The sequence below is a fragment of the Artibeus jamaicensis genome, unplaced genomic scaffold (assembly GCF_021234435.1).
Source record: "Artibeus jamaicensis isolate MK-2021 breed Jamaican fruit bat unplaced genomic scaffold, CSHL_Jam_final scaffold_625, whole genome shotgun sequence".
Classification (NCBI taxonomy): domain Eukaryota; kingdom Metazoa; phylum Chordata; class Mammalia; order Chiroptera; family Phyllostomidae; genus Artibeus; species Artibeus jamaicensis.
The window spans coordinates 1,388,800-1,532,978 of record NW_026522051.1 but is presented as its reverse complement, the minus strand read 5'-3'; the positions used below and the strand labels follow the sequence as shown (position 1 = coordinate 1,532,978).

Below are 144,179 nucleotides of genomic sequence, written 5' to 3'. Positions count from 1 at the left end.
ACTTCCGAAATAACAACTGTTTTTCAGCTTTACTGAAATCAAAATATTTACCAACAGGGTTTAGTTTTGTGACATGGCATCTCCTTCTCTGGCCTGCAGTGCTGTAGCATCAGACGGGCTGACGCTGAGCAGGGAAAAGCCAGAGGAAACTTATGTGGGCGAAGAAGGCGGGAAGGAGAGAGTAAGCAAGAGAAGGCAACTGGCCTGTTGGACAGTCCGCACCGGGATTTCAGAACAGAACATAAGGCCCAGTATTGTAAGGGAGAGGGGAGGTGTGTCAGACCAAACACCCACACTCAGCTCTTTCTTAGCACGTAATTCCTTTCGGTAAAAACCCTCGCCCGTTACAGACTGATTGTTCCCCATCAACAGGATGGAACAGCAACAGAGTCAACGCCCTCCAATGGGAAAACAGGGCTGGGAGCTGCGCATCCCGTCCCTTTTTGGCCTGGTTTCACCTTTGAAAAGAATTTGGCAAAAAAGCCAAACGCTTCTGTCTACCTCCCTCCATCTCCTCCACAAACCCCATGCTTCGTGATGGCCGACCAGACACCGAGGAAGAGCACCTCAGTTTCATGGACAAGTGGGGCGGAAGCATCCCGTCGGGGGTACCTCCTGTCTCACTCTCTGGACCGTGTCCGAGGTCGTGCTGAGTCATGCCGGAGCTGGGGGGTTGTTGAGATGAAATCAGGTGGTTGTGCGGTCGGGGAGATGACATCGCTTCAATACGTTTTTTTCCGACGCGCGTGACATCCTTCAGGGGGTAGAAGGCACAACCCAGATGCACAGCGGTGGCACCCCTCCAGGCACAAGGCAGTTTACCACAGGGAGCGTCTTCATCTTCCGACTGGCCTCCAGGACAATCTACCAGTTGCCAGAGCTTCCTTCTCTTTTGAAACTCCCCTTACATGTGAAGGATTATCATGTAATAAACCAGCAGGGTGAAGCTTACATTCTTAAAAAGCCGGTACACGCCAGGCACTGTGCTAGATGCTTTACAAATATAACTTCTTTAGGCTTCGTGATAACTTTTTGCCTTGTTCTGTTACTATCCCCAGTTTGGGAATGAGGAAAGTGCAGGTTGAGAAACACAAAAATGATCCTGTCTGAGGTCACACAGCTGGTAAAGGGGAAACTCCAAGAACCACGAGGACAGCTTCTGTATTTGTTTGCAGCAAGGACTGCGGCACACGCCCAGTGGCCCTTTCAGGGCTGCCCTGGCCCTCGGCAAACGCGTGCCCTCTTCCTAGAGACAGCCTGCCACCGAAGACTGGCAGCTGGGGCTCAAGGGACTGGCCCCCTTGCCTCAGTTGGGCAGGACCAGGAGCCAGCACTCACTTCCCAGGGGGCCGGCCGAGTGCTTTGTTGCAACTGCATCACAGCCCAGTCCTCCATCCAGTCCTGGACCCTCATGTGGTGCCCCTTACACACACACTGCCCAGTAAAATTCCGTGCACATGTCTCCATCTCAGAATCTGTTTCCTGGGAAACCTGGCCCAGGACAGCCTTCTAGAATGCACATTAAAACAAAAAAACACACCCCAAAGCAATCTAACTGCCAGGACACAGGAAAAACAAAAAAGCCAGCAAACAACCACCTGCCTCGTCATCTCAGAATAGTGGCTCCAGTGCGCTGCGCAGGGAAATCCAGAAGTGACGCTTCTACGCCAGGTGGAGTTTCATAAATCATAGCACTGTACTCTTTTTAGAACAAAAATAAGTATTAAGAAGGCTTTCTCTGCCATCCCACCCCCATCCACCATCACATTACAACCTTAAAAGTAAAGGAGGCTTTGAAAAAGGAACTGACTCATCCAAGGTCATCCGGCTACTGGATAGATTAGGGCCAGTGCTGAAACCAGGATATCACTCCACAACACAACCAAGCCATATTATACTTTTGGTTTGATTAAATTAAGATGATTTTGTGACGCATATAACCCGCAAGAGCGTACTTAGAAATGGTAGGTTCTTTCACCCCAACTTTAGAGTTACTAATACATAACTATTGTCTTTAGAATATAATAAAGTGACTTTATATCATGAAGGCAAATATTATTTATCCCCTGCTTTAACTTGCTTCAACCATTTGGTATCTTTTGTACACTCAGTTGAAATGGTTATAATGCACACGGCTTCAAACAACGCATTTTTCCTCTCTCTGCCATCGTCTACTAATTTTAATTTAAATGTCATCATATTACATGATAAATGGTTTCTTTTCCATAAAAGGAACAGTGTCAAGTGTGCCTCCCAGAGTTCGGGAGTTCTTTCTTTCTTTGATAACTGAGTTTACAAGTGGGGGTCTTGGAAACCGAAAGAAGATTCTGTCGGGAGGGGAAAGGAAAACTTCTCCTTTTGTGACTGTCCTCCAGCCCCTCCCCACGTACACACGTGCACGCGCACATGTGCCTGCACACACCACCCACACCCCCTCGGAGGGGCTCGGGGGCCACGGCCTGTGGTTCACAGGGGGAATAGCATTGCTGGGCTGCCAGAAAGGAGAAAAGACTTTCCAAGCTGCACCACGCCGGACGTGTTGAGAGTGCACGGTTATGTAACACCATATTTTTTAATACAACTGACAGTCTGTCTTGAGATTTAAGTGTTTTTTGACAGTTTTTATGCACCTGTTAATTCAAAGCTCTTAACATATGCCAGTTAAAAAAAGCCAGGCACTAAAACATCTAGCTTTAGAGACTAAATGTGGCTCAGCTGCAACGCCGGGCAGCAGGCGGGAGGCAGGCCTGCTGCCCAAAAGGAACGCGGTGCCTTCCTTCAAGATGGAAATCAGCTGTAGCCTCCTCTCTGCGACCTGAACACTCAGGTCTAGGTGTTTGGGGGGAGGGGCGCACACACCATCTGATTCTCAAGGCCCGGTTCTCAGAGCTGACTCAAGTCTTCCACGGGGTTGGTCACCCTGGATACTGTCCCGCTGTGTTCGGGTGGAGAACTCGGGACTTGGGCAGAGCTTTGTGTTCCTCGTGGAGGCACAGGGCGGTCCATGAGCATCGTCCGGCCTAGAGCCGGTTTCACAGAGCTCTCCTTCCGTCTGTCCTCTGCCCCCTACCCACCACCCACACACAGCAGAACTGGGGACAAATGCCCGAATTTTTTCAATGCCAACCTCATGGTTTTCAAGGGATAAGGCCATACATTCCCCTGTAACACAAAGAGTAATACCTCTGGTGTAAATAAAGAAATCATTCCCATCAGCCCTGAACAAGAGTGGTGAAGAGATATTCACTTTAGCATTAGCCACATGTCAAACTCTGCAACCTCCCTGAGCCTGCGAAGGACCTTGTACTCACAGCACCAACGCAGCACAGGGTGGAGGATACAGAAGTGTTTGCCTCTGTCACTGGCCTAGACTGGATGAGACAAGGATGGGGCTAGCACGTTCTGAACATCTGGCGCATCCCACCCTTGAGGGTGCAGACCAATGCCGTCCAGTAAACACAGTGCAAGCTGCACATTACATACACGCATATGTAATCTTAATCATGTATTTATTTAACTCTCACTCAAAATATTATCATTTCAACGTGTAGCCAATTACAAGGAATTTCATATCCTTTTTTTTATTTATGAAGCCTTCGAAATCCGGCGTCCATTGTGCACTCGGAGCGCGCCTCAGTTTGGATTGGCCACATATCACGTTTTCAACAGCCACACGTAGCGAGCACGGTTCTGGTTGTGCAGAGGCTCCAACAAATGCGAACTAGCACCAGCAGCCTGGGGGAGAGCGCTAGAACCGGAGGCACGGCCAGGGCACCAGCAGAGAATACGGAGGCGTCTTCTCTTTTTTACCCCTTACAACACATTTCCTTCCAGACGCCTGTTTAAATGTCTCTCTTGGCCTTCACAACCATGATCCTCGGATCCGAAGTAAAGAAACGCAGAGGAACAGAACTCGCAAACAGTGAGATGAGTTACCTAGACGGTCATGTGAATTCCTGTCGCCAGAGCACTGGGCAGAGTCATCTGCGGTGATGCTTTGGTGACATCCTGTCCTATTTGGCCTCATAAAGCATAAGGCAGCATGCAAGTGGTAAAGAGGTGGTGATTTAGAGCCAAAGAGAACTGGGTTTGAATCTCCTCTCCACCATTGGTGCGGCAGAAAACATTCTTACCATTTTGAGCTTCAATTCCCTCATTTGTAAAAAAGGAATAGCTACTTGATAACATCGTGATGTGCAATAAATGAAATACTGCACCTATAGCTCTCACCACAATGTCCACACAGGTATTAAGATTGTGATTATTACAGCCTATGAAAACTGTGACTATTTGGTACTACAGGCAGGTCACCAAGCACACTCGGCACATAAGACGTTGTTCATCTGCCTCCTCTAACTTCTACAGTGACACTAACCTGTCAGGGTAGAACGAGGTCATCCGTTATTGAAGAAAGATAACAACTAGACTTTGGAATGATTTGCAACAAAATGGTTCACTTCAAAAATTATTGTTGGGTTTTATTTTCAGGGGAGGAGGAAGAACTAACCTTCACTGAGTGTTGAGGACTTTTTTTGCTGTGGTGGTGGTTTGTTTGTTTCTGTAACATACTGAGCACTTTCCGCAACCTAATGACCCTGGAGATGGTGTTGATCATGGGGGTGAGGGTCCTGAGGCCCAGGAAAGTCAACAGGCACACAGTTAACATGCGTGTAGATCATATGTGCATCCAGATCTGTCTAACGTGAAGATCGAGCTATTTCCACTGCATGGGCGTGGCCAGACGATGTTCACTTAACTTGAAACCTTGAATCAGCAGTAGAAATTGATAGAAGTAGTATTTCGATCAATACTAAGACCCCAACGTTCTGGCTCCAGGTTTCACTGGGGTTAAAGTACATGTCCCTAGCTGCCACCATCTACCCCGGAAAGGTTTCTACTCGACTGAGTGGGCCACTCCTATTAGCCACATCCATCTTTTTGCTGCACTACTGAAAGGTTCACCCCTTTGAGGAGCTCACTTCCAATGTGGAAAATACTGGAAATGCAAACACATAAGACAGAACACGTATTTCAGAAGACTTCTCTCCAATGCACAGGAACTTGCCGGCTATACAAGTGTTCTTGGGGCGACGACAGTGGCAGCCACGCTGGAGGCGGGAGCCATTGACTTACTTCCCCAGAGGGACGTTCCGGGTGTGTTTGTTCCCAAACGGCCTGGTGCAGGTTTGGGGTGGAGTGGGGGTAAGGCAGTGGGGTGACGAGGGAGAAGCACAGAAGACAGATGCTCACGTGCTGGTCTGGACAGTGCCTTTAGAACATGTCTGTCGTGGAAGAAAACGAAAGTCCCCGGCAGCTGTTCTGAGGGTCTTGCCCCATCCAGTCCAGCCTTGCGGTGTGAGGTCTAGCTAAGAATGTCCACCCTGCTGCCCCAGTGTTCAGAGAAGTCAGAGATCACAGGACAGAGAGGAACGATCCAGTTCAAACTGCACTTACATTTCCCATCTAAAGGGTATTCAGGACATGAGTTTAAACACATGTCCATGTTCCCCTTGGGTGTTCCCAATCCCAAAGAACTGTTTCTACAAATTGTATATAATTACCCCTGCTGGTCAAATGTGGGGGAAATGAGCATCACACTGGTACAGTCCCTCTCTGGGCGTCCCCCTCCCCGTCACACAGCTCCATGGGGGATCTGAGTGCGTGAAGCTTCCATAAGCAGGAAAGCGCAGCAGAGGCCACGAGGACAGCATTAAGAATCCCTGGTCATAGAGGAGCATTCAGACATTCATTAGCACACAAGCCACCAGTGGATTAGCTCTAATAAACCAAGTACTTGCAGACCTCAGCCCCGGGGCTGCTTAGACTGTTCAAAGTAACGCAGGATGAAAACTGGCCCGAGTTGCACCCTGTCTTCTTCTGAAACAAGCCAGTGGTCCTCTGTCTCCTCCTGGGGGGATGTTAGGATCTGACTGCTTGGCAACACAGTAGCCCCAGATACGTGGGTTCCAGTGCTCTAGCTGGTTCGAGACAGTAGGAAGTGATGTAGTGAGTCAGCATAAGCACAGGAAAGCATTTTAAAAACTGCATTAAGTTAGAGGAGATAGAGGGTTTTTTTAAGGGAGATGGGGTTGGGGGTCTCTCCACTAGAGTAAAAGAAGAAAACTCATCTTTTTCAGTAAAAAAGAAATGGCAAAATATTCTTCTAGAAAGAAAAATGAAAAACCACACATACACATACACATTTCTGAGCTAGATGCTAAGTCCTACTCTGAAACCATGTGAATTTTTCTCTCATGCATTTGTCTGCCCGATTCCAAACCATTTTATTCTTTCCTCATTTCTAGTCCTTGTTCAGTCTGTTTTTAGTTAGTTGCTTCTTGGCATAGTTTCCATTGGAGCTGAGAGTGCCTGCTCTTTCTTCCCCTCCCCCCTTCCTTTTCTTTCCTTTTCTTTCAAAACTTTTTAAGTCGTCTTCCTTCTGGGCTCTGCAGTGACTCTGCAAAAATTGCCAAGACCTGAGGAAATAGCAGACACGTCTCGAGCCCACTGTGTCCACCACCATCCTGCCTTCAGGCAGCCGGGAAAGAGAGGCTCAGGGAGTGTCACAGACGTGTTCACGAATGCAAATGCGTGCTGCCTGTCACCGTGACTGTGACCGCTTCTCTGAGAGGGTCTGCAGCTCCCCCACACCTTCCCTGGTGGGTGCCTTGCCCAACGCCGCCATTTTGTGTGGAGGGCTTCCTTCGGGAGAACTCACCAAGTTGCTTTTAAGAACTAGTCTTTTGAGACCCAGAAAGTAGAGGTTACTAGACTCATGTCTTTACAGGACTCCCTTACATTTTACTGGATCATTTTTTTACCTGACTTTGTCACAATATGGTTCAAGTTGCGGGAACATGAAAAATAGGATCATACAGTCCATGTACCCACATATTGACCTGAAAAGAAGATGGCTGTTTCTATCTAAATTTGAACAATCAAGTTTTGAAAGGATACGGAGCCAGTTTTAAAGAGCATCCCGAGTATATAGAATATAAAGCGAAACACACCATCATAGAGCATCTTTGTCCACATTCTTTTTGTTTGGGGAACTGCTGTAGATTTAGCTGGTATTGTTGTTCCCACCAATGCGTGATCAGACTTTGAAAAAGCAATTTAACATCAAAACACACTCATAAGTGTGCTTCAGATCAAGAATGGAAAAAAAAAAAAGGAAGTCAACCCCTTTAGCAAATTGCGAGTTGCTTAAACTTGAATTAGCTGGGTAGTCTAATGGGACAGTAGAAATCGAACTTTGTTCCTGTTTAGACCCTGTCCAAGTTCATGGGCATTCTACTTCTTTGAAAGCCCACTCTTCAGGTAGAACTTGAAATAAGAAGTTTTCCCCTCTCTGTCAGGAGATACTTTTTTCAAAGTGACATAGAAACATAGCCATTTGTGGATGACATGAATAGGGTTTATGAACAAAGTTGAAATCTCCATTATATAGAGAAGGTTTAAAAACAGTCATGTTAATTGAGTGCAAAGATTGATGTGGCCTGAGAGCTGAGGTAAGGGGTGAGTGGGAATGATACAGTGTGACTACCTGCAAGAAAAAATGCCCACAGCTTCCCTCCTGAAGTACTCAGCCTGGAGAATGTCATTTCAACCCTTTAGGCAGTTGCTCTGCTGAGTCCTTTTGAAATACCCTGCACAGGTGACAAGGACCCTCAGCAGGGAGGCACCAAAGCCCATGGCCATGTGTAGATGCTGCCAAACACCTGGGTAAAAACTGAAAGAACTTAGGCCAGTGCCTCAATGACTTTCAGACACTCAGAGCTTTGGCATCACAAAGGGAAACAAATTAGCCCTGGCCAGTGAGGCTCAGGTGGTTGGAGCATTGTCTCATAACCTTTTGGCTGCTGGTTCAATTCCCAGGCAGGGCACATACCTAGGTTGCGGGTTCGACTCCTGCTTCAGGCGCATATGGTAGGCAACCAATCAGTGTTTCTCTCTCGCATCGATGTTCCCCTCTCTCCCTTCCTTTCTCTCTAAAAGCAGTGAAAAAATGTTCTTGGGTGAAGATAAAAATAATAATTAAAAAATAAAGAGAAACAATTTAGTTTTTATCCTGATAGTTGTCATTGTGTAGCTATAGTCAATGGCTAGATTAAGTGTATGTTTTTCCTATCAAAAGAAGTTAAGAACTTGTATATTTGACAGGTGATTCAAGAGAAGTTATAAAGAAGATACACAAAAGGAATAGCTACAGCCTGGTGCCAGAGTCACCTGTGTGCCCTTACAAACACACACACACACACACACACAAACACACACACCCTCGAGCACCCCTTTCTTTAAAAAATCCAGTTAAACGAGATTTCCCACCTTTAGTTGTTTGATGCGATATTATCTTGATCTTATTTGTGCATAAGCCAGACAAGTCCTTTGAGACTAAAACCCCGCAGAAGTACATGATTTCCCTTTGTAAATCTGCAAACCATTTTTTGTATCATTTGAAATATTATCACTGTGGTTTCAGTTATGTGCAGAATATATTTTAAAGGCACTGCTCAAGTTCCGAAATGTTCTGAAACTGTTTTTTTTTTTAGCGATCACATGGTTGCCAAAATTATTTTGGCAACCATATGATCCCTAGAAGTTGCAAAAAAAAATTTCCAACTTTAGTTTCAAAAATAGGCTTCTCATTTTTTCTCAACAGAAATGAAACTTTCCTCCAACAAACATGTGATTAATAACGTGAGACTAATGGAGCCAAAGTCGAGATGATGAGAATAAATATTTTGTGTTTTGGTAGCGCAGTGTGTTTGCCAACAGACTTACCTTCACGCGTATTAATTAGGAGATGGAGAAATGAGAGAGTGCATTTAAAGTAGAGACCACTTTACAGTTAACTTGCTTCAAATGGATTTTTAATGATTTATAAAATATTTTCTAAAGTAAATGGAAAGGAAAATGTTTAAACTAGTTGATAAAAGCTTCTTTCAGGAGGCGCATCGTACACCACAGACCGTGTCCCTGAGCCGGGCGCTCCCCAGAAACCCCCTGGCGGGGAGGCACAGTCAGCACCCCCAGACCAGTGGAGACACGGTTGTCACATCCAGTCTGTTTCCTTGGTTGTCCGTTTTACAGGAATAATTCCCCACTCCTAGCTCTTCAATTTTTAAATGCAATTGCCTCTAGGTGACAGATGTGTAAAATGTCATTCATACCCAAAATAGAAATGTCGTGACTGAGGCCAGTTTAACATTAGAAAGAATCAGTGCTTTCCAGACAATGCACTGGAGTCACCTATGCAAAGACACAGGTGGCGTTAAATAAGGTTGGAATCGTATAAGATTGTAAAGTTGTAAATTACAGCGTTTGAGAAGCGCTTGAAAGTGGGCCATGGGACACCATATAATTAAATAAAAACTGAAAGCCTTTGAACATGTCCAGGTTAGTGAACACGGATTCACAGATGTAGATTTCGTGTTTTCACTTTAATTGCAACAAAGTATTTTGTTTACGTACGTTCACTTTCAAACAGCACGTGAGGGCACCGGCACTGCAGGCACATGTTTACCATCCAGCTAGAGACCGATTTTAATGAGCCACGGCTGGAAACCCACAAAGGTCTGCATGTCAACACTGGTTACGTTATAGAAAATATTTTCTTTTCTTTATCTTGTTTCTAAAAATGTGAAGTGGTTGCTGACTATGGAGAGAATAAGAGGTGAAAAGTGCTTTGAATAAGCATGTACGGGGTTTTGAAGGTGGGTCTTTCTTTCTAGATTTTGCTCTTTTTTGAAATTCTTCCTTCCTATCGAAAACAAGAATAAGGAGATTTGTGCGAAGGCAGAGTTATACAAAGATTGAGATGGAGGGTGCAATGTCACTGCAGTGGAAACGTGGGGGTCCTGTCGGTGTGTCCATCGCTTAGGCAAATGTCCTCAAACCTATTTGCTGGGTCAGGTAACCTCTTGAAGATCACTATCTATTTGTCAAAACTTCAAGTTTTAGAGCTTTGTAATTTTGAACAAGCAAATTTAAAGTGTTTGCAAACCAAATATTATAGAAAACACACACAGACATAAACCCTGAAAGAGAGAGAGGGGGGAGAGAGGGATGGTGGGGGAGAGAGAATATGAAAGAGAAAGAAAAAGAAAGAGAGAGAGAGAAAGAAAGGAAGGAAGAAAAGTAGGGGAGAAGAATATGGAAATAGGGAGAGAGACAGCTGGGGGAGAGCAAGGAGGACAAAGTTGAAAGTCAGAACGGGAAGGCTCTGATAAAAGAATCGAACATAACTGAAAAGTATGGGGGCAGAGTAAACATCGCAAATAGGCCCTTAACAAACTCCAGTTCTGCAGGCTTTTCTGCTGCCACACGAGAGTGTATTTTTCAAGAAAATTGGTTGCAGCAGTTACCGTGCCTTCGAAGAGCAGCGAGAAGAAACAAGGCAGTGTGTCTGCAGGGACTCGCCAGAGCCGCACTCTCTCCACCTTCGCAGGCCCTGCCCGCTCCCCTCTGCGCCCGAGCATATGGAATCCATCTCCTCCAAGGACGCAGAGGAGAAGAGGGGCCGCGCAACCCGGGGCTGCTGCTGGCTGTTGGAATGGCATGCCGCAGGAAAGTTTTATTTCCAATTGATTGGTTACAAATCAGATAAATATCGCTTCTAATGAAAGCAGCTTTGAACGGCTGGAAATGTTATCTATAGGAGTCTGGGGTTTATCAAAAGTCAAATGCAGCTTTAATCACATCAACATGCTAATTACAGGCAAACAATAAAAGCTTTAAGAAATGATTGTGCCGGTTTTATTACTATTGACAGTCACCAAGGTATATTTATTTCGGGAGGTAATTGTCAGAAGACTTTCTCCAGAAAGACTTGTTTGTATAATTAAGTGCGTGTTATGCAAGCTTATCTGCTGATCGGCTCCTGCTAGTTAGGTAGCCCCTCACCCCTAATGCCTCAGAATGCACATGCAATTAAAAAGAAAGGCTCAAAGAGATGGATTTTCAGTAGTTCATTTGTGGTGGATTAAAAAAAAATAAAGACCTAGTGTGCTCTGAAAAAGAAAAGTACTAGAGAAATGGCAACCAGTCGATAAAAAAATAAATAAAGGAATGAATGAATAAAACAACCAAGGTAAGTAGAAAACTCTTCCTGCTCAGTGAGTGATGCAGAAACAGAAAAAAAATTAGAATGGAGTGTGTACATTTTATTTAGAATAGAAGTCGGGGGCAGGAATTTTCCCTTTTGTATTCAAAATATTGTTTCAATGGGGTACTCCACCCTAAAAATACATGTGACGAGAATAAGAAAAAGTGGAAAATAAAATTAAATGGCTACATAGATCCAGCTCCACTGGTTTTGTGATTTTATAGTGGATTTATTACATTTCCAAAACTACCTAATTTAAAATTAAAAATGTGATAACATCATTCCACATTCACACCACCACACATTCTTTTCCATTCAAATAAACAACAAAGGCAAATTTACCACCCAAAGAATGTTTTTTTTTCAAGCTAGAACACCTGAAACACATATACTTTTAAAATTTCCATCTTATTTTTAATGACAAACTGACTGCATTGTGACTGGAGTAGAAAGGAAAAAATAAAGCTTTCAAACTATTTCTGTGCCAGAAAGAATCACTCAACTCTAAAAGGAAAGAAAAACACCCTAACTTTTAAAATATCATTATTATATCAAAAGGTGTTGGACCGGATTTAATTCTTTCCATTCCCAAATATTGGCCTCTATTCAGTTTCCATATCATTCAAAGCAATTAAGAAAGTGGCAAATCCTTGATCAATTTTTTACCCTTAAACAGGGTCAGTTCTAAAGTTGTTGTCACTTTTTAATGGGTTCAGAGTCGGTTTATGCAAGAGACAATCAAATGGCTTGCTTTTAAAAGCCCTATAAAAAGTAAGAGCTTTTAACCTTTTGAATGCATGAATAAAATGTTAATGACATCATGGCCAAGGCCACATTTGGAGGTCCCCCAAAACCCCAAATGACTGTTGTGAAAAGAAAACAAAAATTTAATCAAATGATCTGTTATTTTAATGGCCACTTACAAAACAGGAGATTTATTGAGAAGCATAAAGTTTGTTTGCGTGAGTGAAGGCAAAGCTTTTAAGAATTACCTTCTTCTGGGTTCTCCCCCCACCAATTCCTTGCAACATAATACTTCCAAATATTTGTGAATTGTGACTCAAGTCTGCAGTCTTATTTCTAGCAGAAAATAAAAGAGACTGGAGAGCGGGGGCAGGGAAGTGGTGCCAATTTGTCTGCCCAAGCTCTGATTATTGGATGCAGAATTTTTTTTCTTCTTTCTGGGGAGGATTTGGTGGGAACGTTTCTCCCTTCAGGGTGAGATATCTGATATCCATCCTGAGACCAATCATAAGGCCACACTTCCATGCAGAATGGCACAAGAGGAAAAAAATGTCTTCGGGTAAAATTCTCATCTAAACTTGGAGCAGACCTCCAGTTTCCGCTGGGCAACAGCGGCTCCTCTTACCATTTCTGATTGCAAAACACATTGATTGTTCTCCCCCAAACGTTACTTCTGGTAAGTCGAGGACCTTCGACACCTAGGCCCCTCCCCCACCTTTCCCTCCATCCGCCCCTCGGATCTCTGTTCCTCATTTCTGTCTCTGTCTAGAAGTGCTATCCAGTGACCCCTGGTGCTGATTAAAGTTTCTCAGGTGACCCCTGAATGCATTTTATTGCACTGGCTGGTCATAAAACCTGCTTAAACTGCTGGCTAATCCAAACTCCTGCATCTTCTGTGGAAAGCCCACGGTTAGCCCAACCTCAGGCAGGGAAAATACGGACAAGCAAACCCAGTAGAACAGAGAGCTGGAGATGCCGGGCAGAGGGGAGGGGACCACTTAGAACGAAGACAGATGCTTACCAGGGTTCTGGAGGGCATCAGCTTAATACGCGTGTAGGTGGGGGGTGGAGACGTAGAGACAGAAGGGTTTATAGAAAAACCCTCCGGAGTTTCGTTCTCGTCTTTTCCTAAAATGATGCCATGACACTGAGATGGCTCGCACAGAGGTGGCAAGGCACAAGCATTTTTAATTTCCTATTCGCAGCTGTTGACTACGGCTAAGTGCACGGTTCACAGATGAGGGTGCCTGGAAGGAGGCACAGAGCACACGAGGCCAGAGAAAGCCCATCACAATGGTTTAGCACTTTACAGATGGAAACAGCTTACTTCTCACTGCAACCTGCTACAACCCTACCGTTATTCCCAGTCCGCAGATGAGGACGTCTGGTTTACAGCAATTAGGAGAGTGCCGAAGTGCCTGTACCTAGGGACAGAGGCAGAAATTTAATCCCGGACAATCTGACCCTCTGCCCTGCATTCAGGCTCCAGGGCACTCCTTAACCAGTGGAGCTGAATCCACTTTGCCGAGTCCCGATCAGGGCACACAGAAAGAAAAGACCTCGGGCAATAAACAGATGTACATTTGGTTGCTTACTGGTAGCTTACTTTCCTCAACATGTTAGGTTCAGGATACATGCATATTAAACCACACTCAAGGTGATTCACTCCCTGAAGACTTCCTGGGTGAACGTCCCAGCTTCTTTCCTACTCAATACACTTATTTCCTATGCCTCCTTTTCTGGGTAGAATCTAACCTTCTTTTAGCATCTAGATATTTTAGTTGATTACATACAGTATGTCTCTTCACAGAAGTGATACATTTTTCTCTCAATAGTGGACAGTTTAATCATTCTTTTTCAAAGGCTCGTTCCATGCCTTTAGACAGAGGTTCTAAGATAGGAAAGTCGGTGTCAGATGTGCCAACATACCAAGTAGGTCGGGGTTCAAGTTGAAGCAGGGAAACAGAAGGTGGATGGTCAAATGCAATGGTCAGCCTTCATGGATTTGACGCAAAAGATGGTGAGCGGATAAAACTGTGGAGTGACAGAATCCAGGAAGTTAAGATATAAAGTGACCCAGCACAGTTCCTGGAATCCAACCCAGACAAATAATTTTGATGAGGGAAAGATTATACACAGGCAGATACAATAGCAAAATTTTGAGAACCTTGAAATAGCCCCAGATTGGAAAAATGAATAATTAAATTCTGACAAGTGCACTGTGAAATACTACTACAGCTACTAAAAGTGATAATATAAAGTAAATAAAAAAGTCTTTACACTGTCATTGCTCTAGGTGAAATGTCGGTGCAGATGAATGAAGACTGATAAGGAATGCACAGAAACTTTCAGTTACTTTAACAGGAGTATTGATCTAGGAATATTTCTCCTTTGACTGTCAAAGTTTACATGGCCTTGCTGTAGGGTGTTTATTGTGCAATACAATGTTCACAATATAACAACAATAATATATTTACATGTGCAGTAACAAGTGCTTATGTTACTTAGAATCATTTGGGGTTTTCCTCTCAAATTTCTGTAGTCCCACTACTATTTTAAAATAATAGTTAATGTATGTCTTTCTCACCTAATAATACTTCTTGCCTCCCAGTATAACTTGTCTCATATTAATATAACCACTCCTTTTTCATATAATTATGATTAGCTTGATATATTTTTCCATGTCTTCATTTCAACTGTGAGCCTAAGGAATGTCTCTTTGAGGTTAAGAATTATTTTTTATCCAATCTGATAATTTCAGCATTTTGAATGGATTTAGATCATTCACATTTAATGTATTTTTCTGATTTAAAAAAGTCTGCTATCATTCTTACATTTGTTTCCTTGTAATGCATTTTTTGTGTGACATTGTTTATAAGAATCTCCTGTTTATTATTGTTTTTAAGCAATTTTATTAAAATGTTCCTTGGTGTCATTATTTTCATTTGTGGGTATTGTTGCTTTTTTGGAATGTTTGAGGTCTTAGAGCTATGGGTTTATAGTTTTCATCAAATTTGAAATTATCTTAGCATCATTTCTTCAATTTTTTTTCTGTTCTTCACCTTCTGTCCCTCAGGGTCTAGAATTGTGTGTGTGGTCAAACCACAACTCAGTGAAGCTGGTGGACTTTTTGGTTTTGTTTTATCTCGGTACCTTTTATTTCTCTCTCTGATTCATTTGGGGTAGTTCCTATAGCTATGTCTTCAAGTTCACTAATTTATTCCCGTGAAATGTCTAATATGCCATTAATCCTATCCAGTGTATTTTTTATTTTTGACATTGTAGTTTTCATTTTTTAGAAGTTGGATTTGGTTCTCTTTTATATCTTCCATGTCTTTACTTAACACATCCAATCTTTCCTATTCAATCTTGAACATACAGAATGCAGTTATAATTGTTTTAAAGTCCTCACCTATTAATTCTACTTCAGTGCCATCGTGATTTGACTTTGATTAATTGATGGTTTCCATATTATCAATCACATTGATCGCATGCCTGATATTTTTGGTTGGATGCCAGACATTGTGATTTCACCTGTTGCCAGCTAGGAAGCTTTTGTTTGCTTGCTTGTTCGTCGTTTGTATTCCTGTAAGTATTCTTGAGCTTCATTCTGGGACACTGTGATGCTACTTGGAAACAGTCTGATCCTTGGGTCTTGCTTTGACATTTGGTTAGACTAGAACACAGCAGCACTGAGTCGGGGACTCAGTTTTCCTTGCCTTGAGACAAAAGCCCTTCTGAGCACCGTAATCAGTGCTCCATGCTTTATGAGGTTTTTCCCTCTGGTTGGTGGGACTGTTCCCTCTATTGCATTCAGGCGGCTTCTTCCTCAGTCTCCGGTTTTTCCTTATATGCATGCACTGACTGCCTGCCGTTTAGCTGAATACTTGAGATGAGCCCTCTGTAGATGTCTAGAATTTTCTCTCTGTGCAGCTCTCTTGCTCGCTGGTACTTGGCCTGCAAAATCTAGCCTTGTTGTCATCCCCAGGCTCCCAGCTCTGTCTCCCCGACTCAGGGAGACTGCCACACTCTGCACCTCCTCCTGCGCCCTGACTGGGAGCTCTCTCTGGGCTGTGAGCTTAAACAGTGGCAGGCCTCACCTTGTTTCTCTCCCATCTCTTGAGGATCCTTCACTGCCTATGCTTGATGTGAAAAATGATTTTTTATATATTTTCTCTGTTGTTTTAGTTGTTTCTGTAGGGTGGCAATCCATTTTGATGAGATAGAGCTGTTTCCAAGTCTTGAACAAAATCTCATGATGGTCTAAGCTACTAGTTTGTTTGACGATGTAGTTCCTTAAAATCTTGGTAGGCTCCACACTGAAAAAACATAGCAGGCTCTCATCTACCTGCTCAGAGCCATGTGCCAGGAACCACACCCTAAACCGTTGGGAAGCCCCATGTTCAGACCTGCTTTGTACCTTTGCTTTCTTACCTCTACACTTGTCTTTCTCCACTTAATAGTAACCACCTGGAAGCTTTCAGGCTTAAAGGTGAGAGATCAAGATGTGACTGCTTTAGCCAGCAGAAGGTTTGATGGGACTTTTACCCTTGCATTTTCTTTGGCTGTTGTTACTATTTCATACTTTTTGAGATAGATAAACAATCAGTTTTTCCAGCTCTCCATGACCCCAAATTTTCTTCTGTAGTTAAAAAAATTCTGCTTGCAAATTGGCCCATTTTTTCTGAGCTTATTACTTCCTTCTAATATTTTGACAGAAGCAATGAGCAATAGCCAATATTTACTCCTGTTATCTTTTCTAATCTCTTCTGCTTTGCATGTGGTCTGGCCTAATGCCCAAGTGGCCATAAGTGGTGGTTTCTTTCTCTCTCCCTCTCTCAGCCATTAAGTAACAGGAATCTCATTCTTTCTTTCCTCTGATGTCAATTTTATTGCTGCTTGCTTCACAAGAATTTAATTTCAGCAATACCTCATTGCAAAATATGAATCTCTAGATTAGGATGATGTAGCTGACATAAGAGAAAATGCCAAAATCTCAAAGACTTAACAAAATAAGTTTAATTTTCCTCGTGGAAAGTTTAATGTAGATTGGCAGTCTTCCTCCGACTTGTAGTGATAACAGCTGGAACTTCTCACCTCCAAGTTTTCCAAGGCAGGTAATAAATGCAGAAAGCACAGTATTTCTGAACTACCTCATTTTACTCACAGTCCATTGGCCAGAATTTGTCACATGGCCACCTTACTGCAGAGATAGTTGGGAAATATTGGGAGACACAAGGAAGAAAACAGGAGAAACAAGGAAGACACAACAATTAACTGCCACACAATGCTAATAACTTAGTACGGTACTAGTCACATCCTTCTGGATAGAAATGTATAGGTTCATAGATACCATAGGTTCCATTTTATAAAACAATAACAAGATGCCATGGAATTCTACCTAAAAATAACTGTTTATTCTTCTATATCACAAGTATTTATTTGTTTATATTTTATAAGGATTTTTTGGCATTGTTATCTGCAGGTGAGATGGGCCTTTCCTTTTCCTCGTTTACACTATTTTTGTTCCATTTTAAAACGGAAGCCATGCAGGCTTTGAAGTCTAAGTTTCTATGGCCTGCAATGGCGAAACCAACATCGGAATGGCCTGTTTTTAAATGGTTAGGTGAAATCAGTCCTGAGTTCATCTGTTTCTGGGACTGTTTTAATGGTAAATCTTTAATCATTTGACAGTCTCTTCTGTGATAATCCATCCATGCTGTTTCTCTGTGTTATCTTCGGTCATTTTATTTTGCTAGTAAATCATTCCTTTTTTACTTCAAATTTTTTGTCAAAAGTTGTATTAAAAACTCTTATAATTCTTTTTATATTTTAGGACTCTTTCAAAAGCCCTTATCATTATCTATTTTTGCTTTATTTCTTTTTTCCTTTAGCCCTTTTGTAAAAAAAATAATCATATTACTATTTATTTCTTTCAAAAATAGTCTTTTTAATGTCTTTTCTTATCAGTCCTTTTTTATTCACAGATTGGACCTTTATTTGAGCTTGAGAAAAATCTTCTGTTATTTTCTTTTTACTGCTTCACCTCCTTTTGTGGTGTCTTCCAGAATTTTCCATCACTCACATGTGGTCTCCTATTTGCCTGTCTTGTGTGAGTGTGCGTGTGTGTGTGCGTGCACGTGTTTCTGACGGGGACCGTGATAAATTGTGCGCTTGGTTCAATTACGGCCCATGGGAAGGAAGAACCTGTGTGGCAGAGCTTCTCATTTTTGAAGAGCATTCATAAACTCAGAATTTTATGATGCCTCTTCCCACTGCAAAATATTGATGACCTGTTAAACAATGTTTGTAAATACAGCTCCAGGTTAGGGTCTCTGGAGTCGATGGGGCTCCGGGTGATAGGCGGTCACTTCTACCGTGTGAATTCTGCGTCCAGGAGGGAAACCAGCATGCCTTCTCTTTAGACAAGCTCCTGGGAGGCAAAGCCATGTTCTCCACTTGCTTTGGTGCACCCCAAGCTTCCGAGTATAGCGCAAGTGTACAGGGACATTCAACATATACACATATTTACGGAACGAAGAGGGACAACCCATGGTGCCACTGTCAGCCTGAAGGGTCATTGGCCTGGCGTTTGCGGACATAAACCTTAATGTAGTAAAGGAGTCTGCACTGAAATGTGAGTGGGGGAGGCGTGGTGTCTTCAAAACAAAAAAAAATTCCCTAAAATGCCTCGCAACAGGGGTCAGTAGGCTGTACCAATGTGAGTTTTCTACAAAAGCAGGAAATTTTTCAACATCTCAACTGCTCAACTTTTCTATAGCAAAGAGTTAGCCGAAAAACACATATTGCTCAGCGAGGAAGACAGGAAGGTCTGTGCTGGCCACGTGGACTGGAAGGTTTCAGTCTAACAAGGGCACGAATGCACAGCCTTGGCTGATGAGGCAGAGTCTGAGGACGAACTCAGAGTCACGGCTTTCACACTTTTCCACTTGCCATGTTTCTCCGGGAGACTTTGTGGGGAAAGAAAAACAAAGAAAGCATTGTCCCGTGTTTTACAGGCATGCAGTCTGAAGATTACAGTGCTGAAGAAGTGATTATCTGAGATGAGAACGCAAACAGGATTTCAGCTTTTGAGGGAGGAAGGCCAAACATCCAGGTTTTGAATTGCAAACCTACTTCATCCTTGATTGGGCTCTGACGGTCTGTTCACTGTAGCGCTGCCTGTATTAACCTGAGCCCTTTTCCTAATTACAACCTGCTTTTGCTGTTCCTAGATGACATCAAGATGTGTGGGATTCACAGACAGTACCAGGCACACTGCCTAACAGTTGTGGCAAAACGCGGTGTTCCCTCAGAGGCATGGAGAGAGAACGCCTTCCTGGGTCAAAATATTGACGTCTAGACTTTCAAGGCTGCTATTATTATTCCAGGTCGGGGGAGCGGGAAAGCATCACGCTATTGAGTCAGTGGACTGTCCCGCACTTATCATTGAACCCATCTTATTTCACTCTCTAATTGTACACTTCTTTGTTATTAAGTTTCTCTTTCAGAGAATTTGAAACATGAGTTTCAAAACAGATTATTATTAACCTCAAAAAACCCCACTTCTCCATGATAGAAATATAAAGTGGATAATAATACTGAGCATTTATTTATAATCGGTCTACTTTCAGAGAGAGGATTTGAGGTGTGCTAGTCAGAGTTGATGAGAGAGATTCCATCAGTGCTCTGTCTGGGAATTTGAGAATCTAAGTGCCTAAAGAAGACCAAGTGTGGCGGTTTTCCTCCGGGACTGTCACGTCGCCCTAATTCCAAGGGATACAACACCCAGAGAGTTCACTGCTGCGCTGTCATCACGAGCTTCAGTTTGACACGGGCGATGTCCTAACCATGGAAAATAATCGTTTAAACCTATCACAGCCGAGGTTTTGGATCACATAAATTGTCATAAGGAAGTGAGTGCCACAGAGTTTGATGGAGAGTACTGGCATTAAAGGACACGCCATTATGTCACTTACCCTCCACGCAGTGACTCCATGAACTAAGTACCATTATCCTCACTCCAAACATGGGCAACTGAGGGCTCGAGGAGGTGGAACACCCTCCCCAGGGCCACTCAGCCAGTAAGACACAGACGAGGACCAGGATGAGCACAGGCTACCTGCTTCCGGAGCAGGTTCCCTTTCCCTAGAACCGGAATGTCTCGGGTTCTGATGAAGTTCTGTTTGGCCTGGAGGAAGGACCTGCTCTGTGGCATCTCTCAGGAGTTGCATAAAATAAAGGCTAATGAAAACAGCTGATTTGCACCCTTGGCACTGAATACTACCCCACAGCTGGAAGGAAGAGGACCTGGTACTGAAATAAAAATCGTGCTGGGGTGGAAGCTCTCTCCGTGGCCATTCTGCTCATCGGTGCCATGGTTTCTGAAAGTCTGTTCTGAGTGCTCCTTCTTTATACCCTCTTCAACCAAATAAAATAAAAATAAAAGATTTCTCTGGAAGGCAGGAAAGGTTTATACATGAAATAAATCCACACGCTGGCATTTTGTGACTACTCGAAGACGCCTTCGTAGGAGAGGGGAGAAAAGGCAAGGGACACATTTCTGGAGTGTGGAAGGCAGCGGGGCTGAAGCGAACAGCCACCGAGAAGTGAGAGGATCTATTTCATCTCCTGCATAGGCCCAATCTTAGACACGGTAGTTGTGCAGAAAGAAGAAAAGAAATTCTGGTGTATTTCTGAGGAGGTAATGGAGAAGCCTGCAATGGCCATAATTTGCAGCCACGTTCTTCATTTGAAGGAAGCCTGACAATAATCATAACTTTTTAATTCTATTCTCATGGTCACTGATGATTTGTATCATTTGGAAGGTCAGATATTGGCACTAAGGTCTTTTCTGAATTGCTTTTGTAATTTTCATAATCCTACACACAAAAGGTACACTTTGAAAACTCGGGAGGAGATTCCTTCCACTCATCCTGGTGAAGTTAACCTTTGAACTATTGTTAAGTCTGAAGCCCAAATTATGGACTTGCCTACAACCAGCCCTAGACAGCAAATCGTGCAAAACCACAGGGGAAGAAACTTAGTGACTCCGCCTCCTCTATTTTTCTGCCCCACCGAGTCTTAGGGAGTGTGATGGGACCGAATGCAGACCACGCCACAGACCCTAAGGGTTAAAGACAAGAGCCAAATCCCAAGCACCACCCATAGCTGGCAAGACACAAAGTTCCATTTTGAAACCACTTTTTTCAAGGCTGCTAAAATTGACTCTGCTAGCCCAGGCCAGGTAGCTCAGCGGGTCGGAGAGTTGGCCGTGCACCAAAAGGCTGCAGGTTCGATCCCCAATCAGCATACATACATGAGACAACCGGTGGATGTTTCTCTCTCACATCAGTGTTTCTCCCTCTCCCCCTTCCTCTTTCTCAAAAATCAATGAACACATCCTCAGGTGAGGATTTGCAAAAAAATTTACACTGCTTTTCAGGAAGCACTGAATGGCCAGCCCCATGGCAAGAACACACGCCCTAAGGACTTGGCAGCCACATGTGTCTGGCTCTGAGCCAACCAAAGTGATCAATATTGCACTCTGAAAGCACCCGCGGGCCCTTTGTCCCAGCACTCACGCCTCTGGGAGAGGTGCCAGAAGGTTTCCCGTGTGCACACATGTGCACACACACAGAACAGGACGATCCAGGAAGTCTAGTCATATGGAAGATCAAAAGCACAGCGGGATATTGGCACTGGTCAGCAGTACTGCAACGTCCACGTCCAAATATTAAGGCAGCTTAAAGAGCCCACAGATGGAGGATAAACAGAAACTTGAACAAATGGACCGAGGCAGCTGACGCGTCTCCCGTTGCCCTTTCGCCTACCACGAGTGGCCCTGGTGTGCTGTCCGTCACGCCCCCGAACCGCTTTGAAGTCTGACTCGTCCCGAGTCCTACGAGCGGATGCCAGACTGGCCTGGGCTCACCTCACTCAGCTGCCTGCCCTCCAGCGCACTCACAAGTGTTTGGAACGTACTTCGGGGATGGAGGGAATATGACCCCAGACCTGAGCCCAGACGGCCACTAGAACATGTCGTGTGCCTGTCACTGAACATGATCACACTGCCAATTTAAAACCAATGCAATGACAACAGTTTTCCTGGGAAAGAAAAGAGAATGACCATGAGCCAGGTGAGAGAACAATGAAAAGATATCTTGCACACACACACACAGAAAGATCATTTGTCTGAAAATCAAGGCCACAGCTGGGGTTGAGAAATATATATTCGGTGGATGGCATTAACAGAAGGACCTAAGGAGGCACTCTCGCTACTGTTGTCCTTGCAAGTAAGTTTTAAGGACACGCTGAGCCAGGGAGGAAATGAATATTCAGTTTAGAACTTTTTCATACATTTCATATCTGCCTCTCCCGTCATGTTTGTGATTTTTACAGTCTTTGTTATGAATAGCTTCTCATCACATTTCTGCGAGGGAGATCATCATAATTACAACCTTATGTTATGGGAGAGCAGGAAGAAGTGACTTGGCAAAGGTCATGTGGCAATGCAATGTCCCAGACAGGAAGGGAACCGATATATCTGGAAACCATTGTGAGCTGCGCATTCCAGCGGACCTGGCAGAACGCGAGGCTCGGGCCGCCCCAGCCAAAGCTTCGGGCTTATTCAGAAACATGAGTGCCTGCTTGATGTGGGTGTGATGTCACCAAGAAGAAGAAATTCAACTTGAGTTCAACTTGAAATTCAACTTGAGTAATAACTTGAGCAAAATCTTATTGGAAGCAATTTCCAAAATTATCGGTGCTATTGTGAGTGTTAGGAGTGAGACAGGGTAAAGACGAACTGACTTCAGTATTGGGACAGTTGATTTGGCATTTAAATTGCAGCAGACTCTTAGCTAACATCCTGGCCTTCACAGAGTCATTATATAAACTCATGCGAGGGTGGTAGCTCTTTGCGATGCTGCAGGGGCTGCTCCCCTGTGTTTGTCTACGTTCTTGTGCCATCCACGTGGCTTTGGGATGAACCAATGCTTCTATTCTGGGATGCTGCCTTACTGTAGGGACTAGATGTTCACATAATTTTAGAAACGAAATATCATGAAGTCTATGATTTCTGAACAATGAGAGCCTTTTTTTTCAAATCTACCAAAACTGATAGCTGTTCTTTTCCCACCAAAAAGTTAAAGAAGTAAAAACCTGCATTTCCTGTATGAACTTTGAAATATTTAAGGTAGAGAAACCAAGAATTTTATGTAGTTAATATTAAAATTCTGATGCATGGAAGTAAATATTTACATGATAAGGCACAGAACAAAACCTTCACTGGATCCAGAAGAAGGAGCCTGGACCAAGGCAGACACATCCCCCTCAGCCTGATCTGCACAAGGACAGAGCGACTCAGACTCGGAGGATGAAGAAAGTGGAGGGAAAGTGGAAGCTCAAAGAAAAGACCTACGAATCTAGAATTCTTCATTCAGCGAAATGGCCCTTCAAAGGGCCATTTGGGCTCCTTAGAATTTAGAACATTTAGAATAAGGGTTTTAGTTGGATAAGGGTTTTACTTGTCATGTGGTGGACCCTCAAAGATGAGAGCGAGGAGAACAACGCCATGTGAATCGGGCGTGTCTCTCAGAGGAGTCCCAGTCCCACCTCGGAGCTCAGACGACCCTCACACCTGTAACACTAATGATAGGCTGCTTACAAATTATTGACGTGAAAGCTCAGAGGCCTTATTATACACCCAGAAGGAACAAACACTGTGCACCTGCTTCTCTGTCCTTATGTAAGAGAAGGGAGAGCTGTGAGTCAGTCTGTTTTGTGGTTTCTTTGGCCTCCATCTGCCCCAAAGAAAACAAATACACACACAGCTGTTAGAGCACTTGTTTTCTGCTCCAGAAGAGGGTGAGCATGGAATAGAAGTCTTGGGTGCCTGCAGACATGGTCTAATAACTCAAAAGTGGCAAACGCAGCAGGTCACCCCTGCTTCCCAGGGAGGAGGCGGCCATTCACTCTAAAGGTATTTCTGCACCTGCAGCCAGAGCCGCCCGACGCTCATCTGTGCACCAGAGGCTCCCTTTGCAGAGCTGCATGAGGGTGGCGGGCTGGATGGAGGCAGATGGCACAACGAACATCCCAAAACCAAAAAGAGAAAAGGCACCCGATCCCACTGGGATACAGCCAGGTTTCAGAGGCTTGGTCCTGTAGGGGCCAAGGATGCCTCTGGTTCAGAGGTGCTGAGCAGAGATTGTCAGCACAGTTTGTTTTGAATGAGATGTAAACCACAGCTTTGGGACAGTGCCCAACTCGAATCCCCTCCAAGGGCCATGCTGCTGCCACCCAGTGCGGTGCTGGGCTGAGGTTGGCCAATGAGATTTACCTTCCTTCGATTGCTGTTTCTTGTTATAGTTATTGGTGGTATTAGTCAATGACCATGTGACACATGGGGCATTTTTTAATACATCCCCCTGATTACAGAGATACGGATTGTCCTCCAAACTTCCCTCGGGGAAGCTCTTGTCTTCTCATCCTACAATAGATTAAGTACTCCAGTGGTCATTTTTCATATAAATCATTTGGAATGAAATGAAGTTATCAGTTACAAATGCTATGAAGCATTTAAAAGAAACTCATTTATTCATTTCTCCAACCAGCTCCAACTGATCACTGAGGGTCAGCTATGTGTTGTGCTAAACGCAGGGAGAATAGAGACGAGCAAGGACCAACCCCTGCCCAGCAGGGGCTTCCATCCTAGTAGGGAAAATATCCCTGAGAACTTAATAAAAGCAATAGAGTGCAACAGGGCCTATGATAGGAGGGTGAACTATGCTTCCCCAGGGCCCAAAGCTAAGGGTGGTCACCCCATCAACCTTGCTAGAGGAAGCAATGCTTGCGCTGAGTCAGGACACAGGACCAGAGAGTCACCAGACTTTCCAGAGAATGCTCCAGACAGGAAACTGAACATACGAAGGCAGAGACAGAAAGAGCTGCATACATTCAGATGCCTGAAGCTAGCTGCATTCGGAAAATGGGCGCCTTCATATATACATTCATTAAACAAATTCCTTAGAATAGTGAACAAGATGCGTTCGGTCCACACCAGCATGAAGACTACTTTATAGCAATGGAAGCAGATTTTGTAAGTACCATGTAAATACATTTATAAGGTAATCACAAATGTTAAGTGCTTATAAAAAGAAAAAATGATGGCAGAGATCTGGAGAGGTGAAGAGGAGGGCGGGAGGGGAGGTCAGTGCAGTGAATGGAAGGAAGTGCCACCGTGGCTCTGAAGGTGTTCATCCCCGCTCTCCTCCTCGGCAGTAAGGAACCACTGCCCAGTGCTTAAAGAGAAAAAGATGGTCATGCGTAGTAGGGGGGTGTTAACCAGGCTAGAAACCGCTGGTCTAGGCCCTGGAGAGAGGGTCGATACAAGTGATATCGAGAAAGGAAAACTGAGAGGACTTACATTCTTATAGCTACAGAATGATTTCTTTTGATTTGCTTTATTTGAGTGTTGCTTATTGTTTATAATATGAGAAATGCATGCAATTTTGGAAGATATAAACAACCACCAAACAAAAAATAAGAAAATACCACTAAAAATGCCACCCCTTAAAGATGACTATTCAGTATTTTGTGTGCATTCTTCTAGACCCATTCCTATGCAAATACATCATTTATAAATAGTTTTGCCTAATTTTTCACAAAGCACCTACATTGTGAATATTTTCCAAACTAGCATATGCCAATGACTTCATTATTTTAATAGCTGTATTGTGTTTAATTATATTAATAACTTATTGATCATTACCCTATTATCTTTTTTTCACACCTTTGCATTATAAAAATGTGGTTCTGAATACTCTGGTAAGATCATTGTGTTCTTGTATGATTATGTGTCAGGGAGCTATTCTTCAAAGGTGAATCATGATGTCAAAGCAGATAATTTTTTAAGTTATACTTCAGATACAGTATGCCAGAATACACTTCAAAAACTGAATTCTTCTTGCACCTTTGTTGTTCTAGCTAAACTCCGAAACAATTTTTGGAAAACTGCAAAAAAAAAAAAGTAATTTTCATTGGGACTAATTAAGCTTACTGATTAAATTAGGACAAATGACACCTCTAACATATTGAGTTTGTTTATTCAGGGATGTGCTGTGTTTCTTCACATCGAAGCAAGTTTCTTTCATGAGTGGTTTGCATTGATAGTTTGCAGTTCTGTAAGCCCTACAAATCCTTGTTCATTTCATCATTAGGTATTTGACATTTTATTACCATCGTGATTGGAGTATTTTATTTAACATTATATATTCTGACTATATTTGAAATGTAGGAAAACTACGGAACATTTAATATTTATTTTGTAAGTGGCTACATCATTGAACTCATTAGTTCTCAGGGCTTCTTCCTATTGATTTGATTTCCTCAGGCTATCCAGGTAAAGAAAAATCATATCATTCTTTAACATTTGATAAATTGGCTTTCTCTTTTTCAATATTTTGAAGCCATCACATAGTCTTTCTATTTAATTGTGCTGCTGGCATTTCTGAGCAGTCTTTTGCAATCTTTGCACTCACGTGCCCCTTGCCCCGTTCCAGAAGTTAACGGGAATTTCTGGAGGGTTACATCATGGGGCACGGTATTGTTCAATTATCTTAAGCTATGCATCTTACATATTAAAAAGTCACTCTCTAGTCCTATTATTACAAGCCTGATTGAGAATAGGTCCTAAATTTTATTAAATGCCTCTTCAGTATCTCTTCTCATGCTTCTTCTTTGATGAAACACAGTAATACATATCCTAGTATCAAAACACTCATTTCTTTCTAGAACAAGTCCTATTTGGTCACTGTAGCTAGTCTTTTAATAAATATTTTGGGTTCTTTAGTTACTTTGGTTAGGAAATGGTGAGTACTTTGGTTTTTGCGCTCTCTCTCTCAGGTTTTGGTATCAGGGTTGTGTGGCTGTCCATGTATGTAAGGAAACTGGGAACATTCCCTCTTTCTCTCTGTCCTGGAGAAACTCAAAGAGCCTAGAATGAGATGCTCCCTAAATGTTTGAATGAATACACCTGTAAAACTACTTAGCTCTAGTTTCTTTGCATGGAACAAGTATTTAATAAATTTCTTTGAATTTTCTTCCATGAATTTTTTTATATTTACTTTTTAAAATTAATTTTATTTAGTTATTTTTCAAGTACAGTTTTTTTGTCTATTTCTCCCATCCCAGCCTCCCCCGCCCCTTGCTCCCCACCTCCCTCCCATTTCCACCCCCCTTAGTTCTTGTCCCTGTGTCCTTCCTATTTGTTCCTCCAAATCCCTCCCCCTTTTCCCCCTTAACTTCCCTTCCCTCTCCCCTCTGGTCACTGTCCCCTTGTTCTCTATTCTTCCATGAATTTTGATCTAGCAAATGTTACTACCTCTTCTAGGCTCAATATATTTTTTCTTTATTTTTCTGAAATATTGTCTACTTATTTTCTAGTCATTAAAATAGAAGTGTTGGATGCATTCTCTAATTTTTTTACATTTTTCTATCATTAATTATAATTTCTTTTGATGGTCCCTTTTTCTGAAATAAAAGTAGTTAGTGTTTTATTTTTTGTTCTTCAAAGACATCAATTTCTGGATTTATTTATTAATTCTATGTTCTGAATTATTGTTTTGCTTTTATTTTTGTAGTTCTCTCCTTCTGTGCTCCTTATCTATGTTAGATTCTGTTTTTCTAGCTTCTTGCTGGCAGCTGACTATCATTCTACCTGATTTAGTGACAAACATATTTGAAACTAGAAATTTGTTCTGAATACAGCTTTGGTTGCATCTCAGGGTTGAGATCTATATAAAAAAGTATACATGGTTGACAGATATACTATATAATATTGCATATATTATATACCCATATCTATATTTACATCTGGCACATAGACTGGGTTCTTTAAGTATACCTGCTACTACTACTTTATTAAAGAGTATATTTATTATTATACTCTTTATTTTTTCTTCTTTCATGGCTAAAAAAATAAATCTTTGTCTCTTGTTCCATGACAATTTTTTCCTCCCTGCCGTAAGGCAATGACTGTTATAAATTTGATGTGAATCAGTAATTTCTACTCTCTTAAATCTCACAAATCTCCCAATTCATAAATAATATGCAGTATTGTTTTATGTTTTTAATATGCCTATTGATTTTAGAGAGAAACATTGATGTGAGAGAGAAACATTGATCAGCTGCCTCCTGTTCACACCCTGACCAGAGATCGAACCCACAACCTGGGTATGTGCTCTGACCAGAAATCAAACTTCCAATCTTTTTTTTTTTTTTGTATACAGTAGGACAACGCTCCAACCAACTAAACCACACTGACCAGGGCGTATATGTTTTTAAAGCACATAAATACTAACAGACTGATATCTACTTCTACACCTTTTATATTATATGTGTTTTTTAAAACTATGCTAATGGACCTATGGATTGATTGATACAGTTATACATACTAATATGGAGAGATCATTTGTCTTTAGCTCCTGTATAGTATTCTATCATGTGATTAAACCAGTTTATTTAATCCCTCCTTTATTAATATTTCATCCTCTTCATTTTTCAGTCATTAGGTGTAATTTATTTTTTTAATTAAGATATAATTGACATAACAATATGTAAGTTTTAGGTATACAATATAATAATTTGATATATGTATATACTGTGAATGTTTATCACAATAAGTTTAGTTACTATCCATCACTACACTTAGTTATAATGTTCTTCTTGTGGTAAGAACTTTTAGGATCAACTCTCTCAGCAACTTTCAAATATAAAACACAACACTAGTAACTATAATCGCCAGGCTGTACAGTAATTACATCCCCAGGATTTATTTCTCTTATTGGTGTCATTAACTTTGTGTGTTTTTTGTTGGTATCATATCACTAGATTTTTCCTTTAAATATTGTATGACCAATTCTCACTTTTAATGATGAGTTTCATCTGTTTGCAATATTGTGAGTACTAATAAACTTGGGTTTGTAATTTATATTTATCATGCTCCTCTATATAATCCGTATTTTCTTATATTTTATGTTCTACTGATTTTATTGAATTTTTCTTAATTCTTTATTTTTTCCTAGCAGTTTTGAAATGATACATTCTATTTATATTAATTAGTGGTTAACCTCAAATTTATAACATATAAACTTAATTTAACTTTATTTAGCAAAGTCTAAAATTAATCATTATCTATATATACCCCCCTGCCAACAATGTAAAAGCCTTATAATGATTTAACTCCACACTCTTATTTTCCATGCCATTTTTTTTACATTTCTGATCAAGCTTGTTTTAATTATACCAGTTTAGTGATTATTTGTATAGTTACTCAAAAAAATCAGAAACAGCAAAAATGAATAAAGCACCTCAAGGAAAGTCAGTAGACCCAGAAATGGGAAAAATTTTACCTTCAAAGAATAATAAAGGCAGGGAGAGTTCTGGTTAATATGGCAGTGTATGTAAACATGGTACTCAAGTCCTTCCACAACCATATCAAAATTACAACTACACTACAAAACAACCATCATTCAGACTGCCTAAAATCTACCTGAACAGAAGTACAGAAGTCCTACAATTAATGATATAAAGAAGCATCCACATCTAGACTGATAGGAGGGGCAGAGACATGGATGGGCTGGTTCCACACAACGTGTGCCCGATAAAAATCAGTAGGAATATCTTGATGGCAGAGGTCCCCTCTGAGGAGGGAGGGGTACCAGCCTCATATCAAGCTGCCCAGCCCGAAGTTCCAGTATTGGGAAGAGAAGTTCCCATAACTTCTAGCTGTAAAAGCCAGTGGAGATTGTGGCTGAGGGAGACAGAGGCTGCTAGAGCCTCAGACGATCCTTCTAAAGGGCCCGTGCATGGGTGTACCCACTCAAGGACTCACTCCCTCTGAGCTCCAGAGCTGGGAGAGCAGCTCAAAAGGCAGCAGGGACATACAGAATGGAACTGAATTGTCTGGCATCAGAGCAAGAACTGGGAGGGGGACAGATTTCTCCCAGACGGAAGTGCTGGCAGAGGCCATTGTTCCTTTTCCGAGCCCTCTGCTCACAGAGCCAGCAAGTGAGAACCATATCCGAGTCTACAACAACCTGGTTACACTGTAGGCCTCACCCACCCAAACTGCCAGCCCTCCCAAGCTGTTTCCAGTGGCTTTTCCATATGAATAGCCTGTCTTGGCTCATGCTTTGGAAGTTCCTAAAATCTCTGAAAAAAGGAGCATCTGGTCTCGGTGTGCCCCATATACCTCTCACTAAGTGGCCCAGGCCTGAAACTAGCAGCAGCTGCCTCTGTTCACAGCTTTGCCTCCCCAGAGCACCTCCAAGCCCAGTACAAGTAGCAGCTGTCTGCAGATCACTCTGTAGCACATGCCAGATGGCCCCAGGTGGTAGCAGACCTTGGCCTGCACCTCCCGAAAAACCCCAGAGGTAGTTCACACAGTGGACAGCTTATGACCAAGTCAAAGATCCACCTAACCCCCTCCACAAGCAACACAGTCAAGGGGAGGATTCAGCAGACCTCAGAGCCCTGCTGAAGTAAGTCCTGCTCTGTGGGGTGGACCCAACACAGTGATCATCCACAGTGGTTACATCCAGTCCTTGCAGGCGATAGGCCCAGGGGTAAATCCCTCCCATTGATGTGCCAAGAGCAATCAAGGTTCAGCTACAATAGGAGGTGTATGCAATCCTCATGGGGGTGCACCTTGAGTACCCAGCTGCACCACTTGACCCTACAGAACACCTACTACTTAAGGCCACTATGTAAGGCCACTCTACCAAGACTGGGAGACATAGCAGCTCTACCTAATACACAAAAACAAGAACAGGGAGGCAGCCAAAATGAGGAGACACAGGAACTAGTCTAAAATTAAAGAACAGAACAAAACTCCAGGAAAAAAAAAACTAAAAAAAGGACATAAGCAATCTACTAAATGCAGAGTTCAAAACACTTATTATAAGGATGCTCAATGAATTCAGGGGAAGAGTAGGTGAACTTACTGAGAACTTCAACAAAGAGATAGGAAACAAAAACAAATAGAAAGCATAAAAATGATCAGTCAGAAATGAATACACTGCAGGGTATCAACAGTGGATTACATGAAGCAGAGGATCAAATGAGAGGTTTGGGAGATAAGGAAGTAGAAAACACCCAATGAGAACAGCAAAGAGACAAAAGAAAAAATAAATGATAGTATAGAAGCCTCTGGGACAACTTTAAGTGTACCAACATTTGCATCACATGGTGCCAGAATGCAATGAAAGGGAACAAGGAATTGAAAATCTGTGTGAAAAAAATGTAGAAAACTTCTCTAATCTGGGGAAGAAAATAAATGTACAAGTCAAGGAAGCACAGAGAGTCCCAAACAAGATGTACCAAAGAGGCCCACACCAAGACATATAATTCAAATGCCAAAACTTAAAACAAAGAGAATCTTAAAAGCAGCAAGGGAAAAGAAGTTATCTACAAGGGAGCTCCCATATGACTGTCAGCTGATTTCTCAACAGAAACTTTTCAGGACAGAAAGAATTGGCACAAACTATTCAAAGTGATGAAAAGCAAGTACCTACAACCAAGATTACCCTACCTAGCAAAGTTATCATTTAGAATCAAAGGAAATATAAAGAGCCTCCCAGACAAGAAAAGGCAAAAGGAATTTATCATTACCAAATCGGTATTACAAGAAATGTTAAATGGTCTTTTTTAAGAAGAAGGGGGAAAATAAAAAATATGAATAGTAAAATGGCAATAAATATATATCTATCAACAATTACCTTATTTTTTAAACAATTACTTTAAATGCAAATGGTTAAGTGTTCTAATCAAAAAATATTTGGTGGCTGGATAGAAAGCAAAATAAGACCCTTACATATGCTGTCTACCAGAAACTCACTTCAGATCAAAAGCCACACACAAAGTAAAGGGATAGAAAAAGATATTTCATAAAAATGGAAACAAATGAAAAAGAGCTGGGGTAGCGATATTTATACCAGATAAAACAGACTTTAACACAAAGGCTATGTAGCAAAAGACAAGGAAAGACCCAGCAATTCTATTTCTGGGTATTTATCTGAAGAAACCCAAAATACTAGATTGAAAAGATATATATATATATCTCCATATGTTCACTGCAGCATTATTTACAATGAGCCAGGATATGGAAGTAACCTAAGTGTCCACCAATAGATGGATAAAGAAGTGGTATATATATGCAATGGAATATGACTCAGCCTTAAAAAGAATGGACTCTTGCCATCTGAAATAACGTGAATGAAGCTACAGGGTATTGTGCTGAGTGAAATAAGTCAGAGGGAGACATATGCCATATGAGTTCACTTATACACAAAATCTAAAAAACAAAATAAATGAATAAGCCAAACAGAAACAGACTTACAGATACAGAGAACATTTTGACAGTTGCCACATGGGAGGGAGGTTGAAGGAATGGATGAAAAGTGTGAAGGGGATGTCAATTACAAATTGGTCATTACAGAATAGTCACAGGGATGTAAAGTACAGCACAGGGAATATAGACAATACTACTGTAATACCTATATATAGTGTCAGATGGGTACTAGTTTTACTGGGGAGATCACTTAGTAAGTTATACAAATGTCTAATCACTGGATTGTACATCTAAAACTAACATAATATTCTCTCTCAACTGCAACTGAAAAATAAAAAAAATATTAAAAATTTAAAAAGATAATAAAGCAACATGAAAACATTAAGTACATATGTTCAAAGTATTAAAAATAAAAGGTTTTACTATACAAATCATTAGGCAAGAACAGGAGAGAGCAGGGTAGGGCATGAGTGGAGGTGGAAAAGGGTATGGGGGGAATACATGGTAATGGAAAAATACAAATAAAATGAAGTATTAAAAAAGGACAGAAGAGAGTAAAAAAGAATCAATTAAGGTATATAGTCACTGAAATAAAGTAACTCAATAGGTGAGTTGAAACTATGCCAGGTCCTATTCAAGAGAGAACTAATAAGTTGGAAAACAGATCTGAGGAAGCCATTCAAAACTCAACACAGAGAGCCCTGGCTGGTGTAGCTCAGTGGATTGAGCGCGGGCCTGCAAACCACACGATCGCGGTTCAATTCCCAGTCAGGGTACATGCCTGGGTTGCAGGCCAGTTCCCAGCAGGGGACGCATGAGAGGCAACCATACATTGATGTTTCTCTCCCTTTCTCCTTCCCTTCCCCTCTAAAGATAAATAAATAAAATCTTTAAAAAAAAACCTCAAGACAGAAAGATGAAAACATGATATACAGAGAAGTTAGAAAACGTAAAGGATGGACTCACCAATTCCCACACATGTTTAAAAGAAATTCCAGAATGAGGACACAGAAGCAATAGGGGAAAGACAACTATGGTAGAGACGGTAACTAAGAATTTTTCAGAGTTGAAAAAGACATGATAAGGAAGATATCTAATCCTTAGTAGATGCATAAAACAAGCCCACATCTAGAGAAATTAAGAAATTTTTTTTAAAAGTTAAAAAAAAACCCTTAAGGCAAGGAGATTTTTTTTCAAAAAAAGGAAACTCAATGGAAGTTCTAGTGGTATCAAACTCCCTCAGCTTTTATTTCCCTGTGAATGTCTTAATTTATCCCTCACCCTTGAAGGGAAGTCATGCTGGATATAGGATTCTTGATCACAGTTTATTTTTCTTTGAGCAATTGGAATATATCAGCCCACTGCCTTCTGGCCTCCAAAGTTTCTGATGAAAACAAATCTACTGGTAATCTTATGGAGGACTTCTTGTATGTGATGAGTCCCTTCTGTCTTTCTGCTTTCAAGATTCTATCTTTGGCTTTGGAAAGTTTGATTATTATGTTGTAGGTCTCTTTGAGCTTATCTGGGAGTTAGTTGACTGTTGAGGACATTTATAATCATGTCTTTTATCAAATTTGGGAAGTTTTCTGCCATGAAAACTTCCCACGTTCACATGGTCTCTCTGCTCCTCACTCTTTTGCTTGTCCTTCTGGGACTCCGCACGGATGCTCTGCTTAATGGTGTCCCACTGATCACATAGGATCTGTTTCCTTTTCTTCAGTCTTTTTCCTTTCTGTTCCTCACCCTTGAGAATTTCCATTATCATATATTCAAATTTGCTGATTCTTTCTTCCTCCTGCTCAAATCTGCTTTTGAATCCCTCTAAGGCATTTATTTTAATTATTACACTTTTCAGCTCCAGGTTTTTTTTAACTTTTCTCTCTCTTTATTGATATTTCCATTTTGTTCACACATTCTTTCCTTGACTTTCTCCATGTCTTCCTTAAGTTCTTTGGTACCTTCAGGGCACTTGTTTTAACATCTTTGTCTATTTATTCCTTACTCTGAATAGGCCATACTTTTCTGTTTCTTTGTATGCCTTGTGATTTTTTTGTTGAAGGTTGGACATTTGCATCTAATAATGTGGTAACTCTGGAAATCAGTTCCCCCCCTTTCCTGGTGTTTGTTGGTTTTCATAATTTTTTTGTATTTTGGATTATTGCAGACTGTCTCTATTCCAAGGACCAGCCTGAGGTATAAACTTAAGATCTCAGTTCTTTTCTGAGCCTGCACCTTTCCCTGGGCATGCATGGTCACCTTCTAATTGTCCCTGTATATGTAGTTGCTTTAGAATGTTCTAGTCTTTAATGGGTCTTCAATATGGGGGGAAAATTAAAATGAAGGGGAATGTAGGGTGCTGGCCATTGAAATCCCACTTCAACTTGAGAGGAGGGGCTTGCAGCAGTGGGGGGGTGGGGAGGAGTAACAATAATTGCCACCGTCCTCTTGCCTCACCTCTGTGCAGTTCGAGCCCAGATCCCTGATAGCTGCAGGGTAGGGTCCTCTTTTCCCATTCTGGCTCCCCACGAGCTGCTCCAGAAACACGTGCGCAGCTGCCTGCCATGGGGCCGAGGGTGGAGGATGGGTTTCTGCTACTGTGCTAAGAGCTAAATTGACCAAAATTAACCTCAATTTACTGTCCAAACCTTTCCCTGGGAGTTGCAAGCCTTCAATAGACTCCAGAGTTTTTAATTAATTACATCAGACAAATTCTGCCAGTGCGATTGTTGTCTAGGTAAGAAGACATTTTCCTGGTGCTTCCCACTCCTCTGTCTTCCCAGAATCCTCTCTACTTCCCATGACTGTTTTCCCTCCATGCTTCGGTGTGGATATTTTCTTCCGATCTATTTTCAAGGTCACTAGTCCCCTCCTGAGCTGTTCCAGGTATCCAGTTAAACCCATCTATTGTGTCCTTAAGTTCAGTTGTTACATCTTTCAGTTCTAGAAATTCCATTTGATTTTTACAGTTTCAAAGTTGAAATTCTTATCATATATTACTTTGATTATATTAATTATTTCTATTATTTAAGTCCATGTCTGCCACTTCAATATCTGGGACACCTATTTCTTTGGTGTGTTACTTTCCTTGGTCTTGTTTCTTAGTATGTATGGTTTTTAAATCAAATGCTTGATATTCTGTATGAAAATTATAGTGACCCTGAATGTTATAGTCCTCCAGAGAGGATTCAGCCTATTGTAGAAGGCAACAGAGAGGCAAATCAGATCAATTCGATCTGGGACTGAACTCAGTAAGTTTCGGTCTATATCTAATTTTGCTTGCATTCTTTGGGTACAGCCTCCTCGATTTCCTAACAGAAAGCCTGAAGTGTTTCTTGTGGATTCTCCTCCATGATGTGTCATGAACTTCAATTTTGGTCTTCCCAGTCCTGTCAGGTAGCCCGAATCTTGACTGTTTTGTATTCACAGTATGCTGTTCTTATCTGTTTACCTTGTGTGGCTTCATCGGTCAATACCTTGAGGGGGAAACCTGGTACGAATGTTGGTCTACTTTGTCTCCTCCTGCCTTCTCCATAAAATCTCGGTCATTCCCAAACCTTAATTTGCCTTCCTACCAGCCCATACAATTGGATAAAGCTGGGCCAAATTCTCTGCTTCTTAGTGGTTATTCTTTCCATTTTCCATCTCTTGTTGTCTGCTAGAATGTGGTGAGTAACCTAAGGATAAAGGGGGAACGGAGAAAGTTTGGTTCGCCTCAAAGTGTGTGTCCTTCTTTAGACCATGATTTGTCGAGTCCTGGTTGCCTTAGAAGCTCTCTGATATTTGGGTGGAAGGGATACGACACTTGAGATGTACTAGCTGCTCTTGGAGGGAGCATTGTTGGTCTGCTACAAACTACTGCATTACAGCCAAACACGGAAACTCTAAACTAATCTGTATTGGTTATTTCCTATTTGCCAGGCACTCTCTGAGATCCTTCCCTAGGTTATCTTACATTCTTCAGGAGCACTTTTTTTTTTTTTTTTTGAGATGCTGAGGCTTAGAGAGTGAGGCTCAGGGGGACTAAGTAACTTGCTTGAAGATTTAAAAATGCAGAGTCAAGGAATTTACTTCTGAGGCCTCTGAAGCTTCTACTTTTTCCATGACAACTGGCTTCAAGGGGTGCATAGTAGACTATGTATTTGGTAGTGATTAAAGATTAATGGTAAACTCCTCCTTTATGTTGCTGGGTCCAAAATAACATAAAATTGGATATCTGAGGCCCTGTCTAGTCATTTTTTAATGGAGAAAGTGAGACACCCAGCAATAACGAACATTAGAGCAATGACTAAATCTCACCCTTCAAATGTGGAAGGAAATCATTCAGACCACTGGTTTAAAGGAGAAGATGCACAAGAGAAAAATTCCAGCAAGGGAGGTTATTTTTTTTTTAAGCACGTATGTTGGAGAGAGGTGGTTCGGGTGTTTATATGCAGAACTGGACAGCAGGTTCGAGACGAGCAAAGGTATACATTGTATAAAAGAGGGAACAGTGGCTTCACCGAGTGTTGATGTAACAGACACCATGACCTGCAACGTGTTCAAGTAAGCCATTAGTTTAGACTTTTTAAAAAGCCAGGTTTCTAAGTTCCATTATGTAAATCCTTCCCTCTTCTCGGTAGTGATGAAAAGCAAGCGAAGAATGACAGGAAAGTACGACAACGGGAGGTAACGTTCTGGGTGGCTGCTCTTTCCGACAGTCACACCGGTTTCCGAGTGCCTCGTGTGAGTAGGCTCACAACATCCTTTTGAGACAAGCAAAAAATTTGCTGTTGCAGTTTGTTACCACTATTTACTATGGAGCAAAACTCAAAGTAAGACAGATCCAGGTGATAAAAACAGGGGGAAATAGGGTAAATGATATACTAACTAACAGCGTACCTGGACAACAGAAGAGCAGCCAGCTTGGTTGTTTACCTACAACCTGGTATTCTAGGAAAAGTGGAGAACTGGGAGGAGAGAAGACAGAGACACCTGTTTAGAAAAATGAGAGCTTCACTCGTGGACTTAGGAGAGGAAGGCAGGTGGAGAACGGGCTGTGCTCGGCTCCAGATTTGTGAGAGCTGCTAGCCCAGGAGGGGTGCCCAGAGCAGCCCCCCATGGGTTTGCTATACCTAACCATTAAAGCCAGCTGAGGCACCGTCTGAGCGTCAAACTAGCCCACTTACCCAGGCCCAGAGCATTTCGTACCCATTGTTAGAATTACATCACACTTTGCTGGGCCCAGAAACAGAGCTCCAGGGCCCCAAAGTTGGGGGGATTGCAGAGGCAGCACCCCAGCCCGTGACCTTAGCTCAGATAGCCCATGTGAGCCCAAGAATCCGGGGAGCTTCTGGTTTTCTAATTCTCAGAGTGCAACACACTATCTGCTGGGCTTGAGCTCCTCCAACACATGATGGAAGGGTCGGCGGCGGTTTTCCCAGCAGCTCTGGGGGCGGCCGGTTGCCTAGAACCATTCCCACTTCGAAGCTTCCTAGTCACAAGCATTTGTCCGTCCCTAAAGGATTTTTCTAAAATTGGACCGATAGCGAGAATTTGGCCTCCTGTTCTTCTGTGGAGCCCAGAGGCACCTGTAACCTGAGTGCGAGTGGAAGGACAGAGGAAGGGAATTCGCATTTGTTGCACATCGGCAGTGGAAAGGCACTGTGCTTTCGTTTCCTTTCTGACCCTCCCAACAGCCAGGCAGGGTCCCTCTGAATGTGCCTGGTGAGCAAGGCTTCAGCTCCTCAGGACAGAGCAGGTATGACGCACACACATACATGTGTCCTCTGAGTTGTCATTGTCATTGTATAATGTGAACACACTAACACCACAGCTACACACTCACGTGTACTGTTTGCTGCCTCGTCATTTGCCCCAGCATTACTGAATCTTCCATTCCAATTGGACAAGCACTTGTTGACTATTTAACTAGAGGCCCTGCTGACTAGATACAATAGGCAGACCTTAGTGATGACCTAGGCAAGCTGGAGGTAGTGTCGGAGAGGCAGGAAGTTGGGGTAATGCCTAGGTTTCCTACGAGGAGAAGGAGGAGCGTGGGGGAGACAGGTGAGTTCAGTGTGGGACCCGTTGAGTTGAAAGTCCTCAATGAACGTGCCAGTCCAGCAAGAAGGTAGCTGTCTCCATTGCCACCGTCGTCACCCTTCTGGGCCTTACCGTGTGCTAAGCACTGTGTTGAATGACTCGCACACATTCTGATTTAATTCTCCCAAATGCACATGGGAGAAGCCGGGATCAGCCTTACTGGAAAGATGAGTACACTGAGGCTCGGAGAAGTAAGTAACTTGCTGGGTTTGCCCAAGGTGCTGTAGATTTTAGGCTCATTGACACACACATGGTAGTTAAACCATGAAAATGCATGAGACTGTCTAACAATAAACAAGCTGTTTATCGGCAAGAACAGTGAGGAGAAGGAAGGAACTCTGGAGAACTGCAATAGTTAAGGAGTGAGCTCAGGGAAAGGAAATACCCTCGGAAGACCAAGAATCGATCAGAGAAATAGAGGAGCAGGAGAAATTTCAAAAAGAGTGATGTCAATTGCAGCAGAGGCATTTGGCACAATAAGGTCTGAGAGTATTCACTGCTTTTGCCAATGTGCAGGTCACCGGAGTCTCCCTAAAGCTGGCTCAGGGGTGGATGCAAAGTCAATGTCGAGTGGCCCGAGGAACAGAGAGCCCCAGAGACCCATTCACTAGGTCCCAAGGGAACAGGGTGGGTGTCCCAGCCTGTCACAGCACGGCACCTGCACCAGCTCACAATGTGGAAATATACTTTTAGTACTATAGCATTTGATTATTGCAAAATATCAAAATAAGACAACTGGGCTATTGGAAGGAGATAGGGGTGGATGGAGGGCATTCACCCATGGATGAGGGGATGTTCCTAAAACTCCAATAACCACAAGTGGAAGGGCAAGGAGACTTTCTTTTAGCTCTGTCACAGTCTCCTAAAAATATTAAAATACGGCAACCCTGCAGAATGCACCTTGCATTTCCCCTTCTCAGCCATGAGGGGAAATGCATTTTTACCCCCATGGCATGTTATGTGTCTGAGGGTGGTAGTGTCTTGTTTTTGTGCCATGAAACCTATGACCTGTCACATGTGATCATCATGTCAGCGTATTAACATGTCAGAGAGCAATTCCTGGCTTCCACCTCAGAGGGAAACCTGCTTAGGGTGGGGGGCATTCTGCTAGCCAGATGGGGCAGAGTCCTGCCAGCTCCCAGTGCCAGGGAAACCCTGGGCAGTAATCAATACCAAACCTGACTGCAAAGAGGACCACCCGAAGGCCTGTGGCTGGGAACCAAACCTCCCTCCTACCTGGGTCTGATCTCTTGGCAAGTTTCCTTCCTAGTCCCAGCTTTGTTCCCACTTACTTGGGGAGGAATCCAAAAACCGGAGTCCTTTTGAAGAGGGTGAGGCAGAAGGAAGGGTTGGACAGCCACTGGCAGATGCTGAAAGGGTCATGAGGAAGAGGGTTCTACTTAGTGACATCACCCAGGGCTTTCCGTTTTCTAATAAATACTGATTGATGGATGGAAGTCGAGGCCAATGCCAAGGAAAGACCTCCACGTGTCCAGAGATTCTGAGTGAGAAATGCTCTCCTTCCAACTCTTCCCAAAAGGAGGTCGTTTTGGGAACACAGCACAGTGATTAAGGAACTAAACAGGCCACGGTTCTCCGGGGTCTTCTAAGCTCTCCCAGGCCAGGCCAGCCGGGAGATAAGCCTGTGACCAGAGACAGCTTCTTCTCTCCTGCTGTCTTTCTGCCACATCATCCTTCCTGAATTCTAGACATGCTCGGCCCTCCAGGTTCCTGCAACTGGAGCAGAGAGAGCTTCGGTCCACCGACTCTCCTCTCCTTCCACCCCTCCAGCGAGCAGGAGCAGGGCCTGGGACGTGGGTCGAAGGAAAGGCTAGTTGCCGGGACCCTCGGCGGCGAGGGGACAAGGAGCCCGGCCGCCTCTGAGTACCTCCGCTGGAGCCGAGGTGCTGCTGGCTCCAGGTTCGGAGAGAGCCTTCGCCCTCCCACCCAGCCGGGCCAGCTGGCGGCGAACCGCCTTTCTCCATTTACCGCGTAAATGCGCTGAAATCTCCCTATTCGTAGGGTCATCCGACGGTTTTTGAATTGCAATCCAAGAATCTCAACAAAGTACAAATGTTGTGTGGAAACATAATCAGGGTGTGGAAACATAACCCACTCGTAACTGTTAATTTTTAAAATGGGAGGAAAAATATACTGCAGATAAATCCTGCAGAATCTACGCCGGCAGTGGCTGCTTTCTTGGGGGACCCTTCCCCCCAGCGCACCCGCCGTTCCCTCTGCCTCACCGATTCCCTGCTGATCTCCAGCCGGAGCCTGAGGCTTGTCCCTGCAGCGGAGGCCTAACCTGCTTGGGCGGGAGACACCTTCTGGAAGGGCGAAGATCCCTGCAACGCTTCGGGGCTCCCAGGGCCCTGCCTCCTGCGGGGACCCTGTCCCAACACTGACACCTCTCTTTTCCTGAGCGCCCCGGGGGTGTGCTCCCAGGTCCCAGCTTCTGGGTTTGGAGAACACCCTGCCCTCGCCCCCGCAGTCCTCCAAGTCCACCCCGGTTCCTGCAGAGGGCTCGGGGACCCTGGGCTCCGCTGCGGTGCTGCCGGGGCTGGGCTAGCATCACACAGCCGCTGCACTGGGTCTGAGAGAAATTTGGGGAAAATATTGTGCACAGAAACTTATAGATCACATGTCGACATGTACCTATCTGGTCGACGGTTGTTAGGCAGCCGCGTCTGGTGTTTTTTGTCGAAACCGACGTCCTGGGTGGTGATGGTAAGCCCAGGTTGTACGGCTGCAAGAATGACCAGTGGGTCTCTCTGGAGAACGAGGCGCAATCTAAGTGTCGATGTCTGGTTGTTTGCAACTGTGCGGCTCTGCCCTGCGTTCCCTGGCACACCCAGAACAAGGCCATCTCCCGGCAACCAGGAAGGTCGCTGGATCTGCGGGGGAAGCAGCGCGCCCGGGGTGTCAGAAGCCCGGCTCCTTACCCAGACCTTTGTCACAAAAGGCGTTGGGCCGGTGTTAGGGACGAAAAGAAACGTCACAACACAACTGTGTGGAGGAGGTGGGAGAGGCTGGGGCCTGCTGGCCTTCTGGGGACAAACCCAGCGGTGCCCCGTGCACGCGAGGGGAGACTGAAGTGGTCCCTCGGCCTTCCACCCCAGGCTCACCCAGCAAGACGCCCCGCGAAAACCTCTCCGCAGGATTAAGTCGAGTCCCTTGTGGACAGTGGCACTGACACGAGTGACGCTCGACTTGGGCTCCGTGGTGGAATTCCCCGCGGAAGCGCCCCCGCCCAGCGTTCCCACTCGGCGCGGGCCCACCCGGTGCGCATCCGCCTCCCACCGGCATCCCGCTGGCCGGGCCCTGCGGCGGACAGATGTTTATTGCTCGGAGCCCGACCGCTGAGGAGACGCAGCGACCGGCGCGGATCGGCGCACCCGGCGGCGCTGGCGGGACTCTGGGCTCCCGATTGGGGGTGCGAGCGAGGGCGAGGGGGGCGAGGGGATGGAAAGAGGAGGGGGAGCGGGTGGACTAATGATGAAAAAGTCTCCTCCATCCCGGCTCCTTAATTAAATGCATGGAAAGAACCGAGGCGAGCACATCTGGTTTCAATCTGCAGCCCTTTGATGGCATCAAATGTTCTTTTCCCAGATCAGGGCTGGAAGCTCTGGGCTCACTATGGCCGTTGGGAGCCCAGAGACCATTTCCACACACTCGGACCCTTCTTTCTCCCCAGCAGAGCCTCCCGGCTACAGGGGAGGGAGAAAGAAAGAGAAGTCTAGTAATCGAGGGAGAGAGGGGGTATGCATGCGTGCGTGTACACGTTTAAAGAACATAAAACGCTTCCAATAAGCACTTAATATTTTACTTACTCGTCATATAGTAACTCATTTCTAATGAGACTATTAAAGCTGTTACCAAATTCCAACAGGTCATGAAAAAATCGCTCAGCACCTCCCCGTCCTCTGTCCAGTGAGGGCTCAGCAGACAGACTACCGACCATTATCTGCAGAGTAAGGTGGGGGCCCCGATCCCCTCCCCCACGCCCCGCGGCGCCCGTGGGGGACCCTGTGCGGCGCAGGAGCCTCGCCTCGTGCGCCCTGCCTGCTCCGCATCTGGGCACCGCGACTCTCTCGGCTTGTGGTCCCCGCCCGGGGAAGCGACGATGGCCGCACCAAAAAGGTTACGAAATTGGTCAGACTGGGGCTTGTGGGGCGGGGTGGGGGAAGAGGGGCAATGTTGATAGACTCCTCGAGGCCTCTCCTCCAGCTAAATAAATACGTAAATTTCCTAGCGCCGCAGCCGCAGCCGGGGGGTTCCTACGCGCGCGGAGAGACTCGACTCCATTGGACGCCTTCTAGGTCGCCCCCCATCTGCCCCAGTCCGCGGAACGAGCGTGGGAGAGACCCATTAGGGTCGCTGCTGTTATTTTATTGCGTTGTTTAATGGGCTGTCTCTGCCGAGCCAAACGCAGCCTTCCCCTGCTTTGCTCTCTCCCGAGTTCTCTCTCAGACGCTCCTCCACACCCCCCACCCCCAAAACTGTTAGACCAGCCGGAAATGTTTTTAAAAAAATAAAGGTAAAAGCAGAGGGAGAAGAAAATTTGATTGAGATAGTTGTGGGTTTTCTCCCACAAGTTCCCCCGCAGCTGTTATCAAAACATGCAAATGAGATTTCCAACAGGATCTTCGACAAATCTGCAGGAGTTAACGCCGAGGCAAAATAATCGGCCCGTTTGAAGTGACTGTGGGTTTCAGTGTGTCTTTTCTCCCCGTGATACTATTGCAGGGGCATGGTAATTAGACCTTTACTTAAAAAATCCAAAGGGGCTCTCTGCTTTCTCTTCCCTCCCTCCCCGCTCCCTCCCTCCCTCTCTCTCTCTCCCTCTCTCTCTCTCCCCCTTGCTCAGATGTTGGCAAAGGGGGTTTTCTTAATCAGACTGTTTTTTGGTCCGAGGCAAAGGAGGAAGAAGGAGATTGCGATGGGAAAGGAGGTCTGTAGAACGTCAGGCAGCGCACAAAAGCTTTGCCACGTAATTACAGGCTCCCATTAAGTCGAGCGCTGCCCTCCCAGGGGGCTCCCATTTTCTTGCACTCCCTACAAAGCCTCCTCCGCATGCCAGTCTGTGCCTTTTGAAGTGCCAGAGAGCTTCTTGATCCAACTGAGAAGGAAAAGGAGTCTCGCAAGAAGAGGGGGAGAGAGGGAAGAGAAAGGGGGGAGCCGCCACCACCCTCCTCCGGACTCCCGAAGCCCTTTTTTTCCCTCCTCACGAAAAGTAAAGTGAGAATCCGGCTCTCCAGTACATCTGCAAGACATCACCCTCTCCTCCTGAAACTTTAGTCACTCCTGAGAATCCGCAGGAGTGCGGAGAGGGGGAACACGTTTTCTTGAAGATGTTTTAAAGCTGGAACAAGCCTTCTTCTGTTGGTGCTTGAACTCTTGCCTGGGAATAACTTTTTTAACCTTAAAAAAACCCACTTTGATTCTTCTCTCCCACCCCTTCTTCTCTCTTCTTGTGTTTGCCTAACTCCCCCGCCCTGCTGGCCTCTCTCCCCCTTACTATTATTTTTAGTGTGTGCGTGTGGACGCTTTTGGAGAGGTGGAAGGAATTTTTTTCTCCTGACTCGAACGTAGGGTGACTTTTTGATTTGATTTTTTTGGTGTGGATTATCTCTTTGGATCGCGCCGGACTTGGCCTCAGGAACCAGCCCGGGCTGTCAAAGGCGGCTGGTGGCGGAGAACGCACTGATCTGCGCGAGGGTCCCCCGCCCTCTTTCCACTATTTTTGTGTGTGTGCTTCCCCTCCTCTCTCTCTCTCTCTCTCTCTCTCTCTCTCTCTCTCTCTCTCTCTCCACTCCCCCCTCTCTCTTCCCCACTCGACTCCTCTCCCCCCTCGCGCCCACAGCGTTTGGTGTTGATTCGAGCGGGAAGAGGGGGGTGGGTGGGATCGGAGGGGGAGACCATGACCTCCAGCTACGGGCACGTTCTGGAGCGGCAACCGGCACTGGGCAGCCGCTTGGACAGCCCCGGCAACCTCGACACTCTGCAGGCGAAAAAGAACTTCTCCGTCAGTCACCTGCTAGACCTGGAGGAAGCCGGGGACATGGTGGCGGCGCAGGCGGACGAGAGCGTGGGCGAGGCGGGCCGGAGCCTGCTGGAGTCGCCGGGACTCACCAGCGGCAGCGACACCCCGCAGCAGGACAGTGAGTGAGGGGCGCATGCCCCCGGGGCTGCGCGTCGGGGACCGAGGGTGGAGGCCTGGGCTGGGCGGCTGGAGCCCGCCCGGGGCCACGGGGAGAAAACCGGGGACAAGGGGAGGTGGCCGCAATGGCCGGAAGAAGGGCCGGTCACAGACGGGAAGGGGGATGCGGAAAGGGGGCTCCGCTGAGGGCGTCGCCGGGCCGACTCCGGAGGGAGACTCCGGGGCCTCGCGGTCGGGGTCAGGGACGCTGCCCGCCGCGGACTCTCGCCGAAGCCGCCGGGGCTGTCGCTCAGTCCCCGGAGGGCACGGCGGCCCGATCTCCCCGCACGGAGGCGGCAGGGCTGGGAAGGGGGGTTAGAGCCATGCAGATTCGAGGAGCCCGCCCCGGTTGGGAAGGCAGCGGGTTAAAGACGCTGAGTCAGGGCGGCGTGTGTGGGTTCGGGGACAGCAGGGACAGAGGAGGCGAAGGGCAGGGCGCGGGGCACAGGAAGCGGGACCGACACAGCTCCGGCGGCGCAGGGCGCTCGGGCTCCCGAGGCCTGGCGTGCCGGGCCGGCCTCCCGGGCTGCCCTCTGCCCCCCGCTGTCGCCTCCGCCTGCCAATGGGTGGAAGACCCCGGCCGAGTCCAAGGCCCGAATCACCCCCGAGAGGTGAAACGCAGCTACCGGCCACATGAACCCGCACAAGGAAGATGCGCAGGGAAGGCGCGGGCTCCACTGTCGAGCCGGTGTCACTTTGGAGGGGCTTTCTCTGTTGGCCCCAAAACCTCCAGAAAACTCCACGCGCGGGCTCCCTTCGCGGTGCTCCCTGACTGGTAGCGCGCCCGCAGGGATGTCGCCTAGAGTTAGTAACCACGCCTTTAAAACGGGACTCCAAGGGCACCCACACTCCCCGAGTCCCTGACAGACCTGTCACTTAGCTCACCCCCGGTGACACGGGCGGGCGGATAATTCCTCCTTGGAGCCTGCAAGAGCCTGAACTCAGCTGGAACTTTTAAAATGAGGCTGATCTCTTTCCCTGTCACTATTTGCCAAATGCTCTTTTGTCTTCAAATGTGGAACTTGTGGAATCAGGTATTCTGTGATCAAAACGAAATAAAACATACCCAGAGTCAGACTGTCCGAAAGTAGACAGAGCAACCGGACTTGGAGACGGCCGGAGTGGAGGCCCGGGCTGGGTGGTGGGAGCCCCAGCTGCAGTGAAGGAGCCCTGGGGAGAACCCTCCCTCTGGCCCTCGCCCCTTCCTCCCTCTGTCCAGGCCTGGGCTCCCCTCCGTGTATTTTAACCAAAATGGAACTGGGACCTATTCACCCTCCCTACTTTCAGAGGCAGAGGGCGACGGGGAGCCTGGCCTGACCTGTCACGAGGGAAAGATCGCCCACACTGAGGAATTAATACCCCGCATCCCCAAGTGTCGGGAAGGGCTAGGCACCCAGCACGCAGCAGGGGCTTTCTCGTGGCGAGAGCTGGGGCCGCACGCACTGCAGCGTTGTTTGCATGGACACTTTTAGCTCCAAGAAAACGCACTGCAAAATAGTATCGTGGTTTTTTTTAAAGGCGTTACCAGGGAAAATTTAAACATACAAAGAGTAGGGAGAATAGTATTCCGCATTGCCCTGTGCCTGTTGCCCAGCTTCACCAATTCTGCACACTCTGCCCTTGGGTCCCCGCGGCTAATGATCAATCGTAACATACATCACAGTTCTGAGCCCTGGAGGCTGGACCCACAGCACAGAACAGAGCCGTGAAGAAACTGCTCCGCAGAAGAACAGGGTGGGACAGGCAGGACCAGCCAGCTCCAAAAGCTAGCAGAGGGCACCAAAAAGCAGGCCCAAGGCCCAGGGCGGCAGCCTGCCCGGTGACCCGGCCGGCTGTGGTGGGCGCAGGGTGCTGCAGGGCTGGAGACACACTGCACATTCCTCTGTCTGACTCCCAGTGGGCGCCACAAGAAGGGAGCTCAGGTTGGTGGTGGCCTTCTAGTGGGTACTGACTGAGCTAGGATGGGCAGAGGGGGCTGGCTGGGAAGCGCTCCCAACCCAAGGTGCAGGCCACCACACCTGCAGGTTCAGGAGGCAGGCCAGGGAAGGCTCCTGAGACGAAGCCCAGGTTTAGCCCAGGCTTCGCTATGCAGCTGGCACCTGCCTGGGGTGCTCCAGGAAACACAAAGGGCAGCAGCAGGTAGAGATGGGGACGGGGAAAGGGATAAGACCCATGAGAACCTGCCTGTTTTATCTTTGAGCACATCTCAGAGTCTCAAGGAGTAACAAGGCCTGGTGGGGAGTGGACCCCGGAAAGGAAAGAGAGCTTCAGAGACTGCTGAGGAAGATGATCAACAGTTACAGAAGGAGGTCGCAAAATGCAGAGCTAGGTGATGGGGGCAAAATGACCATCACCAGGGGCTGGGAAAGTAGCCGAGAAAACACATGCACATACAGACAGAGATGGCAAGGGGCCTGTTCTAACAAATAGTTGTTGCTTTTAGAAACAAGGCTCCCTCCTCCTCCCCCATCTCTGGACCGGAGAATATAGGAGGTCCGGTAAGTTGCACAATAGCAAGTGTCCAGGAGGACCTTTGTCCTTGGTCCTTGTCCTCCACCAGCAGTTGCCCAGGAAGCTGTGGTAGGCTACTGGGAAGCTAAGATTGGCGTGGCCTGCTGTCTGCTGGGGACACTGTAAGGGGTCTCCAGGCAGAGGACATGAGCCGGGCTCCCCAGCCCGCCAGGGGCAGAACCCTGCACAGTCAGGCGCTCCTCGCAGCCTGCTGGGCGTCTACGCCCGAGTGGGAAATGGAGAGACTCTCTTTTGGAGAATTAGGGAGCCTTCTGAGACAAATTTTACTCTCCCAACTATATGGATACGTGTCCTTCCTAATTTTTCTTTTGGGTTGAAATTACTTGAAACAGACTCCATTTACACTTGCAATTTTAAATCAGTCGTGTTGCAGATTTTTCCAATTACAACCTGGGTCAACCTTGGCAAAGAAAAGCCGTGTGTCCCGTCCCAAGCAAGGGCTTCCCGCTGATCTCCCGCACCCTCGGCCCCAGAAATTCCATTTTCCGAGGTGGTTGGGGTTCACTCCACTTCTCTGTAGAACGACTTCTTTCCTCTATACTGATTCTCCCACCCTGTAAACTTCTAAACTTCTAGGTTCAACTTCCTTAAGGGTTGAAAGAAGTGGTTCTTTAACACTGTCAGGAATGGTGGATGGGGAGTGCGGAGTCAGGGGCGGGGAGTGTTCAGTGGGGGCAGTTGTCTGGGAGAGGAAAGAGGAACAGGTCATAAACCAGGCAGACCTGCTCCTAGACCGACGGTGCATCCCGCTGTCATTTCTTAATCGGAACTTCTGCAAAGTCTTAAAAAAAAAAAAAGCCTGCCTTCCACGTTCCCAGCCTCTAAATTAGTGAAACCAGATTGTCCTAATAAGACCTTTTGTTGGAAACACATGTAGTCATAAAAAGGTAGACGGAAAGTCAATTAGACACGCGCGCGCGCGTACGCACACACTCACAGGCCTGCGCTAAGTGTGCAGCGGGCGCAGCTGGGGCCCGGCCGGGATGGGATGCAAATGCGGCCCAGAGGCCCAGGAAATCGATCCGCCACAAGGGGAGAGGTGTGGGCGCCCAGTATGGGCGCAGAGGAATTGCCGGCCAGTGCCTCCGCCAGGCGCCCCGGACCCACCTCCACTTACTACTCCTACAGCAACAGACAACCAGGGATCGGGAACACTCTCTGGGCGCTCCCCAGTTGGAATTCACACCAGAATATCAATTTCCCTGGAGTCTCAGCATTTGCAACACTTACGGCGCCAGAAATTTTCTTATGGGGCACAACCCCGGAGCTGGTGCGGGCACTCTGAATTTGGGCCTTTGTTATCTCGATTCAAGGGGGGGGGGGGGTGTCAAGAAAATACATTGTTCTAACGGTAGCCCGGGGGGAGGATCTCTTTAGGGGAGGCAGGGAAATCCAGCATGAAGAAGGGTCATGAGCCCCCGAAGTCCACAATGAAGTTCGGAGGAGAGGTGGTGAACCTTGTTTATTTTACATGCACTGGACGGCTTCCGTCTCTTAATCAATGTCGGAGAAACCGACAGTGTAGCGATTCCCTCCGCTTCGGAGCCAAGGGCCACTTGGCGTTTCAAGTGTGAGGAAGGCGGGCCTGCAAAGCCCGAGGCCCCGGGCTGCCATACTCCCGGCACCAGATCCCCCAACTCTAAAAAGACGGTCATCGCCGCCACCTTCGTTCCCCCGCAGAGGCCGCGTCCAGGACTCTGGAGCGCCTCGTCCGTAGCTTAGACGTCGCCCGAAGCCGGCACGGTGGTCCGGCGACCTCGGCCTCCCGGGCGTGCTCAGGTCACAGCCGAGCCGCATCAGGCGGGCAGCGGTGGGTCACACACCGGTCCCTGCATTTTCTCCATCTTCCCAGGGCCTCATTTTAGATTTTACAACCGGAGTGAATAAATCGTCTCCAAATCAACAAGATGTCACCCGCCTACCCTCCCCTCCCCGCGCGAAACTCGCCCGGGCAACTGCAGAACCGACGCTACCCCACTGGCTCCGAACCGCGTTTTGAATGTAGTTCTCCGCCAGCAGCCACTTTCTTTTTCACATTTAAGTGGCACCAGTTGATTTTCAACCAGGAGGATTCCCAGACCAATTTGATTGCTACTTTAAAAAACGCGTTACTCTTACAATTCTTCCCCTCCTTCAGCATCCCACCAAAGCAGACCCCCAGCTCCCAGAAAACCTCCGCCGCAGAGGCTCGCGAGCCGCGGACACCCCGGTGATGCTGCAAGTCGGGGCTCATGGCGCCCCGCGCCTGCCTCGCGCTCCTGGCAGGACGGTTCGCAAAATATGCATTTCTTTTTTACCCTTTCGGAGGGATGGAGAGAACAGATGGCTTAGGAGATACAACGTTTAGAAACCCAGAGAATCTTGGTAGAGAAGGAGCCTCGCTTTTTGCTTCTTTTTCGCCCCTTACAAGGGGTGATGAGGTTTTTGGGGACAGAATCTCCCCAGAGGAAAAAGTGAAACTGGGGGTCGGCGTCCTCCAGCCCAGTCTTTCTTAAATCCACGAACAGCGCCCTTGGGCAGTGTTCCTCTGGGCTAGAGATCAGGCACTTACAGGAACAGTTTGATAAAGGGACAACGCCTTGCGGCCTCTCGGTGTCCAAACGCTTGTGCGCAGCGCAAGCCGCTGTGTAATCACCGGGCGCCCTTTGCCTCGAATTCCGCGTTTCAATTTCGTGCGGGCCGAGCACCACTCCCCACCGCGTGGGCGTCCTTCCCCCCTCTCCCACAGTACCCGGAGGACGCAGTTGTCAACAGCGTTACCATTTGTCCCCCAGGATTCGGATTCTTGTAAAATCGAATAGCTTGGTGAGCAAGCTAACAGACACCGGAAAACCAACAGACTCAAACAGCAATGATAATATCAACAAAGTGCCACGGGCTCCCCTCCTCTACAGATGCAGTTTCTTTTTCAATCAGTCCACGCAGAGACTCATCGATGAGCCATCTAAGGAGGGACAGTTGTCCGTGTTCAGGGTCAGCGGTTTGTTCTCCTCAGGTAGTTTTTGAGTAAGAAGTCTCCACCATAGTGTGAATCTTAGTTGATTCTTGGTGTCATTTGTCTAATTTAGCGAAGCAGCCACAAGGAAGTAGTTGAACAGAGAACTGTGGGTGATCGATGTTAGGTTTAAGACTCTAAAAAAAGTCACTACATTTCACTTGTCCTAGAACCACTTTTCTTGGTGAAGAAAAATATCTGGGAAGCTGATCACAGGGGCAATGGCCACTCAGGGGACAGGAGGGGAATGACACATGAAGGATGGCTGTAGAAGGAAATTGTATGAAGGGAAACAAAGAAAACGTGTCAGAACAGATCAATCTCTTTCTCTCTCTCTCTCTCTCTCTCACACACACACACACACACACACACACACCATCAGACTCCAGGATTCTGCTCTGAAAGTTCTCGCACGTAGGAGTGAGAGCCTGAGCTGTGCCCAGAATGCGGTCCTACTCAGGATGCCCTGGCCCCTTGGCTGCATGCAACCAGCAAGGAGGAAGCTGCAGCTCCCAAGAACAGTGGGGCTGAATGTGCCATTAGTGATTTCCCCAGACTCCATTCCAAATGAGAAATAAATTTGAAAAATATGTGTTTATTTGCCTCCCCAAGATCCGAGTAATGAGAAAGAACAAGGACAGGCCCTATTTTGCCTGCTTCAGTGGGGTTATTTGCAAGTGATTGGAAATTTTCATAGTGGCCGCTTAGCAATGGGGAGGGGCTCCAGGGGAGCCCCAGTGGTCACGGAGGTCCCTGGGGCAGGAACAGCGGGTGCTCTCTGAAGCTCACCTTTTGGGAGGTAGGGTGAGGGAGGAGCAAAATAGGGCGAGGGAAAATTAATTCAGTAATTTAGTGAATTTAACTTTTAAAACAGAGCTCACAGTATCTTAGATTTGAATGATCTCCATGTAGGGGTGAGAAAAGACACAAACACCCCCAGCCGGCATCTGTCCTTGGCCCTCCCAGTTCCAAAGGCTCTGGGGCCCAGCTCCAGGGTGGGATGTCCCTGACTTGGCCAGGCACGCCCCTCCTTACCTTCTCCTGCCTAAGGGGGCACATTTCTCCCAGGCCGGGCGGGGACCCACCCTACCTTCAAATACCCTTAGACTCCTGTAGGAGACAGGGGCATGTTAGAAGACCCCTCAATACCAGCAGCAAAAGATGGGAAATGTGAATATTGCAGAGACACGGAGATAGCTGGTGGGCATTCTGCCTTCCTCTTTGACATGAAGGTGGACAGGGTTGCCGGGTGAGCTGGAAGGAATGGGAGGGAAGCGGTATTAAATGCCCCCGGGTCGTGGGCACTAGAACAGGTGTCTGGTTCCATGGGGAAGGAGAGGGTTCATCTCCAAGGAGGTGGGTGAAACCTTTCTGCACACGAACTCCCAGTGTTTAAGAAAGTGAGGCAGATTCGAGAGACGCAGAGCCGGCAGTATTCATGAGATGCTGCCAAACTCCCGCAGAAACCCTCACAGTCCCTGCGGTCTCAGATAAGGCGCAATACCCCCCCACCCCAGCCCCAGGGGCTGGGGTGAACCCCTCTCCCTCAAAGGAAGAACAATAACTGGCCCAGGTCTTGGGTATGCCTGCAACATGGGCACCCAAAGCTAGTTCCAAACCCCAGATCTTGCTCCTGGCCTCCACTGATCCTCCCTTTTGGAGAAAGAGTTTCAAAAGCCCCAAAGGACATATAAGAGTAAATTCTTAACCCCCCTCTGTAAATTTTGGAATTTTCTGCTTCTCTCCTTACCACTTCTTGACATTGGGGGTCAGTAAAACAAGGCACTTCTGGGAGCGGCATAGCGGCAGAGGGAAAACCGTGTCTTCTTGGTGTAGGTGGTGGTCATATGCACCTTCCAAAATGATCTGAACTTGGGCGCTCACTGAAAACAGAAGCACGAGGCCAGGAAATTGCCTTCCCACCAACATTTGTCTGGGAGTGAAAACATTCACCCTGTTCACTTAATTTCTCATCATTAGTCATGTCATTATATTTTAAAGTCCCTCACAACGCTGGAAGGTGCTGTGGTTATAAATAAGCACAAAAACAGACTGGCACTCTCCCAGTACTCCGAATATGCATGGGGAGGCCAAATCTTCTCAAAGGGGATGCAGACATGCAGCTTCAAGGCTAAGGGGCCCAAGTCAATCAAAGTTTGAGCCAGAATATGCTAAGTTTAATCAGCTTGACTATGGGCAACGTGAAGGCCTAGCCAGCACTCCTGATAGCGGGAGAGAACCACATTTTCTCAAGTTTCCATTGTATCTGTCCACACAAATTCACGCTGGTCTGCAAAGCGCTTGATAGAGTTGGCTTGGGCGCGGCACATGGCAGGGGACTCGGTGTTCCAGCCTCCTGTCCTTTTCTTCTTTGCATTTCCTGTGTCCCACCTGGCTGTCCAAGACCTCTGTGTTGCAGAGTGATGGGTACCTGGAGGCCACAGGAGCCCCCCGATGCTGTCCTGCCCTCCAAAGAGGAGAGGGCTGTTGAGCTCAATGACACGTTGGGTACCATCTTTTTATGTACTTTCCTCTCTGATAATTCATTTTATCATAGCCTGGAGTGACTTCTTCGGAATTGAGGTTTGGGGACCTGGTTGCCATTCTATTTGTCTAGGTAACTCATAAATCTATGAGGTTGAACATTCCAATCTTTATACCTGGGCACTGACAAAAATCACCACTAATCCAGCCCGGAGGGGACATCAAATAACTGTGCGCTGTGTGGCTTTTCTTTCCATTTTTACCAGTGCTGTTTCCCTAAATCCTGGTCTGGATTAGAGCAGTCACATCCCGCTGGGACGGCAGCCAACTGTTGTCTGTGCTCAGTCCCTGCTCACCTAGTGACAGAATGAGCTCCTCTCCTCAGCGGACCCCCTTCCCCAGCTGGCCTAAGTTCCAGGCCCCTTCCCTCCCCTCCCCTTCCCACATTAGAACCCTTGCCTTGGACGTCTCGAGGCCGCCCATTTCACTCACCATCTCTATAGTGAGGCTGCCAGGACCCAGCTTCAAGGTCCTCTTAGAACCGCAGGCTCAGATATGCAGCTAGCCACATGGCATTTCTGTTTGAACATCCTAAAAGTGCTTTGCCATCAAAAGCAAGAAAATGTGCCATGAATGAGCTCCCTTTCCCCGGCCTGGTCCTCTACAGCTTTTCCTCTTCTCCTGCACAGCAACGTGTGGGCATTCCACTCACATTTCGCCTGTGGCTCCTTCCTTCACGCTGCTGCCCAATCCACCCCCTGGCCCCAGGTTTACTTGCTACCATCACTCGAATCTACCTCCTTTTTACCCCTCCATGGTAGCTCAGCTGCTGTCCCAGCCTCCTAACTAGCTGAGTCTCCCTGCAGCCATGCCCGTCCTCCTCTGTGTACGGGTAAGGAGCAGGGCAGAAGAATATTTGCAGAATGAATGAATGATGAATGCCGGTGTGTTCTCTCACAAACTCACTTTAAAAAAAAATCCATGACTTTCCCCTTCTTTAGAACTCATAGTTGCTTTTCATTTTTTCTACATCAAAGCCAAACTGTTCATCCTGGTTTTTTTTCCTTATCACCCTTTATCATCTATATCTCCATCCCTGCCCCAGTACCTGCCCGTCACACACACTGCAGTCCCCACTATTTTCCTAGCATGTGGGGGACAGTAAGGGGTCTGTAATCTTCTTTCTGCTCGTCTAACTTTGGATCTGAAATGCCCTTGCTCCCAGCCCCTTGTGCAAACTTTCCCCAAACATGCCTTCATGTGAACACCTTCCTAAGCAAGTCTCCTTCTCAGTGCTTTCTGTAGAAAGAGTCAACATCTTGACAAGTATTGCTTAGTTCTTTTCTACATATTTTTAGTTATTAATTTGTCTTGGAAATTTTAGATTAGAGACTTTTATTGGGGAGGGCTATTCCACAGTATACATAGCAGAGCTGAAATGCAGCAAGCAAATAAACAACTTTTGGGTATAACTTAGTTGTGCTGTTCTTAAACTATCCAGCTTGAAGTCATTTTTTTTAATATAAAAGTAATTTCAAAGTGCAATACTGCTCATTTTAGGAATATTTGTGTTTTTTACATGGAAAAAGTTTAAATAGGAAAGTAAAGCCATCTGTATTTCAACTGTGGTAGACATAGTTAATAGTTTGGTGCTAAAATATTTTCTCTTGATTTTTACCAAATTTTTGTATTGACATTGCTTATTACTGTTTTTTCTTTCATCAATGGGGGAATTTTCAATCCCGTATTCAGAGGTTGCGTTTCCCCCAAATTAAGAAAACAAACATTTAACCACACGTTTTTTCTCTGTTCCCGGGAGAATGATGACCAGGTGGGACAATGACAGAGTCCAGGGCACAGAAGTGTGTTTTCACGGAGGAAGGGGCACTTATCACAATCGGAAACAGTGCGTTTATCCAGAGACAAAAGTCTGTAGCACCCCAGCCTTTAGGTAGCATGATAATCACGGGGAAGATATAAATTGTTATTATGAAGCCTATTTAAAAATCATTCTCTGGCAAGTTGAGGTTAAAACATTTGCTGGGTGAACACAAATATTTTCTTTAGGGAAAAGTATCAACAAGTGATAGGAAATCTTGTCGAAAAAATTTTAAGTGATGAATTAGGTGTATGGTAATCATGCCTCCTTCTCCTGCTCATGAGAAAGGGGGACAGGGAAAGTGATTATCGTTTTTGAGGATCAAAACCACCCTTGCCCACTCCCGGTTCCTGCCGGCCGGTCCCCGCAGCGCCTGTTTCTGAGGGAGGAGAGGAGAACCGCTCGGCCAGCTCCGTCTCGCAGCCAGATGTGCCGTTCAGCACCTCTAATCCTCAAGTTCAAGTTCAAGGAAAGACCACAGGGTGAATCCTCAACACATTTGAGAAATAAAACGTAATTTAGTTCATTAATAACGAAAACTGAAATCCGCAGTTTTGCTACACACATTGCAAAGGCTGGCTCCCTTCTGACGAGAGAAACAGAACCGCCTCGCTGCGTGTTTGCTGCTGGTGCCTGTTCTCAGCTTCTCTCGGGAAGGAGGTTTCTCGGGGCGTGGTCACTTTTACTCAATACATGAAAACACTATTTAAATTTATATCTTTTTTCTTGTTTCTTTATTCCAACATTCTTCTTTCCCAGGGTAGTGAGAATGCATTGTCTGTGCTTTTTGTTTTTTTGGCTTGGAGATTCGGGGCTACCTTGAACAGCCAGGGATTGCAGCGGTGTTTGGGCAGGCCTTAGTAGACTACAATCATTTTAGCTGATGAATACACTCACTGCTGATTTTTTCAATTCTTTCCCCTGATTTTTGGGTATAAATGGCTGCATTACTTTGTCTTAAAGGCTTAATAATAATAATAATACAAATGGCAAAGTGAGATTAAATATGAAACTGCTTCACAAATTTTAAGAACACCTACCAGAGGCATCATGTTTTAACAAACCCATTTTAAGAAGTGAGTGGGAATGGAGAATGATTATTTTCACTTTTACAGATAAGAAAACTGTGGCTTGGAAAATCACATGCAGCTACTGTTGAGGTGTCTTGACTCCTTCTCCCTGAGTCCATTTCAGCCTTTCTGATTGCTCCCCGTGATCTTCCATGTCGGCCCAGTTCTCTGAGATGCCTTGTGGTCCAGCAAAACCTTGCTCAGTTACGAAGGGGGAGCCCGGGCTGCCACTTTGCAACACGCGACCGACCCTGCCACATACATAGTCTTTTACTTCCTCTGGCTCGCACTCTCCCTTATAAAGAGGGCACGCTGCCGTTCTGCCTAGCACGGGAATGTGGAGAGCTGGAAAGACAGCGCATTGGTGAAAATCTTTTGAGAAATTAGGGGTTAGAATTTGGGTACGTGGCATACAAAACCGAGTGAAGACTTTTCTAGGGTATCATATAAAGCTCAAAATCTACAAATACACTTCAATCTATGGATGCCCAGCCCTCCAAAACCAAGACTTTTTAGTTTAGATTTAAGGACATGAGGAGTTTCACAGCATTTCACTTCTTATTCAGAGAATTCTATATGTTCAGTTACATCTGTATAATATACAGTTGACTGCCTTATCTGCAGATTCTATTTTAATTTCAATTCACCTTGGTCAACTGCGGTCTGAAAATGTTACATGGAAAATCCCAGAAGTAAACAATTTGTGTCTTTTATATCACACGCCGTGCTGAGTAGCGGGACAAAATTATGGGCCTTGCTCTACGCCCTGTGACGTGAATTACCCCTTTGTCCAGCGTCCCCAGTGTTGATGTCACTGTCAGTCACCGAGCAGCTGTCCAGGTGATCTGACCCACTGCCCGAGTATCACAGGGCTTGTGTGCAAGTCACCCCGGTTTCACTTCACTATGGCCCCCAAGTATAAGAACAGGGCTGCTGGCAATTGACACATGCCAGAGAGAAGCCGGAAAGTGCCTCCCTTAAGTGAAAAGCTATGTGTGTGCACAGAAAAACAGCGTTTACGTGAGGTTCAGCAGTATCTGCGGCTTCAGGCACCCACTGGGGGTCTTGGAACATATCCCCCGTAGATGAGGGGGGACTGCTGTACTTGCTGGTTGATGTCGGACGAATCTGTTGTTTGGAATAGTGCAACGATGCACACAAAGAGACCTCGCTTTCCTCCCCACCAAAGGCACTCAGACAGATGTGTGTCCTTGGCCCGCCCTCACTGCCACAACGTCTCTGACAAGGACCGCTTACTCCGGGCTTGGATATATATTCGATGTGGTTTCCCCACTCATGTTTCAGGCCATTTAATGTCACTACAATTGGGACTGTGCCCATACTCCAGAAGTCATATCTTTGTAGCATGCCTTCACTGGGTGCCTGAGCAGACAGCCAGTTAGACACTTGGGTCTTGTGACGGTCAATGACACTCATAAGGCCACACCTCAGTGCCTGGCAGAGCCGAGAGTCTGGCCCAGGGGTTCCTGGCTGTGACCACCTCTCTCAGGTCTCTCTCCCCCTCATTAGCATAAAACACCAGTGACGCAAATCTATTTAAACTTTGAGATGCCGCCAACCCTCCCTATTTTCACGTCATCCATCACCACAAACTTGACAGTGACTGAAGACAACTGACCGCCCCCATGTGAGCCACAGAGCTGAGTGGAGAAGGCGTGGCCTGTGCCTAGACCACCAGGTGTCGGACTTCTTACCGTGCACCTGAGACAGTGGTCAGTCAGTCTCCGGGAGAACGACGCCATTGAACTTCCTCTGCAGCAGAATCTGTCTAACACAGCGCCGTCACACCAGTGCTCGGGGGTTTCTGTGTGGCTTACTTAATTTTTATGTGTGAAAAATACTCACCGTGTGAACTGTGACTATACAGAAAGTCGCCATTGTTTTGCCAACTTAGATTCCCTAACCAGTTGAGTAAGATAAACATTCTGTCCTAAGTTTAACATGTGACCTGGTTTGTTACGTATTGCTTTGAAATCTGATAAACCTGGGAGACATAGAGACTGCATTTGTATTATCATGAAGCTTCCAGGACTCTCTATCATTATTATCATTTTCTGCCAAGCAATTAAATGTAAACCCTATTGCTGGCATTTTTGAGCAATAGGGTAGCATGCCTCACACTTGCAGTGCACGGGAAGGGAACGGATCAGGTGGGTGGGGCGCTCAGACACCGGTTTGCTGGCCCATCATGTGCACTCGGGTCTAGAGAGGCAGTTCACCTTGGTCTTACGTGCCTTATGCAAGAGAGAGGAGTCGGGTGCTCTCTCTTAAAACACCATCCATGGGTGCGGTCAGAGACAAGCAGCGCAGCTCTGTGGGGAAGACGAGTTCTCCTGTCTGGAAAAGTGTACGTTTGCTAAAAGTGCTGCGTGTGCTTTAGGGTATTATGTAGAGTCTCTGGGTTGGGGGTGGAGATAACTCCGGTTACCCTTCTTTCCAGAGCCGGGAGTCCTTTCCTGATCCAGGACAACTCTACCAAAGTGCTTAGTTCCTTTATTTCTGTCTCCTCTGTCTCTGCCACATCTGGTTCACTTTTAACGGTTAAGAAAAAAGGGATGAAAAACATGACAGATAAGCTGACTCTCTAATATGCTTACACTCTGCTCTCATGTGCCTTTGAGTGTGATGCCTAGTTTCCCTGCATCAGAATGAACCGAAGTGTCTTAAATGCAGAGTCCAGGGTCCCACCCACACCCAGTGAACTGGAATCCCCTGCCCCCCCGTGCGTGCTGAATATCCCAGACAATTTTTACATGCTGAAGAGTTGGAAAACACTCACACAGACCACGTTCTCGCATGGTAATTGGTATGGAGGGATGCATCTCCCTGGGCCCTCCACGGCACCTTGTGTGGTCAGTCCGTGGTTAACTCCCCCACAGGCATTCGTCTTTCCCACCAGATGCATACACTTCTGAAGACCAGGGCAGAGGGACAGACATTTGATACTTCAGAGTGCTTATCGCGGTGCTATTTATGTCACAGGCAGCTCAAGAAGTAGTTCTCGGATAAATGAATGAACGAATACACTCGTGGGAGACAGAACCAGACCCTGCACAAAGCCCTTAACTAGGTGCTGGGCCCTGTTTTCAGTTTTCCACATAAAATAAGGAGAAAGAGATTGAGGCAGTTATTGGGGGTTGTAAAAATCTTACGTCTAATTTTAGGTAATCATGATCTCAGCTCTTATTCTTGGGAGAAAAAGCACGTGTCAAAGTAGGAGCGATCTATCACACAGGCACGGATATTTGCAATTTAACTTGAGTTTTCAGATGAAAGTCTGCCACATTTAGGAAGCTACAGTTCAGCATTTTGTATGATCCTTTCTTAGAAAGTCCTTCCTTACGTTCTGACGGCTGATAAAGCAGTTTTTCTAATATTTCTTCAGTTTGGTTGATTTACCTTCTACGTGGTCTGAAAAGGCCAAGTTTTCATTTCCCCCCTTTTTAGACTGGGGGAGATTCTGTTTGAAATCTCAATCTAACTTTTCCACGTTGGCCCTGTTTCAAGACACATTTATTCCACAAGTGGGGTACTAGACTTGGCACATGCTGACGTTCCATCACAAACATCTCCTTTTAAGGTATGTTCCAGGGGGTTTGTGCTAAAAGGATTTTCTATTAAATATCAGGCTTTGTTTTTCCAAATGAAGTTTATGCAATTCCTAGGTCGCTGTCCCAAGAGTACAGGAGGCTGGGCCGAGCTGGCCTCTTGAATACAGACCATGAACTGATTCAAAAGGAACCCCACTTAAGAAAGCAGGTTGGTGTGACTTTGGCAAGCCCAGAGGGGAGGACAAGAAAGGAGGGCCCGAGCTGGCGTGAGAAGGGGCCCAGGCCAAGGGAGAGGCTTTGCGGCAGCCATGTCTGCAGCAGAGTCCACGGCCGAGTTCAGGCCTCCAGGTCCGCCTGGGACCCTGTCGTGACACGATCTGTGCTCACGTGGTTATGACATCACCCGAAGCCCCTTGGTGGAATTACAACTGCATAATTCACAGCTAGCCATTGTTTACTTTGTGCAGGACCATCTGTGGAGTGCACCGGCCGCATCCCCAGGGGAGCTATGTGGTTATGCTCCTGCAAATCTTGTTGCAAAACTGAGTGCGTCGGTAGTAATTCACCAAGTGTCATGACAGCCCGCGTTGGGGCCTTGCAGATGCTGGCCTGGGTTGGGGTGGTCCCATAGTCGTCCCCATCAACGCCCCCCTCTCAATGAGTTTGCCTTTGAAGGGACATTTACCAAGACAGTGGGGCTCCCGGGTTGAAATACGGTTTTCTGAGTAGCAAGCATAGTGCTCCTTAGAAACATCATTCCCCACATGGCATTGATTTCTATAATATTACTGTGAGGTATGATTCTATTCCTATGAACCCAAAGGAGTGCCAAAAAATACAGCAGGGAGGTAACAAAGAAGGTTTCTGGGTTAGCAAAGGGACCTGGGATTGGTTTCTCTATTTTTTTGTGTTTGGACCTGAAGCTCCAAGACAACCACGCCTACTTACCTAGTGCCCCTGAGTCTTTCAATGGGGAAGGGCCACTCGGGAAGGAGATTAAGACGTACTGAGTGCCTGTCACGACCAGGTACTGTGCTGGGTGATTTATACTACTTCTGTAGTATAAATTTTCACAGTAATGCTCAGGGGGCGGGGGTCCTGTTTACCTCTGCCCCATTTACAAATCGAGCTTGGAGACTCAGAGGAGGCTTAGTTAGCAACTTGCTGGAAGCCTCAAAGTTAGTCCCGACATGTTCTGTTACCCTCTCATTGACCCGCCAGTGGCGGAAAAATCGGAAGGAGATGATTGAGAGAAACGGCTTTTCATGATGTTCACTCGGTGGAACACAGAGCTCCTGTAACTGCAGTGCTAGGATCGCACAAATGAAAAACGGCAACTAATCTTTCAGGAAATGACACCTTCACCACGAGAAGCCCTGATGGCACTGGCAGCCCCACTGAACTTCAGTGACAGCCAAGCAGCAACGCTGAGGTTAATTACAGGGCTCGGTGGACTTGAATGAGTGAGTCAGAAGACAGTCCTGGAGAAGAAACTGGGTGAGCCAGACACCTTTCCTGATGCTGAGCAATTGCTTTTGATCATGGCTCTGACCTTGAACATGCCAGCCAGCTCCCTACTCAATATCCCTACAAAATTGGAAAAATAGCAATGCATTTTTGACAAGTCTATGGACGATTAAATCGGATAGTCTGATCTGGCTGTTTGGAACTGGATGTTCATTTTTCCCAATGCAATGTCATGAGCAGTGATTAGGTTCCCAGGAAGCCTCCAAAAGACTATTAAATGTATGAGATAGATGAACTCTAGTGTCAGTGGAATGGCCACAGTGTTGCAGCCCGGAAGTGGCTTCAGTGGCTCAGTAGTGAGAATAGGGATGTGTTTCCCTCTTTATTAGTACAGGGACCGTGCTGGGAAAAGTTTAGAACTGGATGAACTTAGTCTCCTGAGCACCTTCTTCCACACCCACCCCGGCCACCTGGTATTCCTCCCACATGTTCTCACGTCCCTTTGTGGCATGGTCACGTGGCATGATTTCTTCAAGGATGCCACTGAGGTTATGGTGCCTTAAGCATCCTTCTCAGCCCTCTTCCCAGAGGTCCCAGGGAGGACGACAAATGCCAAGAACAAGAGCTAAACAGAAAACAGAGTGCAGAATGGCCATCACCTGGGCAAACACTGAATAACCCCAGGCCACCCACAGCCCATCTTCTGGGATTGGCTGATAAAACACAGTTGGAGACTTAGGTCTAAGTCCACTCTGATCAAAGGACAGACCCCATCCCATTCCCTTTCTCTCACTTATTTTTTCACGTTTGATAAATAGGCATTGAGTGCCTATGTGTCAGTCACTACCCTGCTTCTGTGAAAACACCAATGGCTTCTCATCAACCATCTGTTCTCTGAAAAAGGGAGACCATCAACAAGAAAAAATACTAACAACTTCATAGACAATTTAATGAGGAGCAATGACGAGTTCCAACTGGGAATCAAAACAGGCTCCTTTGAGCAGGAATATGAATGCAAAGAAGGAGCACAGGGCCAAGAGCCTCCCCAGGCAGGAGCAAGAACAGTGAGTGCAAAGGCCCTGGGGCAGGAACAAAGATGCTGCGTCGAGAAAGGTCAATGCGGCTGGAAGACAGCAGTTTGGGAGATGGGGTCAGAGAGGCCTGGCGACAGGGACTTTGCAGGTCACAGGGTAGAGCTATGTTTATACTCTAAGTGTGACGGCAGGGGACAGAAGCCCGCTGGATTAGGAGATGAAAAGGCCTAGCCTGGAGGACTGGCCCAGGACCCTGAGTCTTCTGAGCCTCATCTCCTTTGGGCTCCCCTACCCAGGTTTTCTCTCAAACTCACAGCCTCTCCATGGCCTGCCCGGGTCCCTGGAAGCAGCCGCCATTCAGGAGAGGGAGCTGGGTGGATGTAGCGGGGTGTGAATGGGAGCAATTTTTTCCTCGAGTTTGTTATTTGAAAAGATAGAGCCTGTAATTCAGGTACTGCCTATAATTTGCCCAGAAAGGAAGGGCTCTGTTTTAAGTTCTGCAAAAGCAGCCTCTTTGTAATTTAGCAAAACATCAGAAGGCAGCGTTGCTACGGACCACAATTCAGCTCTGTGAAGACTTGGGTGACTGAGAGGTCTGGAGCAGTGACAATCTGTTTCCTAGGTCACCGTACCTCCCATCTGCGTGTCTGCAGGGCACAACCAAGCGATGAAATAGTCATCATACCTCCGATGCGCCAAAATGAGAACATTTGACCAGCCACCGGCCATTGGATGAACTAATACTGTTTACAGCACAGTGCCAAACATGCCAGAAGGGCCTAAAGAATCACAAAGGACCAGTCGTCAAACTGGCGAGATGAGTCCAGTCCGGCCTGCGCAGAGCTCCCCTTCAGAGTGACTTTAACGTGCCCAATCCTGAAATCATCGACCCTCCCGGTCTGTCATCAATGGTACTTTAAGCTATGGGTGGGACCAGCTCAAAACAGTCACAGTGACCTCAGCCCATCCCGTCGTCCCTTCTGCCATCCGTCTGTCTCACAAGAGCTTGGTCAGGCCTGTCCTTGTAGCCAGCTCCTCACAGAGGGAACTTTCTATGACCCAAAGGTGATCCCAGGCTGTAGGAAGAATTTCTAACCTGTGAGAAGCCACTAGTTGAAAAACTATCGGCAAAATCTTTGGGTAGGTACCTCTTGCTTTTAAAGAAGATTTTGAGTCCCAAATTCCTGAAGTTTAGGGTACCATGAGAGTTAAGAAATTCCTTGCTAGCTCATCTAACCTTCCAACATTTTCCACGATAGTTCAGGTGATGTGGCAAGTGGTGAGAGTCAACATACACGGAGAATTACGCAATTGATTAAGCAACCCACACAAGTCCACTCTAGAAAACTGGACTTCACAGAAACTGAATCTTGGACCAAGATGACGGTCTCCTGACTTCCCAACGCCAAGCCAGAGACAATCAGTTTATTACTGTCTTAGCACAGGGAATTTATTCAGTACTTTCCCTGAAGCTGAAATATTGGTTTTATAATAGGACTTACTTGAGGTTTTATTAGGCTTACCTCTCTCTTCTTCCGAGCTTCCACTGATGTCTTAAGAATCTGAAAAAAGAGCAGAGAAATCAGGTCAGGATAAACCAGTTTACAGCAGCTGTGGCTAGAGCCGCCTGCTCAATGCCTGTTCTGACTGAGGGGACACAGAGGCAGGTGTGGCTGCCGGTCAAGGTCAGCTCAGGCGTGGGAGGGCCTGTCACAGAGCACTCCCATTGAAGCAGCCGTGGCCTGGGGCGCAGCGCAGCGGCCACTCCAACCCAGGGGGGCTGTGCAGATGTGTTTGGAGGGAAGGTGGTTTGGGGATCACAGTGCTGGGACCCAGACTAGGACGTTTAAAAAACAGTTGTTTTCATAGATGGAGAATAAAGAACTTGGAATTCGGAAGCAGAACCCCGGAGCTTTCCATTCTGCCCTATTTCTGCCTGTGTGTGCCAGTCTGGCCTCTGTTCCCTGTCTGCAAACAGAGCAACATTGTTTTCCTGGTTGTCTTTCTATCACGGAGGCCAGGCCGGGTACAATACGGACAAAGGATGCCCGAGGTCTGAGCACCACAACCTTAAACCCCTGCAAGACGGTAACAAATCGTGGGGACTCAGAGGGGAGCATTTTCACCCCGAGTGGAAGGCACGAGGAAAGGCGTCGTGGAAGAGGCTGCCTTTTGGCGAGACCTGACCTTTTTCTTTTCATGAGTCAGAATCTTGTGAGCTAATAACGACATAAACAGTAAGCCAGCAAAGGTCCTGTGGACACGTACCTGCCCAGACCCACAAGAGCCCCCCAGCAGGAGGGGAGACCTGAGGCCTGCCGTGGCCCCACCTGCGGCCCCACCTGACTTTGCTTCACTCGGTGACAGTTACAACACAGACCTCCACCTCCGGGCTGAAAATCTGGCACCTTTCACCACCGTTCAACTCACTTGAAAATGATTTGAAACAACATGACATATAAAAAAAACCCTGGTAGACTCTTAGTCAAGCAAAGGTACAAAAAAACAAGTTGCAGTTTGTGTTTCAGATATTTTTTTAAAACATGTTCTGGTGAGTGGAGAATGGCAGCTTGGGGGACCGGAGTCCATGAGGGCAAGACAGGCCGAGCTGCACTTTGTAACCCAGCTTTTCTCTGAAAGGGGCCGTAGTGGCGTGGCTAGGGTGGGGGGTGGGGGGCAGAAGGGAAGGAAGAGAACTTCTCCTTCAAACAATCCCAAGGTTTTCAGCAGGGTCAAAAGTCTGCGAGGTCTGCGGTGCCTTGGGGAGGGAACTAAGGAAAATGTGACTTGCCAAGGTCAGCGATTTCTGACACTGGCTGAGATTCCAGCCTTAGGGGCGTAGCTCTCTGATGAGAACAGAACCAGAGGTGGCCTGAGTAGATGACATTTAACATCGGGAGGGGCAGGGGGGCAAGGGAATGGGGGGGGGGCTGCAGCGGCTCCTGCAGTTCATTTCGTGGGAGACATTTGCAGAACAAACAGTCACCTCTTAATTGTCGGCATGTGGATTTCCCACTTGGTGGATTCTTTTAAAGTCTGCAGTTGACATGTCTAACTCGCACACTCCCTCACTCTCTCACTCCCTGGTCAGACACGTCTGAGAATCCAAAGTCATACGCAAGGCAGCCTAGGTAGAACGCGTCTCTCTCCTGGGTAAGTGAGAGCAAAGGAACTGTGTGGCTGTTTCCAAGCATAAAAACAGAAGGCTTTTGGGGGAGGCTGGGATGGGAGAAATAGACAAAAAAACTGTACTTGAAAAATAACTAAATAAAATTTTTTAAAAAGAAAATAATCAATGTTATACCACATGGAACATAGCTGATATATTCAAAGTATCCAATTCTATAAAGATATTGGTGAAAAAAAAAACAGAAGGCTTTTGACTGCCTGTGTCTGGGGGAATGGGATGAACATTCACTCAGTACCTAGTAAACGGTCAGGGCTGGCTTCTTTCCATTAGTTAGAATAAGCAAGAGTTGGTTGGACCCTCCCCTGTCCAAGCCCCCAGTGCAAGCCATTGAAATTTTCTCATTTCTAGTTGCCTCTCCTCTGAGTGACGCCCATTAAACAACAGCACGAGTTCTGTGCTATTAAGAGCTTTTTGTAGAAAAAGGTCGCCTTGACCATGGAGAGCATTGTGAGTGAGGAACAGTACAAACAGACAAATTTCAAACCCTGTATGTGAGAGCTGGTTTCTCAGTAGTGAGAACACTTTGGCATCGGACATTCCAGTCTGTTGAAGTAATACTCGGTGAGCGCATCTGTGGGAGGGACTGGGTGAGACTGCACATGTCCCTGTCCGGTCTCTTAAAGGGAATTTCTTTGGATGCTCAGGGGTGCCTCACATCGTTGGTGAGCTCCTTCCTCTCTTGGCACAGAAGAGCCTTGCTCTGAGTCAGCAGCAGGGCCCAGGGACTAAGAATATGGACTTGGCAGAGCCGCCCCTCCCCCCTTGCTTGTCCTGTGAAGCCTCGCCTTCCTTTGCTCCAAAACAAGGGGCACAGGACCCCCAGGGTTGCTGTGAGCATTCAGTGAGATAATGTGTCCAACGTGGTTAGCCCCGGGCCTGGCATGTGGTGAATTCCAAGTGGAAGTTATTTTATAGTAAGTGCTTGATCCTGATTTTACAACGGACCGGACACTGTGGAGTCCTTTATCGCTCAGCCATAAAAGTCGGAGGGCTGGATCCCTGAAATATTTGCAAACATCTGGAAACGATTTGGTCCAAGGACACTTTAGGTAACTAAAGGGGCTCATTCTTAAAATGAATATACAGTCTCAGGAGACTCTGGGGTCAAAGAGCAAGTGACCGAGTACTTCCACTCAATCCAGAAAGCTTTGTGGTGAGAGACCAGGGAAAGGAAGGGAGGAAAAGAGAAGGGGCAAGAAAGAAAAAGATTTTGCTTAAAGTTAAAGGCTATTTTGTTTGAGAAGCAACATGTGGCTGATGGTTTAGAAATCAAAGCATTTTGGACTCTAAAGCCATGTATTTGTGGAGTGACCTCTAAATTCATTGTGATACCTCTCTAAAAAGTAGTCATTGTAATTTAATAATAATCATTAAATTTATTAACCTAGATATCTTGGGAGATAAAACCTAAACCCCCTACTGACTCTGGACCCAGAAAAATAGGGTAAATTAGGAATTAGAGGAAACACTGTAACTCAAAGTACAATACGGGTCGGAAAAATGTAATGTTACCTCGTGTTGATAGATATTTCTGGAATTGGGCTATTCCTTTGTTAAAATGAAGGTACCTGATTTTTTTCTATTTTTCTTAAAAATTGCCTTTATTTAACCAATCCATTTGAAAGAGTAGCTGGGCTTTTTAATTGGATCTAAGATAACATAAGGTCAGGTACGTTCCCAGGATTTCTAGTGTGAGCCCTTCCAAACGAACTTCAGAGCCACGCTCAGGGCTGTCCAGACTTCAGAAACATATTTGCTGGTAAACATTTATTTTAAAAGATCTGGGTGCCCTCATTTACGCAGCCAGGGAAGGACACTTAGAGAAACCTCCTCCCATTTCCTGACTATACCGTTTCCTAAAAGAAAAGACACTATAGCATCAAAATCATAAAACGACTGTCGTCTCAGATTAACCAAATGGGTACACTGACCTTGTGAAAACCTCGCTGGGCTGCACTTCTTTCTCCCCGGGTTACTCTGAAACCCTGAAAAGCTTTGGCTTTGCTTTGAGGACCATTGACTAAGCGTCTCTAATCAAGGTCGTTCTGCCTCTTGTATCCTCCCTGTATTACTGCCGATTTTGTTACTCAAACTATTCTGCTGGCTTTGTGGTGACTCAAGTTCAAGTAAAACCTGTCGTACTCATTAGCTTTGCAGTGCTTGGTTCTCACTCTTATGACCATCAATACACAGTAAGAGCCAAAAGCACATTTAAAACCAGATGAACAGCACTCTGAGCCAAATGTAGTCATTTGAGAGCTTTGATAGGGAGCCTTTCCTAATTTTCTGTTATTTCAAAAGTCTAATGAAAATATAAATTTACTGTCTGCAGACAACGAAACTTTAAAACATTCTGATTGAATTGATACTAATGCAGGGTGACGCTGGAGCTCGTGGGACACAGGTGGAACTCATTAGAGAGCAGGATGAACGCGCCACTGAGTAATGCCATTCCCGGCTGTCAGAGAAAGACTGAACGGTGCCACGGACTGACCATGTTGAGTTTACTTAGTGCAAATGGAAGACATAGTTCATTGGGTAGAAAAGGTTTTTTTTTTGTCTTTTTGTGTTTTTTTTTTAGAGAGAGAGACAGAAACATCAACTTGTTGTTCTACTTATGTCTGCATTCATTGGTTGATTCTAATGCGGGTATGTGGTTCGCTGACCAGGAATCAAACCCTCAACCTTGGTGTATCGGGATGATGCTCTAACCACCTGAGCTACCCAGCCAACATGGTAGAAAAGGTCTTAAAAATGGAATCTATTTGGGGAGGTGGTCCATGGAGCTATGAAGATTGAGGACATTGTCAAGATGTGAGGGGGGAAAAAGGCTGTGCTTTGAGGAAGGTTTGTACATTTCATCTTCATGTTTGTGACCAGAAATCTATGCCAAGAACCATGTGATTTAAAAAAAAAAACTTTCACTATGTGGTTCCAGGGTCCTAATATTTATTAGCTTAAAAAGTGAAGGGAGGCCTGGCTGGTGTAGCTCAGTGGATTGAGCGCGGGCCTGCAAACCAAAGGAATGCAGTTCGATTCCCAGTCAGGGCACATGCCAGGGTTGCAGGCCAGTTCCCAGCAGGGGACACATGAGAGGCAACCACACACTGATATTTCTCTCCCTCTCTCTCCTTCCCTTCCCCTCTAAAGATAAATAAATAAAAATCTTTTTAAAAAAGGGAAGGGAGGAAGCAGGACAAATTGGCAGTTATAAAATAGTCACGGGAAGTACAGTACAGTATAGGGAGCACAAGCAATAACATTGAAATAACGACATATGGTGCCAGGTGGGTACTGGACTTACCGGGGTGACCGCTTCATAGGTTCTGTAAATGTCTAATCACTATGGACACACCTAAAACTAATATAATATTGTATGTCAACTGTCATTATACTATTTTTAAAATAAAGAAAAAGACCCACTTTCACGTCTTAGGTACTTTTCTTGCTTTTGGACACCAGGTGGCAATATGGGGTGAGGTGTGGGGAGCTTCAGGCACTGAGGGTGGATCATGTCCTAGTGAAAGAGGAACCTGTGGAGAGCTGGAGGGCTGGAGAGCAAAGTAACCAGATTTAATGTTGTGTGTGTGTGTGTGTGTGTGTGTGAGAGAGAGAGAGAGAGAGAGAGAGAGAGAGAGAGAGAGAGAGAAACAAATGTGGTGGCATCTGGCTGAGAAAGAGTAGGTGACGTTCATCACCTGTATGAAACACTTGTCTTCATCAGATTCCAGACAATATTTCACTTGGGAAAATCAGGAGCAACTAGAAGCTCTCCAGCTCCTGCTAGCCATTGTTGGTTAGTATTTCACTGTATAGAATGTTCTCCCACTGTTCATCCCTTCCAGTCATTCAACATTTGCAAGAAACCTAGTGTTCTAAGTACTGTAATAAGCCCCAGAAATATGGCTGTCGTATAAGGTCTGGTCCCTGTCCCCGAGAGGCCCGAAGTTTAGAAAAGGTAGACCTGCGAACCCTAAATCAGCAGCATGTCATGGGTTCCCGAATGGAGTCATGATTAGGGCAAGATGATGAAGAGTCACAAAGAGTAGAGTAGTCATGCCAATGGAAGTCATGAACTTTGGAGCTGAACAGTGAAAGATGAGTAGCCATTCGTCACTGAGAATATACTGGAAAAGGGGAGTTAGTACAATAGTAACTTTGACACCAAGAACAGTTCACGTGTGTGTGGTATGGATGAGAAAGGCCAGTTGGGTCTCAGCTTTCATTTACAGGCAGCCGTAATCCAAAGCCCAATCAATAGTTACTATCTGTAGCCTAGTGTGTTTGAATGTGAAAATACGAGAGAATATCCATTTGGCAAAACTCAACTTCCTCCCTACTCCTGATATATAAGAATTTGCATGATGAGTAATTGTAATATAACTTAGACTTCAGATATTCCAGTGTTTTCATTGGGTCAAGGTTAGATATGGGCCACCTGGTCATGTTCCCGAGAGGTCCTAGCAGTGTGATTCTGGGAAGAGTATGAATAAAATAAAATGTAGGAACTATTCAGAGAGATGGAGATTTCAGAAAACGTAAGAGCCTGGTGGGGAGAACAGAAGGCTGGCTGGGTGCAGGCATGGCCACTGGCCCTGGAACAAGCGGCGGCATGAGCACATCGGGGCTCGTCCCCTGGCAAAGGCTGGGCTTCAGGGAGAAGGGGCTGATGGTCTGGTTCAGGCAGACAGTCTGCAGAGGATGATGTGATGAAGAGGGGCTGGCTTGACAAGGTCCAGGGGTGGATGGCAGTGCTAGTTTGGGGTTCCCAGCTCTAGACAGAGGAGGGTGAGGCCTTCGTGTGAGAGGTGTGTTGTGTGGGGCACTGTCTTTCTAGCACCCATCACAAATCTGGAAAGCTGTTGCTCAAAAGGCATTTGTGGAATGACTACGTGAAATGAAGCGGATGGGCTGGGTGCTAGCCAGCCAGCAAAAACTGGGTTAAAATGTTTATTAGCCAACCCAGGGATGAAATATAAGGTAATGTCTTTTAGGGGCTGCTGAAGGATTTAATCAGCCAAACTCACGTACGTCGTGAGAACCAATTAGTTTTTACACAGCTGCCCCTCAAGTGCATTCTGACATCACTGAGAAGATCCTTCCTTCCTTCCTTCCTTCCTTCCTTCCTTCCTTCCTTCCTTCCTTCCTTCCTTCCTTCCTTCCTTCCTTCCTCCTTTCCTTCTTTTGCACATTTTTGTTTTTATTTCAGGAACATGGAATCATGGTGTTTTCTCTTTGCCCTTCTTTCCCTCTTTTCTCCCTTTCCTCCTCCCCCCTCTCTTTTTCCTCCTCCTCACCCCGCCCCATTTCTGTGTGACTGATAAACATAGTCCCAAGGGGTCAGTGTAAAGTGGGAAACTAAAACCCTTGTTCTCTGGGTGGCAGACAGGGTTCTAGCAGCAGCAGCAGGATCAGGAGACGCTGGCACCCTGTGCTGGGGTGGGGGCTGCCATACTGCAACACCCATTCAGTGTGTGTGTGTGTGATACTGTGTTAAGTACTCTAATAGACACAAATTTCCGCATCGTCCAAGAAAGGTGGAGTTTACCCATGGGTCTAGAATCTGGACTCTAGATTAGATATGCACACACATAAATATAATTTCAAGTGGAAAGTGACTCCGAGACAGAGGAACAAAGTAAATGGTGCAGGCATTATTTTTATCTTGGCAGTCCCAAACTGGAGTAGATCTGTTCAGCTGTATGTTCCCAGGAGAGAATATGCATTTATATCAATGACTGTCCAGGGTCAGGAAGTCCTTCCTAATAACTAGCATTAATCTTATAAATTAAGAATCTATTTCTTATTTTTCCATAGTTTCAATAATGTTAAATAAATATATCGAGACCTGGCTGGGGTGGCTCAGTGGATTGAGCGCCAGCCTGCAAATCAAAAGGTCACAGGTTTGACTCCTGGTCGGGGCGCATGCCTGGGTTGCGGGCCAGGTCCCTAGCAGGGGCCGCGTGAGAGGCAACCACACACTGATGTTCCCCTCCCTCTTTTTTCCCTCCCTTCCCCTCTCTCTAAAAAGAAATCCTTTAAAATATAGAAATTTATTGAAGTGACATTAGTAGGACTATATAGATTTCAAGTACACATTTTTATGATACATGATCTGTATATTGCATCGTGTGCCTAATCAACAATTTTGATTAAATTCTTAATTTGAAAGGTTTCACTCAACAGAAGAGCCTTAAAAATTCCAATAAATGGGGTTAGTAAGCCTGTTGGCAATCCTTCCTTCGCTCACTATTAAGTTAAATATTAGAATTCAGCTGCCTTTCTAGAATGGGGTTAAAGGGTAACCTTCCATTGTTTTTAAGTATAACGTTACATTTTCATAAGCATTATAACCTAACGTTATTATTAAGTTGCTGTGTTATAAGTATTTAATGAAAAATTAAAGCTGTTTTTTTAATCAGGTCACTAGTATTCTCTTATTAAAGAGTCAGATTTGTCTAAGTTGTAGAATCTTTTTTTTTTAAATAAGAAATTATAATGTACAATTACTGAGGATTGAAATGGGCCCAGTAGGCAACCTTCGTGGAACTTAACTCTCTCTCTCTTCCCACCCCCTGCCCCCCACACCCTATCTATCTTGCATTTTTCTGCATCTGGGGCTATTGGAATTTTTTTATCATCAGAAAGGCTTACCTTCTGCAGAAAGCCCTTGACCCCGAGGCACCTTGGAAAATTTTAGGAGCTAGCCTAATCCCATATATATTCCAGGCAAATTCTGACAGCCTTATTGCTTTTCATCATTAAGCAATCCTGGAACTTTTCCTGAATAGCCAAGCATATTAACACCGGCATCTTGGTTCAGGTCCAACCCAGCCTTCAATTTACTCCACTTAGCTGGCCGTTGCATTCTTCCCTACTCCTTCTGTGACCTGGGTCGGGCTGGGACGCCGCTGTGTGCAGTTAATAATTGCAGCGTTCTCAAGAGGCAGAAGCTATAGAAAAGCCAAATACCATGGTTTTGTTATTATTACTAATCACAGGGCTCTCCCTCAAAGGAATAAAGGTGAGAAGAGATGAATTAGCATTGATAAATGACTTGCAAATAGAATATGCTGTAGAAAGGCCCTAAATATTACTAAAAAAAGTGGAGACAGCATGCAAATGTGATTAAGGAGGTGCGGTGAGAGGGCAAAGCTGGAATATGGGTGCAGCGAGGGTCAGTGTGGACATGGTCCGGGGTGGTATAATTTCCTGAGCATGCCGATCTCAGAGGCGAGCTTTCGGGAAGCGGGATATTTGATATGGCGGAGCTGCCTTCCCTGCGAAGGGAAGGCCGGGAGAGGCCAGGAGAGACCAACAGTGGGCTTCCTTGCTGGGCTGCGGTCCCTTCTTCCCCTGTCTCCAACCCCCGCCAAACCCCACAGTTCACCGTTGCAAACACTGTGAAAATCTGCATTGCTAGGTGAAACCTGCTCCGCCGGACTCTCGACAGGAGAACGTAGAGGAACGAGAAATGTGACGTCGCACATAGTAGGACGTGAGGCGTCACGTCCCTGAGGAGTGGCAACGGGGTTGACGGGGCAATCAGTTATTTGCAACTTCTTCGAAACTGATGAAAAATGATGGGGAACTCAAATCCCAAATTGGACTAAATGTGGAGATGAGACCAGGGATCAAGGAAAATCCGTTCTCTCAGAAATACGATGTTATTGGAGGAAGGCAGGAATTAGTAACTAAGCAATGAGTCTACAGCAGTATAAAACTCAGGTGGGCCCCGGCCGGGTGGCTCAGTGGGTTGGAGCATCTCTTTGGGTTATGGGTTCAATCCCCAGTCAGGGCATGTACCTCAGTTGCGAGTTCAATACCCCTGTTGGGGTGTATATGGGAGGCAACTGATCTCCCCCCCTCCGTCTCTCTAATCAATACACATGTACTCAGGTAAGGATTAAAAAATCTCAGGTGGGGTTTTGCCCACCAGGTTAAATGGTTGGGAGGAACCATTCCATACTACATACAGAGGATGGCTAATTTTCATGTCTGCTGGTGAGAAGTGCAAATAGTGTTGCTCACCACACAGAGATCCCACAAGGCAGGGTTTTGGTTTTCCAAAGCGCAGGGGGTTCTCTAGCACAACGGTCCACTGCCCTGAAGGAGTCTGTTACCACTGACCTTGGTTTCCAGGTGCAAGAGTGTCCGACTCCCAGGTGCAAACATACTGCGCTGTCAACTCCAAAACCCTTTTCTGTTGGTTCAAATACCTGCCAACATGTGAAACAGTAGAAATGTTGAGTCAATTTTTTAATGAATTCAGGGGAAAAAAAAGAGTAGCCCACAGCATCGTTGAGTTCAGGGTTGAAAGACAACTTCTAAGTGGTCTTTCAAACCTGTCCTGGGGTCTGGAATTCCTTCTCCCACATTCCCGGCAGCTGCAACCCAGGCTCGCCGAGAGATGCTCACACAGAGGGAGTGAGCTGTCTCAAGGAACAGCTGCTGCTCTCGCAGGGTGGACGTTATCTTTATAAAATGTAGCTGAAAACCCTGTGTACATGTACGGCTAGTGTACGTGTTTAATACACGCGCCCATTAGAAGAGGCCTGGTCCTGCATTTTCTTACTCAAAAGCTAGTCACGTGAGCTAGGAGGAGTGTGTATATTTATGGAGAAAATGAGGATTTTGGAACAGTACTTCAAATCTGGGAAATGTGCCCACCATATTTACCACTGTATTATGAAAGCACATTTATGCTTTTAGTGCCAAGCCCATCTTTTTATTGATTCAGGGACTTCTTCTATTTCACAATGCAAGTGGGCTGTAAATAAAGCTTTACTCATTTTTGTTCCCTTTTCCTGTAGTCCTGGAGTCTAATGAGTAACAGCTGTGCTCCATGTATTCCTATAGATACAAATGAAAGTATGACAGCATCTAAGGGTTTTTCGCTGTAAGAATAACAATGCCTGCAGGAACTAAGGGGGAGCTAAAGGCATCGGCCCTTCCACCTCGTCATTCGCCCCTTCATGCAGTAAATCGGGGAGCTGGCAGAACCCTGTCTTCGGGGGCACTGCCCAGATGCTCTGACCTCGCATGCAATTGTGAGAACTCGTGATGGAAGGGTCCAGTTCACTCAATAGGTTGCCCCTGGGGGTCTGATTTGCCCCATATCTGATAGTAGAATGACTCAGTGTGGTAACTGCACCCAATGGACAATTAGAGCTGGAAGGGGCTAGAGGGGGTGTCCTTTGGAACCTCACATTTGCAAAGTGAGGAAACCAAGGCAGTTTGCCCAAGACTGGCCAGCTGGTTGCACACCTTGCAATGAGAACGTGAGCTCCAGCCGAACTCCCAGTGCCGTCCACCCCTGCTCACTCAGCCCTGCGCCATGTGGCCACCACCCACATGAAGATGCTGCATAAACACTGTGCACCTGATAGTCCGTCAGCTGCTCTCTGCCCACCCCCTTGTTTTTAGCAAAGCCTGTATGGAATACACCTGATGGTCGCATCACCTGTCTGTTTGCACATCCTGGGGGGTCATTCTTTCACCCTGGGACTCTGCACACATGTGACATTCGTGGTCACAGCTGGACAGAGGCGGGCATTTTCTTCTTCAATGTCAGGACCAAAGCCTTTATTCTGCCAGCTGTGCTTGCATTCTCTGCACTTGGACAAGCCAACCCATCACTTACATTTCCTAGTCGTTCAAATCACTTCTTAGTCAATGAGAGATGGATAAAAGTCATGAACACCCTCTCTCCCCTGACCTGCCTGCCCCATCCTCTCTTTCACTCTTGGTTTCTGAGTGTACTTTTTCTTGGCTCTGTCCTCCGGGGCCTTTGCTAGAACCTCAGCTGAAGTAGCAGCACAGCCTAGAGTGACCTAGGATGACTTTTCTGGGACCTTCCAGGTGTTCAATGTTGGGAAATAAAACACAGACACATTTGCCTGTAGCCTGGGGTGCTTGAGTTTCCTCTCTCTGTTGTAAAACCCAGTAGGAAGGAGACACAGAGAGGACCAACAGCTCACCCCCCCACCCCGCTCTGGTCACTCACCAGGGCGCCAGGTAGGCAGGAGCCAAGGACAGAGTGACGCATGAAACCCCAGGGTCTAGGGCAGGAAGACATGCTTGTCTGTGGCTCTTTGAAAACTCAGCGGGGGTTACTCCCACACTGAAGGAGTGGTGGTACACGTGTCATTAGCTGTGAGCAGTGGTGACATGTCACAGAAAAAGAGGCCACTGTGGATCTCAGATTCATGCTCTACAACTTGCGTCACCTGCCTCCCAGTGCGCAGCGCCTGGAGGGAAACGCAGCACCACATGGCAACCGTTAGGAAAAGATAACAGGAGATGGAGCGGGCGGGCCCCAAGGATGTGGCGCGGACTTGCCAAGCTATTAGAGGTCCTTTATAAGGAAAATGACCTCACCCGGTGACTCTAATGAATCCAAATTTTCCAGTTAAGAAAGAGCAAAGAGCACATTTTGCCATTTGCACCAGAGATTAGTATCTCTTTACTTAAATGCAAATTACTTTAAAAGCTAGGAAAACCTATAAAAATTTTCAATGTTCCACACCGGGGAATTAAACTGAGAGTCTTTGTCAAATAAATCGCGTTCTGGGAGATCTGCTTCTCTGACTTCCCTTGCATCTCAGCACAGCCTCTCCCCGAGGAAGGAAGCTGTAAAGTTCTCACGGGGAGAGAGCGGTCCCCGCTCCCCGGGCCTGGCGGCAGGAACGCTCTGATTTCGCTGGGCTCACTCCTCCACGAGTTCGTCTGGAGCGCCAGTAAAAGGAGATTATTTTTGGACTGAGAATCTGCCTGGCACATTCTTTGAACCTAGGAGAGCTAAATAAAGCTTTGCCAACTCCTGCAACTCTGGGAGGAGGTCACCCACAAGCGATAGCCCCGTGAACTCGGCAGACCCAGTGTGCCGGAACATTCTCTGATTTGGAGAGATGGGAGCCTCCTCCTTGAACAGACCCACCTACACGTGCACTAATGCACACGGGCGTGCACACATGTGCACACACTCATTGGCGAGCATGAAGGCAAAGCACAGAGGCCTAGAAGCTAAATAAACTGTGCCCTCCTGAAACCTGCATGATTTTGTTAACTAACCCGCGTTGCCCCAATCAAGTCTATGGAAAGACAAGAAGGAGGGAGTCTGTGTCTTGCTTTAGGTGGTGGCACGCCAAGGTTTCCCTTCCAGTCACTCGATCTCTCTGAACTTCAGTGACTTTCTCGGAAAGTGGGAACGCTTGTCTCCCCCCGTGGGTTATCCTATTGGAAGGGAGAAAGTTTACATATTCAAAATCACCTTCCAAGTATAATAGCGTAGTTTTGACTTTTTTCCTTGCTTGTGCATTTTCTACTTTTTGTTCTCAGAAATAATGTAAGACAAGCTCATCAGAGAAAGTTAGAAAAGAGTCTAGAAATAACAGTAAGGGCAAAATCCCCCGTTCCTGCATCCCTCATGGACGAACACGCCTGCCGCTTAGATTTACTTCCATCAGGTCTTGTCCTGCTCAATCTTGTCTAACATAGTTAAGGATATACTGTGTGTATAACTTGCATTCATATATATGGAGATACATATCCACAGGTATTCTCTCATATCATTAAAAAGCCTTTATAAAACATACAACTTTTAACAACACCTCTCCCCCCCATCAACTTTACCAGCACTTATAGCCAGTGTTACCATCATCATTTATCGAACACTATGAACCGTGTGGAAGCGGTATTCATGGGTTTGTCATTTTCCTTCGTTCTCATGAAAGATGTTTGTATACAGCCAGTAAAACCAAAATGTTGGAAGGGACTAATATATTCATCCATGGGCCTCTGAGAGAAACCCCAGGACCATTTACACTAATTTAACTGGCAGCAAGGTGGCAGTAAAACAGATAACAACCACTTACTTCTCTGAAAAGTTAAAGCTAAATATGTGCATACACACATATATGTGTGTATGTGTATATATGTGTGTATGTATGTATATATACACATACATACATATAGAGAGAGACAGAGAGAGACATTTCATCACTTATATGATCACTTTAAAATACTTCTTAAAAATTTTACTTTCATGTCTGGAAAACAAAGCATCTCTTTGTTTCTCCGTTCCAAAGGAATGAAATCCCTTGGAGATGGGCTAAGGCCTCGGAGGCGCTCGCAAAGGCCTCTTCCAGAGCACACAGGCACCATTCAGGGCCGGGCGGGGGTTTTACAATCACAGGAGAGGCCTTTGGCTTATTAAAATCACTATTTTTCTGACCATTTAGCCTCTAAATGAAGCAGCTGAGAGGAATAACACCGTACTATTTCTTCAGCTTTCAGAAATCAATCTCGTAATTTCCATTTCCATCAACAGAGCACATTCAGAGCAGAATTGGGGGCAAAGTTGCCACTGACTTGATGCGGCCAAGGATTCTTAAGCAATGGCTTTCACAGAAACGGCCTCTTTCTGCAGGAAGCTTGCTGGTCTACCAGCCACTGCGAGCCCAGGTGGACGGAGGGAGGGCACTAGTGATGGGACAGTTGGCCTGCACAGGGGCAGAGGGTGGGCGAAGAAGAATGGAGGGGGTCCCCGGAGAAGGGGCTCCAGGCTGTTAACTTTCTATTCCACCCTCAGAGAAGCCCGCTGGCCGCCAAGGCGGCTGTTATCCTGTGTGCGGCGTGGATGGTCTGTAATCCTTTGTCAGAGTAATTGACGGTGAAGTCTGAACTTTTGCAGCTAATGATAAATAGGGCTTTTAAAGGTTGTAATTTCTTGTTTAACCGATGCCAGTTGCAAATACTTTGTGCTGAGGAATAATTCCTCGGTGCCAAATAAAATACAGTGGAAGTCTGTGGTGTGTTTTTCAGCGTATTGTTAGTCACAGCTTGCCTGACAGAGCACTTTCTGTGCGGGAGATAAATGCTCAGGCCCCCGGGCTGCCAAGTTTACTACAGAGAGGACTTTTCTGGTGGAAAAAGCCTGCCTGTTTCTCCAGCAAACATTAATACAATTTTTTTAATGTTGTACTCAGAATTTTTATTCTTTCACAAAACTCTCAAAAGAGGTCCATGTTTAGTTCCTTGACATACAACATAGTTTTTGAGTTTTTAAAGGTCTCCCTTCTTTCTCTGTTTCATTCTGGGGCTCTGGGCCCAGGTAAATGCTGAGGAGGGGGACCCTGGTCAGTTCACAGAAAACCCTGCAGAGAGCAATGGGCTGGGGAAGGAGGCCAGGAGGGTCTGCCCACTCTAAGTCTGAAGGGAACATTATACGAAGGGGCTGGGGGAGGCCCACAGGGAGAAGTGAGGGTCCCCGCAGGCTCTGAAAGCGGCAGGCTGGCCTGGATTTGAGCTGGGATGACCGCCTGTGCGAAGGCAGTAAGGTGACCCAGAAGTACAATGGGAAATACCAGCTGGGCTCCCAGTCCAAATGGATGCCTTTCTGGAGGGTTTGTATATAGGTAATTATACTTTAAATGTACCAGCAGAGTTAGCAATTTAAAAATGTCCTAAGGTTAGTTTTTTGGCCCTAGCTAGTATTATGTTTTTGGAAATTTTCATTGTTTGCAAATCAAGCTGGTTAAAGTGAGGTTCCCCGGAGCCGGGGAAGTTCGGTCAAGCGCCGTGGGCAGGTGGATGGCTGCAGATTCCTGACAGAGGGGTGCATGGGCTGTGCGGATGCATATCTGACCCATCTAGCAAGCCCTTCGGAGCTCTCCCATACACTAAACACAGTTTCCTTTTCCATGTGCTGAATTTGCACTTTGTATCTTGAGTTCCCTGGATACACAGATACTTCCTAGATGGAAAGAAAGATGACCAGGAGGGTTGAAAACAGGCCCAGACAGTGGGGAGAGTGGGAGATGATGAACAAGAGATACCACGGAGGGGTTGAAGCATCGTGAGGCCCCAGGCATCCTGACCATTAAAAGTAGCAGGCAGGGCCACATTTTTAGCATTGACCTTCCAAGTCTAAGCATTGACGTTTGTCTCAGGCCCAGCCAAAAACCAAGCTCCGTGCAATTACTGGGGTGCTATCTGAAAGGCAAAACTGCTCTCAGCACCCACGGCCCTGCTGAAAAAAATCCATTCCTAACTCCCCTGCATGAAAGGATGAAGTCCAAGTGCATGCTGTAAGAGGCCCTTCACCATCTGGCCTTGCTTTCCACGGCTTTGTCTTTCCGCTCTTCTCAAAGCTCCCAAACACTCAGCTGTGGCAACACAGGAGAGTCAAGATCATATCACTGAGCAGCCCTGTGTTCTTGAGTCACCTGTGTCTCTGAACCTTTGAAATTACCGCAACGGTGTGCTCCCACGGGGCTGGAGGGAGCAATACATAAGGCGAAAACCCCTCCTAGCAAAAAGTAGTTCTGTTTTCCATCACTCTACTCCATCCATCACAAACAATCTTTTTCCCTGGTCAAAGTATATGACTTTGTCCTTCAAGATCCAGGACAATGAGGTCTTCCTTTTCCGTGACTCTTTTCTGCCTTGTTAAAATACACTGGTCCCTCCTTTGTGCCACGACTTTACAATGTTTGCCCTCATTACTTTATTTAGCTCATTTTGTTGGAAGCCACGTATTCATACGCCTGGTTTTCTCACTGAAGGGTGAGCTCCTGGGGGGAAGGTGGAGACCATTGCCCTTCCATGCCCACCAGCCTGTAGGTGTTCAACAAACCTATTACATGAATGGAAAGAAACACTAGACAGGAGACCTGAACTGATTCGTCATTGCCACTTCATTTGAAGTCCATGGTTTAAAGGCTCATACAAGCCTTGGGTATGAACTCAGTTAATCTGTGGGCATCTGACTAGCCCTTGTCAACTCAGGTCAAATGCTTTGCTTGCTGTGTTCAAGGATTACAGTTTTGGCCATGGGTGGTGTGGCTCAGTGGATACAGCGCTGGCTTGTGAACCAAAGGGTCACTGGTTTGATTCCCAGTCTAGGGCACATGCCTGGGTTGCGGGCCAGGTCCCCAGTAGGGGGCATGTGATAAACAACCACACACTGGTGTTTCTCTCCTTCTCCCTCCCTTCCCCTCTCTAAAAATAAGTAAATAAAATCTCGAAAAAAACAAAAGAATTACACATTTGTCAGATCCGCCCATGAAGCTGGGTGTGTGGAAAGAGCTGATCCATGTTTCTGCTAACAAATACAATTCCCATCACAGAAGGACTGAAAACAACAGAACTACCCAACTTCATTTCTTAGTGGGACTCACCAGTTCCTTACATGGAGGTGCTGGCCCATGCTCATGTCAGAGAGAGTGAATTTTGACTTGTTTTCTCATGGTTTCCATTGTTTTATCACATAAGCACCCTCCGAAGGGTAAACTCGTGAATTTAAATTCCGTTGTGATAGCACTTGAGGCAAAGACGGTATAATGTGGCTCTTCCGTAAGTGGCAACCACAGAGCATTTTAAACAGTTGGGGATTCCAGAGAGCCGGGCCGTGGCGGCTCCGTGACCCGTGAGCCTGAGCGTATCGGCCCACCGGCCTGTGCCGCCGCAGCAGATTTGTGGCCCCGCCCTCCTGGGAGCATCTGATAACTCATTGATCCGGAGAAGACCAGAAATGTCTTGCAGGCTGTAAGTCCAAGTCTCAATTTTTATTTTTTTGGCCAAATCCAATGCTCAGAAGCATTTCTCTGAAACACCTGACGTGAAAATCCCATGAATGCAATTGCATCATGTTGAGGATTTGGTCTAGTTACCTATTTCAGTATCTGGGTTAAAAGGATACCCAACATGCTCCCACAAATTCCTATTCACTTCTTTAAAATTCTTTCATTTTTAAATAGTTTTAGGAAGGGAAGTTCACGACCTCTGTACTTTCTCAACCCCTGGTTCTCTGAAAGGCAAGACAGTAAAGCTTTGCAGAATCTGGGCTCAGCAGCCCCACGGCCGGGAGCCACACGTCGGCTGTGGGCCTCGGCCAGGCTGCCCAGCCTCAGCTTGAGTGTCTTCACCTGCATCACAGGGGTGGTGGTCACATGGCCTCGGATGGCAGTGGAATACGAAATAAATACCTAACGGCGGGTCCTGGCAGATAGTAAGTGCTCAGAATTATCTGTTTTACTAAGAAATGTTCATGAAGGACTTACTTGGGAAATCACATCGACTTAACATCACATTAGAAGGAAAGTATTAAGAAAGGTACAAACTATTCTCTCTGCCTTCACAGAGTGATGATGTTATAGAATAATTATATCACCACATAGTTAAAATCATATGTCTATAATCATGATCTAATAATGTCTTATTTATATGAATAGTGTTTTTAGAAAATAAGGTTTTTACAAAACCTTATCTGTGCTTCCCAACAATCCTATAAAACACTTATGCCTTTTTTTTTCATTTGTTAGTAAAGCAACTGGAGCTTAGGAAGGATGTGTGAGTTTGCTGACGGTGAGTGACAGAGAGGGGACTCCCCCAGGGCTCTGTCACCTACTTGGCTCATTCCCAGTTCACACCAGCCTCTCCCTCTGAGCAGCTACTGGGACAGAAATACATGGAAAACAGCGATGATCACATGAACACAAACAACAACATGCTCAGTTGTATAAACCAAGCGCTTGACTAATGTGGTCTAGAGAAGTTGGGAAAAGAAAAATAAAATTTTAATTGAAAGTAAAATGCTATTAAACACCGGTTTCCCCATATGTTAAATTAGATAAATGTTGCCTCCCTTATTTTGCTGAACTGTATTACATTATTAATACTTTTTTTGGTTAAAATGATATTAAGTGCTCTTTTTGTCCTCCACAAAGACATTTGGAATATAAATGAAATAGCATATGTGAGGTGTTTTATGATCTTTGGAAGAAAGGCACCATAGAAATGCAACCTCTCAGCCCTCAGAAGTTTATGAACTCAATTACATTGTCTCTGACTAATGGAATTCAGTTCTCTCCATCTGCACTGAGAATAAAGTGGGGAACATGGGTTTCTCGTTCTTTTCCCGAGGTTCAAAAATCTCTAGGCTGTGGTTAACGTTTGGCTTGAAACCACTAAAAACACACACCAAGTATTCATCATATCCAAAGGTTAAGGAGGGTCCACAAGATGTAGCTGATTTATTGGCCATCGGTCACTGCAGTCATTCTACAGGACTGGATGCTGACTTGCCTTCTCGGCTGTGCTGTCTCCATGAAGGAACCTCGAGGAGCAGGGCATTCATCTTCCTGTCTCCTGTCCTGGGCTCCCGCAAGGGATGGTCTTGGAGAAGCTCACCTTTGGGATGTCTTTATTGAAATGAATGGTAGACAGATCTTCCCCAGCAGATCTGTAGCCTGTGTCTAATGGACTATCCACCAAACCTTTCTTAATCTGTAATATTAAGACCTTCTCTCTCAGTCTGGGGAATAAATTGTTTTTCTGGATGCTCTCCTTTTGGAAGAGGCCTCAGCTTGGAATCTAACTAACAGGCTCAGACTCTGTTGTTACTGGATCCTTGGTAACATGATTTTTCCAGGCCTGACAAGAAGCTGCTTTTGTGGACGGACCCGTAAAACTTACCTAGCAGCTTTGCTCTGGACTTTGAGACATATACTACAATGTCTCGCACATCACTTCAGTCCTAGTGGGATGGTAGCAACGTGTAAGCGCTCAGAGTTTAATGGAAAACCATCCTTAGCGACCCATCTTTAATGCCCCCTCTCCTTCTCTGTTTGGCCATTTTTCCTCCTCCGTGTCTGCACTGTGCTGCAACTTAAGACCTCAGTGATACATCACTTGGTTGTACCAACCAGCACAACTTGGCCAGCAGCTTCACTTGGATCCTTACAATCTCAGCCTTGGTTTATTTAAATGTTAAACATCTGAAGTATCTATTTAAAATATTTTTTTGCTATTTACAGTTGACTCCAACTGGCACTGATATGCCATGAGCCATTGTCTGGGAGCTCCTACCTAGAAACTAATGTGTCAAAGTGAGTTACCAGATATAGTTGGCATGGGACTAGGTGATGATGATACATCCTAGCACTTTTAGTGGGCTCTAGAGAACACCCAAACAAGTACGGTGTCTCCCAGTTTCACGGGCTGGCCTTTTCCACGGTGGGCAACTGGATCTGCCTCCAGTTCTCATGTTTACAGCACTGCCGCAGTTCACCCCAGGATTCTCCGAGTCACGTGCACACCCACACACACACACACACACACTCACACACACTCACACGCATGGACATTTTAGGAGAAATATGTCCCCCATCTTTAAACATTAGATTATTTTAAAATTCCAGCACCTTATAAAAGTGTTTGATTTGTACCATCTTCCCCATTTTGTGAATACCTGCTAATTCTCAACATTTTCTTTAAAAATTATCCAAAAGAAAATAAGCATCCATGCAACATAGAAATGATCTTCATATCCACAAAGATAATTGGTAATGTTATTTCAAACATTAAGAACACTGCAGATTTGACTACAGAAATAACCATGGAATTACATAATATCTACTTAATCCATTGTTAAATCCATATATTCCAAAATTAGAAATAATGAGTAAGTAAATATATTACTTTTTACTGTATCCCTCTTTGAGTGCACAAATTTATTCACTGGTCAAGTATTTAAAGAGGGTTTTATGACTGAAAATCAGAAAAAGTTATTAAAAAACAGTCCAACACCATGTCCCGTTTGACAGCATTAGGAGTGAAAATCCAGACTGGCAGAGTTATATTCCTGAAATGGAATGACATGACTGGGGGAAAAGCCCGTGACTTTTTAGGGCCAGACAGAGAGCCCAGACTGTTTGACCTCTAATGCACTGGAGTTTGTTTTTCTCCCCACCCTTAAATAAAGTTGTCTTTGTAATATAACTCTATGAAACAATTTTTATAAACATTGGATCACTGAAAACATGGGAAAAGGAATAAAATCACTACTATGTAAATCTGATCTGTAGCCTACGACAAATTAGAGCTAATCTTTGATATAAAACACGCGTTCTCCCATGTCAGGATGGTAAGCACACTGATACCACCGGGTGACCTCCCAGGCTTCATGGTTCCCAAAGCTAAGTGCCTTGTTGGCTTTTAAAGGAGCTGGTGCTAACGCAGGAAGTCTCCAGGAAAGAAAACCATAACCGCCCTCTAGCCAAGGAGATTCCCCCCAAACTAACGGATCTGTAGCAGGAAAGAAGTTTGACGATGCTATCAAGGGGGAGGTTTGACTACTAACCCTAGAAATCCTTTGTATGGAAATAACCAAAGAAATAAAGTGAAGGACCCCGGCAGGGGTCTTCAAAATACATCTGAACAGCTCCAAGGGGACAGATTTCCTTCAAGGTAATTCTCTCTTTGGTGAGATAAAAAAATTTTAAACCCCAACTTATCGTGTCCCCATATTTGCCCAAATCAGTTACCACCTACTTTCTTTAACAAATTTATGGCAACATTGTGTTTATAAAATCTGACTGCCTCTTCTACCTACACACCGAATCCATAGGTTTTCACAAGCCCCTGAATTTGCAAAATCTTCTCGTGTATTCCTAAGACACTTTGTTTAAAGGTTCTGACTTCCAGAGAGTTAGCCAGACCACTGAGCCCTGGGCCACTGTACGCGGAGTTGTGGAGGAAGAGGTGCGCACTCCCGACGGCTGGGGAACGTGGGGAGTGGACTCACACACCAGCTGGTCCCCGTGTGCCCTTCCTCCCTGTTCAACACATTCCCACCAACGTCCTTTCCGGAAAGCAATTTAAAAGTTGGAGAGAATTTAAAATAGAGGACATCTGAGAAAAGACGCAAGAATGTGGAGGGAAGAACCCTTGGATTGGCATTGGAGGCAAGTAAGAAACAGATGCGAAGGAAAAGAATGATTGAGGTAGTGACTGAAAAGTCCTTGTTCCTATCTTTAGTTAGCTTTTGTAATTCGATCCCCTTTTTAATCAATAAAACTTGGTAGGTCTTTCCTCCATTCCCACCTTCTTCCTGTTATGAGTGGAGCAGGACGAGTTCTTCTTGCCAAGTTTCAGATGACAGGGAGTTGGCAGCGGTGGCCACAGCGGGCGTCACAGTGACACACAGATTACTCACAGGTCCCCACTGCAGTCAGACAGTCACCTACTAACAAGGAGCCCTTTAGGGCTGCCCAGCAACGGCAGGCATGATTCAGTGGAATAAAATTATTCCACATGGAGTTGGGGGTGTTTTGCCCAAAAACATTTTTTTTCTCATATAACCTTAGTGCATCATCTTCCCTACTATTTAAAACAGTCACATATCCCTGGAGAGGAAATCACCATGTAATTAAGGTTTAGGTGTGGCTGGCAGCCTGTAACGCTCCCGTAGGTCAGAGAATGGACTCACCAGGCTTTTGCCTGAGCCCCTTTGCCAGGAAAAGGAGCTAGAAGACAGAGACTAGAAATGACTAACTAGAAGAAAATATGATCTGAAGCTGAACATGTAATTTCGGAACATAAATAACTGTACTAGGTCACGTCTAAACTGTCAATAATTCCACATGTGCCATCATTATCAAAGTCAAAGATGTCTTGCGTGGTACTGGGATGAACAAGGGATCGGTTCTACGTTCTTAGTTCGCCTGCCTTCCAGGCTTCCCTTCTCACTGGGGAGATAATTACTGATGCAAAGTGGTGCCCGAGGAAAGGGCATGAAAGGCCTGGGTACCACCTGCATCTGGAACCTGCATGAGTCTCAGAAAGACCGTGGTAGGTCTTTATAGCAGGAACACCTGTGTGCCGAGACTTCACCAGAAGGCAGCACTGAAAGGACCGCCAGGTTTGGTGGCTGAGTGTGAATTGACCAGGGTGGGGACCGCAGGCATTTCCCCTAAGCAAGACTCACAGGTTCGTATCATCCTTCACAGAAAGGGGCCTGAAGTAGGCCAGGCCCTAGTGCGAGACACTGGATGCCACCGTTCACAAGTCAGAAAAGGTCTCTGCCCTCATGAAGTGCACAGTCTAGTGTGAGACAGTGCGAACAACTACAGATTCACACGTGTTATCAAGCAGGGGTTCAGCTGCTGGGAGAACAGTGAGGGGAAAGCTACTTCCAGCTGAGGATCAAAAAAGGTCCCCATGAGGAGCTGACAGGTCAACTGACTCAGAGCAGAGGGAGGAGCCATCAATATTAGGGGTCTGTGGATGGGGGGAGGCCTGGGATGTGCTGCGTGGCAAAAAGAGACAAGGACAAAGAGGAACATGAGTGAAAGACGAGGAAAATGTTTTTTTGTCACCACCACCAGTAGCACAAGGAGACAGGGTGATTAGAGCAACAAGTCACAGTGCAGCTGAGAAGTGGATGCTGGGCTTCAAGTAGGACAGAGAGGCACCTGCTGGCCGTGACTTCCGACCTACCGCGCCCACTGTGGCATCTCTGACCCCCTCTGGCCCAGTGCTCCTTTGAGGGCCACCACGTCTACTGAACGCCTCTTCTCTATCGCTACATTGCTTCTCCAGTGCTTGTGACTTCATCCCCCAAATCAGTGACAAAGTCCCCTGAAGGTGGACTGCAGGTAAGGTTGCTCTGTGTTTCTCAGAGCACCTGCTTGCTTGGCATATGGAAGATACTCAATAGATATTTCTTCAAATGAATAAATGAGGTGTTAGAGAGAAGGTGTGAAGCTCAAGATCCAGTGTGGCCTTTGTTTGTGGCACTAGTTTGGGGATTAGCCTACAGTTGTTGACACACACGAGGCCACTGTCACTCAGCCCACGGTTAGTGGGTCAAGGCCAGTAGAAGAAGGAAAAGAAAGGGCAGTTATTCCCATTTCTGTTTAGGACATTTCAAAGTTAGAATGACTGTCTCTTAGAAACCTCTCTGGCACCCTCCTTCTTTGGACTGTGCGTTAGGTAAACTAATTGAAAATAAAGCTTCATATTAATTTCCATTTGGAGACATCCCTGCAGAGCGCTCTGGGCATGGGGGATCAGGCCGCTCACCAGACTGTCTCCAGGCCTGTGTCATTAGGGTATAGTTCTCCTCGGATGTGTTTTCTAGCCAAAGGCTTTCCAGGACAAAGATGAAAACAAAACAAAACCAAAAACATAGCAACGGAAGGGCACGATTCAGTCATTTCATTAAACAAATCATTACTGGAAGTTTTCTCCCCGAAACAATAAGGCCATCCTCATGCCCGTGATGCCGGGTTTGAAAGAGATCTTCGTCCCCTGCCCGAGCCTGACCTGTCACTTCTGCCAGTCAGTTCACAGTGGCTTAACCTCACCAGTTTGGTCTGTAATCTTTCTGAATCAGAAACTGAGCATCCTGATGGCCAGACAAAGCTCTTTCCACCATTGTTCCTCAATAGAATTTAAAGTAAAATAGAAGAAAACATGTGTACATAGTCACTCCCCCTTTCAAACCATGTATATTTATCTTAGAGCAAACCAGAGAGTTGAAACCTGGAGATGTTACAAATATGTCCAGCTTTCAACCACTGTTGACCCTTTGGCTTTCCTTATTCCTGAAAGAGAATTTAAGTTTCCTTTCACTTAAACATTATTTTAAAAGACCAAGCTTCTTATGTTGATTGTTTTAGCACATTTCTGTGTTCCTTTTTTGTTAAGATTTTATTTATTTTTAGAGAAAAGGGAAGGGAGGGAGAAAGAGGAGAGAAACATCGACAAGAGAAACATCAATCAGTTGCCTCTCGTGTGCACCCCAACCAAGAACCAAACCTGCAACTCAGGCATGTGCCCTGCCTGGGAATCGAACCAGCAACCTTTTGCTTTGCAAGATAATGCCCAACCCACTGAGCCACACCAGCCAGGGCACATTTCTGTCTTCATTTTAGTTTGCTATAGAAGACTGGAGAGACACCTGAGAGGGCCTTAAATTTCCTCTTTACCCTCATCTACTCCTCACAGCGTTACAGAATTACCCTCAGCTCCACCTCTCCTTGTGACAAAAAGCCAGTTTTCTGTCCCCTGTGGCATTCTCTGCTGTATGCGTCTTGTCCTCTTAACTCCAGATGAAGAAGTTCAAGGCCACACAGCCACACTAACGTTGTCAAGTGTTCCGATGCCTGCTTGTCTTCATGCTCAAGCGGGAGAGTCCTGTTCCGCCACTGCCAGCCCCCCAATTAACGAGGAGGCGCAGCTTCCCCATTAGCTACATTCATCTCCTTTGTTGCTATCTGCTTTCAGTTTTGTTTTGTTTCTGTTTTTGTTGTAAATCTGGTTTTTATCAGATTTTCCCCGAGGACATTAAAATTTATTGCTTAGAAAATGAATCATTAAAAAATGACTGAGGGCAGTTGTCTCCTATGAAGACACCGATTCCACTGCGAATGTCGAGATTGATGTCATGTCTTTACAAAATGACAGCAGCCTCACTACAAAGGAACACTGCCGCCGGAAGAAGACGCCCCGATGGCGCACCTGGAGCCCCGTGTGCGGTCTGAGTCCACGTCGGGGCCCGTCCGAGCCGACCACACACCTGGAATACGGCACGTTCGGAGAGCTTTTAAACTCTCAGTCAGAACAGAACTTTTCCCAGAACTTTGCCTTCCTGGGTTTCTTTTTATCCCTTTGGAATGTATCAAAGCACTCTGACATTGAGGGGGAAAAACAACTCACTGAGCAAATATTGAGTAATATGACCCAACTTTTGTATTTTTTAGACATGTGGCAACCAAATTAGTCAGCCCGAGGCAAATAGGCTGAAAAATCATTCAGTTTCCATAGCCTGGTGTTAGCCCTTGGCCTGCTTTCTTTCTCCTGCCTTAAAAAAACCAAAACTTATTTCTCATGAGATTAATTGTTCAAGGCACCAATTGCGTACCTGTTTTCAAGTGCTAAAATCTGCCTGATTTCTGAATGTTTCTTTTCAAAACCTAAATTGAGAAAGAAAAATTGGCTTGTCAGAAAGCCAGGAATTGACTAGCAGCAGAAAAAGTGTCCCAAATGGGGATTTTTTTGGACAAACTTCCAGGCATAATATCCATGTGCAATTTTCCATGCTTCAGTTCTGAATTTTAAAACCTTCCCCCCCCCCATTTTTAAGCTCCCCAGATATCAGTTATGCTCTCCATCAAAACTAAGTCACAGCAACATATTTGAATGGCCATCCTATTTTCTCCTGACTGTGCTGTGGTAGAAATCTCACCGAATACTTAACACCGACACTGCAGATAGAAAGACAAGGAACAGTGGACTTCACTCGTACATGTCCAAGGGGTAGGGAAGTGTCTTACCTCAGACCCCACCCAAGCAGGCAGCTGGGGCTGTAGGCAAACCCGAAGCCAGTAAAAACTTCCCACTCTGTTCCGCTGCGCCCCCTCCCCAGTTACAGTTCAGCTGGGTCTGATGAAAACATTCTTATTTTCCACCTTTTTTGACGTCCAAACGTGAATTGAAAAATGAGTCAATAAGTGATTCGGCCACAGAGAAGCTGGGAGTAGGTTACATATCGAAAGCCAGGATTTTATCAAAAAGAGAAGATATTCTGTTCAGTCACTGAACTCCTGTAATAATCATCTCAATATATGAACATTTCTGATTTTTTAAGGTTTTATGTATTTATTTTTAGAGAGAGGGAAAGGAGGGAGAAAGAGAGGGAGAGAATCACAGCTGCGTGAGAGATACATCAACTGGTTGCCTTTTGCAATGCCCCCAACTGGGTACCTGGCCTGCAACCCAGGCATGTGCCCTGACTGGGAATCAAACTGATGACCTTTTGGTTCGCAGGCCGGCACTCAACCCACTGAGCCATAGCCAGAGATGAACATTTTTTATTATTAATTCACATTTCCCGAACATTGCTAAGAGCTTCATTAAGTTCAGGCATAGACTTTGTCTCTGAAGTTATTGTCTAAAACAGACTCAGAGTCACATGGAAAATGCCAGCATGTGGAAGATGGTTGGGGTAGCCCCGGAAGAGAGCTGGGGCTCCTGCAGAGGACCGAGTGAGAGGTACACTGGGGGCGCTGGATGGCCTGCGGGCTCTGGTCAGGAATCCCTTCAGAAAAATGTCTCAAGAATGTTAAAGGGGCTACAGTGACATGGACTGTGTTGACATCTTGGGTCTGTGGGATTCATGTGTCCTGGAGAGGTGGCAGGAGATGTGAGAGGAAGTGAGAAAGGAACCTGACTGCGTTCTGCCACCTCACATGCCTCGGTGTCCCCTGTTTCAGAGGAGGGGTGGCTATGCTGGGCTCCCCTTAGAGAGGTGTCTGCACAGAATCGCTCCAGCTTTCGGCATCTTTCTGGTCGAAACCATTTCAACATACTGCTGTTACACACTTTTAGAGCACTGTGTTCTCCTAAGAAAATAAGTGCCCCAAATTACATTTCAGGTGTTGTAATGCTATTTGATAAGGTTTAGGACCAATCCTGGACTGAAAATAGACCATGTCTAGGCCAAGTTGACAGTAAAAAGAAAAACAACATACGCGCATTGAAAACCATCCTGGCGCAGGCAGGGTCTGACAGCGGTAACATGACCACGTACCCCAGGGTGACAGCTGCCGCACAGTTGGGCATGTGGACAGGTGGGGACCTGGCCCCTTTTTGACAGATGCTAGGGTTCAGTGGTGGAGGATGCCGGGTACGCTGTGGAGAGGTGTGGGCGTGCCGCTCACCTGGGCTTTGTGCACTGTGGCGCACTGAGCTTGGTCTGTGCTGCAGGTCAGCCCCGTTGGGCGACCCTGTGCCGCTCACCGACGCCCCTATTAAAAGGACGCTGTCTCACTGGAACTGGAACTCAGCGTAACAGAAGAAACGCCAGTGGCTGCCACAGCTCCATTTCGCTGCTTTTCATAGGCCTTGCAATAAAAGCTAAAACAGTTTTTAGTGGCTTTTGCAATTATACCTCCCTTCAATTTTCTTAAGGTTACAGGGCCTGAACCACACAAATCCCATTAAAGTAAGTAGTTGTTGTGCAATGCAGAGCCTTTGAAAACATTCTTCCAAGCCCATAAAATGATCAGCGGGCTGCCCTTCAGATCTGCTCGCCTTCCATGTTTCCAACCAAAATGCAGGCAACCAGCTTTGATGTGGCAGCTGGTTTCTGCTACTGAAGCTGGCGTTTTACCTTCTTGCATCAGAATTCTGCCTAAATTGACGTGACTTGGGCATGCAAAATACATTTCTCTTCAGATTTCATTCCTAAAATATGTTTTTGCTGTACCTTGAAATTACACTTGGCGCCTCCATGTGGACTGGCCAGGGCCCCCCCGCCACAGGGCAGAGAGCAGAGGAGGGCCAGTGTCCCGAGCATTAAAGGCTGCCCGAGGGTGAGTACTGTTAGGTTTCTGAGCAGGGACCAGGGCTTGCTGCCCAGTCCTCCATCCGCAGGATGGAGTTGTCTTCTCCACCAACGCTGGCAGCCCCAGGTAGAGTCCACAGGGAGCCAAGGTCAGAGCTGGTGACCTCTTCCACCTGTAATCGAAGGCACCACGGCACCTTTCCTGGGACACAGGGCTTCTTCCCTGGGGAAGTGCCTCATGTGCGTGCTCACACCCTGGTTCACTGAAAAGCGTCTCTTTCTCATGGCTGTTCCTATTTGCTTCAACCCATCCTTGATCAAGAACTGCTTTTCTGGGAAGGAATGAAAATAAAGGACCAACTCCTGCATTTGCAAAGGGATCAGAACCACCACAGCTTCACCTATCTCTAGGTCTGATGACTAATGTATTTGAAAAAAGAAACACGGTAAAAGGTGTTCCCCCTCTCCCCGCCCAGGTAAAATTATCCACATACAAAAGATAGTGTTAGCCTAATTATTTGCTATACATCATTAAAAAGAATGACTGGAACTTAGAAATTATTCAGATGAATCACCAAGGTTCTATAAGAGCACCTGACTGCATTGAGGTGACAAGACATTTACACAGAAAGAACTGAACCAAAATTTTAACCATGTGTTTGATTCTCTGTTAAAGTATATACAGAAATTTAGAGAGCAGAGTTATCAGCAAGGTTTCAGAGAGGAGGTAAGATCTGAGAAGTATCATGGGAAACGGACTTTGAACTGGGTGCTGAAATGAAAGAAAGTGCCCAAAGGGGTGTGGGGGGGAGGTGGGTTCTGCAGCTGTGCTGGGAAGCCCCCAAGCACACTCAGCGGAGGCCACTGGAAAGGGAAATTCAAGGACGTCCGGGTCAAAGCAGCTGTTCCAGATGAAAGTGGTTGCATTTTTTAAATGGCTCTTCTCGTAGGAACGACAACATGCTATACACATGGACTCCCTTAGACACTGCATGTGACTTCAATGGGAAAACCTGTCTTTTCCCGTGGAATCTCCCCAGGGCAGTGCCTTCTGCTTGTATCTCCAATGCCCCACTGCTCCAATCACGCACAGCACGTACCCTGTCATCTGCTCTTGACAGTGAAACAGCATTAGGAGTCCTTCCTTGGCCATGCCTTGTATTGTTATTTGGGCCAATCACTTTATTCTTCTAGGTCTCATTCACTGCATCCATCAAATAACAAAGTTGAATTTGACAATTTTTCTCATTTCATTTGGTGCTAACCTTTTCTAACTCGTGATCCCACCTGGTTAGTTAAGGTCATCGTGCTTGTTTTTATTAGAATGCTTGTTGGTAACTTCATACTTGCAATTCACTGTCATCCATGAAGCCTGTAAGCACCTTGGCTTTGGAGCATTGTGATCTTGGTAAAACTGCATCCGTGTCCCCGAGCTTGTCCTGCGGCTCAGTGAATCCCACCCACCTCAGGATCCCAAACAACGAGACGCTTCCTGATGTCCTCCTGTTGGACGTCAGTATCCTTGAAGAGCGTGTCTCAAAAGCAGCCTTCACTGTAGCCATTTTCACAGAAAAAGATCACCTTCGGCAACACCAACGATACACTGCTCTGTCTCCCTCTCATTCGGTCTTGAATCGGATGCGCTCACAATAGGTCCTTCCAGTGCCCCATCAGTGAGCCGCTGTAGTGTGCGCATCCCCCCTCCAGCTGCAGAGACTGTGCCGGGCCTGTGCTTGTGTGTTCGTGGGGGAAACTGGGGACTCACACTCGGTGATTGTGAGCAAAGACAGACACGCTGAGGGCTGCCACTCAAGCTGTCACTGTTCCTTCCTGCCTCTTTCTGTTATACTCACTCTCTGAAGGACACTGGCCAGACCCAGCCTCCCCGGACCCCTGTCCCTTGTGCGTCTCTTCTCGCCTTCAACATGATCTGGGCTGGTGTTTTCATTTGTTAAAAACAACAAGAACATTCACTGGGAAACTCTTGCCGCGATGGTCTCAGGTCACAGCTATTTATTCTCTGTCAGACACTGCAATTCCCCACTCCCCTGACTCCCACATCAGGGGAGCCTGTGAGTGGCGGCGGACAGGCAGTGGGATTCAAGTGAGTGGTGGGAGGTGTCAAAGAACTGCCAAGAGATTCTGTAGCGGTTGTAGAGCTAAGAACAGAACATAAAATACTCTTGGTCCCAATCACGGTCACAGTTAGGCAGCCCATGAAGAATCAGGCTTACACAACAGCACAGAGGGTCAAGACTTTGTGGTTATTCAGGAGAAAGCAAATCATGACATCAACTTAATAAGGATTTCCTTTAGATGATTAAAAATAATAGCCTATTGTCTACTTATTCTCAGGCTGGGCTAGGTATGAAAGCTAAGGACGTTGTACAGATTTCTGTCTAATGAAAGCATGAAATGGTGCTGTTGTTAAGGCCAGGATGACCCAGAGGGGCCTAAAGAACAAGACATACAGAGCTGTAGACAAGAAATTCGGGAAAGAGAATGGAAATACCAGGGATGACTTCAAACATGCAAACAGCTACTCAGAGCTGATGGATCCTCGGTGCTTGCCTTCTAGCATTGGTGGTGTGGTAAACGAATTTCACTAATAACTAAACAGTGGTATAATCAGGGATGCCTTGGCCTGATTATTCCAGGCCTCGGAAGATCCTGGAAAGCATGATAATCAAACTGGCTCCATTCTCAAGACACCAACCATCTGACCCTGTTACTGAGTGTCACAGTGGTGCCTTCAAAGCCGAGCTCCTGGTGGAGGCACAACAGAGCCATGCGGGTTGGGCCTCAACCCGCCGTGGAGCTGAGAGAGTGACTGCCAAGGGCTTCTGAGCTCTCGGATGTAGTTGAGATCATACAGGTTTTGGTTTTTTTGTTTCTACAGAAATAGTGTTTAAAGACGAGCAATGTTACCCATTTTCCCTGAAAACAAATTCAACCAACACTTAGACATCTAGATGCTTTAAGGAATGAGCCATCTCTCACCCAAGCTCCAAGGGTGTCCTGGTGAGGCAGCCCCTCAGGGGGAATGGTTGTCACCAAAAAGACCTAGAAGTCTCCATTGTTGGGCATTGAAAGGCCTGGGTGAGGAGCTCTGGGGATTCAGCTGCACTTGGAGTGCACACCCGGATCTAGAACATGCCCTTGACCTGCAATAAGGAAAATGTTAGGGCCCAGGTGGTGCCAGTTGTGTTAGGACCTTGTGACTGGTGCTCATGGAGTGCTCATGTGTTGTGCTCATGGTCAGAGAGGACCAGAAGATGTCCCATGTTGGAAAAGTAGCCAAGAGCTACCTGTTGAATGTGGAGCAAACGGCCATCTCTCCATCCTCTCTCACCCCCGTATTTCTCTTTGGGCCAATGTCTGCAGGGAGAGAGAGGTGCTAGAAGTGTACATCCAGGTCACCGGGCTGGGCATGTGACTTGGGCCTCAGCAACTGGTGCTGGAAATCCCCGCTGCTTAGGCTCGGCGGGGGTGTGGGCTTCAGGTGACAGAGTGACGGGGGGTCAGCAGAGCTGGTATTCCACTCAGTTCACGCATCCACCATTGCTGGGCTGAGTGGGCATGGCAGGACCCTCTGACTGCCATGGATGGGCTGCATGACCAGCTGGCCAGCTGTACTTTCTGGGGAAATTCACAGAAAATCAGGGAGAGAAGTGGACAGGTAAAAACTTGGGGTCATGATTCTCCGGATGACCCTAAGGTCCCCATGTCCTAGAACTCAGTGTTGGGGTGAAACAATGTCAGAGGTCTTGTTCCCTGTTCTTGAGTTCTCACAGGGTGACAGGGTGAGTCCCAGGCCATGGTGGATGGTGCTATAAGTACAGCCCTGATCCAGGCTGAGGCCAGGCATCAGCACAGAGCCTTCAACAAATGAATGCCCGGCACTACAGAAATCCCTCCCATCGGTGCGGAGGTGCTTTCCCTCCGTGAGTCTGCATGGGTGTTTAGGTGGGTATGTGGAGAGGGAGCAAGGCGATAGCTGGTCTCCTGGTTATGAAGCAATATGAATGAACATGATCTTGGCTGAGACTAATAAGGTCCAAAGCAACCCACTCTTCCTCCCCCGGCTCTAGAGAAGCCCAGAGAGCATGGGTGGCAGTAAAATTGTCCTTCAGCCTCTTTGACAAAACAGCTTCACGGAGCACACAGGAAATGTCCCCTGGATGGCTCAGGTCTGGCCCCAGATTTCAAACAACCACCAAGCACCAGAACTGCTGGGGTGCTTGGCACATGGACTTCTGAGCACCTCTGCCCACACTTGCACCCTAAAAGTAGTGTTTGGCTATGGCTAGCACTTTGATAAAGATGTGAGCAAAGGAAACAGCACCGCATTGTGGATATGCGGTGAAGACATATGAATGGGGTCTCCCAAAATGACTTTAGCTCCTTATCATCAGTGTCTTCTATTCCAGATGACCAGCTGAACTCGGAGGAGAAGAAGAAGAGGAAGCAGCGGAGGAACCGGACCACCTTCAACAGCAGCCAGCTGCAGGCTCTGGAACGTGTCTTTGAGCGGACCCACTACCCTGATGCTTTCGTGCGAGAGGACCTGGCCCGCCGCGTGAACCTCACCGAAGCCAGAGTGCAGGTAACCCCAGTCTCCCCTCTCGGAGGCACAGCTCTGAGGACTGGTTTTTTAAATTTTTTATTTAGTTATTTTTCAAGTACAGTTTTCTGTTTATTTCTCCCATCCCAGCCCACCCCTCCCCCATGCACCCCACCTCCCTCCCATTTCCACCCCCCTTAGTTATTGTCCCTGTGTCCTTTATACTTGTTTCTCTAAATCCCTCCCATTTTCCCCCCTAAATTCCCTCTCCTCTGGTCGCTGTGCCCCCTGTTCTCTATTTCAGTGTATTCGTTTTTATTTTGCTTGCTTGTCTGTTGTTGTTTAGCTTCCTGTTAAAGGTGAGATCATATGGTATTTGTCTTTCAACCCCTGGCTTATTTCACTCAGCATAATGCTTTCCAGTTCCATCCATGTTGTTGCAAAGGGTAGTAGTTCCTTCTTTCTCTCTGCTGCATAGAATTCCATTGTGTATATGTACCACAATTTTTTGATCCATTCATTTACTGACAGGCACATAGGTTGCTTCCAACTCTTGGCTATTGTAAATTGTGCTGCTATGAACATTGTGGTGCATAGGTTCTTTGATACTGATGTTTTAGGATTCTTAGGATATAGTCCTAGCAGTGGAATTGCTGGATCAAAAGGCAGGTCGATTTTTATTTTTCTGAGAAAATTCCATGCTGTTTTCCATAATGGTTGTACCAGTCTGCAATCCCACCAACAGTGAATTAAGGTCCCCTTTTCCCCACAACTTCTCCAACATTTGTTGTTGGTTGCTTTGTTTATGATAGCCATTCTGACTGGTGTAAAGTGGTATCTCATTGTGGTTTTAATTTGTATCTCTCTGATGGCGAGCAATATTGACCATTTCTTCATGTGTCTCTGGATCTTCTCTATGTCCTCCTTGGGGAAGTGTCTGTTCAAGTCCTTTTCCCATTTTTTAATTGGGTTGGTTGTCTTCTTAGAGTGGAGTCGTGTAAGTTCTTTGTATATTTTGGAGATTAAATCTTTGTCTGAGGTATCGTTGGCAAATATGTTTTCCCATACAGTTGGTTGTCTTTTTAATTTAATACTGTTTTCTCTGAGGACTATTTAAAAGCATGGTTGGAGGTGCCAGCCGGAGCTCGTGCTAATTAATTTAGAATTATAAATGGACAACTTGAGGACAGAATCAGTTTCTGTTTGTGTTTCTTTTTTTAAAATCATTTTTATTGTAATTTTTCATCACAAGTTATCCCGCCTATACCCTCTTCCACCTCCCCCGGCCATCACCACACTCACCGTTCTGTCCACCAGTGCTTTTTGGTTTTCACTCCATCCCTTCACCCTGCTAAGCAACGCCGCTCCAAAGTGTCAGCCTGTTCCCTGAGTCTGTCTCTAGTTTGCTTGTTAGATTATTTTGTTCAGTAGATGCCACATATGAGTGAGATCACACGGTATTTGTCTTTCTCTGACTGGTTTATTTCACTTAGCATAATGCTCTCCAGGTCTATCCATGCTGTTGCAAAAGGTAACATTTTCTTCTTTTTTTATGGCCAAGTAGAACTCCATTGTGTAAATGCCCCACAGTTGTTTTATCCACTGATCCACTGATGGGCACAGGGCAGCTTCCCAACCCTGACTATTGTAAGTGACGCTGTGATGAACACAGGGGTGCACATATCCTTTTGAATTAGTGTTTTGGATTTCTTTGGATAAATTTCCAGAAGTGGAACCCTGGGTCATCAAGCAATCCCATTTTCAATTCTCGGAGGGATCTCCATACTGCTTTCCACAGTGGCTGCACCAGTCTGCATCCCCATGAACAGTGCAAAAGTGTTCCCCTGCCTCCACTTTCTCACCAGCACTTATTGTTTGCTGATCTGTTGATGATGGCCATTCTGACCAGTGTGAGAGGATACTTCAATGTGGTTTTAATTTGTATTTCTCTGATATTAGTGACGTTAAGTATCTATTCCTATGTCTATTGGCCACCTGTATGCCTTCTTTGGATCTCTGTGTTTCTTTAGGCAGCAAAGCATTTTAAAAATTGAAACAGAATGCCGTTAAGGGGGGGGACCACGCCTCACTACAGATCTCCCTCCTCCTTCCCGTGTCCCAGCCTTTTAGATTCACAACATAAACACCGTCCAGTTTGGCACTTGACTCTGCACTCCCCAGATTTCAATATGAGCTTTACAGTGGACGAGGATATGACCTCTCTGACCCCACCTCAGTTTTCTTCCCCAAATCTCAGAGTGCGCAAACCTTCCAGAAACCTGTTATGGGAACACATGGTTGTGGGCGCTGAGGGGATGGGAGATGAACACATGAAGAGCGTGCACTTAGGAACTGCATGAAGGGCACATTCAGGTGGAGGATTTGGGGTCTCTGTGGAGTGAAGAAGGGTGAGGGCATGTCATATGGGGAAAGAGAGAACAATGCTAACATTAATGCCATGACATATCTGAGACAAGCAATAACACAGCCTGTGATGAGCACTAATCTCCATCATGGAACTCACGCTACTTGAGCCCTTACACGCCAAGTCCTGTTCTCAGTTCTTTACATAAGCAGATCTGTGCAATCCTCACGCTAGTTCCATGAGGCAGCTAGTATTCTTCATCTGACAGAGGAGGAAACTGAGGCACAGAGCAGTGCAAGTGTTGTGCCCAACGTCACACAGCTAGGAAGAAGCTGAACCAGGGTCTGAACACAGACGCACAGACCTAGAGTTCCTGCTGTTAGCACTACGGCAGACTCGGAATGTTTCCAGGTAGCACCCTGCTCCCTCTGAGATTGCCACTGTCTCGTCATTGTCTGCCCTGCCAGTGGCTGGCTGCAGTTTTGATCGGGGCGGTGGGCCCGGGCTGCCTTCCCTTCTGAAGAAATTACTGTGTGTACATCTGTGTTCAGTTTGGCCGGGAGGACTGCTCTCCGAAAATAACATCCCTCTGGCCCACCGGGGCCTTGACCAACCCTGCGGGCCTTGAGCTCTGTCTGCGCCAAGACCGTGGGGTGCCGAGAGAGAGACACTGGGCAAGTTCAGGGAGAGGGCCCTGGAGGCCCTACAGACTGAAGAGGAAGCATGTCAGAGTTGTCCCCTCACATGGCAAACAGGGACCTCAACTAGAAGTGCTCTCCCGGAGACCAACAATGTCAGCGATAGGAGGGGAAAGCTGCCTGGGCGCTGCGGTGGCCCCCACGACAGGTTAGGGGAGGCGTGCCCATTACTGCTCAGGGACCCCTCACTCAGGTGGGAGTGATCATGGGGACAAAACCCTGTGTTTGTTTCCACTCTCCTACCCGAAGCAGAACTCTGAGCTGAGCCTTTCTGCCTCCTCCTCCCCATGCCCTTACCGCAGCTCCCCACACTCGGTTTCTATTCTTAAATCCCTTCTCTCCTCCAATCCCCGACACCTGTTACCGCCCGGCTCAGCCTGCAGTGTGTAATGAATAACTTCAGCCCAATAGTACCTGAATAACATTTTTTAGCAATGAATAACTTTCACCCACAGTACCTGAAAGTACCACTTGTACAGGGGTGACCTGAACTGTACATGGAGAAACCTGGCCAAGGAAATGTTAGAAATGGAACAGAAAATGTGAACGAGCAAAGCTGGGTTGGGAGCTACTTTGGGGCCCCCTCGTAATCATCATTCAATGTCTTTCTTCTCTGCTGAAACTATTCTATCTTCCTCCTTCCTCACCCTCCCATGTCCCCATGCGTTTTGGAGCTGTGAGCGTCTCCTGTGTGAAGAGGCCAGAATGCTCCCTCCTCGACTTAATTCCTCCTCAGTGAAGTCTCACCCCTTCCTGTCTGAAGCACACCCTTCCTAGTCTGGTCTTCTCTGTGTGCACAGCGTTCATCACGATCGGACAAGCATTACGTGGAGTTGTATGTGGGCCAGCTTCCCCCACTGGACTGTGAAGTTCTCTTGGCTGGAAGCCGTATCTTATCATCTCTACACAATTCATCTGGGTCCCTCTACTTTTCCCCCCTCCAACATTTATCGAGCACCTATTATGCTATTGGAACTGTCTCTGGGTTTCCGGGGAGGACTAAGACGCTGCCCTCCCCGAGGGATGTCACGGACTGGGGGCAGACAAGACAGATGTGCATATCATACTGTTGTGATATAGTAAGATCATTCCTACGCCAAGGGAACGTTCAAGAGTTAGTGATTAAATAAATAGTGAAACAAAAGAATCCGTGACAGAGCAGAGGAAGGAATGCTCAAATCCACCTGGGAAAAAAGAGTCCACATTTAGTCAGCACTGAAACGGTGCCGACTGTCACAGCAACCCTGAGACTGGGTACTAGTATCTTCATTTGACTGGGAAACAAGGGATCAGAGAGATTAAATAAATGTCCAAGGACACATCTTTCAAGTCTTGTAGCCAAATGGAATTCTATGCAGCAGAAAGAAAGAAGGAGCTCCTACCCCTTGTGACAGCATGGATGGAACTGGGGAGCATTATGCTGAGTGAAATAAGCCAGGCGGTGAAAGACAAATACCATATGATCTCACCTTTAACAGGAACCTAATCAATAAAACAAACAAATGAACAAGCAAAATACAACTAAAAACACTGAAATTGAGAACAGGCTGACAGTGACCAGAGAGGAGAGAGGAGGGAATTGCAGGGGAAAAGGGGGAGGGTTTACAGGAACAAGTATAAAGGACACCTGAACAAAAATAAGGGAGGGTGGAAATGGGAGGGAGGTGGGGAGGGCTGGAGTGGGTGGGCTGGAATGGGAGTAAAAGGCAGAAAACTGTACTTGAACAACAATTTAAAATAAAATAAAACAAAACAAAACATTCAAGTCTTGTAGCCAATATTTTTATCCAACTCTGCTAGACCTTTAAGTCCTATTCTTTCCATGACAGTTCATAAAGTAGGCAATGTTACAGCTGAGACTTGAAAGATGTCGTTTGGCACCTGGACAAAAGGGACGAATGTCACAGGCAGAAGGAGCACTGGGTATGAACACACACAGGTGGGAAACTAACCATGTTGATAGGCCTGAGTCCGGGTAGGAGCTGGAAAGATGGAGAGCCAGGTGCACGGGGTCCACATTGTACAGGATGCAGCTGGACTGGTGGATGGAGAGCTCATTCCTGAACGGTCTTCATTCTATGAAAACCACTTTGATTTGATTCTGTGAGTGATGGGGAGCCAGTGGATGAGATCTAGCAGGGCTCTTACAGGGTTATATTTGCATTTAAAATGATAACTCTATTAGCGATGTGAAGAGCACATTCACACAAAAGGGCTGGGAGTCTGCAGAGCCAGGAGAGATGTGTCCAGATTGTCCTTATGTACCTCCTTGGGGCACCAGTCTCCGGGTACTTTCTGTGAATGCTACTTGCTAGAGTTGTACGAACATCCCACTCTGTGACATAGGATTTCTCTCTGCCATACCTTGTCATGCAGTTCTATAATTGCGCCTAAAATGCTTGTTTTGCATATTTCAGATTTACATGTCTGTCTTCTAATAGACTGTGAGCTGCCTATGAGCAAGCAGAGCCTAAGTCTCATCTCTCTGTCCCTAGCATTTAATGCAGTCTGCAACACAGCCGGGGACTCTTGAATGAATGAGGGACTCTTGAATGAATGGATGAATGAATAAAATTCCATGGTCATCCGCAGAGTTGTCGGATCAGCAGTCAGATGTCCTTGAGCCCCAAAACTCAGCCATTTCTTATCTCTGTGAACTTCAACAGACTGCTTAATCTCATTGAACCTGTCTGCTCAACTGAGAAACAGAAACAAGAAAGCCTAATACATGGAATTGTCCTGATAACTAGAGGTGATGGATGCAATGTGCTTATGTAAGATCCTCGCCCTGGCAGCACTTAGTAAATAACAGGCTGATCACGATGCTGTCAGCACTGGCCATTTCTCTCCAGCCCTACAATTGAATGTAGTCCATTGAACTTCTAACCTTTGGAATCTTCATTTCTGTTTCACAAATTTCTCTCTAGAAGGTCGGGTGCTGCCCGTCTGTGTCCAGTGTGTCAGAAATGCTGGCTCGTTAAGAAGCCATGACGACAGGAGCAAATCCTTAGTTCTCTTGCCCCTTGGTGGCAGCACGTGCCCCTCGGAGGGAGCCTGGGTACTGTGTTAGCCCCCACCCATCCCAGGGGACTGAGTGCACGCTCTTCAGTGGCTGCTTCGCTTCTCTGCCACTTCTTCACTCTCCGAACACTTCCTTCTTAAAGCCTGGTCACAGGGGCCATTTTGGGGCCGACAAGGAATTTTCTTTAAATGGCCCATTAGTATTATGAAGTTTTTGCATTGAAGGAACTTGAAAGATGTCATCCTCTCTGTGGCAGTCATGTGATGGGATTTTTCTTCTCTCTCTTTATTATAATTACAACAGGGATCATAACCCGTTTTACTAGTTGGTGGGTTAGTCATGGACCTCACCCCTGGCATCCTGAGAACCAGAGCACCCCGGGGTCCTGTTGTACTGAGTCTTCACCCTTCAGAGCTCTGACACAGCCCACCCAGGCAAAGCTCTGGCATGTTTCTGTTCTCGGGGGAGTGCTGGGCCGACTCAGTGTATTCCTCAGGAGGGCATCGCCTAATGATGTCAACCAGGACCTCACTGGTGTAACCCGCTCTTCTTCTTTCTCCCTCCTGTGCCCTTCTCTCCTCCCACCCACCTTGCAGGTGTGGTTTCAGAACCGAAGAGCCAAGTTCCGCAGGAACGAGAGAGCCATGCTGGCCAATAAAAACGCTTCCCTGCTCAAATCCTACTCAGGAGACGTGGCTGCCGTGGAGCAGCCCATCGTGCCCCGCCCTGCTCCGCGGCCCACCGATTACTTCTCCTGGGGGACGGCCTCTCCGTACAGGTGAATGACTGGCCCACCCCCCCTTGCTCCACTGCCACACGCTTCTCAGCGCTCGGGCACAGTCGAGGCTGCTCGGGCAGCTGGCTGCCATTTCTTACTGGGTTAACCTCTTCAGAGACATTCAACTTGCTGACATCCCCAGATTTCCACAGGAGATTACTAGTTGCCCCCAGGAGCGGGGTCTGGGGCAGAAGAGAGGGGGCAGGCCACCTGCAATCTCCTCTTGGACTCAGGAACTCTTGCAAAGGTTTCAAAGATGGGGAAGGATCTAAAAGAAAAGTCACTAAAGCTATGCTCAGAGTCCCTCTTGCAACCATTTTGGAACAGAACTTTATTCCATTTCCAAATTTAAGATAGGTAATTTTGCTACGCTCAAGTAGGAACTGCATTTGTAGGGCTCTAAGTATAGGTCCAAGGGCAAACTTCACAGTAATACTGATTTTGAATTAAGATGGAAGGAAGGAAGGAAGGAAGGAAGGAAGGAAGGAAGGAAGGAAGGAAGGAAGGAAGGAAGGAAGGAAGGAAGGAAGGAGGAAGAAGGTGGGGGAGGGACAGAGAGAGAAGGAAAGAAAATCAAAGACCATTTTGATAGCCACAGTTCTTTGTTAGTAGGTCGGGTGTCTTATGATCCAAAATACCTTCCTATTCTATTGCTAATTCTTATCTACTTATCTGAGGTTCTTTGGGGGTCAGTTTGTGTGGGTTTTTAAAAGTATAAAAGCAATGTATAATTTACACTAAACTTTTATATTAAAAAGGTGAATATTTTTAAAGAAGCAAGTAACAGAGTACTATTTCAATGTCTCAGAGAGGCTTTAAGCTCCATTTACTACGCTGTTCAGAGCTACAGGTTGATGCCAGAGGGAAGGTGAAACACCTTCCTAGGTGCCTAGCACATTGTCATCAATACAGGCGCCTTGCTTTGAACCTGAACCTGGATGCTCTCAGAAACCAGATCAGGGTTATCTCTGGCTGATGGCAGCAGAGAAAGAATTATTTACAAATTCATTTATTATGATTTAGTTACCTTTTTATTGTGAAAGCTAACTAGTGGCTTAAGGAGATGTTTTAATTAATTATAGGAGATTATCCCCTAGGTGATGTGGAACTCCTAGTGTAAAATGCTACACTTGTGAAATGCAAATATTTTTCAAAAGTTAATTGCTCTAATCAGAGCAAAGGGCCTCACCTAAATGTTCTTTCTGTCCCAAATCAGTTCCTTGAAAGGGACACCATAAATGCATTTGGAAACCTCTTCTAAATACCAGCCTTGTGAAATTAGCCTGAATTACTTTGGTCTTAGTGCTTAGAGATCCCCCGCACAGGAAACTGGAAACTACCCTTGCTCTCAGACATGGTATGCCTTGCCAATTTCAAACGATTAGTCATGTCTTTATGTCCCATTTAAAATTTCAGACTCCTCTCCCACAGGAGTTACTAGACACACGTCTTGAAGACCATCATGAAATCCCCACTCTAGTATTGCAAGTATGGAAAGACGGCTCTGTCTCTCCGATAAACATCCATAGCTCACACGTAGACTCCCTAAGTGGCTTGGGAAATGGATGCGGTCCCAAGCTTGATGTTTCAAGGTCTCTGGTTTGAATTTGGTCACAACCAGGAATTCTTGCTCCCTTTTCTGCCTGGGTCCTACACAGGAGCCTTTCACACCAGCTCTCAACAATCCAGGTGGTTGGCCAGTGGTTCCCCCCCCCCCCCCAGTGTGAGGCTGAGGGCAGTCTGCTGGGTGAGCGGGGTGGAAAGCCGGCCTGAATTTACGTCGGCTGGGTGCCTGGACCTCAGCAGAAGTTCCAGCCCCGGGGCCAGTACCATGTGTGTTGTGTATATGGGCGTCTCACTGAAATTATTAACATGCAACTCATCTGTGCCTTTTTGGGAAATGTTCAATTTTAATTTGAAAGATTATGTAGAAACATTAGATACATTTAAAAATACCCATAACTCCACCATCTTGACATAACTAGTTTGCTTACTTTTGCAATTAGAGTTCAATATTTTATATAGTGTAGACTTAGTGTACATATTATTTTGTATTCTGCTCTTTTCATTTAAAATGATATAACCTAGTACTTTTTGCTCATTTCATGGTATGCTTTTATATCATTTCTCTTTTAGATACAGAGTTTGTAAAAAAAATAATTCATTAAAAAGTTCATAGAATCTGATTGTTCATATTCTGTATGAAGAGTAAATTAATCTCCAGATATTAGTAGAAAAATGATGGTTTGAAACAATAATTTAATCAATAATAATGTTTTTGACCCAATGTTGACTGAAGTGTTTCTATTTTGATTAATTTCTAAAAGTGGCAAAAAGCTATTTTGTTCCTTGGAGATTTTTTCTGCTATGTTTAGACGCAAAATACTTTATGATTTTGCATTTTGAAGCTCGATAGGAAATATAAGCCTTGTTAAGGAACTATGCAAGAAAAACAAGTGATGAAAAGCAAAAGGAAATGATAGAGCTTTTGTGTCATGGAAAACTGACTTACCACTTCTGTCAGTACTGTTACGTCAAGTTAGTCACCTCGGCTGTGACATGCATTAAAAGGGACCTCTCTTGGTCACCCCTTGGAAGGCTCCTGTGTGCTAGCTCTGTCCTTGCTATGGTTCCAAAGAAGAGACTGAACAGCTGCTCAAGTGTCAGCCTTCAGCGAGCAAATTAGACCCAGTGCTCAGGATCCCTGTTTCTGTCCCACATACGAGGACACCTGGCCATATTTTCATTTCAATGAAACCTGACGTAATGTTGAAAACAGTGAAAAGGAGAAGACTGGGGAACTATGGAAACATGCCCTTCTGAGTCAGGGTCTGTCTCTGATTAGTGAGACATGCCTGTAGCTGAGGTCCACCTTCTGAAGTGTGTGGACGTCCATCCCCTTGGGATGACACGTGGGGCTTGGCTGTACCACCCAGGGACAGCAAGCAGATGGCTTTGTTAAGCAGGACAGTTTTCCAGCTTCCACGGCTCTCCTCTGGAGAAGAGAGGAGAAAACCAAGGCTCAAAGCACTCGTGTGCACACGGTCAGGATTTATGAGATGGGAAATAGCCAACGCATATTTTTCTGGGTCTAGAGTGGTGGCTGTGTAATTTATCGTCCAAACCGCAATGCTTTCGAGAGGGAAAGGGGAGTGCTATTAGTAATAACACTAGGACAACAGGCACTGAACTGGGATTGTCCCTGGAAAACTGGGACACAGGGTTCGCACTATTTTAGCATATCATGGCCTTGTTCATTCCCTTGAGCTTGTGAGAGGTGATGATGTCAGGCAGGCAACTGAGTCACCAGAGCGAGCCAAGGAGGACCTCACACCTGCACTTCTGTCCCAGCAGGGGTCTTCTTTCTCTACCTGCAGCCAGGCAGAGAAAGCTTGTTTCAGGCACACATACCCACTGTTGAGCTCAGAACTGTTTTCCTTAGGTGCAAATCACGCCAGTGCCTGTGTTATGAATGCTCACTATCTTGTGGGGACTGGCCTCTGGGTGGCCCCGAGGGACCACGTCCAGGACCTTGGACCTTTGTTATATAGAGGCAGCTGTCTAGCACCTTTCCCCAGAGACACCCTGTCCTATACGAGGCGGAGAATGACCTGGCTGGGCAGTCTGGGTCTACAGGACCCTGTCCAGAGGGTGGGCTGGGCTTCCAGGAGAACTAATGACCAGTGAGAGCGAGGCTAGCTTTCCTTGTCCACGGCTTCCCTCCTCCTCCTCCCCTCCTTTGGTCGTGGTCCCCGACATCTGCTGAACGCATTTGGCTCATTTCTCCCTTTCACACTTTCAAAAATAGATCCTCGTCCCTCCCAAGATGTTGTTTACACGAGGGACTTCATAACGGATTCTAACGGAAGACACTGAAAAGGTAACTTGTCAGAGGGGGGAGGGGTGGCTGCTGGGGGCAGGGTTTAAGTGGGAAATAAGTGTTTGAGAAAGTGGGACTCGCAGTCCTAGCAATGAAAGCAGGGAGGTCCTTAAGTGGGGAAGACCTTTGGAAGCCAACTGTAGCTGCAAGAAAACGTGGCCAGAGCCAGGGGAATTCTGCAAGCCTAGAGCAGGGCTCCTCAAAAATGACCACATGTATGGATTGCCAGGGACCGTGTTAAAATGCAGCCCCGCTTCTGGGGCTCTGACTTGCACTCATGGGACGCCTCACTGTGGACACTTGGGACGTACTTGGAATAGTGAGGCTTTACATGACCGTAGGGGCAGAGGTCAGAAGAACCATGTTCTTGTCCTCGGGCCAGTTGGATCATCTATTTCTTACATAATCTGAGATTGAGCCACTCAAGTTTTCCTATTAACTGTCTCCCCAGGATGTTTGGAATGGATAGGTGGGCAATGTGCCCTTCAGAAAGGATGTAGGAAAATCACTGAGACAAGGGATGGACGCAAGGCTTCAGACAGAACGCCCTAGGAGAAAGAACATTTAAAAATGGCAAAAGGATCCCTGAGCACCCAGTGCAAAGAAGGACCACCAATGATACAGGGTCTGAGTGTGTCTACTTTAAGAGCTGAATATACATTTTAAAAGTTGATTTTTTAATTTTAAAGTTCTGAATTTTAAAAGTGATTATTTAAATCCTAAAAGGTCACTTCCAAAAGGATTTATGGGGTCCCTCTCTAAGAGTACATTTCCCTAGGAAAACTCATACTGAATTTTCTTAGATGAAGCAAGTATGCCTCTGTTGTTCTGCACTGACAAATGGACAGAACTGAGAGATGGTCTCCTGCCCCCACATGTCACAGACTGAGTCGTGACAGCCTCCAGCTCTACAGCCTTTGAGAACATCCTGAGCTGGGCAACACGAGGAGCTCAGAAAGTACACAGATGTCTCGGGCTAACAGATCTGTCTCTGAGGTGGAACTCTCAACAGCTTGTCATCGTTTGTCCAAAAGGGCCAAAGAGAACAACACTATTAGAGTTGAAAGCCGAGTCAGGTGGTCCTGTGCTCCACATTGCCCTCAATTGTTTTGTGACCTGTGGGCCTCGCACTATGGGTGATCAGGAAGCAGAGAGGCAGAGTCCCGGCTTTGAAACTGTATCATGTATAGTAATTCCTTTGTGTGTAGCAGCCGTTGTAACACATTCTTCCTCATGACAACTTTTCAGGGTGGATTGAAATAATCAAAAATGATTTGTCCCCAGTGAAAGCAGAACCCTGCCCCTGCTGGTGGCTAGCCCGCTGCTGTGTGTGGCTGAGCTCCATCTGTCCGGCATCTCCAAGTAAGGGGATGGGGAATGTCCCAGTTTCCACGGGTCTGCTCTGTGCAAGACTCCGTGTAGACCCGCTCAGCCAACAGATAGGATATGAGCATTTCTTTTTCATCTCTTAAATTGTTGGTGCACTTGATTAGGCAGCATAGTTTCTTGGTTGTGGACATAAAAAAACTTGACATTCCTAACAACTAAATGGAAATGTTGGAATATCCTGTTAAAGGAGTACGTGCTTCTGACTCAGAGCTAAGACCAGGGCATTGGGTCTCTGCATGTTGGGCGGCAGGCCCTTGGTGTGGTCGTGCACCCAATCAAGGCAAATCACTGAGTTTCTGTTTCATCTTGTTGTCCCAGGAAGCTTGGTCCTATATAGGAAGGAGTGGCCCCTTTACTAGTGACCAGGTTTGAATGGTCCTAGAAATTCAGTTGAAAGCAGCCTGTTGCTCTCTGTGCTTTCTGCCCTGTGAGAAAACACTGCAGGGACCCGCTTCTCTGCCTACCAGAGCATCAGAAGTTCTGACGGCACGGAAAACAGGTGGTCGTGAGCAGTCTGACAGGCAGCCGCTCCAGCTCTGTGGCACCTGTTGTCCTCTTGTGAGCGGGTCCCTTCCATCTCACTTCTAACGCCGAGTTTGAAGCATGACTAAACTGCAACCGGAGGACCTGCTCACTAACCCTGTCTGCACTGAGCTGTAACAAGCCCTGCTTGTCACTAGCACATCAAAGGACCGCCCCCTGCTTGCCTACCTGGCATTTTTAGTTCAAGCTAAGAAACAAAAACCATGTCCAAGAACTCAGGGGAAACCAACTCATGATTTTTTAGTATGTGCACAAAATCTCACCACAATCTCTACTTGTACAGTTAGATACTCAAAACATTTGATAAGAGGTGGTGAATTAAGACTCTTAGTTTATTTCTTATGGCTATGCAATGCTGGTATGATTTAGGTCAATCTTTGAAAGTTTCTAGCTTTCCTGAACATTTGTCGAAGGAAAATGGTGTCACTTGCCAAGCTCCTAGCGAACTACACAACTCACTCATGAACATCAACCCTTTTTCGCCCACTGGTTTGAGGCCTCACTAAGTCAGCGGTACCCTGTAAACAGCCCACAGTACACGCAGACAGGATGCTGTTCCCAACTCTGCTAACAGGCTGCCACGTAAGGGAGAGTGTCTCAGCAAAAATCCAATCTCCTGTGCAAGACAGAACCCTAACATCCGCTCCCCTGGTTCTCAGATGGGAGGGGGTCGGCATTCGTCTCATTTGGGTTGTGAATATCTGGCCTGCATTAGTGAGGGAATTTCAGTGTTTCCAAGACACCTGTTACCACGTTGAGCCTTGAGACCAGAATGTCATATGATATTCAGAAACTATGCAGAAACTACTGCAAAAATCGTTCTGTCACAGATAAAATTGAAACCACAGCTACAGTGATTTCAGTTTTATCAGTGCTTTCCCAAGAAGCTTTAGTCTTCTGTTTTAGGGCACCACCCAATTTCCTTCTTGGTACTTAACAACTAAGATAACTCGTCATTCCAGCCTCTCTCCTGTGTGTTTCAACATCTCTGTGCACTTCAGGGCTTCCCTCTCTCACGGAGGCCTGGTTGAGAGAGGCTGACTTGGCTGATTTGTGATCTGTGACGTAGGTACACTTCCCAAATCCAATGATCTCTTTTCTAACCAACATAGATCTTTGATTTCTTGAAAAACTTAGACTTTAATGTATCCCAGGACTTCCTTGAGTAGAAGACTTATGAATTTACATATATTTCTGGCAGGTTCTGGAATGGAGGCATGCAATTCATATAGAAATTAAATGATTATTAGTGTATGTGAGTTTGGAAAATAAATGGAATTGGTTGGTATATTGTAAAGAAAAAACAAACCTATTCCATTTTAATGGGTTGTTCTGATCACTTAGCTTACTGCTAATCGAAACCTATTCTAACTGGGGTCTCTTTTTCTGCCTCTGTCTTTGGTAGGCAATGGTAGAGGTGATATTCTATTCTATAAGTCTAACCTGCACTCATATATGTTCAATTTTTTTATGTTAAAAGCTACTGCTGATGGATTTAAGGCCATGCAATCACCAGTCCCTGTTTTTGTCATGTTCTTTCTGATTCTGTGCATTCTATTAAGACAGAGAAATTAACAGGAAGGAATTGCTCCAAAGGAAAAAAGCATATTGGTGAAATATTTTTAGAAATCATTACTCACAGCAGGATGACAGAGAAAAATGACATTGAGCTGGAATCAGTTTAATCACACTGTATGTAGGCATTTCTTAGTAATTTATCTACTCATTAAATATGTTATTAAATGCCAAATGTGTGGTGGACAGGAAGTTAACTCTACCTGGGGAGACAGCGGTGAACAGGGCAGCTATGACGTCAGATCTGTGGCGCTTACCGTTGAGGAACTGACATAAGTGCTGAAAGGAAAAGTACAGGGAGCTATCGGAGAACCTGACTTTGTGTACATGGTTAAGATCACCGATCCAGAGATGGGCAAGACTGAAGCAGGCAAAAATGACACATAAGGCCTTTCATAACTCTTCTGAATCTTCTTCCTTCTGCCATAACACACACACACAAACACACACACACACACACACACACACACACACCGGTGCTATAAGGATTTTTAATTAAGAATGTGTATTCCCTGAAAGACCTAGTGATCTGGGACTAATTATATTTCTTCAAGCTAATGTTCCTGGGTTAATTGCTAGTAACTGAGCTGAAATAAGCTACTGTGGGTCTTGACCACAAGTCTTGACGGTGCGGTGTCCCCAAATAAGCATTAATGATAGAGTCTCTCTATATGTACAGTAGCTTCAGCTTTCTCCCTTCCTGTTCTGTCGCCTGATCCCCCGAACCACAAACTCCTGTGTGGCTGAAAAACTGCACTGGAATACAGGCAATGGAAGGCTGCATGTCATTCCATTTGTAAGTCTATCTCAGTTGAAAGGGATTTTTGCTAATCTTAGAAACAAGTAGAAACATTTTCATTTAATTAAAATGAGTTCCCTATTGTTTATATAAAGTAATGAATAATTTGCATCCAAGTCTAAGAAGCCACTACTTTTTCCTTTAATAGAAACTTATGGATGCAAGTAACAGAAACCCACCAGTTACAAACTTCTTCCCAGTGGTATTCCTAGGTCTTAATTACCATCTCTGACAGTGGGGCGCAAAACTCCAGGTTTTCCTCAGCAACATGGACAGTGAGGAGCAGGCCGGGAATCTGACACTGAAGCCTTTGCTAGTCTATCTAGGAGGCTGAGATGTTCCAAAGTTCCTGACCCAAAAGGCAGTGCCCAGAGCTACTCAGTCCTCTTGAGAAGTTAGCAAATCAAGGCCAACTGGGACAGGAACCTCTGGACTTGGCGATGCTTGGGACTATCAACCGGGGAATCCAGAGTGGCAGAGAAGTTACCTTGGGCCGTTTAACTGATTCTCTAAGCACGGTATTTCAGATGGTATTTATTGATCATCTAAAATGTGTTAGAATGAAAGCTTCCCTGAGTGAGGAAGGCAAAGTGCCCCTTTTCAAACACTGCTTTTTCTCCTTTATTGCTCCTGCAGGCCAGGGATGGAGGCAGGAAGAAGGATTAAACAGTTTTAATTGGTCAGCTGATCACACACCTGCCATTCAACATAAGCCGCTTTCTCCTCTCACCCTAGAAATATATCGTGACTCACTGTATCCAACACAGTGAATGCCCTTCCCCAGCCCATCCCTTGGTCCACTCCCCACTGCTTTCCCCGCCCCCCCAACCCTTCAAAACACAGCCACTTTTTCCCAAGGGCCCCAGACTAATGAAAACACGGGGCTGCAAGGGACTCAGAGGTCATCTAGTCCAGCCCACCTGCCCCACTGGCCCCCGTCCCAAGAGTTGCGCCCACCTGGGGCACAGACTTGCCGCTTCGTGACACTAATGCCTGTTGTTCTCCCTGCTCTCTCCTTTGTCCCTACAGTGCCATGGCTACTTACTCTGCCACATGTGCCAACAGTAGCCCTGCACAGGGCATCAACATGGCCAACAGCATTGCCAACCTGAGACTGAAGGCCAAGGAATATAGTTTACAGAGGAACCAGGTGCCAACAGTCAACTGAGGAAAAAAACAATTAAACAGGCCTAAGAAGAGATCCAAAAAACCATAAGACACCTGTCCTGTTCTGTCATTTCTTCATCTGCTGGAAAAAAATAATAAAAACAAACACACCAAAAAACAGAACTAAACTATTGGGACCATGGCAGAGAAGAGCAGGAGAGGAGACAAATGCAAATTAGTTAACAGTCACTCCTCCTCCCCTGGGATTCCAGCACCTCTCGTCCCTGGGTGCGTTCGTTTTGTCTGTCCTCCTCCCTGTGCTTTGCTTCATATACTCCGAGCTTCTTCAGTGGGGTTCAGCCCGCCCACCCCCATGATTGTATGGGTTTTTAAAAAGTCTACAGCAGCCAAAGAAACCATCTATATAGATATATACTCTGAATAACTGCCTATAGTCTCCTCATTGATGTGTTCAAACCTCGGTGCCTTAGCCCACCTTCCTTCCCACTTTCCTGTACAGAGAAGCTCTAGGAACTTCTGAAAAGCCAAAGCCTTTCTAAAGAACCTGTGCCACACGCGATTCCCTTCCTCCCTGCCTCCACCTCTGCTGGCCATGGGAAGGCTTCTCCATCAGCTGCTGTGGGCAAAGAAAAGCAATCCTGTGCAACAGCTGGTCGCTGGCCTGTCCGGCTGGTTCTAAGCAATAAGCTCTGGACCGAATCTCTAGATTTAAGCTCTAAACTATTGATAATATCACCATGACCCCCCATCCTAAAAATCAGCCTTCCTCAGTTAAAGATATTTGTTGCTTTTCAAAGATTTGCTGTCATGGGCTATTTGCTAGAAGGAATATTTTCCATTTGAATGAGGGAGAGAAATGTCTCTCGGAAAACCAAGACCGACTTGTGAAAGGCACGGCCTCTATCTCCTTGGTGCCTTTGGGTCCTTGGGCGCACACCTATATATACACGCTGTATATATTTATATATTATATATCTATATAAAATATTCTCTCGAGCTTGAGTTTGCAGTCTCTCAAACACAACAGAACGTGACTTTCCCACCGTTAACGCTGTCACTAGCTCTACAGTCATGAGAAAGTTGATTGGGGATCTCGTTTCCTGTCTTTCTCTCTGCAGAATTCTCATGAAGGCCACTGAGCAATGGCTAGGGCGGCTGTTGGGAAATGAGTCTCATGTTCGCGTTAGGGCTTTCCATGAATGAGAAGCAATGTGAGGCTGTAAGAATGTCCTTGAGCTTGCTACCTGAACTTGGGTGCAATGCTGATACATCCTGATCTCTCATGGGAATTGCATGGGGGGGGGCGGGCAGCCAGGAAAGCCGTTTGGCCAGCTGCCTTGTTATGACTCAACAGAAATCTGAAAGACACATGTGGAAGTGGAATACCTAAAGGTTTGTCTAAGTTTCAAAAAAGGCAATTGTGGGCTCTTTTTCTTTTCTAATTTTTTTCAAGTAAAGTGTAGTGGCTAAGGCTGGGAGCCAGGACTGACCTCTCTTGTCTCTTTCTCTTTGTTTCCAGCTGGGCTTTTGTAACTTGTCAGGTGGACTTGACCAAACCATATTATCATGTGGTGCCTCGGTTTACCTTTTTGTAAAATGGGTTTAACAATACTTACCTACCTCACAGGGGTGTTGTGAGGCCCTATTCATTTGCTCCTTCATTTTCCCCTGTATTCTCTGCATGTCCAGCACTTTGTAGCCATGGGAAGAAGGGGACTAGAAAAGTATCCAAGGCTCACGGAAGGTACGGGACTTGGAAGCCTTGTTTTCTAGCAAGGAAATGCTGCCTTGCTGTAAAGACTTAGAGCTTTTGCATTTGGAAACGAGAAGTAGGTTTATATTTATAGACCTCGCAGAAATCACATCATTTGACCAAAGAATAATTTAAGATACACAGAGCAGACACACCTTTGACTTATATTTTCTTCCTGACCAGTTTGGTTCTAGTCATTTTAGTTGTCAGTGATGAAAAAACTTGAGATGGATTTTGGCCAAATATGTCAACTTTGAGTGACAGGCATGGAAACTTGCGGTTTAACATGCACTGTGAGTGCATATTTGTTATGTGCGTTGAGTTAACAGTAGTATCTTTTCAGTCAAATAGCCACCAATCGGAAACTGTACTTTGAATGTTGATTCTGTACTTTTTTCTATAAGAAGAAGGAAGCCCACTTTGCTCTTGTCAACTGGTTCCCTGTTCTTTTCACCTACTACTCAAACATTTCTTACCAAATGGTTCATGTAGGCTGTCTGCACAACACACATGACGAGCTTCCCAAAGGTCCCAGGCTAATTCTTTTGTCCCATCATCTGCTATAAATCGAGTTTCAAAGGAACTTGAAACAGTGCATCCTAACAGATGAAAACGTTCTTTGCAAAATCAGTGCAATCCAAGAACTTGGTGAACTTTTGGAGTCTGGGGAGAACACCGAAAGAGAATTTGTAAAGAGTGCAGGGAACAGAAATCACACATCAAAAAATTTTCCTCGGCAGGTGGGCAGTCTTAGAAGAGGGAGTCAAGAGATACAGAGTCATGCGAACCAAAGTGATTTGAAGCCTCTATCCTGACATCCATTTCAGAGGTGAACAAAAAGCCTGAACCCATAACCCCAATGCAAGGTGAAGCTGGGCAGTTCTATCCACAGTCTGGGCCAGCGATGTCTGGGAATACCGTGGAGGACCCAGCACTGGGTGCCCAGAGGCACTGTAGGTGAATGTACAGCACAGGCTTCTATTACCTAAGCACTTGATCAAGAAGTCTGCCCCAGGTTATAAGCACTCAGTGTCACTCGTTGATTGCTGACTTGCCGTAAGCAGAGGTTTCTTATATGATTTGGAGGAGTAGCCTTCTGGCTCTTGAGCCAGGCATCGACAGATGGCATCAGGGCCACAGAGTTCAAAGGCAAACCCCTGTCACTCACCATCATTATATGCAGATTAAAAAGCATACAAACAATCTGTATGTGTCCCCAGTCCCTCCCAAACAAGATGCTGATTTCTGGGGTACATGGCAGGTTAAATGGAACCAGAAGAGGTGACCGAATAAAAAAGGGAATGACATTTTAGGGTATAAAGATCTCATAAGAAATGTAATATGTAAATTATATCTTGCTTTATGATGTAAAATATACATTGTTTGCGCTAGAATAGAAATGATTTCTTTTCAATAAAAAGAAAGAAGGATACCACATGTTGTCTTTTGTTACATACAGCTGAGTATGCCTTTTCTCTTTGAACTTCAAAAACAGATCGGTCAGAAGCTAAAGTTACATTCAGAGAAAAGTAAAGGTGACAGAGACTTATAAACAAGAGAACTTTTTATCAGAGTGTAATACTATTTCCTAAAAATGAAACTAATCTATTGTTCCTCAAAAGCAAAGACAATGGACAGAGGAAGAGGACACATGTATTAGTGGAACAGGGAGGTACAGAGAGAAACTTACGAGTCTGAAACTTATGAGTGGATAAAGATGTCCACTAACATCTTTATCATGTACAATGCCAACATCATTTGTCTCCTGAAGACAAAACAGACTTCAGAATAAAGAAATAAAGCAAAATTTCTTAAGCACCTTGTCATACATAGCACTGGGTGCATGGGAATGCGGGGCGTGGGAAACCCAAAGTTGGAGGCACGGATTCTGTTCTCATACCACTAAAGTCTGTATAAAAGGTAACTCTGGCGTGGACAAATGTGCACCATAGCTCAGGACAGTCAATGTGTTAAATACCACAGACGGGTGCAGATGAGGAAGGCAGGGAGCACTGTGGGCTGGTGTGGGCACAGGAACTTGAACTTCATCCACTGGGATCCAGGCAGGAGAAGAGGAGGGCGTGGTCTTCAAGTGGGAAAGCGGGGAAGAAGGGTTGAAGGCAGACACAGAAATGGGGAGTTCATGTTCAGGAACCATGGCTGACAGAATGAAGAGCAAACTGAAGCTGAGTGGACAAAAACCCTGGAAATTGAGGTAGAGGCCTCATCTTTCAGGAACTGGGTGTCTCCTTAAGCCATAGAGATCTACTGAAAATTACTGAGCAGGGAAAAAAGGGCACGCAAAAAATAATTTTAGTAGAATTATTATGGTCAAAGCATGAAGATAAATTAGATCAGAACAGGAATTGTACGCAGAAGAACATAGAAAGGGCACAGAAAACAAAGGCTGGAGAAAGAACATCTTGCAAAGAAAGAATGGCTAAGACTTCACAGCAGGAAAAGGAGAATAGAGTCCAAGTGCTACCGGCTCAGAACCTGTGGCCTAGGAGAATGAGTCACTCACAAAAGTGACAAAAATCAACAAAAACAGGAGAGACTCAGTTACAGGGGATGATCATTTCAGTCTTAGGTGTATTGTTGAATTTGAAAACCAAAATGGAAATATCCAGGAAGCAAAGATATGAAAGTCAGGCTTGGAACCAAGGTTAAGGAGGGAGATAGAAGTCTGGGATTCATCTTCAAGGAGGTGACACCCAGAGGGTATGAGTTCTTCCAGAAGAGAGTGTTGTTGTGTCTCAGGTAATGATTCTGGTAAGTGGCTTTTGGATGCAGTTTCCACCCAGGGAGGAAGACTGGAGTTGGAAGGACATCTGCGGTTTGGAACAGGGCTGCCAAAGGCACTCGGCAAGGGGCTGTTTGAAACCTAGGGGGAGGGTCATCTCCTTTGTTATCCCAGAGTTAAGACAAGAGGAGTTTTCAAAAAGATGGGAAAGTTGAATATACACAAGTGCTGTTGAGTAGACTAATACCTGGGGTTGGAGGAAAGGCCATCGGACCCTTGATTTTTCTACAGAATAGTCTACCAGAGGGCTGCGGAGGTCAATTTTAGACAGTGATGCTAAGAACAAGTGCTTTAAAAATGGAAACACTGACTACAGACCACTTGCCCAAGACTTTGGGCATTGAAGGCTTTTTTAATAAGGATTCTTTCAGCTGCAGGTGGCAGAGACCTATCAAACTGGTTTCAGTCACAAGAGCTTCATTGAAAGGACACAAGGACACCCCTCTGGGGGTCCCAGAACCTAGAATGAGGCCAACACCCTCAGACCAGGCAAGGTGCACACACACCCTGCCCTGGGTCCCACCCCCACTCCCGACTGTGTCCCTTTCCTGAGCAAAGAGTCCACGAGGCCAGCTGCCTGTGCCCATCTGGAACCTGCACCTTTCATTGCAGACAGTCTTTCAGCTACTTGGGACTTGGAATTCCTTGTCCAAATGAACCGGAGTCTACTTTGGGAGCCCAGACAGACCTCTTTTCCTGAGGCCACTGTGAGTGCAGGTCACAGGTATAAAGGGACCTGCACATGATGCAATTGCCCCCTGTGTATGTTCCTCTGGTGCAGGGTGGGGCTGGGGTGAGAAGTGTGCGGGCCACAGGCTTGGGGTGGGGGGTAGACCCTGGAGGGCTCGGGTCAGACCCTCCTGCACTGTCATGTTCTGCAGAGAGACTCAGAAGAGTCTGAGAATTCTGTGTCATGCTAACTTTTCACATCCTTACAAAGGCATATTCATTAAGGGAGGGAGTGGAACACAACTCGTTTAGCAGTTGCAAATGCGATTTACACAAGGACCCACGGACAAAACTGCTGTCACCTGTACTGCCACCCTGGCACTGGTCTGGCCTCTCGGTGCACCAGGGACATACACCCCCTAGCGAACCTGGCTTGGCTGCCTTTGACTCCATTTCTGGAGATTCTGTTAACCAGAATCCAATGTCAGAAATCTTGTCGAGTCATACTTCCTGGATCTGAGTCCCTCTGGCCCCGTTTTTCTCTTAGAAATGGGACTCGCAGCTCGGCTCCTCCCTAGGAGTTCAGTGTGAAGGCTTCCTCTAGCCTCCTGCTAGGATGGGCTACAGAAGAGTTTTGAGCAGAGTTAATCTGTCCTCAATCCCAGGCTGCACCTTAGTACATTGCGATCCAGAGCAGATGAGGGTCGAACACCTCCTTTCAGGCCTGTGGGGAGAGGGAACAGCAGGGGGGTTGAAAAGGAGCTGAGAAAGGAGGCTTATGCACCTGTCTCTAGGTCCTCTTAAGCCCCAGGATGTTCCACTGTTTCAAAGCTCCTGATTTTGCTTGAGAAAGGGAAACCCTTTTACGTTTCACAGACTTTGCTACTGTCTGACCCCCAGAAGTCTGGAGATCTGGCACTGGGTTGAGACCCACCGGAAACACCTCCCTGGTCACCTAGTTCCAGATCTGAAGGCCTATGGGAAATAACACTCTTTCCCATCAAGTTCTGTATTTTTATATTGCCAGGTACATTGCAGTGGCAACTGGCAGAAGCTCAGCCAAATTCAGTGGAGATGGTTAATTAAAGTGGACGTATTAGGTGGACATATGAGGTAGGCCACAGCACAAGAAGAGGAGCTGTTGGAATCAGAGCAGCTCCAGAACCTTGGGTGCCGAAGCCGACCTGATGCCAACAGAATGCTCTGCCAGTCTCTAGTGTCTACGGGCAGGTTTTCTCCACACAGACTCACATCCATTCGGCTTCGGAAGAAGGAGCTGAGAAACAAGCTCCTCTTACAGAAACACTGGGAAGGAACTCTAGTATCCTGGCTCGGATGGCGCACACCAGCGACCCAAGCACTGTGCCCTGGGGGTGGACGGGTCCTGAGCAGCCAGACCAGGGCTGCCTGCCTGTGTCAGGCACCACCTGAGCACAAATGCCACTCCCCTTGTCCCCGCCTCTGTCTCTAGGCACTATACAGCACTCAGTCCTCAGGCTATTTCCACCAGCTTGGCAGACAGAACCTCAACAAACCAATGGATAAAGGCTCCCCACTCCCATCTACATACCACACTTCAGTCCCCACAGCGGGGTGTCCATCTTGATAACACATCCTTTGGTTGGCTTCCCCTTTTCACCTTATTATTCCCCCTGGCTCCTCATTCCTCTTCCAGGGGATCGTTATCCAGATAAACTACCTGCGTGTCAGGCATTATCACCAACTACTCTTTCTATGGGACCCGGCCTAAGATAAAGCTCTGTTCTCTTTTGCCAGGGGCTTCCTCACCAAAACTATGTGGATTGAGTAGTGGGGACCTCTTCTTCCCAGAAGTAGAAGAAGGAGAAATGAGGGCAGACAAAGACAGCACAAATACTACAGTGCAAGGAGGAAGAGAGAAAGCATTTTTAACTGTAAATTGTTTTCCATCTCAATGGTATCAACTGTTTTTTTATTACAAATGCTGGCTGCAAATATTTCAATTAAAACCATACCAACTCCTTTTTCCCTTCTTGTGGAAGAGAGAACTAGCATGTGGACAAAGCCCGGGTACCCTCCTGTGCACACAGGTATACTTCAGTGCCCAGCATCCCCTACAGTGAGATGTGGTCTTGTGAGTTGTTTCTGGCCAATGGAATGCAAACAGAGGTGGCACTTGATCATGTCAGCCCCAGTCCTGGCTTCCACAGGAACTCTTTCTTGTTTCTTGCATCTGCCTGACTGATCTGTCAACCTCTGATCCACTCTGGGAGCCACGCGTTAAAGACAGAAGAGTGGCAGACAACCCAGGACTCTGAAAAGTGACTACAGAAAGCAAAGCTGCAGCCCTTGGTGTCCTGGAAACACTTTTGAGTGTCAGATGACAGAAACCAAGTTCTACTCTGATGAACCATTGCATGACAACGTCTCTACGTTATCGCAGCTCAGCCCAACCTAACTAGTATGCCTCCTTTTCTTCTTCCTCTTCTTTGATCCCTCCCTCCCTCCCTCCCTCCCTCCTTCCCTCCCTTCTTCCCTCCCTCCCTCCCTCCCTCACTCCTTCCCTCCCTCCCTCCCTTCCTCCCTCCCTCCCTCCCCTCCTTCCATACCACCTGCATTTCCAGATCCTTGTTGCAGTTCATGGACTTAGAGCTCTCAGGGATCACACATTCTTACTTTCCCACATTGAACATTTACATATTATAATGTATAGTTAATTGGCATTGTTAATTTGGATGCTATAATTGAATGTTGTAATCAATAAATAGCACTAATATTTTAATAAATTAACACCTGACACCCTAGAGTTCCTGCAAAATAGCTCAAAATGTCATTCTAGTTATAAAAAGAGAAATCTTCAAACAAAGATAGCCAGGTCATCTACGAATTGAAGGCATCTGAGAACTACTTTGTGCAGGCACCTGTCTCTCTGCTTTGCGCCGCCCCCCCGGTGCAGCTGAGGTAAAATGAGGAGAATGGGACTGGATGGCAGAGACACTCAGGCATGTGCACGGGGTGCTCCGCGGTGACACAACGTGGGAGACCAATGGAATGTCTGTCAGCTGGAGGACAAACAGACTGGGGTCCATGCGTGCGATGGAAAATGATTCAGGAGTTTTAAAAATGAATAAATGGCCACACACATGCCCTCTGATACCTCTCAGAAACAGAACTTTGAAGGGGGGAAAAATAAACAAGTTACAGAAGGATATATGCCACTTTATATAAAATGCAAAAATGCACACTGATATATAGTGTTTGTAAACATATTTTTATGTGGTGCAAATAATAAAAAAGATGCATAGGAATGAAAACAATCTCAGAATAATAATTTCAGGAAAAGCAGTTTCTGAGCGAGGAAGTCGGGGAGAGGAGTGGGAGGGGCACACTGGGTGCTCCCAGTACATCTGAAATGTTTCTTTAAAAAAAAAGCAATGGCGACAAACATTTGGCAGAAGCTGGGTGGGAGGCACAGCATGCTCCTGATAGTCATCTGTGTACTTTTCTATGCTTATTATGTTTCAAAATTCACTAAGTGTGGGGGGAGAAGGATGGGCGCGTACACCTTACAACCTTAGCTGAGGGGGATGTGAGCCTATAGCCAAGCAGGGAGGAAGTATGTTAAATTCATTTTTTAAAAGACTGAAAAATAAAAGAACCCTGTGTATATCCTAACTCAGCCAAACAAGCTCCAAGGAAGAGAAGAGGCAGCTCTCTGACAAACGTCTACCAAACATCGCCTGCGGCGAACTACTGCACCGGAATCCCTGCCTCCACAGCTCGGGGGTCCTGGAGTCCCGCACTATCTGGGCTGCAGGAGGCCACCATACCTTGGAGCTATTATTAGCCATTATCCTTCCCGCATCACCCTGCAGGAATAGGACATAGTCGTGAAGCGTGGGCTCCGGGCAGAGGAGAAGCACCCGTGGGGTCTGGGAGTCCTGGTACACCCGCCCGTTACAGAGGGGTCTGGGGTAACGTGATGCGACGGGAAGGCCTGGCCCCGGCCCAGGCCCTGCCTGGTCAGCCTGGTGCCCAGCAATCCTGGGAAATCTCCTTTGTAAAATGATACCTGCACTGCAGGCTGTGGTGGGGGATTCAGGGAGATAACAGACACACAGTGTGAACGAATGACTTGAATTCCACCTGAATCCCATCGTGCGTTTTCCTTTTGGCCCACACTCTGAAGGGACAATGCAGACACAGAGGGAAGAGTCCTGGAACAGAGGTCAGGCTCTGCGAGTGGCATCAGAGCAGACGGAACTCAAAGACAGGGAAGTGTGGTGGCGAGAGAAGGAAAGATGCAGAAGGAAAAGAAGGGATGCATAGGATGTGCGAGACCGCCCCACTTCCCCGAAGCAGCACACACGAGAGGATTTTCCCTGTTGCCTAGCTTCTCTAAACTGTAGGGCTGTTTTTTCTCTTAGACATGAAAATGGCACTCGGGAGTTTAGAAGTCCCTTCCCCCGACCCCGATGAAAACTGTACAGAACAGTGACTGAGAACCCTTGTCCTTGTCCCACAGCACTGAGTTCAGCAACACACCTGGACCAAATGCAAGAGGGCCCACGGAGATGCCCCCGTGTGCTGTACTGCACTGCACCCAGTAATAACACAGCATACTGTATAACAATGAGCGTCATGATCTCAGGCAGTATTCAGACCAGCCTGCGCTCGGGCCTGCTCAGGTCTGTTTACAACCGAACCTGAGGGAGCAGGGCAGCTGGGCTTCCCGAAGGCCGTTGTCCTCCTTCACTCCGACCCAGGACTACGCGGGATCTTAGGGTATGGGAATGTGTCCTTCCAACTGTCCCAGGAAATGTGCTGTGCATCCTGGCAGCACCACTTTCCTTAAGGATCCTTTAGAAAGGTGAACCCAGCTCAATTCCACGTCTGGGGTTTCTGAGTCAGTCCAAGCCCTACTGAAACTCACTAAGTCCTGTGTGACTTTGCTTCCCAGAAAACTGTTGAATGGATGCTTTTGGAGGAGAGAGATAGAGAGGAAACATGGCCCTAAGAGGGTAGGATATGTTCATTATGCCTTTTTTAATTATCAGGATGATCAAACTGGTGGATTGGAATATTTGGAAGTACTTATTCATCTTCTTCTTTGGAGGCCTTTTACAAATCAGGAAACTCACAATGACAGGACCTCTGTGCTCTGCTGTGCCCTACTGTACTCTACTGTACCCGATGTGTCATCCTCAGGTGGGTAGCTAGAACACTGAAAATGTCCAAGAGGACATTTGAGTACATTTATCTTTTCCCAACAGAAAACAAATAGTGGAACCTGAGATCCATAACGATATAGTATCATTGGATGTGGTTTCTGACTGGCTGAATGACCAGAGCCGAGGACTCTCTTTCTTCAGAGCACACTTCAGGACTTTGTGGTAGGTCCTCTCTGCTCACTAGTTTAATCAATTATTTGTACAAAGGTAAAGAAAAAAAAACTGTGTGCTTGTCAGAATTTCAAATGACCCAGGCCTTGAGAGAATAGCTAATGTTCTTGGTGATGCACTTACATTTGACGTGAATGCAAAGCCTTGTATCAAGTAAAGTCTCACTTTACACCCTAGAATGACAACCGTGAATGGTCTTACCTTAAACAATTAAAGTGCAAAAGGATAGATATCATCCCATGGCATACGAAAGCTAGAATATACTGTACATAGGAGTCTAGACTAATGATTCTGCTAAAACGTTCTCCGCTCGGAGGTCCAGGCTGGAGGTAGGGCCAAGCCTCAAACAGGGAGCCTGGGACACTGTACTCTTGCCAGATGGAGGCTCGCAGACTTGCGTGACACAGAAGTGACATCTACTTTCCATTCTGAACTTGAATTAGATATCTCTACGAGGTGAATTTCTAAACATACGTTCCCCACGGTCCCGATGTATTTTCAGTGCCTGCATGTCCGGCGCCAACACGGGGAGAGGCCGGCTTCTGGTTAGCTGGCTGTTCTCCGGCTGCCCTGTGCGGTATGCTAACTCTCAAGTTCCTCTGAGTCTCCAAGCACATGGTGGCAAAATCAAACAAAAGAAAAACCAATACAGTCTGCTTGTGGGGCACTACTATCACACAGGTTTCAGAATAAACCTGTTGGCGCTGGTGAACTTTCCTAATTACCCTGCAGACCCTGACACACTGACAGCGGCTTCACGTTGCGCTGCCCGGCCTGACCTCTAAACATCGTCCAACTGCTAAACCAAACGCGCTCCGAGTGCCAAGGAAAATAACCCATTGGCCTATTTCCTGTGCTCCATCGGGGCACAAAACATACAAGAAGCCAAAAGTCCTCCACAGTGGGCTTGCAGTCTTAAGGAGATCATTATTTTCTATGCAGACAGTCAAATCTTTTTTCCAGAACCAATTTTCTTGCTGACCACATTGAACATTGAGAAATCAGTGAGAGCCTTCTTGGGAAAAGCTGAACTGAAGGAGGAATTTGGCTTTGGAACACAGGAAGTGGGTTTCGGTGCTGAATCCGGCCAAGAGAGAATGGCGTTCTAGACCGCGCTGTTCGAGGTGGCTGAGCGACCCCTGAGACAGTGACTACCCCTTCTCAGGATGCTCTGAACCAAAGCAGGATTCCTCCATTACTCCTCACGTAGGGGCCAAGCTGGGATAATACCAGCGGACTTGTCTGCCTCCTCAAGGAAGAGGGGATCACGTTGGGAAAGACCCATTCAACACTTTTAAGAAACCTGCAGCACAAACATATTTCATCCATTAGGGTAATGTTTTCCTCAGCCTTGTCCAGGAATAAATCCCAACCTTCTCCCCTTAAGATCCCAAAGACACAGCTGATTTGTTTTCAGTTGGGGCAATGAAATGTTTAAATGGGAAACACATGTCCATTTGGTCAGGGGAGGACAGGCTAGGAAGCTTCTTGTTTATGAGTGGGCACTCAGCAGTAATCTGACAGCCACAGAAAGACTAAACAAGCAACTAGCAATTAACTCCTAAATAACAGTCCTTCCTGGGAAGACGGTGAATTTTAAATCCATGTAGAACACTCATTACCTACTAGAAGGTTTAAAAGGCTCTTTATTTCGAAAAGGAGGAAGTTGCCAGCCTCCCTTAGTTGTTTCTCCTCTCTTCGCTGGAACACAAACCATCTGCCCTGACGGGCCCCATGCAGACGCGCACCACCCAGGATCGCCACCTGTCCTAGCTGGCGTTTCCACGCGGAAAGTTCTTTCCAGAACTCCTGTTACCTCTGTGCCCTCTTCCAAACCCTGAATCCCAAGCAAAATAGGCTGAGACACCAGGCAAGTGGGAAGAAAAGCATGGTCTCAAGGCGGGCCTGTTGGACCAGAACAGGAGGGCGCGGGAGAGACCTCAGCCTCAACCACGCTGCTGGTCACTGTTTCCAAGCCAAGCGTGTACTGGTGGCCCATGTGCTGCTGAGAGTGAGTCACTTTTGTAGATAAAATAAATAATAGCAACTCTCATCATGTGGAGTCATACAAACTCTGTGATCAGGTTTCTAAAAATAACAGACTTGGGGAGCAAAATAAGCCTTTAAATTGATAACACTGACATGTGATTTCTGTGTATTGCTGTTAACCTTGTTAGAAGATCTAAATGTTACATTATTTAAATATTATCCAATTGTGTATTTTCTGGTATTGTCCAGTGTTTAAATATTTGCCATAGGCTTTCCTTTTAGCATTAAATTTATTATTTTAGTAATAAATTCATAATTGATAATAAATATATTTATTAAATACTTTTTAGACATCCATAATGAGTAAAGAGCATAAAGAATGTTGAAAATACTTTAAGAGTAACATGGCTTTGGGAATTTCCAAGAGTTCCCAGGGATTCTGATTTCTTGTTTCTAATTCCCTAAGATGAATACCTGTTAGGAATTTGGAGCACTTGTTCTGGGTAAGCTTAATAGAATCATCATTCTAGGATGCTTAATGGGGCCCTGGTGTTCAGTGTTCTAGCAAAGAATGGTGAAAACGTTTTGAACTTGGGAATGAGAAGAGCTAGGTATATGCCTTCCTTCCAAGCCTTGCCTTGCCCTGTCGGTGCTCTTGGGAGAGCCCTTGGCCATGTGAATATACTAATACTTTACCAGATTGTTGGTCAAATCAAATACAGTTAGGAATTTCACTTTGTATCATTTAGATTTTAAAGAGTGGTATAAATTCAGGCAATTACCTCAAAGAACCTTTGCTAAATTGTCACGTGTACATGTATAAAGCTGTGGTGGAGGGCTTACTGGAAAGTGGGTGGCGAGAGCTTTGTGGACAGTTTTGAGTGTTCTGCCCCTTGTCAAGAGTCTTCTCCATCTGCAAGGCAGAGCGAGGAAGGGCGTGGTGGGCAACTGACGGACGTGGAGGTCCTGCAGATTTCCGGGGACTGCCTTTCCCCCGGCCGGAGGTTCAGTGGCCTTTCCTTTTCAATCTTAAAAAAATTCTACCAGCCTAATGGCAAACACAGAAAAAGGGATCATCCAGAACAGAAAATCAAAGGTCAGAGGAGGCCTGTGAATGCCTCACCAACGCCGAGGGTCCCTGGGCCACAGTGAGCACCCGGTTTTCCCACTGTCCCCAAACTTCAGGGCTCCCTGCACCGCATCACACTTCCTGCAACATCTGCATACCACTTGTACTCTTGTTTCCTTCCTATTTTTCTTTAACTCAGTCCATTTCTCAACTCAGACCTGTCCCAAACAATAATAAACATGAAATTATTGACTGATGTGCAGATTCTGTTTCCCTGGAGCACATCTGCATAACCATTACACAGATTGTAACACACTGGTACGTAACCACGACACTGAACAAATGCGCCATCTGACGTCGCCTCGACTCCTGCCAGACCACCCTTTGGGAAAGACTTGCGAAGGTCATGTCTACCGAGTTCACCAACAAAGCCCAAAGGAAAACCATCTTGTCTTCATGGGGTGAAGGGAGCAGACCCAGGCAGTCGGACACACTGGGGACACCCCCCCCCACCTCTCAGCAATGCCCCCAGCTTGGTTTAATACTCCATTATCACCTTGATAACTTTTAATGATTTTCGGACAGAAGCCCCATGTTTTCATTTTGCACCAGGTGCTGCACATTATACCTCCTGTCCTGAAGGGGGAAAGGAGCATAATAGGGTTGGCACCAGGACAGGGCACCGTTGTCACCCTGAAGTTTGTTTTTCATTAACCACTTTTTGCAATGAGTTGTTAAGCAGTTATTACTGGCGAAACCACCACCCTAGAACTATGTAAGACGTTCATGGAAGAGAAAAGTATGTCAGACGTTTATCTTTTGTTGGAGCTGGTAGCCAGGTGGGAGAGTTAAGGTGACGTTCATTCACCCCTTCGGTGTTCCATCATTAAGTACCACCCTGTACGGCGTGGGTAATAATTGTACAGCAGTTTAGAGAAGAATGGCATCTCTGAGCCAGGGGCAACTGCAGAGAACACGAAGGGGAAAGATTTGAGCCACATAGTGTCTTGTTCTAGAAACATTTATGCTAAGTCTGTCCTGTAAAGCACCTCACAGGCTAGTCCCGACACCTCCCCCAGCCTCCTCATTAACGGGTTTCCCCAAATACCAACCTGTCCCTAAAATTTACAAAATCCAAGTCAAGAGTATCAGTGGAGGCTCACGTTCAGTGTATTTACATAGTTAAAAGTTATGAAGCAATGTAACAAAGTGTCAAATGAGACATGTGATCCAATCTTATGATGACTATCCTATCTTTAGAATTATCTGCAAAGCTAGGCTCTAATTTCACTTTCCTGGACCCCTGGGAATTCCACTCTTGCTCATGGTGGATTGGGGATGGCCAGCTCCACCCCTTCCTTTCCATACCCAGCTCCAGCCAGTGTGTGAGGGGCCTCAGACACACCACGTGGTGCATGGACTCCAGCTCACACACTCAAGCGCATTCACCACTCTCGACTCTGTAGGTGAAGCTCACATCAGTAGCATAATCTAGCTTTGGAAGGTGGATTTCAGGGCAAGAACTGTGTAGGTCCTCAAGCATCATTTGGGGGATGTTTGGGGAAGGCATTCTGGATCCTAGAAAACCAGACTACAGTCTGCAAAGGGAAGGAATGGCAGGGGAGTGGGAGGCGAGGGGCTCTGGGTGAGCATGTCCTCCTGCTCCTCCTGCTCCTCCTGCCCGTGGACCTCCTATTTCATGGAAGGTGTGTGGTTGGAAGAGGGCTGAAGCCTGGCCCTGTAACACCCAGGCCTTTAAGCAGGTACACCCCATGTTTACCACTTCCTCCGTCTCCCTTTCCTAGAGGGTGTTTTTAAGTCTCTGTCTCTCTGTACATCACTGTCTGACTTTCCTCCTCACCTGGAACACTCCCCCCTCCTCTGTTTAGCATCACATGACCTTGTTCAAATATCACCCCATCTTGGAAGATCTGCAAGCTCTCTTAGGCACAACTAGCTCGTTTCTGCTTTGCATTCCTGTGGCATTTTGTTTATGCCTCTGTGACAGCCGTCACTGCCTTGTATTGGGATCACTGTCTTCCTCCCCTGGCCTGGGTGGGCTTTGTGCACACTTGGTCTCTTGTACCAACAGAGCGACTGGTGATACGGGCACGCCCTCCTACAAACATGACTACTGAGGAATGAATGAAGGAGATGCACTCCCATGGCCCGTGCCATACCACCTAAACCTTTATTCATCTCAGAGCACTGCCGGTCTCCAAGAGCGACGCAAACGTCGACATCTACAGGGCGCCATCCTGGTGAAAACTGGAAACACTCAGCCATCCAGATGTTCGGCGTCACGTGGCCGAAACCCCAGATGACTGACTGAATGTTTCAGCTTTCATTGGAATGATTGGCGTTGTGCATATATGGCCTTGTGTTATCAGCCCTCGGACCCCCACCATGGTGGGCTCAAAAAAGTGCTTCTTGCAGACCCAAACGCTCAGCGGAGCTGCTAATGGGACGCAGCGTCCTTCCTCATGTGCTACTCCTGGGAAAGCTGACAAGTTCGGTGCCAAAGGTGACTTCAGTGCATCAGTCTTCATTGTCATTAGCAACTAGCATTTATCAGGCACTCACATGTGCAAAGCACATTTTCCAATGAAAGACATCATGACGAACGTTAGCGGATGAGAGTTTTCTTTTAAGCCATGGAATCAACTCGCCTGCCGCCTACGAAGCTTTTTTTTTTCCATGAGAATTCTGACTAAAGGAAGTTCAAAGCATGTACGACATTTCGATTATTAAAATCCCACTCATTTCATGGAAGTCTGTTTCCCTAATTTCCCACCCCATTATGTCTTTGTCTTTGATCCTGAACTCTATTTATTGAATGTGCATTTGTTCGTTATTTGAAATGCTGTGAGTTGTGTTTGTGACATTCTGCTTGTTAGCGTGGTATAGCTGAAGGACACTGACAATCGGAAGCCCTGGTCCCACCTTCTCTCTGTCACTTGGTGAATTGAAGAAAAGCATGCAGCCTCTCAGCAGCTCAGTTTCCTGATTTGCAATTAGCAACACCTTCCTTACAGAGTTGCTGGAAGGATGCAAGAGACGCCCTTGGAAAACTACAGTAAGTAAAACCAGAGACTAGGAGTCATTATTGTTCGCGTTGGTGCCAAGAACCAGCTCTCTTCACAAACAAGCAGAGATGGTACCTGAGCAATTGTCCTCTGGGTGTCCAGTTGTATCAGCAAAATGGTATGTCGATAAAGTTTAATAAACAGTAATGATTGTGGTGGGTAGGAAACAGGGGTCAGCTTTTGAGCCCACATGGGAAATTCAAGGCCTAAAATATTCCAGAGGTTTCCCAGGAGATGCTGGGACTTTTGATGCAAATTTGAAAACTCAGGGTGCTCCTGTTACTGCAGCCTCCCCAGTGGCTGTCCTGCTGTGTGGGGTTATCAAGTGAGACCTCGTTTTCCATGTGCTGTTACGGGGCCCCAACAAGGGAAGAGCTGAGAGCACCGGAAAGCAGCTCAACCATGTGTCCACATGGTGCTACCCGGCCTGGCCACAGAGGGGCGCTACACCATGGCCATGGGCCAGGCATTGCCATCCCGTGGGATGCTGCGATAAAAGGCCAAGTACAGAACTGCCCCCTTTCCTTGAAGCAGCGACACGGGCAAATGTGCCCCAGTGGCTTTGTCTAACACATACAATGGGTTGGCCATTTCCCTCAGCGTTTTGGGGGAATTTGAGAACCTGGAGACTTTAGAGGCCCTGCTTTGAGGGAGAAAATAGGCACCCGCAGAGAACTGACAGATACTCTCAGAAAAGACAGCCCTCAGACTGGAACCAGGCCGGGAAGCCCAGGCGGCTGAAAGAAGCAGATGTTTGGGCTGCACAACAATACCACACGGTGGCTCCAGGGAGAACTGCAGGAGCCACAAAGTGTCGAGCCATCCCCGTACCCCAGGGCAGTGCCTTGCTCCTGGGCTGCCAGAGTTTCACAGAAGCAAGTGCCAGGAAAGCCAAAAGTGTGCTGAATAGCAGAAATGGCTTCTTCAATATTTCAAAGAAATACGCTGACTGATTGTATTATTTTATGGAGCCTTCTCTGATGGTCCTCAGGTGGGCAGCAGCTCCCTGCACCAGGTGTGGGTGGGAATTGTCTACTTGTCTTGCTCGCCTGGGTGGTGGAGAGTCCACTGAGGACACAGCTGTGTCCTGCACCCCTGGCCGGGGCAGCCTGGCGCAGTGGAGAGAGCCCCCGGGAGACACCAGCCTGTTCCAGGGTTAACTGTGTGACCTTAGGGAAATTATGTGCAGTGGGCCCCATATTCATGGGGCTCCGCTCCAAGACCCCCAGTGGATGCCTGAAACCACAGACGGCACCAAACCCTATAGATACTATGTTTCTTTCCTACACGTACAGACTTTTACCTTTATACATTAGGCATTGTAAGAGATCAACAACAAGAACAAGAACAATTATAACAAAGTACTCTAATAAAAGTGATATGACTGTAGCCTCTCTCCCTCTTTCTCAAAACAGCTGGTATTTTCCATTTAATGTTTCCAGACCACAGTTAACCGCGGGTAACTGAAACTTCACAGAGCAAAACCACGGATAAGGGGGACTACTGTTCTTATAGACTCAACTTCCCAATCAGAAAAGTGGGGATCGAAATGGCTACTTCAGAGACTCATGGCCAGGAGGATAAGTTCGTGGGTGAACAGTGCCTAGTACGTAGCAGATACTTAATGTCTGCTGAGTGTTTGCATCTGCAAACATCTGCTTGTATTTTTCATTTTGAAACCTATGATTGCAGTATTTTTTTCACAAATTGCATTAAAAAGAAAGTATTAAAATAAAATCCTCCCTTTTTACAGCCCTTTGTCCTTCTTCTCTCCTATCTCCCCGTCAGATAGATACTCCCTACACTGCGTTTCCGTCACTGTCCCAGCCTGTCTCTTTGACCTCTGATTTTGCCACATGTGACAAATATGCTCCTAGATTTACAACTTAAAAGTATTTTCTTAACCTGCAACCTCACCAAGAAGGTCCTCTGGGATCCAATCTGCACCCTCTTGCATTTCCATTTCACGGCAGTCCTGGCTGTGTTCCCCCAGCCAGAATGGAACCCCGATGCCAGAGCTCTGCCGGCCACTGAGGGGTCAAGAGAAGCGGGTGCCGGGCTTGGAGGACCCGCCAGGCCTTTCCGCAGCTCTGATGCCATAAATATGCGTGGGCGGGGCAGTGCTGGAGTCGGGGAAGTGGGTGCGCATTCCAGGCGTGGTCAGAGACGAGGGACAAACACATACAGTGTGTACATAATTCATATACACACGCAGGTGAGTGCCTACTGGCTGGATTAGGAGGTGGGTCAGAGCCCGTGGGAATGGTTTGAAATGTAAGCAAGAAAGCAGTTTTTAGTTACTTTAGAGAGGAGAGTTACACAGTAACAATACCTTATGTATGTACTTATATAATATATTGCTATATTATTAATAGCAGGCTAATTAAAATAGACCCCAGGAGGAGTGGCGTTTCGCACCTTTTAAACTTAGTTTTTGTTACCACCTGAGTTTAAAAATCTGTTAAAAAGAGTTTATTATTCTGAGCAGTCACGTCCCTCACTCTTGACTTACAGCAAATTACTCAAGCTCTGGCTATGTCTTCTTGCAGTAGCCAGTTTTATTTTAAAGAATGTTGTCTCTATTTTCTACACAAAGGTAGGAGAGAAAGGACGCTGCATGAAAATGGGACACCCAGCGACCCCCCGACTATGCCGGGTTAGAACTACTCTTGAGCTGGATGAAATCAGCCAGCTCCCCTGCTGCACAGGCTCTTGGCCTCAAAGGTTCCAGAATGTAGCATGACCTGCACGCTCTGTGCCTCTGTGGGTTCTCTTGTCTGTAGGGTTGTTCTTCACCTCTCTTTCTATCGGAACGTTTGACTCCATAGGCTGCTTACTCAGTAAAGCCTTTTGCCAAGTTTACCCTCCTTTCGGTGATGTTTGTACTGTGTCTTTATCATTACCTACCTGTTCATATAATTCTTAGTAATGAAACTATTAATGGCTTATTATTGGTCCCACTGGACTATAAACTCCTTTAGGGCACAGATAACGTCTTAGGTATCTTCCTAGAAGTGAACGATGAATTCCATCCTTGTAAGTACCTGTTATGTTTTTTTTTAATTGATTCCAGAGAGAGGGCAAGGAAAAGAGAAAGACGAGAGAAACATTGACATGAGAGAGAAACACTGACCACTGCCTTTTGCACGCGCTCCAACTGGAGACCCAACCCACACCCTGTTATGTTTTTTAACGCTCGATAAATATTTGTTGACTGAAAACATACATAGAAGAATGGTTGAAGGCTCTCTACGAGCAAGGCGCCATAATGAATGCTGTGTGAATAATAAAAAAGAAGTATATGCTCGATAAAACTGGATTCGTTCACGTGTTCTTACTTCAAAGTGTTTCCCTGCTTCACTGGAAATTGCTGGCAGAGTCAAAGCAAATGGAGCCTGACATCTCGGCTAAGTACCTCGAGCAGCTGCGGGGTGATGGACCGAGGAACCAACGGGGATCAGAGGCTTTGATTTCCAGGACGGCTCCAACGCTGGCTTTATGACTTCAGCCACCTCGAAACTTCTCCGAGCATCAGCATCCTTGTCTGTAAAATGAGGTATTTAGATTATGTGGTCTTTCGGGTCCCTTCCAATGTTAACACTTCATGATTCCAAAACGCTCCGATATCATCAGAGTTGCCGTCACACTCCCAATTGAGGGGCGCCGAGGAGAGCCACGTGTGAGTTTCTGGATGGCTAGAACCCTTAACTGGACAATATAATGGTTCACAAGTGAGACTAACAAATTACGATCCTTTTTTTCCATTGTCTAAGGCCAGATCATTGGTTCTGCAAATTATGCACTGTTCTCAGCTCAGAGTCCCAACAAGTTTTATGCCCAGCTGTGGTTCAGAGGGCAGCAATAAACACATATTTTCTTCACTTTAAATGGAAACTATGTGCCCAGCGCTGATGTCAAGGGCACAAGGAAATGCACTTCTTCTTCAATCTAGATGAAAACTATGACATACTTCAGCTTAAGCTTCCACCAATGTGCAGGGGATCAGTTCTGGAACCATGAGAAACAGCAGAAAAAAAATAATAACTCTGCACAACTTCAAGCAAATTGGAATTGATATTTGTTGCAGAGCCTGGAGACTTGCCTCTTGGCAGAAGTCGATTTTTTCCCAGTTGGTCTCAAAAGCCTAATGATATAACACAACAGCTGGCCTTATAAATTCCTAATAGTCCGCATTTGCCCCTGATGTTTGAGTGACCATGACAGGACTCCAGTAGGGATCTTGCCACGCCCCGGAGGACAGCCTTGTTCTTTTTTAAAAGTCACATATTGTCTTGTGCATACATGCCCATGACTAAGAAGCTGGGATCAACAGAGACCATACACAGAGCAAATAAAAGGAAGGCTTTATTTGCTCAGAGCAAAAACTGTGTTTCAGAATCCAACTTCTTCATCCATGACTGAGGGTGCCTTTTTCCCACTGCCGCAAAAGGGGGAGTTGGTATTGTGGAAAAACAGGGCTCTTTGAAGGCAGGGGGCTCTAGGCTTCACCTAGCTTCTCAAACTCACTAGCCAAGCGACCATATAGAAATTACTTCATCTCTGTTTATTCATCTGTAAGATGGGAATCTATTTCCATCACATGATGTTGTGACATGGGTGTTTTGGTGGGTAGAGCACATAGGTGGTACATATGTTCCCAGGTTGATTGTCCAAGTTCTGTGCTGTGTACTGGCAGTAAGGGTTGCTGCCATCTCCAGCAACTCAAAAGTGTCGTGTTAGAGTGGAGGGTAGAATGTCAGTCGTAGGTACAGAAAAGCTAAGCAGCATTGTTAAGAGACTGTCACCTGTAGGCAGAGGGTCGTGGTCCACGGCACCTTGGGAAGGAGACTGGCAGGGCTGGCTTTGTGGGTGTGCTTCCTGTGCAGGTGGGGAGGGCCCCATGCTTGGTTTAGTGCTTGCTGTCGGCACCCTGAAATTCTTAATCATGTTTTTAACAAGGGGCCCCGCATTTTCATTTTGCACTGGTGCCTGCAAATGATGTAGTCAGTGCTGGGCTTAGGGAGGAACCCAGTGCTGTGTGCGTGTTTACTCAGATCCGCGGAAAAGGATGCGGAGGGAAGACTCCACCTTATAATAAGCATTAGCATTTGTGCTTTTGGTTTCAAAGGACAAAGCTAATTCGGAGTGGTTTTATGGAGACTAAGTGGCATAGGTTCCACATTTACATGTGTAAACATACCAAGGATTAAAAGATAAGTCAAAGAATGACAAGAGCACTCACACAATAAATTTAATGAAAAATGAAATAAAAGCTCTCAAACCAAAAGCATTTCTCACCTAGGCTGCCTGGGTTTGAATCCCAGCTCCACTCACTAACTGTGAATTTTGGGGAAGTTGCTAAATGCGACTCTGCCTCAGATTATCATTTACAAAATGGTATAGTAGCATTTACAAAATGGTACTGGATTCTCATGGAGTTGTCATGAGGATCCAGTAACTTATTGCATGTCAAGTGCTAACTAAGAACACTGATTGGAACAGTGTTCACTAATCATTACCTACTATTACCATCCAAAAAGTAGAACTTAGCAAAGTGCCACTTTCACTTGAAAGTAACATCTACCTGCAACTTGAGATTTGAAAACTTTTCAGTCCAAAATAATAAAGATAATGTTGAATTTTTGACACTTTTGAGTTTTTAACAGATGAAGGAAGTGCCAATAGATAGCAAAAGAACTAGGAGTACACACTGAAGGATCAGTCATTCATCTTGTACATGTATGTGTGCATTCATTTATTCATTCAACAGCCACTCACTGAGTACTTGTCACATGTCAGGTTCTGTACTGGGTGCTAAGAAATTGGCGAAGCTGTCACTTTCCTCCAATAACTCATCATGTAACAGTGTATGAATAAAACCCGTGAGGGGGACAAACACCAGGTACAGTGGAATCCACATAAAGAGCCCCTAAGTCATTTTTGAGACATAGGGGATCAGAAAGGGCTTTCATGACAAAGGAAGACCTAAGATGAGATCTAAAAGGTCCTGAGGAGTTAACCTTGTGAAAAAGGAAGGACAATGTGAACAAAGTCATGGAACTGTTCATAAGAACTGCACAAGGTTCAGTAAGGCTGGAACAGAGAGTGTGCGGTAGGAGAGTAGTGAATCAGAGAGGGGCTGAACTGTTGACTTTGCAAGTCCCGTGCGGGAGTTTGGACCTTATCCTGAAGGCATGTTGAGTCACTGAAATTGTTAGCAGTTAAGGGACCTGAGTCAGTCCTGGTTTAGAAAATCTGCTCTGACTACAGCATGAGTACCTGGAAGAGGGAAACCATTGTAGGCAGGAAGATGAAGGGCTGTATCGTAACCCAGGTGCGTAATTTTAATGCGTGGACAAAGTCAACAGACACCAAAGAGGAAGAATCATAAGGGTGTTAAGGAAGGGAGAGGCAGAAGAGATGGGAATGACTGCTCACCAGGCTTTGGGCTTTGATAGTGGTTTGGCTGCTGATAAATCATGGAGAGCAAGTGCTTAAGAGGATGAGTAGGGCTGGGAAGGGTGAAGGCTTAGAGAATGATGAATTTAGATGGGACTTCTAAATTATGATGAATTTAGATGGGACTCATCTAAGAGATGATGAGTTTCAGGTGTCTCTGAAACATAAAATGGAAATGTTCAATAGGCAGTTAGGTAAGTGAAGATTTGGGTAAGAGATCTGGGTTTGAGAAACTTTTTGAGAATCATTAGCACAGACATGAAAAGTAAAGCTATAAAAGAAAGGGAACATGTTCAGAGTGATAAATTACAAGACCCCGAAGAAAAAACATAGGAAGTAACTTCCTTAACACGCATCTTGACAATGACTGTTTGCATTTGACAACAAAAGCAAAGGCAACAAAAGCAAAATAAACAAGTGGGACTATGTCAAACTTAAACATTTCTGCACCGCAAAAGAAACCATCATCAATCCAAAAAAGCAGCCTATGGAAGAAAATATGTGCAAACCACATATTTGATAAGGGGTTAATATTCAAAATACATATGGAACTCATACAATTCAATAGCAAACACCCAAATGCCCCAATTTAAAAGTGGGCAAAGAACCTGAACAGGTATTTTTCTAAAGGAGACACCCAAATGGCCAACAAGTCCCTGACAGTGTGCTTCACATCACTCATCATCAAGCAGATGCAAATCAAAACCCCAATGAGATGTCACTGCACACATGTTAAGAAGACTATTATCAAAAGACAAAAGATAACAAGCACTGCAGAGAATGTGGGGAACAGGAGCCCCGGTGCAGTGCTGGTGGGAATAAAAATGGGTGCAGCCACTAGGGAAAACAGTAGGGAGGTTCCTAAAGAAATTAAAAATAGAACTGCCATATGATCCAGCCATCCACTTCAGGGTATAAATCCAAAGGAAATACAATCACCATCTGTAGTCCCATTTTGTTGTAGTGTTACTTGCAACATTCAAGGCATAAAAGCAACATAAATGTCCAACAACAGATGAAAGAATTAAAAAATGTAGTATATAAGTATACAATGGAATATTATTCGGCCTTAGAAAAGAAAAAACCCTGTCATTTTCATAAATGAATCTGGAGGGCATTATGCTAAGTAAAATAAGCCAGAGAAAAACAAATACTACATGACACCACTTCTGTGGGATCTGAAAAAAAAAGAGTCCAACAGAAACAGAGTGGAGTGGTTATTGATAGGGGCTTAGTGGTGGGGAAATAGGCTCTGATAAGAAGGTAAAAACATGCAGGTATAAAATGAATTAGTGAAAATTTAATATATGACATCATGACTGTAGTAGATGATGCTGTGTTGCATAATGAAAATTTGCTAAGAGAGGAGAACTGGTGTGTTCACCAAAAACACATCAATATACAAGGTGATGGACATGTGAAGGGATTTGATCATAGGAACCCTTTCATAATACATACATATATAAAATCATCAAGCTGTACACTTTACATAGCTTACAATTTTGTCGGTCAATTATACAGCAGTGAAGCTAAAAGAGAAAAGCAATTTCCACACAGAGCCAAATGATCTCCCATATTTAACTTCCTATTTGTAATAATAAAAAAATAACTTCACGATGGAAAGTGCTGATTTTTACCATCTGAACCAAGGGCTCAGATTCGGCATTACCAATAGCGAGACACCTGGATTTTATGTGTCACCTCATGTAACGTGATGTGTTGGGCACCATATTCCCTAACAAAACATTCCTACTGAACATGTTCAACCTCAAGCTAATTATTTCTTTGAACCCACCTTCCAGTTTACAGGGATAGAAGAAATAAAAGAAGCAAGACAACATCCACCTGGAAGGGCTCAGTCAGGCAAATTCAGATTGCAGTTTTAAAAGACAACTAACCCAATCTCTTTAGAATTCAGTATTATTTAAAAGAAAGCAGGTATGGGGATTGTTCTCAATTAATGGAGACTAAAAAAAGACACAAGACCAGTTGGAGTTTTGTTCTTTAGAAAAAACCAGCAGATTAAGATAGTTGACAATGTGAGAATATTTAAGTAGAGACTGGCATGAATTTATATTAAAATTTATGGTTAATTTATCTAGGGCAATAATAGCATCATGGCTACAAAGGAAAATGGCCTTATTTTTAAGAGATGCAGGGATGTCTTCATTTTCAGGAATGCCCCAATGTCTGCTCCTTACTTTGAAATGGCCAAATGTCAACAGTTGTGCCAGCTAGATGTTTCGTTCATATTATTCTTTCAACCTATTTAGCACATTTAAAAATGTTCATAACCCACTATTTGGTATAAGAGATAACATATTCTACTTAACAGTTTATTGTCTAGAAAATTGTCCTAAGAAATTAGTGATAAATAGTAACAAAAATTTCATCAAAATGTCCCTGGTGAAATAACATCAGTGTACAACAATTATAAATACAGATAAATAATCTCCGTATTCTCAGATGTAAAAAAATTATTTTAACAGGCTATTTTGGCAGGTTGATTAATTAATTTATGTAAAACAACAAAGGGCAAAGAATAGCCCCTTTGTGTTTTAAAAAGGAAGAAAATATTTGTGGCTCTAAATGAGATCAGAAAGTTATTTTAAAGCTAAAAAGGTACGGTGTATGGATGGACTCATTGAAAGAACCAATCAGGCAGCTCACAAAACAGCAGGTACACAAGTAATTTTGGTACTTGATAACATGGGGAAGGAGAAACTATTTAATACATGGAACTTGGACAGCTATAATTCATACAAGAGAAAAAATAAAATTACAGTGGAACCTCAGTCCTCAAACTGAATTCATTCCAGAAGGCATCCAAGAAGGGATTTGTTTGAAAACTGAATCATACTCATGCCTCGGCATTCTCTCCTTTCTTGGTTACCCGAGAGATGCATGACTGTCATACAAGTATCAGCATGAAAGGTTTGTCAGGGTGACAACTGAAGTTTTGTTCAGCAACTGAGATGCTTTTTCCATGAACAACTTGGTCAGGAACTGAATTGCTAGAGGCAGGAGATGTGTGAGAATCGAGATTTGACGGAACAGTCGTACATCACACCATACACAAGGTCAAATGATGACCTTTCCACAAGGAAAGCAGAGGATGAAAGTTAAGGGTAATAGATATAGAGTAGGGGATGAGAAGCATATTTATTTAATGGAGAGAGGATGATGAACAGCGCTGTCCTATTTTTTAAAACTATTTCACAGTAATGTAACACTTTATACTTTACAAGGGGCTTAAATGACTATTTTTTCAACCAGCTCTGTGCCAATAGGGAGTTGTTTGGATCATTAGAAAAGGCTTGGATCAACAGAAGTTAGTAGGTCACTTAGAAATCTGATCACCCAACTACTGGCTCTTGAAAATCTCTATATCTATAAAATAAAAATACTATTTAATCAGGGGTAGGATGGTGTTTTAAAAAAGAAACCATAAGAAAAAAAAACTTAGAAAAAATATAGGAAGTACCTGGGAACAGAAAAGTCTTTTAAAGAATGAGGGCAGCCCTGGCTGGTGTAGCTCAGTGGATTGAGCGCAGGCCTGCGAACCATACAATCGAGGTTCGATTCCCAGTCAGGGCACATGCCAGGGTTGCAGACCAGTTCCCTGCAGGCCAGTTCCCAGCAGGGGATGCACAAAAGGCAACCATACATTGATGTTTCTCTCCCTCTCTCCTTCCCTTCCCCTCTAAAGATAAAAAATAATAATAATAAAAAAATAAAAAAAAATAAAAAAGAATGAGGGCAGCAGAATGTCCCTGCCAATGGGGACAGGAACACTCGGGCACTGCTCATATCTGGGTGATTCGGAGCTAGGGATGATGTAGGTGTTTGCGAGATGGCAAGGCCGTCGGTGCCCAAGACAATCAATTCCCCTTTAAAATTTTGTAAGAGCATGTCCCCCACCCCTTCTTCCGTACACCCAGCCAAGAATGGTGCCAGACATTTTATCCTGCAAAGATTTATTCCCAATTTAAATCTTGGAAACTGCACACAGGCGTAATTATTTTGGTCAATCAGGAGAAAGCTTACTGTGTTTCCAAACAAGTCATGCAAGGAAAGACTTCAGGAATTCCATTTTAGCCTGAAGATGTGAAATTGAAGCTCCCACTAAAGGATGCTTGGAGGCAATGTTTAGAGAAAGTCATGGCTTTGGCTAGACTCCTTCTCAGTGACTTATTCTGATGTCAGGTACGTGGTAAGGTTTGCAAGAATCTCATGCTTGGCACATCCTGGGTTCCCATGGTCTCAAATAACCATCTAGTCAGACACAGATTTTATTTTCCCTGCACGTTTAGATTTCCTTCCACTGTTGGCTTGGTCACCATCATTCAACTTACACGTTTAAAATGAACATTTATCTGTTGGTAAGCAAAGAAGACCACAAAGAATTTTTTTTCTTTGTTTTTAACTTTTTGGTCAGAATATTTAGAACTAGGTGAATTCCAAGAGAAACAAAGATCTAAGCTAATGGCTGTAGTTGCTGCTACAGGATTCGAGTCCTTGAGTATCATCTTGGACTGTAATTTTGAAATCACTGATCATATGGTGTCAAACAATGTGTGAGCTTCTGCCAAGCAAAGCAAAACTCAGGGATAATGTAACAGTGGGGAGTGTCACCAATCAAATGAATGAGCTCTGAGCAGTGAGGGACACATTTGAAGCAGGAAAAGTCACAGCTGGTAAATTTTCAAGAACACTGGTGAACTGATAAACTGTCAAGTGTCTGCGCCAGTCAGGAGACGAAGCTCAACGTAGCTGCAATGCCTGACACAGCCTGAGGTCAGGTTGCGGAACCCAGGCAAACGCACCCACTGCACTGTGCTGGGACGAGTGCTGGGAAGAGCTCCAGGCTAGGGGCGCTAGGCGACGTGGGCCTCACAGAGTGAATGAACGAAGCAGAGCTGAAAAAGAGCGAGGTGGCTAGCGCAGAAGTTCCTTCTCTCGAGCACGAGCACGACAGGAAAGCAGACTTCCTTGTATCCTGTTCCCCACCGAGGAATTTGAGTTACGGAAACCACCCAGCGAGTGCATTAGGTAGAGATTTAAGTCACCATCTGATCATTAAGGGCGCTGCTGAGTTTTAGGAAAGAAACAGGGGCTTTCCAAGCAGGCCCTGCATCTGAGAGGTTTAAACACGAGGGCCCTCCACACCACAGAGATGTTGGTGATTGATGCAGAAGATATAGAAAAACAGGAATGATTTGAAGGATTGGGCGCAGGGCTGAGGAAATGATGAGAGGTTCAACTCTGCGTGGTTCAGGCATAATTCAGGAGGGATGCGGGTAATGGTGCACGAATGTTTTAAAGTTCCCGATGTCTGTGAAGGAGAACGATTTCGAGCTTTGAGAGCAATAAATTCAAGCTAATTATTAGGATAAACTTTCTGACAGTGTTATTTGTTTTCTTTGGGAGATAAACTGCTCCTAGTCTGGAGAAATGGGAAAGGTTAAGCCAAATACCAGCTGAGAGAAACACATTTTATAATGGGATAGGGGTGTGGAGTCTAACACACCATCAATGGCAGGCGTGTGACTGCGACACCCATGTTTACTTTGGGGCTGGTTTTCACATGAACCCCTGGGCATGATCGGCTTTAAGAGAAAGTCAGGTAAACTGTACAATGTCCTCTCTGAGTGAGGCCACAGCTGTCAAGAGGGAGGAGTAGGTTCTTCTCTGACTCATCATGGGAAGCTCCCCGCAGGGAGGCAAGAGCTAGGAATGAATGTGGGTGAACATGGAAGGAATCCACTGGGCAAGAATAGCTTCTTTGGAGGCCCAAGGTTTGTGGTTGCTTGTGTTTTGGGGTGGCTTTTTGGTGGCCACTTCCAACTGGCACCTGGATCTCCAAATTTCATGGGAATATCACATGTTTCTTGTTAGTACCTTATTTTTAGGTCTGCTTATTAGGTGGTACTCCTAAGTAGCAACAGGCAGATTGCTGAGTATCTCTTGGATTTATTTGTCCCCAGTAGTAGTCACAAGTCCAAGTCTTCAGATTTTGTGTCCGCTGTTACATTTGTAGCATCTTTGACTTTTTTCTTGATTCCTGTGTTTAAGGATCTTGGGTTACCATTATTGCCTTATTTAGTGCGATATTTCTCTTACCTTCTTTTGGGATCTTCCTTTAAGAGACAGACCTTTAATTCCTTTTCCGTATTGTCCAAGCCCAACGGCTCAGGATCCCTGTAACAGTCTCGTGTGTTTCCTCCTAAGGTGCCTTTTATGCACGTAAATCAGGTCAAAAACAGCCTTGGTGCAACAATGCCCAGAATGCAAACTAGCCATTTAAAGAGTGACAAGTGCTTCAGGGAAGTACGGAAACAGGAGATACGTCGTCTTCTTATACTGCGATATGGGTAAAACGACACACCAGTAACATAAAACCGAGTTTCAAATAGACCAGGTCTGTTTAAGCCAACAAATATTTCTTGTTTTTTGATTATATACAGGGTGGGGGCAAAGGTAGGCTTACAGTTGTTAGTATGGAAAATAATATAATAACAAATAAATAATAAACTCTGTGTCTTACATACACACAACTGCAAACCTACTTGTGCCCCACCCTGTATGCAAGGCCCTGGATGAGAAAACTCAGGATGTGTGAAGAGGAGCGAAATATAAATCTGGGCGTTAAAGAACTTCACATTTCACCGAGGGGGACTGGACATACAACATCTTTGATGTGAACTGGGGAGTGACGCGATCCTCTTGTGTCCCAGACTCGGGTAAAGGAGTGACAAGGGAACAAACAACAGGTCACCCTTTCAAGGTCACCTTGGAGTCCCCGGCTTACATGGGTGCAGCCCTCACCCACCAGAGCATGAATTCTGTAGCTTTCAGTGAAATAGAACCTTGTTCATTGGTCTCTTAATATTTTTTCACTCTTCTGATTTTACTATCACATTAATGAGAATGCTTTATAAACAACCATTCCCATTTTATTTTTCTTAGTTTTTGTTTGTTTCCGTCTAACATTAGCCACGAGCCCTGGAAATAGGTATCCTATCACCACTTCCGTCTTGGTATATCCCAAACAAGATGTACCTTCTTCCCTGACGGCACCCCCTCTTCTAACCTTCACAGAATCTTCCAAATGCCTGTGGCCCAGGCTTCACGTCCTGTCATTATGTCCGAGTCTGTGTCTGGGCCCCAACACCTGTTCATCACTCTCTCACCCGACACATCAGCATCCCCACTCAGGTGCCAGCAGCCCTCCCCCCTGAACACTGCCACTACCTTCTCTTTGGCTCACCCATCACTCATGCAGCACACAGCAGCCAGAGCTGCCTTTTGAAAATATTACTCATATCAGGGCATTGCCTAATGTCCAGGGCCTTGCCATATTTAGACTAATTTATTCCTTCAACTTGTAAGGGCCCAGCGACACAGCCTCTGCTCCATCTCCAACTCCATTTTCTATTACTCCTTGCTCTGCATGTCGAACCCGCAGTGGCTTTCTTTCTGTTCTGCCACCACACAAACTTGGTCCCTGCCAGAGCCGGCTGTTCATTTGACCTGAAGCACTTGTCCAGACCCTCAGCTGGCTGATGTCGTTCAGGTCTCAGCAGAGACATTGTCATCTTCCTCCCCTCTGGTTTTTAGTGTCTTTAATGACATAGCCCTTCATAGCTTTCATCACTATCTGATACATTCTTTGTTTCCATAAGCTCCAGGAGAGTTGGGACTTCTCTCGTGTTCAGCACTGCACCCTGAGGGCCACCTACAGCACCTGAAAGAAACATCTCCCCAGAGCCAAGCCCCACACTATGCACTATGCACCGACACGAACATGGCAAGCTGTCTTCCCCGGAAACGTATCTGTTACCCAGGGGGCAGGGCTGCCTGGTCCCTGAGCCATTGAACCCACTGTGCCTTCAGGCTGCTGCGATCCGACCCACTATCCCCTTGGACTCACACCTCCCCACTCTGGAAACACAGCATCACACAGGAGTCTTGTTAGACTTGGTCAGGGAGTGGTTCTGTCTGACCTAGCTCCATGGAGGGCTGCTGCCATCGTTTTGTGTTACTTTTACGTTTCGCCTTTTGTGCTTAATTACAACCCTTCTTATTATTGCTCTGTGTGTTTCAGTCTTGTGTTAACCAAACAAGCAGTGCTCTGCATTCTATTCACCTCACTTTGCCATGTTGTTCCATGTAGAATAAGTGCACCTGATACACTCTTTTTGGGTTGATTTTCAACATTATCTTTCTATAATGATTATGGTCACTAAAGATGACCATTGGGAAAAAGGGAAGGGTTGTTTCTTAATCTATTGTTTTCTTCCAGAAAATTAAAAAAAAAACAAAAAAAAACACTGTGGCTTGAGGACAGCCGCCACTCACGGCATTTACAAAGAGGGCCGTGGCGGATTCTGGAAGACAGGGCCGAGGGCCCTTCTTCACTTCCCAGCAGCAAATAGGGTGAGAAGGCTAATAATGAAAAATTTTAAATAATCCCTTGAAATGAAAATGCATCTCAAATTAACTTGTGCTTCACATATTTCTTTAGAGTAAGAATGGCTGAAATTTAATCCCCTATCGTTTCCAATACGCCCTGAATGACATAAATCCTAACCGGGTTTTAATTCATTTCTTTGAGGGAACTTTCTTCTTTAGGGCTCATTTCCTGAGCCCTGCAGTCCAGTTTGGGGCTATCCTGAGCACCGCTTTCAAAACTGATTTAATTGCAAATGTTGAAGACCGTGCAAATAAGCTGTGGAAACTTATTACCCAAGACAACGTGCTCTTGCTCATCATAGAGATGATATATTGAACACAATTCATCTGATATGCTCAAATATATACTCAATGTATTACCCAATATGTTCAAAATATAATAATTAATAAATCAATACCAATGGCCACTCATTGAGGAAGCGATGTATTTTAGGGGCGGGATTAAAAACTTTGCATGCTGACTCCTTTTCTACCATTAGTGATTCCATGGGGTAGTTCCTATCCCTATTTTGTACATTAAAGAAGTGAGTCTTAGAGAATTTAAGAAACCCGTCAAAGTAAGTGAAAGAGGTGATTCCATAGGGTTCTTTGAGACTCCGATGTCTCTGCCTTTGTGTCTTTCTGTATGAAAATGCGTTAAGACTGATGGGAAGTACCCGAAAGCTCCTTGAATGGGTACTTTGGAGTCTCCTGGCATGTCTGGGGAAATGGGTGGGGTGATCTCAGTATGTTCTTTGCAGAGAAGTGAGGAGACTTCAGGAAGATAATGCATCCTCAGGGAAGAAGGATCCAGGGGTAATAAATTGGATCAAATGATAAAAACTGATTTTTTAAAGGAAGAAAAATTCTAAATAGAGAGTGGTATCCATCAGTAGAAATTATCTGCCAAGCTAATCTCCACTGAACTTTAGAC

At 45.7% G+C, this 144,179-nt stretch overlaps 1 protein-coding gene across 3 annotated transcripts; it reads left to right on the top strand.

Annotated features, from left to right (window-relative positions):
- Nucleotides 1–43,218: 43,218 nt before the first annotated feature.
- On the top strand, nucleotides 43,219–118,838 carry PRRX1 (paired related homeobox 1). 3 transcript variants are annotated; one of them, XM_037167427.2, is made up of 5 exons: nucleotides 43,220–44,446; nucleotides 95,272–95,447; nucleotides 102,087–102,268; nucleotides 106,077–106,148; nucleotides 111,484–111,569. In XM_037167427.2, the coding sequence occupies exons 1-4, from the start codon at nucleotides 44,206–44,208 to the stop codon at nucleotides 106,129–106,131; spliced, it is 654 nt and encodes a 217-aa protein (XP_037023322.1). In that variant the 5' UTR covers nucleotides 43,220–44,205; the 3' UTR covers nucleotides 106,132–106,148; nucleotides 111,484–111,569. The 3 variants fall into 3 exon arrangements, with proteins under 3 accessions (XP_053515366.1, XP_037023322.1, XP_037023321.1); XM_053659391.1 differs by lacking the exons at nucleotides 106,077–106,148; nucleotides 111,484–111,569 and adding an exon at nucleotides 118,584–118,838 and having other exon boundaries at nucleotides 43,219–44,446; XM_037167426.2 differs by lacking the exon at nucleotides 106,077–106,148 and having other exon boundaries at nucleotides 111,484–112,578.
- The last annotated feature ends 25,341 nt before the right edge of the window (nucleotides 118,839–144,179 follow it).

What these genes read in the sequence shown, in the direction of transcription:
- PRRX1 (XM_037167426.2), top strand. Translation starts at nt 44,206, where the DNA reads ATGACCTCCAGCTACGGGCACGTTCTGGAGCGGCAACCGGCACTGGGC. An exon ending in CGACACCCCGCAGCAGGACA is followed by an intron (nt 44,447 to 95,271) that starts GTGAGTGAGGGG and finishes CTTCTATTCCAG; the next exon opens with ATGACCAGCTGAACTCGGAG. An exon ending in TCACCGAAGCCAGAGTGCAG is followed by an intron (nt 95,448 to 102,086) that starts GTAACCCCAGTC and finishes CCCACCTTGCAG; the next exon opens with GTGTGGTTTCAGAACCGAAG.